The 144179-nt window shown below is 39.7% G+C and overlaps 3 protein-coding genes across 17 annotated transcripts; 2 read left to right on the top strand and 1 right to left on the bottom strand.

Annotated features, from left to right (window-relative positions):
- Positions 1-35276: 35276 nt before the first annotated feature.
- On the bottom strand, positions 35277-57262 carry PRSS55 (serine protease 55). Of its 5 annotated transcripts, none has more exons than XM_053216678.1 (6): positions 57105-57262; positions 52812-53004; positions 51257-51507; positions 49720-49862; positions 40587-40643; positions 35277-35342 (listed from the first exon to the last, which is right to left on the bottom strand). In XM_053216678.1, exons 1-6 carry the CDS (start codon positions 57181-57183, stop codon positions 35337-35339), a joined length of 729 nt encoding a protein of 242 aa, XP_053072653.1. In that variant the 5' UTR covers positions 57184-57262; the 3' UTR covers positions 35277-35336. The 5 variants fall into 5 exon arrangements, with proteins under 5 accessions (XP_053072653.1, XP_053072651.1, XP_026925381.1 ...); XM_053216676.1 differs by lacking the exon at positions 35277-35342 and adding an exon at positions 40213-40434; XM_027069580.2 differs by lacking the exon at positions 35277-35342 and having other exon boundaries at positions 40288-40643; positions 57010-57133.
- Positions 55028-115823, top strand: PRSS51 (serine protease 51). 11 transcript variants are annotated; one of them, XR_008296009.1, is made up of 8 exons: positions 55044-55187; positions 75177-75378; positions 84362-84554; positions 85188-85447; positions 86435-86577; positions 114203-114249; positions 114773-114894; positions 115001-115131. XR_008296009.1 is itself a non-coding variant. In XM_053216668.1 (6 exons), the coding sequence occupies exons 2-6, from the start codon at positions 75198-75200 to the stop codon at positions 87051-87053; spliced, it is 1074 nt and encodes a 357-aa protein (XP_053072643.1). In that variant the 5' UTR covers positions 55040-55187; positions 75179-75197; the 3' UTR covers positions 87054-87550. The 11 variants fall into 11 exon arrangements, 7 of the variants coding, with proteins under 7 accessions (XP_053072643.1, XP_053072645.1, XP_053072648.1 ...); XR_008296008.1 differs by having other exon boundaries at positions 114203-114304; XR_008296011.1 differs by lacking the exon at positions 86435-86577 and having other exon boundaries at positions 55028-55187; positions 115001-115823.
- Positions 115824-117906: 2083 nt separating this feature from the next.
- LOC106975796 (serine protease 52-like) lies at positions 117907-131122 on the top strand. The gene is given in 5 exon segments (XM_053216679.1): positions 117907-118210; positions 124667-124862; positions 125663-125916; positions 127226-127368; positions 130790-131122. Coding segments are annotated over 5 exon segments (948 nt in total). The 5' UTR covers positions 117907-118128; the 3' UTR covers positions 131063-131122.
- The last annotated feature ends 13057 nt before the right edge of the window (positions 131123-144179 follow it).

The raw sequence follows: 144179 nt of genomic DNA, 5'->3' as shown, positions 1-144179 counted from the left end.
ATTTTGTTGGGACTTCCCTGGGTCAGGACAGAAGTTGTTGGGGTTTTTTCATTTTGTTTTTTGTTTTGGGTCAGATTCTGTGCCTTCTATTAGGCCACAGGCCTGAATTCCTCTAGTCTTTAGGAAAAAGCTCTTGGAGATGGGTGGGAAAAGGGAGGAGATGGACCCAATAAGATTTCTCTCTGAGGAGTCAGAGAATTACAGTGAACTTGTGGCAGGACTCCATGAACAGAAGGAGGTTCTGGAACTTGAAGTTAGATGAGACCTAATTTCTTAATCCTGGCTTGGACCCTAGAATATGGCTTGCAGCTCTGGAGGTCTTGGAAGTATCAGGGCCTGTGGACACAGGTGAGCCCAGGTATGCGTTCACTGGGACAAATGGCCTCAAAATTCTGACATTTTAAATCTCAACCAGGAATTCCCACAGCAACCTACAGGGGGTGCCAATCACCCAGCTTGGATTCTGTACATTGTTGTCTTTCCTTTCAATCCTGAGAAAACGTGGAGGCATGGGATTTTTGATAGATTTCAAAAGAATTTGATAAGAGTCCAGGAATTTTCCAAAAATGTAAGCTTTTCTGCTCCTAGTATCTGCCTTTATGTTGCATATATTACTTTATTGCATGTACCTGGTTGTGGGTGGTAGGTTGGCAGGGAGCAAGAAGATGCTAAACATCATGGAAATAGATTGAGGACCCATGGATGGAATCTAGTCAGTAAACACCTCAGCAGTGGCCAGGGCCTTTTCTGGATGCATAGACTTGTTTCTCTAAAACCCTCCTGAAGTCACTCAAAATAGAAAGGCATTAGAGTCTGCTAATAGCTGGCTGTGCTTGCCAATGGGGAAGCAGGCTGGCCAGGTAAATTTGCACCAGATTAGGTGTGCATTCTGTCTCTTTCAAGGAAAGTGAGAGTCTAGCTCACTCTCTTTCTTCCCTGTATCACAGAATTGCATCCTTCTCTATCCCGAACTCTAGATTACTTCCTTGCCCCTCAACCCTTGTCCAGCCCATCATCAAATCCCATCAATTTGGCTTCCAGACTATCTCCTGAGCCTATCAACCTCACTCCCTCACCTAGAGTGTTCTCCTCCCACTTCCCCCTATGCCACTGACACCCCTCCAAGCTATCTGCCTCTCCTCAGTCCACATCACAGCACCTGGCTAACCCACAGGCATCTACCGTACTCTACTCCTGACACCACCCCCTCCTGCTATAGTCACACTGGCCTCCCCCAAAATAAAAATTCCATCCCACCACCCTCTGCTTAACCCCATCAGTGGCTTCCTCTGGCTCATAAGAGGAGAGCAAAACTGACTATGCCTTCTTGGTCCTGCCTGCTCTGCCTCTGCCCAGCTGTCAAGCCTGGCCAGAACCATGCACATCCTTAAGTTCTTTCTCCATGGCCATCTGACCTCTTTCAGACTCCAGGACTCGCCATGTTCATCATGTTGCCTCTTGCTGAGCCTTTTGCGCACATTGCTCTTTCCTTCAGTGTTCTCTGACTCATTCCCTTCTATCTCAGTTTCAATGTCACTCACGCAGGAAGGCTTCCAGGATATCCTACAGGGCAGATTCTCATCTTTTCTCCTCCCTGTCATCGGTTCTCTCTCCAGCATCACATTGATCGCAGCTGCAACCATTTTAAGATGACTCTCTCCCCCACACCCATACAAGCTGCACAGAGTACTGGCTGCTGCTTTTTTCTCACTAATTCCCCAACACCTAGCCTGTGGAAGCTTGCTCAGCAGACATCTGTTAAATGGGTGAAAGACAAAATGGAGGATCTGAAGGACAAATAAAATGGGCAGGGTAGGCAGGGGTGAACATTTAGAGTGAAAGGGATTATAATTAGCACTTGTCTCTCTCTTAGATCCTTTTTAAAAAATAATTGTTGGTTTCTTTTCTGCATGATGCAGTGATACATATTAATGTTTTTTTCAATGTGTGCATCTCAGTTGGAGGATCTGGAGGCTGAGGGGATGCCACAGGAACAAAGACCATGAAACAAGGGCAGAAGGAGTTCTTAGAGCCCCGTTCCCTAAGGTGGGAGACCACATGCAATTCTGAACCAAAGACTGGCCAGCTCTGTAGGGCTTGCATTTTCCTAGGTGGTTCTCAGCAACCTCATGGGTATGGCCTAGGAGCATCAAGTTCAACTTGCTCCTGTGTGCCCTTGGACATGTTATGAGACCTATGTGTCTTATTTTCCTCATCTGTCAAATGGAGATCAATAGTAGGGTCATATGGAACTTCCAAAGAGATTTTATAGCACACATGGTATTTAAGAGTACATATAATCTGTGCTCAACAAATATCTTTATTACATTAATCACTATCCAAATGTTCATCAAAACAGGTTCCTGGACCCCTCTTTTGCAATGGACCAAAACCAATAGAGTCACAATGTTGAAGAGACCTAATTCTCCTTATCAGTGCAACATGTTCCTTTTCTTGGTAATTGTGTGAAATTTCATGATTAGGCATGAAAAATGACCTCATTTTTACACTTTTAGGCTACTTTTACCACAAAGTACAAACATTATCAAAATGGAGAGGCTTTACTTGATTTTTCCATTCATTTGGGCAGAAGTTCTTGAAGATTTTCAACTTGAGACTGTGCCTAAGGAATGTGTTTTCTGCCTGAAAAATAGCTCACATAGAAGAAAAAGAAAAGCACAAAATTTGCAGATGAAAGGCATGGGATCCAAAAGGCCCTTGTTTGCTAGCTTCCTGGATTCAGTTCTTGTAAAGTGGGAAAACAGCTTTGCTTTTTCAAGCCAATATTTGGTAGATTATAGTAGGAAGATGTTCCCTGGAGCCCCTCCAGCCATCACTGGCTTTGCCATTATTAACACTCTCATGATTTCACTCTTTCAAAGAAAGGGATTTCTCAAAAGTTCCAACTTTAGGGCACTAGTAAGTTAGAAATGAGGTCTCTGGTTTAAATTAAATAGTCCCTAGCCTTCGTACTAGGGAGCTTCTTCAGGAGTTTCTAATACATTTTCTTCTAACACAAGAAGATACTCTCTTTTGCACAACTCACATTAAGGCTTACTGAGGCAAGGCAGGAGAACGACCCTTTTTTCCCGGTAACCTCCAGCCATTTTCTCCAGTGCTCCACCACTTGGTTGCTCCATTACCCAATTACCCAGTGCAGTGGTTCTGTCATTTAACTGTCCCTCTGGGTAAGAACATTTGAAAGCAGGGATTTTGCAAAGGTTCTGCTCCTGGAAGTTATTTGTTGGTACCAAACAAACACATTGAATGAAAAGGGAATCTGGAATGCTTTATAGTGAGGATAGTTGGGGACTTGACCAGGACAAAGCAATATGCAACTGTTTGTTTGCTTCTTGAAAGGATGGGGTAGGGTCTTCTATCTAGTCACTGAGAGCCTCTGGGCCAGTGCAGGATGAAGAGACACTGTATTCATTCTTGGCAGTTCTCTTCAGCCCCTCTTGTTTGTGCCTTGGTCAGCATTACCAGGATTAGGAAGTGAAGGCCCTCTGTGCAGTTCCTGAGTCTTGAACAAGCAAGGCAAACACAATCACAGGAGACCTTAGCCTCAGTCCTGGGACACATTGCCCTTAGTTCATGCCTTAGATTTGGTGCTTCTATTACTGCATCCATTGACTTGTGATGCTGCCAGTAATTCTGCCTCTCCCACCAGACGTTGAGTTCCCCCAAGATGGTAATCATGGACATCCTGTCACTTGGTTTCCGAGCACAGAGAAAGGCACTCAACACTAGTTAGATCCAATAACACAATGAAGGTATGAATGAATGGATGGATGAATGCGTGTATTTTAATGACAAAGGTATTTTTGTCTCACAAAGTCATTGTCTTATGAGGAAAGAAAGCAAATAAGAAAGAGACCAGTAAGAAGTCTTGTGTGCAGAATTGCTTCCTGTGCCTTTTGACCTTGAGTTATGAAGCATGACCTTTACTGCTTGTTGAGCACAGACTGCTTTTAAAGGATATCCTTCCACTGCCCTCCTAGAAGGAAGGGGAGATTAGATTAGGTTCTCAAAGCCCACCACTTTCAGGGCCTTCTTAACCTTCTCTGAAATAAGAAGACAATAAGGGAAGGTGAAGGTGACAGCAATAGGGAATTTCCAAGCAGTCCTGGAGGGAGGTGGGGTACATTTGGGCTGATGGGGTAGGAAAAACTCTTAGTGGAAGTAGCTGATTCATTGAGAGCCAACTGCATGTCAAAGAAGACAGGATAACCGAGAAAATACCCTTCCCTCAAGCTTTCCCTACACCCCCATGCAAATATGTGCACCTGTGTGTACCTATGTGTACACATGAATGCAAGCACACACACACACACACACACAAACACACACACATACACACACACACAATAAATATAAACATATCATGTCCTCTGGGAAGTAAACCATGTGGTAGACACAGGTATTTAATGGAAAGTTGCTTCTTCAGAATAGGTTAATACACTAAGAGCCCAAGAAAACATAGCCTAGGGTAATGGGAATTTGGATATAACAAAGTCAACATCAACTATTCTCATGGAGGGGCAGGCTGAGAGGAGAAGGAAGAGCTGCATGGGCAAGCCACAGGTAATCCTGATTTACAAAATGAGGAGGCAGAGGATGGGTTCCTACACTTCCGCTTTCTCCAAAAGGGCTAACAAAATGGTATGAATTAGGAGTCCTGGAATCTGCATCTGTCTTGAGGTTCCCACCAAAAGTCCCAGGACCCCAAACCATTGTTGATGTTTAAGCCAGAGCAGATATCTGCCACCAGTGGTGTCAAACCAGAGCCTGGGCTGAAACAGACTGCACAGTGCCATGGATCTGAGGTGCACCCAAGCATTCACTGACTTCACAACATCTCAGTCTTGCATTTTAGGAGCTTGGGTTTCTCAGCCTCCACTTACGGCTTTATGTTAGGATTTTACTAGAGTGAATCTCTATGGGATAATGATGATCCTTTGCATATCTAAAATACCTTGTAGTTTATCAGGTGCTTGCTTTTGCTCTACCTCATTGCAAGTATTCTGACAGTTAAACAGGGTGGGGTCACTACTTTCATCTTGTAGGCAAGAAAATTGCAGTTTAGAGAAATCACAGAGGAAAGGAATGCCTGGCCATGCTTCAGCTGCTTCATGGCCCTGAGAATTCTTTTTCCTCACTGATCTGAGGTGTGTTTGCAATGTGTAAAGGCTCTGTATCAGGGGTTTCAAGGGATCCAGGGGTGAAGGAGTGTGTACCTGCTGTCATGAAGCTTTGAGCCTGATCACCCATCTTGCTGTTGTATCACCCAGCTTAGAGTGAGATTCCTATCTCTATGGCATAGGGACAGAAAGGCCCCCAAAGAGCTGGGCCCTCTCTCTTCTGGGACCTTGTTCCTCAGGGCTGCAGCCACATTCTCATTGTCACACTCTGGATCCAGTCTTTTTTCAAAATGAGCCTCCTTTACATGGTTAAGCCAGGGATACCTAGAGCTACACAATAAATCTGAACATTCTTCTGAAACATGTTTTTAAACAAGTAATTTAAAAATTTATTCTATGTCAAAACACAAAAGATATATTATGGAACAGAATGCAAAAATCACCTGAATTTTAAAGAAAACCTGAGGCTTCAGAAGCCCCTCATACTTGTGGAAGTCTTGTGGGTAACAGAGTCCACCTGTTATCTCCACTGTGTCACTGTGGGCACTCTGGGGAAAACAGGCTACTTCTTCTCTGCTTTCTCTCCCTTTTATCACATGACTTAAACTGGAATGTGCTGGGTTTTCAAGACTCCTTGAGTTCACACAAACCCTGGTCCCACCCATAGGGCATCCTGACAGGCCTATGCTTTTGTCACTGGTTAGGAGACTCTTGGAAGATACTGAGTACTCCATCAGGTGGAGAGAAGCAACCAGAAAGGGAGAGCAGAGCACTGACACTGACTTCAGGATGCCCCTGCTTGGCATTTCTAACATAGCCACTAACCAGCTGGAGGTCTGACTGTAGACTTCATTTCCCCATCTTTGAATGAGGGGCTTCTTTTGATTATCCACATGGTCACATCCACTGTTGAATTTGGCAGGGCTTGGTGAGCTCCTGTGTGACCTCAGAGTGCTGGAATGAAAGCTAGACATTGACTCAGGCCTCACCCTCGTTTTCCCTCTTTCCCAATGAGATGTTGTTACCCAGCCTTCAAGATCTTTCCAGCATTGCCTTCTCCATGTCCACAGCTCCTGATCCATTCAGGTTCTTCTCTTCTCCCTTCTGGACCATCACAACAGTCTCTCACTGGGCCCCCTTGCTCTACTGCTGTCTTCCTCCACTTTCCATGCACTAGTTTCAGGAGGTGATCATGTCACTCCTGCTCAAGACTTTCAATGGCTCCCCATGGCTGCTTCAGGGAATTTTTGAGACCCTAAATGATATAACCACCCCTGGACCCTCCTCCACGCTCCTGCCTGGCTTCATCTCTTACCTGCTCACGTCAATCATAGCACTGTTATAGTGATGCAATCATCTGTTTACTTCCCTGTGTCTTCCTCCAGACCAGCAATCAGCAAACATGTTCTCTTAAGAGCCAGATAGTAAATACTTTCAGATTTGTTGGCCATGTGCTCTCTGTTACAGCTATTCAACTCTGCCTTTATAGCACAAAGCAGCTATGGACAATTTGTAAACAAATGGACAAGGCTGTCTTCCAATAAAACTTTATTTATAGAAACAAGCAGTGAATTGGATTCAGCCCCCAGGTTGTAGTTTGTTGTACCCACTCAGGGACCATCAATGGTCTGTTTAATGACTGTCTCATGGGCCCCAAGGTCCCCAGCACACTGTCTGGCCCATGTTGATGTTTCATAAAATATGTTTGTTGTTGTTGTTATTATTATTATTCTATGAGAGAGAGAGAGAGAGAGAGAGAGAGAGAGAGAGAGAGAGAAACCCACACAGGCTCCATGCTCAGTGCCAGAGCCTGCTAGGGTTTGATCCCATGACCCTGGAATCATGACCTGAGCTGAAATCAAGAGTCAGACGCTTAACTGACTGAGCCACCCAGCTACCCCATAATTTGAATGAATGTATGACCAGGACAGCTGTGTGGAGGGAACAGTAGGGCATGACCTGTTTTTCCTGCAGATTCAAGTCTAACACTAGAGCATTGTGAGCAGGCTCAGGCTGCAGGGTTAGACTCTGCTGCCAGATGAGGGCTTCTGCTTCCAGCATTGGATCTCAGGAGGAGAAACCCCAGGCTTCATAGATTAGCACTGGGTAAGCTTAGAGTGAGATTCCTATCTCTATGGCATAGGGACAGGAAGGCCCCCAAATGACCCAGCCATAGAGTGAGGGAAGCCACTCGCCAGCTCCCAGTATTGAGCAAAACCTCATGGGGCCAGGCTGTCTCAAAAATGTGTTAGCTATGACTGCTCTGGGCCCAGAGCTTCATGGTAGCCATTGGGAGAGTGGGAGAATCCAATGACTCCCAGAAAACTCCAACTATATGTGAGGCAAGAAAGCTCTTATTCCCTTTCACCCTTTAAAGCTGTGTCTGTGGCTCTCTTGCTTCTGGGATACCTTGGGGCCTGTCCAAGCACTCATTTGGAGAAAGAAAGAACTTTCTTCCTTGACACCTGGTAGACCTTTTGTCTGAAGCCATCCTACCACCTGGTGGCAATATCTAGGAATTGCATCCCCATCCTGGCCAATCCCAGAGAATCTTTGTTGGCTGGGTTGTCCCACCTCCAAAGCCCTCTCCAACAACATAATAAGACTCCAATCATTCTGCAAACTCTGTGAAGCTCTATCTTGTAAAGATACCTAGCAGCATCAATGACACTCTTTTCCCATGTAGTAGCCTGGCTCTGTCCCTCACCTCCTCTAGGTCTGAGCTCTCAGTGAGGTCCTCCCTAATAACTGCTGTGAAGGAACCCCATCCTCCTCCCCACTCCTCTCTACCTTCTTTCCTTTCCTTCACTGTGCCATCACATCCTGTAATTTTTGATAACATCTGTTTGTTTATTGCATCTGTCCACCCTACTAGAATGTAGGCTTTCTGAGGGTGTACGTCTTATTCAAGTTTCTATCCCTATGGCTAGAACAGCACTGGCACACAAAGGCTCCCATTAAATGTTTGATGAATGAATACACAGTACCAAATACACACTAGTCCATGATTTTGCTTTCTTTGAACACTTGACTTCAGGTCTATGAACTGTATTCCATTATGTGCTATCTACATAGCATTAAGTATGTAATCTCATATTTTCTCCTGGATTGCAAATTCTGGAGGGTATTATGTTTGCATTTTCTAACTGAAACTGAAGCTCAATAAATAAATATTTATTATGAATATGATCATGTTATTATCATTCATAATAATCCTTCACATTTATAATCTGTTTTATAGTTTCTACCCTTGATCTTCTCGACAATTCTATAAAAGATTAAAAATAGGAATTATGAATCTTATTTTTATATAAGGAACTTAAGGCTCACTAAGGTTAAATGACTTGCCCAAGATCACACAGCTCCTGAGTGGATGTGCTGGGACTTCTGACTCCAGACTGAACATCTGTTCCCTGTTTTTCTTGATTAGCATCCAAATGGAGAGACTGTCCCTGAGATGAGGCTGTTGGGAAAATGTGACATCACAACGTGGACAGAGAGGATCTGTACCAAGGGCCTGTGATCTGTAGAAAAGCTGATTCTCTAGCATTCCTTGCCTCTGCTGTATTAATATGCTATTGTAACAAAGTACCTGAGACTGGGAAGCTTAAACAACAGAAATTTATGGAGGTTCGAAGTCTGAGATCAAGGTGTCCACAGAGTTGGTTTCTTCTGAGGCCTCTCTCCTTGGCTTGTAGACAGCCACCTTCTCCCTGTGTCCTCACCTGGTCTTTCCTCTGTGTGTGTTCATGTCTTAATTTCTTTTATAAAGACACCAGTTATATTAGACTGGGGCCCACCCTAGTGACTTCATTTGACCTTAATTTCCTCTTTAAAGGCCCTATATCCAAATACAGTCACATTCTGAGGCCTTTCAACACATGAACTTGAGGGCACGCAATTCAGCCCATAATATTCCACCCCTGGTACTCACCTCCATTGGACAAATATCACCTTCTTTCTCCACAGGTCTGTGCACTCCTTGGAGAGTCTTTGGATATCTTCCTGCCTGTTCAGAATTGTGGCTGGTTGTCTGATTACTGGCTTGTGGAAGGACAAGATCCCAGGCTGCCAGTGGCTGAAAGGGTGGAAAACCCCACAAACCCAAGAGACCCCTGCAGGAAAATCAGCTGTTGTAAACTACGACCACTTTGCCTGCCAACAAATTAACATCCTGAGTAACAGAGTACTTTCCTTCTAAGAGGAAAGCCTTAGGGCCAATATCTAGAACTTTCTGTGCACATGCACAGAGGAGGCAAGCACTCAGAATTTAATTTTAGAGACCTAAGGAGCTCTCCAAACTTTTTCCAATTAACTGGCACCTGAAATTTGTTCAGCTTATTTTGAAGCAAACCTCTTTGTGACCCTGGACCTCAGTTTCTTAACCTATAAAGTGAGGGGCTTGGACTAGACCTAACAGTAAGATTTAAAAGGAAGGTTTGGGTCCCAGCTCCAATACCAGCTAACTGTATGACCTTGGTCAAGTCACTTAACCTCTCTGCAACTTAGTATCCACATCATAAATAAAGAGTAGGATCAGGTAATCTGGAATTCAGCACTGTTTCTAAAATTCTCTGTTTTAAAATATTTTCAAGCAGTTATAAACTTACAAAAACATAGGAAGTACAGTTATATAACAAAACCTTTTCCTTCCTGATCACATTTGAGATAAGTGTGTTTCCACAAACAAGGACATGTGCCTCTATAAGTACAACACAACTATCAGCACCAGGGGATTGGCATCGACACATTGCTATCATTGTAATCTTCAGACCTCGTTGACGTTTCACCAATTGGTTCAATAAGATCTTTCAAAGCAAAAAGACCCATTCAGGATGATGTGCTGCTTTAGGTTGTCACTTCTATTTAGTCGTATTCAGTCGGGGACAATACCTCCATTTTTTCCTTGATTTTCATGACCTTGATACTTCTGAAGATTGCAGTCCAGTTATTTTGTAGAATGTTCTTCATTGCCAGCCCCCCTTCACAGGGACACTTCACTTGGACTCTGACTTCCCACATCACTCATCCTGCTGCATGGACAGCCTGTTGCCCCCTCCAGGCTCTGATTATCACCTTTCCTTGAAGATATCCTCATTGCTTGGCTTTGGCTCCACCATCCCTAGCCAGGCACCTTTCCTTGTGCATGTCCTCCTCACTGGTCTCCTGCAGCTCTGAGACTGTGGCTGTCCTGTCCCTGAATTGAGGACACAGTAGGTACTCCATCATACATCATGGCTTCATGACCAAATAGTTCTTTGTGAAAGGGAAGATAGTAGCTTAGGACTTTAGTCATGAGTGTGTCCTCTGAGTGTGGATGATGCCTGCTAATTGGGAGTCAATAAGAAGGAAGAGAAGGACAAGGAGGTCCCAGGATTTAAGGCAGGGTTGGTAGTGGGGTCAGGAACAGAAAAACAAGGAAGCCGAGGACACTAAGTCAGGTGTTGCACATTCCAGGGCTCAGGAAGAATGCGTATGAAGTTCACTTTTGGGGTTTAGAAAGAGAATCCCAGAAGAGCAGGATAGGTATGGGTCTCACTTTGGGAGGCTATCTCACATGGGGATTTGTTCCCAGGTGAGTGACAGAATAGTTCAGATTGTAAAACTATAAACAGGAGATGTGGGATGTGCAACTTAGTGAGGTCAAGACTCTGTGAAGCCAGAAGCATCGTCTTCAGGCACACACACACTGTCCACATGAGCTACTGGGAGCTGCCCCTGTAGGAGCTGCAAAGTCCCCAAGGAGCTGCACCCAGTGCTTGTGCTAAAGAGCTACAGGGAGGCTGATGTAGTTCAGCATGGGACTTTGTTCAGAGCTGTGTAAAGCTGACAAGAGCTGCCTGTAAGTGGTGAGTTCCCTGTCATTTGTGGCATTCAAGTTGAATAACTGCTTGCTGGGGTTGATATAAAGAATTTCAAGGGGACCCAAGTCCAGGCCAGGGATGGAGTGAGGGGAGGAGAGGAAACTCAGTAAGGACCCACTCCAGTCTGAGATCTTGTCATTCAGCTTGCCCTATGATGGGGGTTTGGTTCTACTGAGTGTTAACTGTGTGCCAGGCTTTGTGCATCACTTCATCTGCATCATTATACCCTCGTATTGGCCTTATGCAGTCCATGTGACAATTCTTCCCATTTTATAGGCAAGGAATGTGAGGCTTAGATGCTCATGTTCTTGGGGATAAGCCCTAAACCTTGGCCAGTGTGATTCTGGACCTGACCCAATAGCGCAGGTCCACTGCCCACTACTATTCCCAAGGCCAACTCAGGACAAAGGAGCCCAGGCCTGCCAGCTCCCCTGGGGTGGGTCACACTGAGGTCTGGCTCTGCTCTCCACATCTGTGCCAGCAGCTGCTCACACAGCATCTGAGCCCCTGGGTGATCTGGGGACAGTGCTTTGGAAAGTTGCTCCGCAGGGAGGGGCAGCCCATTCACACACGCAAGCAGAGAGAAATGAGCCAAGAACCAAAGATAGAAAATGCCTCTTATTGGGCCTGTTCTGATGTAAAAATGCAGAACTCAGAATTAAACAGGCACTTTGCATTGCAGAGCAATAGTGCCTAATTAAGCTATTCTGGGGCCTAGGGGCACTTAGGAATTTTGTGAGTTTTTATTGCTCAAGACAATGAATAATACATGAGTCTGTACAGTCTCAATTCAAATGATGACTCATCAGTCACACCGAAGGCTTCCTTCCAATCCTGTCCACATTCTGATGTGATCTTCCTATACTTCAAAAACCCTAGGCTTCGCAGCCTGGGCCCCTCTATTTCTTGGTGATTAAAGTTTGGCTCTTTTAGAAAAATTCCTTTCAAAGGTGAAACATGGACCCTTGCTGGTCTGCAAACTACTTTTCCTGGTCCATGAAGAGATAAGCACAGAAATGGGGAGTAAATGCTTAGAAGCCTTTATAATAATTTAACAGAGTGACTTTGTGTGGGTGGAATCTAATAATGAAAGTTTGGGCTTGCATTTTATATGTTTCTTTTTTAGTTCATTTTTCTAGTAATTCAATTTTATTATGTTTTATGACAATATTGGTTTGCAATAAGTTAGCAATTTAAAATTAAAAAAAAAAAGCCCTTGTTCTTCTCCCACAGATGGTCTAAGAAGTGTGGGTCCAGGCCATGGTCTTTCCTGCTCATTGCAAACTCTGCATAGCACATGGTCAACTTCATGACTCTTAGTCCCAGTTACTGCAAGGTGGCAGGCAGTGGTTCAAACACCTGGGGAGGAGGGCTGTGACTTGCATTCACTGTGAGGCTCTCGGTGCTGAGCACCAACTGTGTGGCCCCTTAGCTCAAGACCACAGCTGATCTTCCTGGAGCCACAGTGTCCTCCTGGGGCTTGCAGAGCAGTCACGGAATCAGGTCATCAAAGTTCAAAATCCTGACTTTGCCATGAAATGATTGGTTGACCTTGGCCAAGTCACTTCTCTCTTTGGGTTTCAGGTTTCTCATTTGTAAAATGAAAAAAAAAATTCATTTCAAAAGCCCTTCCCATTCTTTCATTCTATGACTCCAACATCCCTTGGGAACCGCCACGATGTCCATTTTAAAACAAGAAAATCAAGGCCATACTTCTTAAAAAAATTTTTTAAATATTTATTTAATTTTGAGAGAGAGAGAGAGACAGAGTGTGAGCCGGTAAGTTGCAGAGAGAGAGGGAGGCACAGAATCCAAAACAGGCTCCAGCCTCTGCACTGTCAACACAGAGCCCTATGCAAGGCTCAAACCCATGAACCGTGAGATCATGACCTGAGCTGAAGTTGGATGCTCAACCAACTGAGCCACCCAATCAACCCTCAAGGCCATATTTCTAAATAAGTTCTCACAGCATATTGAAAGCAGTTTCTCAACCTAGACCCAGAAGAATCACTGACATCCAACACTCAAATTTTCTTACACATCTATTAAGGTTTAATGTAATATAACAGCTGCACATATCTGAAGTGTATATTGTGGTGAATTATAACATATGCATTCACCTGTGAAGCTATCATCTCAACCAAAATACAGTTGATTCCTGAACAATACAGGGGTTAGATGTACCAAGCAGTTGAAAATCTGTGTATAACTTTGACTCTTCCAAAACTTAACTACTAGTAGTCTAATGTTGGAAGATTTATCGATAACATAAACAGTTGATTAACACACGTTATATGTATTATATATTGTATTCTCACCATAAAAATAGGCTAAAGAAAGGAAAATGTTATTAAAAAATTGTAAGGAAGACAAAATACATTTACAATTCTATACTGTACAAAATCCTCATATAAGTGGACCCGCATAGTTCAAACCCATGTTATTCAAGGGTTAAGTGTACTGATCATTTCCATCTCTTCCAAAAGTTGTCTTATGCCCCTCCAAAATCCTCTTTCCCCTTAACCTCTAGGCCCCAGGCAACCAATGATCTGTTTTCTGTCACTTCAGATGGTCGCATTTTCTAGAATTTTACATAAATAGAATCACATGGTACGTACATTTTTTTGCCTGTCTTTTGTCACTCAGCATAATGATTTTGAGATTTATCCATCTTGCTGTGTGCATCAATCTTTTTTATTGCATTATATAGATATACCACAACATTTTATCTGCTCAATAGTTGATGATAAATTTGGTTGATAAAATTTGGGTTGTTTCTAGCATTTGCTATTACGAATATTACTAAACATTCATATGGAAAGTCTGTGTGAACATGTGCTTTTATTTCTCTTGGATAAATATATAGGATTTGAATGGCTGGATCGTAACGTAGGTATATGTTAAACAATTTAAGAAATTACCAACTGTTTTTTTAGTGGGTTGTACCATTTTACAATTCCATCATATTTGTTGAGAATTCCAGTTGCTCTACACCCTTGTCAACACTCAGTACTGCTGGTCTTAAATTGTAACTGTCTGGAAGATGCATAGTAGTATCTCAGTGTGGTTTTAATTTGTACTTCCCTTATGACTAATCAAGTTGAACATCTTTTCATGTGCCTATTGTTTGTAAATCTTCTTTTGTCAACTGTCTGTTAAATCTTTTCCCATTTTTAAACTGGCTAATTTGGTTGCAAGAATTCATTATATATTTTGGATAAAAGTCTTTTGTTTGACGTACATGTTGCAAGTATTTTCTCCCAGTCCCAACACTTGATCGTCATTTTTTGATCGTGTACAATTTCAAGGAGCTTTACAACTCTCTATAAGGTTATCCATGTGACTGAGGCCTAGTCATGGACCCAGGTGAAGACCATAAGCTTTAAGTATCCAGGCCTGGAAAAGGATGATGAGGCTGGTGCCAGTGGCAGAAATAGGTCCAGTGAAGGTGGAATACTTTTTGTGAGTAGGACAGTGTGCATAATTTCAGGTCTATTGAACTTTAGGAGATGATGATAAAGATAAGTGGAAAACTTCAGCAGGATATGGACAAATGAGATTCATACTGTCCCTACCAACTATCCAGAGAAACTATAGCCAAGGGAAGAGGTTTGGTGAAATCATCAAGGGAGATCTGGTGGACTCTGTTACATGAAATGCAGATCAAGTCTGTAGAGGACATGAAAAGAACAAGAGACCAAGGGCTGAAGAATGAGGGAGTGATTACCCCCAGCCAGAGAGAGGAAGAAGGGGAAACATGGAGGCCTGATGAGAGCTCAAATTGTTGTATTTGACTTTTGTGATATTGGCCAGGGAGATGTGTGCACAGCAGATTTGAACGAAATGAAAGATTTAAAGTGATATACATAAGAAAGGGCTTCTAGATACCAGAGGAGGAGAAGAAGAGGGTAGGAAAGGAAGTTTGTCAACAGAAGAGAGGCAGAAATGAGGAGGAAGACCAAACAGTCCAAGGACTTGAAGAGGAGGAGAGATTAATTTGAGCAGTTTTTGTGAAATATGTATTTGTGGAAGAGACAGCCGATACCAGACAATCCGTTGCAAGTTTTAATGTGTGCATATAGTGTTCTCTCTTCTTCATCTCCCTTTCAAGACAATTTCTAGTAAAGACCTCTGATGCACCTCAAAATTTTGGAGTCAGATTTGTATTTATTCTGAATGCAACAGTATGCTGAGGTTGGCCTCAAGGCAGCCCCTTTTTTTCAGGTTACAAAAAGCTTCAATGGTGGATGGTGAGTAGCTCTTGAATCAGGGCAGGGATCTTGTCTGTCTCTTTTTTTGGGAAATGTTGGCGCTTCATATGTTCTCATCGAATGTTGGTTGAACGTTATTGTAAAAAAGCCTATAGTCAGGTATTATATATATTGCCTGGGGAATAAGTGTGGGGGAACCAGTTATTTCTAAAGGAAGCATTAAGCAGTTAGTCTCTGCCCCCCAACTCCATCTTTTCTTCTCCATGTGACCACATGCCTTTCGTTATGTAGATCATTTTGTCCTCTTGCTTTCCACACATTTGCTTATTACCCCAAAAAACCTAGCAAACAATTCCCATTGTTAATGATGCTCAGACACATGACGGCAGACTGCAAACAAATATCTTAAAACACAAAGACTTCTTTCTGGAGTTCTATAGGAATTGGAATATGTTAGCACACAGTAAGTTCATTGGTCTGAAGAACACCATGTGTGAATTATGGTCAGGGGGAAGACAGGTTATTACCTTGGGAACTTGTCTTACTCTTCATTTTTCAGGTTTGTCTTCCTTAACCCTAGAATTGGTTAAATTTGCCATAGAATACTGGACTTCCCTTCAGTGAGATTTTCCACTCTGTTATTGCCTGTCCAATGTTGGCTTTCCCTACCAATACAAGCTGCAGGAAGGCATTCACCAATGCTTACCTTAATCATGGTGATGTGCTCATACCTAGGGACACTATAGATGCTTAATAAATGTGTGTTAACTGAATAGTTTATTGACTGATGCCTTCTATGTTCCTGGTGGAAGAGCCACAGTCTAGAAAGGAATGAGAAGTCTCCTCCATCTCCCATTGCTCTTCCAGGGATCTAGGAAATGGCTTCCCACCCAATAAAGAGCTGATGTTCTGCCTCAACATTATTTTCAAATGTAAAGTCATGAATTTTTACTCTGTAAGAAGCTTTTAGAGTTTTTCTAAAGATCCCTTTTACCAAGGAGGACACAAAGTTTAAACATATGCCTGAGAATGATACCTGAACCCAGGTATCAGATCCTCAGGCCAGAGTCCTCACCTTGAACAGTGTCCAGGAGCTGTGTGGCCCCGTAGTTAAATCTGCCTCCATTTAGATCAGACTGTCTGTGTGTGAATACTAGCTCTACCACCTCTTACCTGCATGACGTTGGGCAAGTCACTCTACCTTTTTCAGCTTGGTTTCTTCAATCTGTAAACAAGGCATAACAATAATACCTACTGAGGACTGATGGGTATTGAAAAACATATAAAAGTATTTAGAAGTGTTTTTGGCATATAGGAAACACTATGCAAATATTATCTGTTATTAACAAAAAGGGTTGCGTGGTATTTCTTAGTCTGTTCAGAGCCACTCAATCCAGTGATTGGAGGGGATGAAATCTGAGACATTCCCGATTTCAGTGGCAAGTGAGAGGTTGAATTAGGACTTAGGGAACTGAGGCTCATGGGGATGTTTTCAGGGCTTAAGTATGGCTGTCCCTCAATAATCCTGATTCTTAGCACTTCACTCTGAGTGAATACCTTCTTTTCTCTGAGCCTCAGTTTCCTCATTTGAAGGGAGGAAATGGTCATCTCTGCCCTGCTACCTACAAGGGCAACAGAGATGGGTGAGAAGGTGATTTTAAACAGGAAAAATGAAAGTTTTCACAATCATTTTTCCAAACAAGTTGTCAGGAGGAAAATACCAACGGAGTTTTGAGTCTAAAATACTCTTCCTGGAAGAAATTGCTGTGAATCTGCTTCTTAGGAAACCAGATGATATCGAGTGGCAAGTTAACAGTTCATTTCATTGGCTACATCTGTGCCCAGGGTGGGCACTGCCAGCGGAGGTGGCAGAGTGCCCAGGCCAGTGACACCGACACTGGGCAGCCGGGAAGAGTCAGTGACATCTGTGTGCAGGCAGGAGCAGATGCATTTGTCAGGGTTTTGCTCTTTCTTTTCTAAATTCAGAATGTTTGGGGAGAGAACAAGAGAGAGGAATACTGATTTCCCCGCCAGGAAAGGATGATGGATGGCAGGAGATGGTGGAAAACATGGCCACTTCCTTCCCTCCACTCCCTATCCATCCCATCTCCAACTCTTCTGTGAAGGCTCTCTGCTTTCGTCTCTCTCCCTTGACCTCTGCTACCTCCCCAGGTTACTTCACTCCACTTCTCACTCTGTCTTTCCTCGCTCCCTAACCACAAATGCTGTCTGGGCTCAAAATTATACCACGTTGTTTCAAAAGGAGTTATTTCCCTTGCGTGTAATGGAATCTCTGCGACCAGAAAGGTGCCAACCCTAGTCCGAGTCATTTGTGATGCCTGGCAGCAGAGTGCATTTTCCCTGGGGGCCAAATGGTCACAATTGTGCTGTGAGCAGCAATAGAGACTGGACAAGGGCAGAGACATATGGCTGGGAGGAAGGATATGTGAAGGCTGGAGGCTGTTACTGGGGACAGTCCAAAAGATAAGTGTAAAGACAGAAAAAGCTGGGGTGCAGGGGGAGGGGTTCCTTAGAACAAGGGCTGGCCTGGATATCAAGAGCCAGGACTCTGAATTCCAGCACCGACAGCACCTACCTGACTTTGAAGAGCCACACCATCAATCTGTTGACCACTTAAGAGAATGAAAGTCTACAGTAGGGTTTCTCAACCTTTGCACTATGGATATTGGGGACCCTATAAGTCTTTGTTGTGGGGCTTGTCTTGTGTGTTGCAGCATCCCTAGATAGATGCCAGTAGTATCCCAACTCCAGTTCCCAGTCGTGACAACTAAAATGGTCTCCAGATATTGCCAAGTGCCTCCTGAAGGCAGGGGCAGCAGTGGGTGGTGGTGGGGGTGAGGTATGTGCAAAGTCCCCATTAGGTTAAGAATCATAGAAAAAAAATTGTTTGGAAAGTACCCCAATTGAACAATGGGCCTTTAACATTTTATCAACAACTATTCAAATCCTGAATCAATGAAGAATACCTCTGAGATTTATGTTGACCTTAATTCTGCAGGTAACAAACAAAATGGAGAGAGATTTGGTACTGAGCAGTACAGCTGGCTCATCATAAAGGAAGATGGGACAGCTGAGTACCCACTGCACACCATGACATATGCTTCAATCCATATGGATTGCGCTGCTTAGGTTTTGTGGTTTTGTTTCATTTTGTTTTCATTATAATGACAGATATTCTGGAGCTAATTGAGAAACTCCACTCATGAATCATTGAATATTGAACTCATGAAGATTGAAAATTAATTCAGGTAAACTGAGGCATAGAAAAGGAAAACGCTTAAGTAACCCCAGTTAGAACTAGCCTTGGGTTTCTGACACAGATATCAGCTTATGTGCTGAAGGAGGGAGGAATACATAGAAGAGGTTCTCAGAGCCCTGTGTCACACAAGCCAAACAAATTCAGATACCTGGTTTCCTATAGTCAAGAAAATGGTACAGGGAGAAAGAAAGAATCTGGGTTTTAGAGGGCATATCCACCATAAACTGCCTATCTCCAGACTTTCTTTACAACAAAGAATAAATGTTGTGTGTTTACCCACTGCTTTTTCAATTACTGTATATCTTGGACAATTCTGTAAGTTAATCCAGTCACAGAAGCTCAGCTCAGTCTTTAATGCTGGTCCTCAAGATCTTGTTCAAATGTTACCTCCTCACCAGAAAGATTTCCTTGATCCTTGAAACCTAAGGCAGACTGACTATCCTCTTACTTCTCAGAGCCTTTGGTCAGTTTGTCTCTCACAGCAAATCTTCCCCATTGCACTATTATCCATATCCATAATTCAATTGTACCACTGTCTTTACATCTTACTCGGCAGCAAAAATCCAACTCTGGACCAATTCAACTGTCTCCTCTCCTTTCCTTATTCCTTTTTCTTTGTCACTCCTTCCTCCCACTTTTCCCATCTTTCTCTTCTTTTTTCTTTTATTTAGTCATTTAATTAACAAATACCTAGTGAGTACCTGTTCTATTAAGTGCCAGGAGGGGCTCTGAGTGTTCAGTGCAAACATGGTTTATGCCCTCATGGGCCTTCACTAAAGTTTACAGTCTAGTGAAGGTGATGATCAATAAGTAAGTGCAATACTACGATAACCATAAGAGGATATTTAACCGAAGAGTAACAAGGGGACCAAGTTAGATAGGACAGTTAGAGACATTTCCTTTAATAGGTGACATATCACAACTGAAGAGTGAGAAGTATCCAGTGATGCAAGGCAGGCAGGGAGGTGGAAGGAGGACATTCTAAGGGCCAAATGTCTTCAAAAACCAAGATGTAGGAAAAAGCTGACTGTGTTCAAGGGGTGGAAAGAAAACAATGTGGTTGGAGTAGTGTGGGTGAGTTGGAATAGAGGTGTAAGCTGATTCAGACCAGGCAGAGCAGGGATAGACAGTGATGGAAAGAAGTTTGGACTATATGCTAAGCATATTTGGAAATCATCAGAAAGTTTTGAATTTGGGACTGACATAGTCTGATTTACATTAAAAAATATCACTCTGAGACTTTCAGAATTGTAGCATGAAAAGTATGACAAACCTTCTCCTTGAACAAAACAACAATACAACTATTAAAAATTATTCTTTAAAATCCAGCTACTTAAAATTTTCACAAAATGGTCCTAAAGGCATACCATAAATGGAGAAAGTTACTCAAGGAAATATACTAAATCTTGCTAAGAACCCTGAGAGTCTGTGACCTTTGAACCATGACCTACTTAATATTTCCTTCACTCCTTCAGTGTGACAGGAATTCTACTTCCAGAATATGCAGCCAAGAAGTTCGGGCTCCCTCTCTATTTAGCTCCCAGTCTAGGGCTATGGTTTCACACTGGGAAGGCAGGCCACTGGCATCTCCAATTCTTGATCCCTACATTGCAGGAACTATTCTGGCTAGATGTGCTGAGAGGACTGGTGTCTCTTCTCCCACCCAATCCTCACTCAGTGTGGAATCTCTACTCCAGATGCAGTAGGCTGAGAACACTGGAACCCACCCCAGATCATTTGTAGGGCAAATTTTCCATTCTGGGAGGGGGAAGCCAAAGAACCAGAGACTACTATCCCCATCCAGAATCCTGCTTATAGAGCAGGGGTGTCACTCTTGGAGAAGCAAGCCACTGTCACCACTCCTTACTACCTTACAGTGTGGCACAGAGGTTCTGTCCAGAGAGGGGCAGGTGTTAAGAACAGTTCTGTCTGATAGGACTGACTTATTTGGAACAGAATTTAGGGAAGTTCTTGCCTAAGAACATCATTTAAAACAATGGATATCTTGGCTGTAAACAATTAAGGAGGCTATAATTATATGGTACTCATAGCAACAAGTGAACCAGGGTACAGACCAGAAGTTTGACAGAACCAGAAAAAGAAACAGCAAGGAAGAGCCTTCTTGGAGTCAGAGCAGTTCAAACACTAGCAACATTCCACCTCTGCAAAAGGGATCTACTTTTGTTGAATGAGACTGTGGAACATTTTATGTCCTAGAGTGTTGTCAAAAAACAATAGAGTAACCAGTTAGCAGTTCATGGAGGCTAATAGCTGAGTGTGATACTAACAGAGGCCCCAGGCAGACTATGCTCATGGTTAAGTCCACACCTTTTGAGCAGGGACATCAGAGGCTTTACACTATGGGAGAAACAGACTTCACTGAAGTAGTCCAACCAAGTCAATAAGAAACAAACAGACAAGCAAACAACAGTAAGCCCTGGGATCAGTACCTAAAGTTGCTATAACATATTGTCTAAAATGGCCAATTTTCAACAAAAAAATTGTCAGACATACAAAGAAATAAGCAAGTATTATACATACACAAAAACAAAACAAGCAATAGAAACTACCTGTGAGAGGGCCCAGATGTCAAGCTTATCTGACAAAGATTTCAAAGTAGATATTATACATATGTCCAAAAAGCCAAAAGAAATCATGTCTAAATAATTAAGGAAGGCATTAAGACAATATAACAGCAAATACAACATATCAATAACAAAATAGAAATGTTTTAAAAGAATCAAATGGAAATTTTAGAGTTGAAAAGAAAAACAACCAAAATGGGAAATTCACTAGCAGGGCTCAACAGTAGATTTGAGCTGGCAGAAGAAATAATAGATAACTTCAAAATAGGTTGATAGAGAGTATAAAATCCGAAAAAACAGAAAGAAATAATGAAGGAAAATAAACAGGGTCTCAGAGAAATGTGAAATTCCATTAAGGGCACCAGTATCAGAAAGAAAGGACAGAGAAAAAGAAAAAGAAAAAGTATTCAAAAAATTAATAGTTTAAAATTACCAGCCACACCCAGATGCATCACAGTCAAAACACTGAAAGTCAAAGGCAGAGAGAAAGCCTTGAAAGCAGCAAGAGAAAAATAACTCTTTACACACAAGGAAAACTCACCAAATTTAATAACTTATTGTCAAAAACAACACAGGTCAGAAGACAGTGGGATAATATGTTAAAAGTGGCAGAAAAAATTGCTAACCAAGAGTCTTATATCTAGCAACTATCTTTCAAAAATGAAGACAAAATACTTGAAGTGAAAATGACAGAATTAAAAGGAAAAAAATTAGAACAATTTAACAATATAAGTTGAAGAATTAAATATCTCATTAAATAGTAGCTAGAACAAATAGAAGATTGATGAAGATATAGAAGACTTTAGCAACACTATAAACCAATTAGATCTCACAACCATTTATTGAATACTCCACCCAATAAAAGCAGAATACACAGTTTTCCCTACAGTTTCTACAAGAAACACTCTCTAAGACAGACATATGAGATGAAAGTAAGGCGTACTTACAGGGAAATTTATAGCTGTAAATACTATGTATATTAATAATGAAGTAAGATCTCAAATCGGTTGTCTAACTTTTTCCCTTAAGAAACTGTGAAAAGTGGAACAAACTAAAACCAGAGAAAGAAAAGAAAAAGAAATAATAAGTAGCAAATGAAAATGAATGAAACAGAGAATGGAAAAAAATAGGGAAAGCCATTCTTTGAAAAGGTCAACAAAAATGACAGGACTTTAGCAAGATTGACCAAGAAAAAAGGGAGAAGACTCAAATTTTAAAATCAAAAAGGAAAGATAAGACATCACTATTATCCTTATAGGAATAGAAAGAAATATAAAAGAATCCTATAAACAACAATATTCCAAAAAATTAGATAACTTAGATGAAATTGAGAAATTACTAGAAAGACACAAACTACCAAAACTTACACAAGAAGACACACATAATCTGAAAAGACCTATCACAAGTAAAAGATTGAAAGAGAAATCTTAAAAATTCCCACAAAGAAAAGAGCAGGCCCAGATGGCTTCACTGGTAAATTTCATCAAACATTTTTTAAAATCCAGATTAATTATTCACAAATTCTTCCAAAATTTAGAAGCTTTCTAATCCATTCTATTAGGCCAGTGTTACCCTGATGCCAAAACTAGAAAAGATAGCAAAAACAGAAAAAAGTATGGAAAGAGCACAAATACATGAAGGTTAAATAACATGCTACTAAAAAATGAATAGGTCAACCAAGAAATCAAAAAGGAAATTAAAATTTACATGGAGGCTAATGAAAATGAAAACAGAAAGATCCAAAATCTTTGGAATGCAGCAAAAGCAGTTCTAAGAGGAAAGTTTATAGCAATACAGGTCTATCTCAAGAAGCAAGAAAATTTTCAAATAAACAACCTAACCTTACACCTAAGAGAGCTAGAAAAGAATAAAAAACAAAACCCAAAACAAGCATAAGGAAGGAAATAATAAAGATTGGAGAAGAAATAAATGAAATAGAAACTAAAAAAAACAATAAAACAGATCATTGAAACCAAGAGATGATTCTTTAAAGATGAGCAAAATTGATAAACTTTTAGCTGGACTCATCAAAAGAGAGAGAGGAGATTCAAATAAACAAAATCCTAAATGGGAAAAAAGAAAAATAACAGCCAACACCACAGTAATACAAAGGATTATAAAAGAATATCATGAGAAAGTATATCCCAACAAATTGGACAACCTAGAAGAAATGGATAAATTCCTAGAAACATATAACCTCCCAAAACTGAGTCAGGAAGATATAGAAAAATTGAATAGACCAATTATCAGCAATGGAATTGAATATGTAATAAAAAAAATTCCCAACAGACAAAACTCCAAGACCAGAGGGCTTCACAAGCAAATTCTACCAAACATTTAAAGAAGAGTTAATATCTATTCTTTTCTAACTATTCCAAAAACTAGAAGAAGGAAAACCTCTGTATGCATTCTGTGAGGCCAGCATCACCCTAATTTCAAAACCAGATAAAGACACTATAAAACAAGAGAACTATAGGCCAATAACTCTGGTGAACATGTATGCAAAAATCTTCAACAAAATATTAGCAAACTGAATCCAACAATACAATTAAAAATTATTCACCACAATCAAATGAAATTTATTACTGGGATACAAGGGCAGTTCAATATTTGCAAATCAATGTGATACATGACATCAATAAGAGAAAGGATAAAAACCATATAATAATTTCAATAGATGAATAAAAAGCATTTGACAAAGTACATCAATTCATGATAAAAATCCTCAACAGAGTGGGTTTGGAGGGAGCATTCTTCAATGTAACAAAGACCATATATGAAAAACCCACAGCTAACATCATACTCAATGTGGAAAAACAGAGCTTTTCCCCTAAGGTCAGGAGCAACACAAGGATGTCCACTCTCACAACTTTTATTCAATAAAGAAGTCCTAGCCAGAAGGAAAAGGAAAAGGGAATAAAAGGCATACACACTGGTAAAGAAGAAGTAAAACTTTCATTATTTGCAGATGACATGATACTGTATACAGAAAACCATGAACACTACACCAAAAAATCTAATGGAACTGACAAATGAACTCAGTAAAGTTGCAGTATATAAAATCAATGTACAGAAATTCGTGGCACTTAAATATCCATATAATGAAGCAGCAGAAACAGAAATTAAGAAAACAATCCAATTTACAAATTCAGCAAAATAATAAGATACCTAGAAATAAGCTTAACAAAGGGGGTGAAAGACCTGTACTCTGAAAACTATAAAACATTGATGAAAGAAATTACAGATGACCCAAAGAAAAGGAAAGACATTCCATGCTCATGGATTGGAAGAACAAATATTGTTAAAACATCCATGCTATCCAAAGCAATCCACAGATATAATGCAATCTGTATCTAAATATGAACAGCATTTTTCACAGAACTAGAACAAACAATACAAAAATTTACATGGAACTTCAAAAGAACTTGAATAGCTAAAGCAATCTTGAAAAAGAAAAACAAAACTGGAGGTATCACAATTCCAGATTTCAAGTTATACTACAAAGCTGTAATAATCAAAACAGTATGATACTGCCACAAAAATAGACACATCAATGAAACAGGACAGAAAGCTCACAAATAAAACCATGATTATGCAGTCAATTAATCTTCAACAAAGGAGGCAAGAATATGCAATGGGAAAAACACAGTCTCTTCAACAGATGGTGTTAGGAAAACTGAACAACTCTATGCAAAACAATGAAACTGGACCACATTCTTACACCATACAAAAACAAACTAAAAATGGATTAAGGACTTAAATGTGATACCTGAAACATGAAAATTCTAGAAGAGAGTACAGGCAGTAATACCTCAGACATAGGCTATAACAACATTTTTCCAGATACGTCTCCCAAGGCAAAGGAAATAAAAGCAAAAACAAACTATTGGGACTATAGCAAAATAAAAAGGTTCTGCACAGTAAATGAACTTATCAACAAAACTAAAAGACAACCTACTGAATGGGAGAAGATATTTGCAAATGACATACCTGATAAAGGGTTAGTATCCAAAAAATATATAAAAAGCTTATACAACTTAACACCAAAAAAAAAAAAAAACCCTAAATGATTTGATTAAAAATGGGCAGAAGACATGAACAGACATTTCTCCAAAGACATCCAGTGGTCAGCAGACATATGAAAAGATGCTCAACATCACTCATCACCAGAGAAATTCAAATCAGGACCACAATGAGATATCACCTCATACCTGTCAGAATGGCTAAAATCAAAAACATAAGGAACAATTGTTAATGAGGATGTGGAGAAAAAGGAACACTTGTACACTGTTGGTAAGAGTGCAAATTGGTGCAGCCACTATGGAAAACAGTATTGGTTTCCTCAAAAAAGGAAAAATAGAACCACCTTATGATCCAGTAATCACACTACTGAGTAGAACACAAAACACTAATTCAAAAGGATATATTCACCCCTATGTTTATTGCAGCATTATTTACAATAGCCAAATTATGGACGCAGCCCAAGTGTCCATCAATAGATGAATGGTTAAGGAAGATGTGGTATAGGTACACAATGGAATATTATTTAGCCATAAAAAGACCGAAATCTTGGTACACCTGGTGGCTCAGTCAGTTTAGCATCAGTCTTCGACTCCAGTCATGACCTCACAGGTTGTGAGTTCTAGCCCTGCATTGGGCTCACTGCTGTAAGCCCAGAGCCTGCTTCAGATCCTCTTGGGATCCTCTGTCCCCTCTCTCTCTGCCCACCCCCCCCCCCGTCAAATATAAGTAAAACATTTTGAAATCTTGCCATTTGCAATAACATGAATGGATCTGATAGTATAATGCTAGGCAAAATAAACAAGTCACAGAAAAACAAATACCATTATGATTTCATTCATATGAGGAATTTAAGAAACAAAGGAAAAATAAGAAATAAACCCTAAATAGACTCTTCACTATAAAGAACAAACAGATGGTTACCAGAGGGGAGGTGGATGGGGGAGATGGGTGAAACAGGTGATGGGGATTAAGAGTACACTCATCTTGATGAACACAGAGTAATATATAGAATTCTGGAATTACTGTATTGTATGCTTGCAACTAATATAATACTGTATGTTAACTTACTGAATTAAAATTAATTAAAACTTAAACATTTTAAAAAAGAGATATTGCAAGTAAAGTAAATTACAGGCCATAATTCTTTATACATATAAACACAAAAAGTCCTCAACAACATGCTAGAAAAACACATCAAAGAATACACAAAAAGATTATACACCATGACAAGTGGGATTTATCCCAGGAACGCATGTTTGCTTTGATATCTATCAATCAATGTAATGCACTATATTAATAAAATAAAGGACAAAACCAAATCATTTAATAGACACAGGAAAAGCATTTGACAAAATTCAACACCCTTTCATAATGAAAACACTCAACACATTAGAAATAGAAGGGAACTTCCTTAATCTGATGAAAGACCTCTACAAAACCCCGTAGCTAACATCATATGTAATGGTAAAAGACTGGGTGCTTTTTCCCTAAGATCAGGAACAGAACATGGATGCTCATTCTTACCATTATATGCCTTTACCATTATATTCTCACTGGGGAAATTCAGAGATTATTCCTTTAATCTAGGAAATAAAAGTCACCCAGATTGGAAAGGAAAAGGAATAGCTATACTATTGGTAGATGACATGATCTTGTATATAGAAAATCCTAAAAAGTCCATTTAAACACTATTAGAACTAACAAACAAGCTTAGCAAGCTTACAAGATATATGATCAGTATACAAAAATCAATTGTATTTCTATATCCTAGAATGAACAATCTGAAAATAAAATTAAGAAAATAATTCTGGGGACACCTGGGTGGCTCAGTTGGTTAAGTGTCTGACTCTAGGTTTCAGCTCAGGTCATGATCTCACGGTTTGTGGGTTCAAGTCCCATGTCGAGCTTTGTGCTGACAGCGGGTTTGTGGGTTCAACCCCCATGTCAGGCTCTGTGCTGACAGTGCAGCAGCCTGCTTGGGATTCTTTCTCTCTCTCCCTCTCTCCCTGCTCCACTACCACTCGTTTTCTCTGTCTCTCTCAAAATAAATAAATAAACTTAAAAACAATTAAAAAAAAAAGAAAATAATTCTGTTTAAAATAACACTAAAACATCAAATACTCAAGAATAAGTTTAACAAAGAAATGCAAGAGTTGGTGAAAACTATAAAACATTGTTGAAATAAATGAAAGAAAATCTGAATAAATTGAGAGGCATACTATGTTCATAAAGCAGAGGACTTGATACTCTTAAGATGCCATTACTCTACCGCAGATTTCATATAAATCCCCCCCCTCCAAAATCCCAGATGCCTTTTCTGCAGAAATGAACAAACGGATCCTTAAAGTCATATGGGAATGTAAGGTACTCAGACAGCCAAAACAATCTTGTAAAGGAAGAACAAAGTTGAGAGACTTATACTTCCTGATTTCAAAACATACTACAAAGGTATAGTAAGCAGGACAATATTGTACTGGCCTAAGGATAGATATATAGATCAATGAAATGAAACTGACAGCTCGAAATAAACGTTTACATTTGAGTTCAATTGATTTTTGACAAGGGTGCCAAGACAATTCAATAGGAAAATAATAGGGTTTCAACAAATGATGCTGGGATAACAGAAAGGAATAGAGTTAGACTCTTTCCTTATATCATACACAAAAATAAACTCAAACCAGGCTATAAATCTATATGTAAGAGCTAAACATATTAAACTCCTAAAAAGAAAATAAGAGTAAATCTCTGTGAACGGGGTTTAGGCAATGATTTCTTAGATACAACACAATGGTTTTTTAGACACAAAAGTGACTAAAGGAAAAAAATAGATAAGAAAATATTTTAAAATATCTTCAAATCATGCACCTTATAAGAGACTTGTAGAATATATAAAGAACTCTTACATCTCAATAATAGAAAAAATTCATAGCTCAACTTAAAAATGAGGAAAGCATCTGAAAAGGCATTTCTCCAGAGAAGATATCTAAATGGGCAATAAGCACATGGGAAAATGCTCAATGTTATTTAGTCTCCAAGGAAATGAAAATCAAAACCATAGTGAGATACCACTTACATACACTAGGATGTAAGATCAAGAAGATGAGCAATAATAGTATTGATGAAAACGTGGGAGAACAGGAACTCTAATACATTGCCTGTAACAATGTAAAATGGTGCAGTCACTTTGGAAAACAGTTTGGAAGTTCCTCAAAAAATTAAACATAGATTTGCTATATGACTCGGCTATTCCCCTCTTGGTATATACACAAAAGAAATGAAAATATATCCAAACATGAATTTGTCTATGAATGTTCTAGTAGTATTATTTGCAATAGCCAAAATGTGGAAACATCCTAAATATTCATCAATTTATGAGTAGACAAACAAAATGTAGCATATCATGACAATGGAATATGATTCCACAATAAAAAGGAATAAAGTTCTGATACACGCGATAACATCATTAAACCTTGAAAACATTATGCTAAGTGAAAGAAGCCAGTCACAAAAGAACACACATTTTATGATTCCATTTACAATAAATGCCAGAATAGAAAAGCCTATAGAGACAGAAAGATCCCATTTAGTAATTGCTGAGGGCTGAAAAGGGAAGGCAGCTGGGAATGGGGTGTGACTGCTAGTGGGCATGTGGATTCTTTAAGGTTACAAAAATATTCTAAAATTGGATTGTGGTGATGGTTGCACAACTGTGTGGATATACTAAAAATCACTGATGTATACACTTTAAATAGATGAACTGTGTGGTATGTAAATTATATCTTGATAAAGACATTTAAAAAAATTCCTCCGGTATGTAGTAAATGAAAGGCAGGAGAGTAGAAACACAGAACACACACACACACACACACACACACACACACACACACACACACGGTATGTAGTAAATGAAAGGCAAGAGAGTAGAAACACAGAACACACACACACACGCGCGCGCGCGCCAGAGTGATCCAGGAAAGAAATAATGGTTTAGCTTAGGTTGGTGGTGGAGGTGGAAAGAAATGGAAAATTTGTTTTGGAAGAAATATCTAAAATATATGAAAATGGATTTCACATGGGGAATGAGACATTCAAGAATGTTTCCCAGATTTTTGAGAAATTGAGTGAATAATGGTGTGCCATTTACCTACCTTGAGGAGACTGGAGGAAGTAACACATTTGGTGGGAGAGTAAAGTGTTCTATTTTAGTGTGGGATTTGAGATATTACTTAGGCACTTAAATTCATGCACCTGGCCTTCTGAGCCCTGCTGAAAAAACTCAGACTCATTGGAATGAACCACCCCTACACACAGTTTCCTACTTCTACTAAGTGGTCAACGGTACCTGAATTTCTTCTCTCATTTGCCAATTTTCTATTCTAATCTCTGCAGTAGCTATTTCAAAACTTCCCCTTCTCCTAAAACTTCCTATCCCACTCTCTTACCCTTTACTCTTAAAGCTGTATCTTGGCTCTTACTTCACCAAAGATTAGAAGCCACTAGGTGAGAATTCCCTCAGCTTCTGGACACACTGGCTACCAACTCCTCTCCCCAGTTGCTCCTGAACACTACCTTTGCGCCCAGCAGTGTGCTGGGGCTTGTTCCTACTGACCTGTGAAAGTCATTTGTAAAAAAATGTGCAAGAATTTTGAGACCTAGTTGCTTTAAAATCAGAAATGTGGTAGTATTACATAACAGAAATCAGCATAAACAACAAATCAGTGCTTTTTCTTTTTTCAGAGGGACCATTTGTTAAAATGCCACCTGTACTCTTGTTCCATCCATTATCCCCATTCCGATACCTATGGATACATTCATGTGAGAATTTAAACATATTCTCCAAAGGGGAAAATACTCTTTCATCTAAAATTTCCCTCTGTTATTTCTCTGTTTCTCTCCTGCCCTTACCAATCAAGGTTCTTGTGTTGCCCACCAACACGGTCTCCAGTTGTTCACCTTCTAGCCACTCCTCAATCCACCACAATGTAGCTCTGTCCCCACCATGCCATGAAAACTGACTTTCCCAAGGTCATGAATGACCTCCTTATTAAGTCCAATGGGCATTTTTCTAGTCCGTATATTCTCTGGTCTCTCATCCACATTGGGAGGAAATGACAACTCCCTCCATCTAGCTGCTGGGACAGCACATTTTCCTGGCTCTCCTGTCACTTTCCTGGCCCTGGAGGCCACTTCTCAGGCCCCTTTACCAAGTTTTCTTCTACTGCTCATTCTTCAAATGTTAATTTTTCTCTAGGACTCTGGTCTTGCCCTTATTTATTTTCATTTATATTTTCCCTTGACAATATCTTTCACTCTATTCAATAGAGTCTGCAATCCAATCTTCTCTTCACTGTGGAGATACCCTGGGAAAGATGGATGCTCATGTCAAGTCCCCTTGTAAACAGAGTAATTCCAGACCTCTTGGAAAATACACTAGTGATATTTTCTAGTGGGATATTTTCTACTGAATGCATTTGGTAGGATGCACCTGGTCTATCTAGTATTACTTATAGTAAATAAACCTAGAATCTATAGGCATGATGCTCTGGAAAATATCATGTAAATCATGTACCTAAATGAATAGAAAATGGAGAAATTTCTTAATGAAATAGTTCTTTGTTGTGTAAGTAATGTTCCTACAGATATTATTTAGAGAACTTATATGTTAAATCCAGGCCAGAGCTTATCTCATGGCAGCCAGAAAAGATCTGGAAAGCATCTTCAGATTGTCATGCTTTGCCTGTGCCCTTCAATTACTTGTATCTTTGAAATTATCAGTAAAACTTGTAACTTGTTACTGCGTAAAAGATCTGAGTCATGAAACTGATTTGACAATCTTCCCTTTGTCATGGTTTCAATTGACTTTTTATGTGAGTGACTGTAAAATTTATTTTCTCCTATTCTGTGTTCTCACCTGAACTCCAAACCATATATCCAAATGCCTATTAAACATCTCTACTGGAGGTCCCACTGACAGCTTAAATTCAACATATCAAAATATGAACTTGACATTTTATCTCTTCTCCTCCCTTTCCCCTTCCTGCCTTCCCACTCACCTTCAGTCAGTGGAATGGGAACTTCAATTCCCCCAGATGCTCAAACAATAGCCTAACACAGAGCCAGCAAAGGGCCTGGGGCTGAAGATGCCTTTGCTTAGATTTAAAGTGCTGAAGGCTCCTACATCTTGCCTAGCTGGTTTGTCATGGTTTCCAGACTCAAATGGCACCTGGGATTTTCCTATCTTATCAGCACCTGCAGTTCAGTGTCATGGGAAAACCCTTTGAGTTTAAAGTGTGCAGACTGGAAGAATTAATATTGTCAAAATGTCTGTTCAACTCAAAGTGATCTATAGGTTCAATGCAATCTGTATCAAGATTCCAATGGAGTTTTTCACAGAAATAGGAAAAACAACAATAACATTCATATGGAACCAGAAAAAACAAAACAACAACCAGAAAATAGAGCAATCTTGAACAAGAACACAGCTACAGGCATCACATTCCTGACTTGTAACTATATTACAAGGTTATAATAATCAAAAGAGTATGGCACTTCCATAAAAACAGACACAGAGCCCAAAGGAACTGAACAGAGAGCCAGAAACAAAACCATGCATAGACGGTGAACAAATTTTAGACAAAGGTGACAAAAATATATAATGGGGGAAAGGATAGTCTTTTCAATAAATGGTGTTGGGATTACTGGATATCTATATAAAAAGAATAAAATTAGACCCTTAGAGCATACATAAAAATCAACTCAAAATGGATTAAAGATTTAATCATAAGACTGATATTGTAAAACTTCTAGAAGGACACCTAAGGGAAAAGCAAAATTAAGCAAGTGGGACTACATCAAACTAAATGTTTCTGCAAAGCAAAGGAAACAATCAACAAAATGAAAAGGCAACCTAAGAATGGAAGAGAATATTTCCAAACCGTATATGCAATAAGAGGTTAATGTCCAAAATATATAAGGAACTCATACAACTCAATAGCAAGAAACCAAGTAACCCAGTTTAAAAATGGGCAGAACTGAGTAGACATCTTTCTAAGGAAGACATACAATTGGCCAACAGATATATGATAAGATGCTTAACTAGTCTTCTAGTCATCAGGGAAATACAAATCAAATACAATGAAATATCACCTCAGACCTGTTGGAGGGCTATTCTCAAAATGTCTAAAGAGAACAAGTGTTGGCAAGAATGTTGAGAAAAGGAAACCCTGTGCACTGTTGGTAGGAATGTAAACTGGTACAATAACTTTGGAAAATAGTATGGAGGCTCCTCAAAAAATTAAAAATGATCCAGCATCCACTTCTGGGTATATATATACAAAGGAAATAAAATAACTATTTCAAAGAGATATCTTCATTCCCACATTCATTGCAACACCTTTCACAATAGCCAAGATATGGAAACAACCTAAGTGTCAATTGACAGATAAATGAATTAAAAAATGTGGTATACAGTGGAATATCATTCATCATTTAAAAGGAAAGATATCTATTTGCAACAATATGGATGAACTTGGAGGACATTATGCTAAGTGAAATAAGCCAGACAGGCAAATATCACATGATCTCACTTACATATGAAATCTAAAAACAAAATTTTTTAAGTCAAACTCTTAGAGAGTAGAATGGTGGTTACCAGAAGCTGGGGTACAGGAGAAAGGAGAGGTATTGATTAAAGAATACAAATTTTCAGTCTCAAGATGAATAAGTTCTGGAGACCTAAATTAAAGCATGGTAACTATGGTTAATAACTATATATTTTACCCTTGAAATTTGCTTAGAGTGAATCTCAAGTATTCTCACCACACACACCAAGAGGTAACTATGGGAAGCGATGGCTATGTTCATTAGATTTTGGTGATAATTTCACAATGTGCACAAATATCAAAATATCACATTGTCCACCTTAAATATATACAATTTTATCAAAAACAAATAAAAATATTTTTAAAATAATGCGCAAGAGTAAGGCTGGTCCCCTTTGTATCAGTCAGAACTCTTCTAGTTGTAAGACACAGAAATCAAACTTTAACAAAAAGAATTTCACGGGTTCATAATAAAAAGAAGTCTGTGCTCTCTTTTAGCATCTTTCAGTGCCAGGATGAAGTGTGCAGCACACACACACACACACACACACACACACACGCATTGATAAAGGTATGTCATAGGAGCACAGAAACCAACAGAGTTCCCAGTGATTACAGCTGGATAATTTGAGCAACAAAATAAAAAAAAAAAGTTTTGGATTAAACCCAAAGTAAAGAGTGAGTCCATATTGGTATATGTATGGGTAAATAAAATAGTATACAGGGTACAAAAGGCAAGTTTCCTGTGTAGATGAATTCCAAAAAAATACACTCTACATTATAGGAGGTGGAGTATAACTCCATATTCCTTAAGAGTGGGCTATGTATTGCAACTGCTTTCAAAGAGTACAGTATGGGGCGCCTGGGTGGTGCAGTCGGTTAAGCGTCCGACTTCAAGCAGGTCACGATCTCGCGGTCCGTGAGTTCGAGCCCCGCGTCAGGCTCTGGGCTGATGGCTCAGAGCCTGGAGCCTGTTTCCGATTCTGTGTCTCCCTCTCTCTCTGCCCCTCCCCCGTTCATGCTCTGTCTCTCTCTGTCCCAAAAATAAATAAACGTTTGAAAAAAAAATTAAAAAAAAAAGAGTACAGTATGGAAAGGAGGGGATAAAGAGCAACTTTATAGTAAAAAGACCTGACAAACATTGCCTCAGCCAGGTAATCAAAGCCAAGATCAAGAGTCAAAAAATCGTGTTGATAGTATGCCCTCTTGTTATGATATGATAAAAATTCACTTAACCTCTGTGATCTTCCTCCCGAAAATCCATAGCTCCAGTATAATCATGAGAAAAAGATAATACAAATTCCAATAGAATGACATTCAACAATGTACTTGACCAGCATGGCCAAGGTGCACAATATTACTAAGAGAGCTCATACTTTTAAAACAAAATATTCACATAGCACTGCATCAGAGGTTCCCTTATTAAGTAGTTGGGTCCAAATAACTTAATAGTAGTAGCCTGCTCATTGTCCCACAGATGTCTCTGCTTCCACTTGTTTCCCTACAAGTTTGTAGTAGTGCCCTGGGGCACCTCAGTACAGTTTAGGAATTACAGTCTAAGGTTTCAAAATTCTGATGGGACATACATGACAATCATGTAGCACAACTAATCACAAGTCAGTTGACTGGATAATGTTTAAACTTATAGTCTCTGTATCAGGAGGAAGCATTGCATTGGTTGGTTAAATGTTAAATGGCAACATTGCTTCCACCTCATTTTCTTAGCAGCTCCCTTTACTATACTGAAGATAGTCCTCACTGTATTCCTTAGGGTTCTCTAGAGAAACAGAAACAAAAGGAAATGCATACATATATAAAGAAAGAGAGAGAAAGATTAGTTATAAGGAAATGGATCCTCTGACTTGGAGACTGGCAAGTCCAAATCTGCAGTGGGGTTGGCATGTTCAAGATCCAGGAGAGCTGATGCTACAGGTGAAGTCCAAAGGCAGTCTGCTGGTGAATCTCCTTTTGATCAGGGAGGTCAGTCTTTTTTTCTTTTCTTTTCTTTTTTTTTTCTATTCAGACTCACCCACATCATGGAGGGAAATCCACTTACTCAAAGTTCACTAATTTGAATGTTAGTTTTATCCAAAATATCCTCAAAATTGGCACATAAAATTAATCAACAGAAGTCCACCCTTTATCACTCACATATATCTCCTTAAGTCAAACCTAGTCTCCAAATAAAGGCAATAAGTTCATACTTCCATCTAACGTGGTACAACTATTCTACATACAATAGAAAATACACTAAGTCTTTCTCCAGAAGAGGATGTAATGTCTTTGTGATGTTTAGTTTTCTCTTGATATCATGTAATTAAGTGCTCTTTCATATAAAGTTCCGTATAAAGTTAACTATACTTAAATACTATGATATAAAGTAAATACATCTTGTGTTACATAATAAGAAGAGAAGAAGGAAGAAAACAAAGATATTTGTTTGATATATACATACACATTCATAACAAAATAAAGGAAAAATATTCATACAATTACAGTTTTTATTTCTGTGACAGGTCACATGGTTATATCTGGTATTTATAACTACCTTCTTCCACTATCCATTCTGTAGTTCCTTTGCCATCAGCAAGATCTTCAGCTGGCCATGGTTCTTTACCTGGTGGTAAATCTTCATTCCTGAAAGGTTAGGGCCATCAGCAATCTTGTCTAGATTGCATTGTTTTGGTTTTCCATTAACCTTAATTTCATGGATTGCTGGGGTTCCAGACATACTCATCCTGACCTCCATTATGGAGTAGTAGTCCAATTTCCCCTTGGTAATCTGGATTAATTACCCTAGCCAGCACAGTAACACCCATATTTGTCTGTTGATTCAGAGGCATCCATTTTGAGGAGCCCAAAATGGCCAGATGTCAGTCTTAACTTCCAGTTCAATGAAATCATTGTTATGTCTCATGGTGGAAATATTCCTCCAGTTATAACTACAACCTCTAGGTATAAGTTGTGGGGATAGGAAGCAAAAATTTTATTAGCAGGTGAGTTATGCCCCTTTTATTTCTAGCCCCATCCATGATGGAAGTAGTCCAATGTAATCAGCCTGAGAGAAGTAGCTGGCTGATCACCCTGGTGCCATATTGGGAATATTATTGGTCTCTGTCATTGGCATGTTGAGCACTCAGCAGTGACCATAGCCAGGTTGACCTTGGTGACTGGGAGTCCATGTTGCTAACCCCATGCATAATCTCTATCCCTGCCAACACAGCCACTTTGTTCATGAAGTCATTGGTAGATGATAAGGGTGGCTGAGGAAAGAAGCTGACTGGTATTCCCAGAAAAGGTCATCCTATCCACTGGATTATTAAAATCCTCCTCTGCCAAGGTCTCCTTTTGGTGAGCATTGACATAGAACATAAGTATCCTCACTTTTTCACTTATTCAGAAAGGTCTATCCACATGTCTCTTTTCCAGACTTCTTTGTCACCAATTTTCTCAATCATGTTCCTTCCAAGTCCCTGACTCTCCAGCCAAACCATTGCCCACAGCCATGAATCAGTATATAATTGCACATGTGGCCATTTATCCTTCTAAGAAAAATGAAGAACCAGGTGCACTGCTCAAAGTTCTGGGAGAATTTCTCTTCATCATTCTCCTTCAAAAAGGAGATATATCCCAAAAAGGAGCTATAATGCTACAGCTGTCTACTTTCAGATAGTGCCTGCATACCATGCAGAACCACCTGTAAGGCAAATCTGAGTTTCCCCTTCTTTGGTCAACTGATCATGGAGAACTCCTCATGAGGCCATAGGTACAGACTGGGAGAGAAAAGGTAGTGTGGCTGGGTTGGAGTGAACCATGGGCATTGGGGCACTTCTCGATGTAACTTGTGTCTTCAAGAGCTACTTGAGTCCAATCTCATATATACTAATGTCCACTGGATTATGGAGTGCTACCGTATGTACATGCCCAATTTTATGGCTTGGTGTGACAGATTATACACAGTTCATGACAGGCAACTCAGGTCATATGTTAACTTGGTGATCCATGGTTAAATGTTCAGTATCTACAAGTCTCGGTATCAGGCCAAAACCTGCTTCTCAAAAGGAAAGTAGTTATCTACAAAGGATGACAGTACTTTGCTCCAAAACCCTAAATACCTGTGCTATAATTTACCTTTAAGGGCCTGCCACAGTCTTTCAACAGTGTCCCTATCTGCCACTGATATTTCAAGCACCATTTGACTTGCTGGATCATATGGCCCAAGTGTAAGAGCAGTTTTATGGCAGGCTAGATCTGTTGCAGAGCCTTATCCTGTTTTGGGCTTCATTCAGCAGCTTTTTAGGTCAGTTGGTAAATAGGCCAGATTCCTCATTCCACCCAAATGAGTAATATGTTGCCTCCAAAACCCAATGAGGCCCACTAGGTTAAACCTCTTTCTTGGTTGTAATTTATGCTTTACCTTATAAAGGATATCTCACCATGTCCCACCCACTGAATCTCTAGAAATTTCACCAAGGTAGGAGGCCCTTTAAATGGGTTAGATTTTTTTTCTCACCCTCTAGCACGTAAAAGTCTTACCAGTAAGTCTAGATCCAGGTCCAATTATCACAATGTCATCAATGTAATGGACTAGTGTGATATCTTGTGGAAGAGAAAAGGATCTTATGATCCAATATCCCTATGAATTAAATTATGACATAGGCCTAAAGAGTTTATATGCCCTTGAGGCAGGGCAGTGAAGGTGTAATTCTGGCCTTGCCAGTCAAGAGCAAATGGCTTCTGGTGGACCTTATGGATAAGGATGGAGAAAAAGGCATTTTTCAGATCAATAGCTGCATAGCAGATACTAAGCAATGTGTTAATTTGATCAAGCAATTAAAGCACATCTGGTAGGGTCACTGCAATGGAGTCACCACCTTGTTAAGCTTACAATAATCCTCTGTCATTCTCAAAGATCTATCAGTGTTCTGTTCAGGCCAGATAGAAAAGATGAATGAGGATATGGTGGGAATCACCACCCCTGCATCCTTTAAGTCTTTGATGGGGCACTAATATCTTCAGTCCCTCCAGGAATGCAGTATTGCTTTTGGTTTACTATTTTCCTAGGTAGAGGCAGTGCTAGTGGCTTCTTCGTCTTTTCCATCATAATATCTCTTACTCCACAGATCAGGGAACAATGTGAGATTCTGCCAGCTTCTCAGTATGTCTATTCCAAATATGGATTCCAGAACTGGGGAAACAACCACAGGGTGAATTCTGGGACATATTGGGCCTCCTGTGAAATGAACCTGAGCTAAAACACCATTGATCATATGACCTCCATAAGCCCTTATTCTGACTGGAGGGCTACAGTGATGTTTGGGCCTCCTGGAGTCAGTGTCAGTTCAGAGCCAGTGTCTAGTAGTCCCCCAAAGGGCTGATTATTTTCTCTTCCCCAGTGTACAGTTATCCTGGTAAAAAAGCTGTCTATCCCTTTGGGAAAGGCTGAGAAAATTAACAGTACAAATATTTGGTAATATACTAGGATCCTTCATCAAGGATACCCAGCTTCCCTTTAATTTAAGAAGTTCTGGGTCTGTAACTTGTTAAAGTCTGAGAATTGATTAAGGAGACACAACATCTGTTTTTATGATTCAAGTTAGAACTTTGTTCATTTGACCTAGAACTTCTCTGCTTATACAGAACAAGTAAGAATTTAGTAGGCTTCCTATCTATTTCACTTCTAGGTACACCATGATCAACTAGCTAACACTGCGGGTCTGTGCATGTCGGCCTATTCTGATCACTGTGTTGACTCTGCTGTCTATTATGGTACCCATGCTCTCCTTTGCCTTGGGTAGTTGAGTGCCACCATTAGGTATCTGCCACCCCAGGTCCCAATTAATCTCATTATGGTTAGGCTTCCCAGTTGAGTGACTAAAGTTCCCCCTGTACTTTAAGGACACTCATTTTTACCCCTTTCTTTTTAAATTTATTTATTTTGAGAGAGAGAGAGAGAGAGAGAGAGAGAGAGAGAGAGAGAGAGAGCAGGGAATGCACAGAGAGAGAGGGAGAATCCCAAGCAGGCTTTTCCCCATCAGCACAGAGCCTGAGGCAGGGCTCAAACTCACAAACAGTGAGATCATGACCTGAGCTGAAATCAAGAGTCAGACACAGCCAACTGAGCCACCTGGGCACCCCATTTTTATCCCTTTCTTGAGCAACCTTAATTATTTCTTAGGACCCTCTTTTTAAAAATCATATTTTTATTTTCTACCTTGGAACTGCTCTCTCGCATGACAGAAGGGTCTACTATCTTTCCCCCTTGCTTCCAGCTTGCTACCAATTTTCACTTCCAGTTTATTCTTGAGTCAAATTAATGATGCTCATCTCACACTAGTCCTTCATTTACTCTCCTTTCCATGCTTGGAAAAACTTCACTTCTCCCTCAAGCTGTTTCAGTCTCTCTGAGGACACCTCTAGATCCTGCCAGCCTGTGAAGATGCCCCCTCTGCCCAGGTCCTTTCTAGCACTCAATTGGGAGGGGCAGGTGTGGGACTTTTAACTATTTGCCAAGAAGCTTCTTGAGGATGGGGTCCTGCCTTATGCTAAATCTTCCAACATCTGACACTGTGAGCTGTCAATCTAAGACTGAATTACTGAGTGTTGTTATGTGCCTCTTTCCTCTGGCTTTGGTCTCCATTGGATTCCCTGGGCCACACTAAAGATACAGTGGCAATTTAGGAAATTCAAAGCTTTAAATAGAAGGCTGGACCTTTTCCATGATCTACAGCATGGCTGATACTTCTTTAGAAATAGATTATGAGACAAAACACCTCCTAGTTCTATTTTCCCCCACTCTAACCCTGTTCTTCCAGTGGTCCCGAAGCAGCAATTTCTGGCCATATAATTTCTTCACAAGCTCCTGGGAGCCTGGGATTTGGTTGCCTTGGAGGCCAGCCAGCCATAATGTCCACCATCAAAGGACATGTTCAGTACACAGTCCCCTTTTCCTGTTAATATCACCCTTATTTCTGTGTGGAGTGCCACCTGTGCCCACTATCAGTGAACATAGTTCTGAATGGCTGGCCCTTTGCTGGCTCCTGGAATGGACTTGTGACTTGAGCCTCTCATCTTGGAGAGTGCCACTGTTGGCCACAGTAACTGGAACAGTGATGGACCATAGGCTTATAAGTCACAAGAATTAGACCATAGACTTTTGCTGGAAGTATGATAAACAGTCTCTCTCTTTCTACTGGGGATGTTAAGTTAGTAGGATGCAAACTGGACATACTGGTTGTCATTATGGCCACCACTTGGAAGCTCTTTCTGATGGCTATAAATAAATAAATAGTCCCTGTCAACATCTGTTGAGCCCCTAGTTTCAGCCATGCCTGAAGCCAAACACCACTCTAGGTATTTTTCTCTTATGTACATCTGTAAATAACTGTTTTTGCCCTTAGATGGTTTGAGATAGATAACTCACCTGCAATGGAAAGAATTCTGACTAATGGGGGGACCCAAAGCCCACTCCCCAAACCAGTGATCCAGCCTGTCTTTCTGGTCCTACTTTCTAATATCACTCTCAATTCCTGGCCCTTAGATCTAATCTCATAGCCAGTCCCTCTGCTGGTAGCACACTTTCACACACTTTCTTTGTAAGGAATAGCATCTGCTTTATTATCAGTAGAAAATGACCTAGAATAGCATATAGGACAGAAGGGAAATCAGGAGCCAGAATCTGGGGCTGCCTGTCTCTGGAAATTCTGCAGCATGGGACCTCAGTCGTTTCCTATTGGGAGGAGATTGAATTTCCTCAGCATTAAAGGGCCTTCCCTCTATCTCGGTCACATTCTTGATCCAGAGGTTGTAATTTTCTAATAAGGTGTATATTCCTGGAGTGTTCTTCTGTCCACAGCTCCTGCCCCAGCTGATGATGCCTACCTGGTACCAGTTCTTGTCAGATTTTGTGGTGCACACCAGAGGCCCCCCACTGTCACCCTGTGGACAGAGAACACAGTTTAATAGTGAGTACAATTCTTGACTGTTCATTTGATACAGAGCATAGCTTGTGAATTGAGAGAATGCACTGGTCTCCCCTGCTCCTGGATGCCAAAGGAAATCTTGCCATTGTTGACCAATGCCCACCCCTTTCCTGGGTCCAAGGGAGCAGCATGCAGCTGTCAAGCTGGCTCTGGGAGTTGCAGGTGTAAATTATAGGCAGTGGAGAGGATAAAACTGAAGAGGGAGGAGGACAGAGAATTGATGAGAAAAATAATTGCATCCACAATGCAGTGAGAGGAGATGGAAGACAGAGAGAATGCTACACAGACGAAGAAGAGTGAGGCCTTATCAAATCAGAAGCTCCACGAAGGGCTATAAAAGAAAGGAATGAAAATAGGATACAAGAAATATCATTAGAGTTGTGGAAATGAATTGAGTCTCCTTTGATGTACTTCCAGAGCCATGAAGGAGAATGATGTTCCTTTTTAATTCTCTGGTGTGGGTGTCTTCAGGGCACAAGTGAACTAAGCTTTTCTGAATGTGTGACCCCTCTGGTGTGGAATCCCATGGGTCCATGACTCACATGATTATATATATAGAAAATATATACCAGGTCCCTAACATGTACCACACATATATATGGCTTCCTTTTATCCATTTTGATACATGGAAAATGAGGCTTAAGTGGGAATGAAGGCTTGATCAGGGGTACAGAGTAGCCCAACCAGAGTTGGAACGAGAACTTCCTGATCCCAAAGCACACTTTCTTTCCACCTTGCTACTTGCCTTTCATGGAAGTTGCTGAGTGGCTACAATCATTCAGGAGGCTTTTCTTCAGTGGAGACATAGCTTCCTTTACCAATGTCATAAACAGGTGACTAGAATGAATGGAATCTTATAACAAGTTCTAACAGGTGGAGGTGGAAGATTAATGTTTCCCAGACATAATAAGTGAGGCACAGAGCTATCCCCTTGACTTTTGTTTCTCATCAACCCCGCTACTCACATGAGGTAGGTATTTTGATGCCCATTTTATAATTCAAAAATTGGTCAGAATTTATCAAAAAGTGATCAATTTTTAACAAATCTTCACTGTGGAAAACTAATTGTCAGGCCTTCGGAATACAAGACCTTATGCTCTATGGAAGAGAGAAAAATGTAAACCAATGGGATAAACTGTGTTTGATTGGACAGAAGTATGAACACAATATAAAAGCAGTACAAAGTGGGGAAGAAATTGATTCTGTTTATGGAAAGGTCTGTCAGGAATAGACTTCAAAGCACTTAGTTTGAAGGATGAATAGGAATTTGACAAGAAGACTGTGTGTGGCAATGACTGGAGGGAAGTCAGACAGGAAGTAGAGGGACTAGTTAAGAGGACATGAAAATGATGAAGATCTGAACCATGGATGACTTTGGGGGTATAAATGATGAGGACTAGTTCCAAGGTCATAGGGTGTGGATAACAGAGATAAAGTGCAGAGGAAGATAATGAATAAATGTGTTCAAATGGAGTTTGGGTTGACTGAAGAACACATCCCCAAGCAGAGGGATATACAGAGAATTAACAAAGAGGTCAAGGTTCAAGGATACCCAGTAAATGTGGGTCAAAACCAAAACTGTCCTTTCCAGTACAAAACACTACCTCTAACACTTGTTTGGTTTTTGTGGGTGTGTGTTTTTCTTTGTGCTAGTTTTGTTTCAGTCATTGGGCAAGAACCAGATCAACAGGACTTCCACTCAAATAACTCCTTCCATAAATTTTGTTTTTATAACTTTCTTCATTTATGGAGGGATGAATTTATAAAAAATGTGACTAATATGTTGCCTGGGTTATTTGTTATTTTCTTACACAACATGGAGAGAACAGTCCTTGGGCAAGCAACTCTTTTAAGCCTCAGTTTCCACATTGTTCAAATGGAGATAATACCAACCACTTCCCGTGATTGTTAGCAGATGAAAATTTAAGAATCTATAGATTACTTGGCACAGGGTAAATGCTATGTAGTAAGTGCCTTGAAGTGTATTAATATTGTTATTTTACCCTTATGTATTACAAACATTGCTTGTAGATTTAGGAAATAGAGATTCTCTTCACAGACTCCTGGGACCAAGAGGGACATCTATAAATACATGTCCTTTTATGCATAAACTTAATTTCTTTCTTTCTATTGGAAAGAAAAAGCAAAGATTGCTGCTGCATCACTGTCATCTTATTAACAATAGTTAAGTGACTAAGGGGGACTTTCTTCCAAGGACTAAGTCCGATAGCTAGGGACCTGTCTGGTAAGAAACATACTGACCACAGGAGCCTCTCAAGTTCACCACAGTGAGATAATTACACCATGTGATCACTCCTGTCTGTTTTGGGGTAGAACCAGATGATCTGACTTCCAGCATGGCCACATTACCACCTGGACTTCAGGCAAATCACTTAAATTCTAAATCCCTGTTTTCTCATCTGTTAAACAGAGATAGTGAGCACTGCCCAGCCCATGGTACAGGGTAATGGAAAAAATGAAATTATTGAATATGTGTAAAAGAGCTAGGAAGTTATTACACTGCTTTGGATCCATTCAGATAGTGAAGGGAATGATTGATGATTGAAATAAGCATGTTTTGTCATCTGTGAAACAGAGTCTTGATTAAATATTTCTATGTATTCCTTTCCAGCTCTGAAAAGTCTGTAATTCTAAAAGTCAAAGATTCTGTGGAGTGAAATAAGACTTCTGTGAAAGTGTCATGGGTGATGAGCTCAAGATAACACAGGACAGTGAAACTACTCTGTATGATACTATAATGATGGATATGTGTCATCATACTTTTCTCCTAACTTAGAGGATGGACAGCACCATAAATGAACCTTAAAATACGAACTTTGGGTGATAATGACGTGTCAGTGTAGGTCCATCAGTTGTAACAAATGTACCCTGGTACTGGTGGGGATGTGGGTAGTACAAGAGGTTAAGCATATTGTGGGGACAGGGGGTAAATGGGAAATCCCTATACCTCCCTCTCAATTTGGCCGTGAACCTAAAACTGCTCTAAAAAAATAAAGTAGTTAAAAACAAAAAAGCAGTTCAGGTCTAAATCCAAGTCAGTTTGGCAATCCCATGACCAGACTTCCCAACAGCCCAGCTGATTGCCAGCTCTTTATCTCCTCTCCACCTGCAGACTCTTAGCCTCCTTGAGGACCTCTCTCAGACGTCCCCTCCACTAGTGCTACCTTACTGATACATAGTCCCTGGCTTCCTTGGAAAGTTCATCTATTTGACAAACATTTGTTGAGCATTTTTCACGTGCCAAGCACTGCACTAGGCACTGAGAATTTACACATGAATAAGACAACGTTTCTGCTGGAGCCAAGACATATAAGAAAACAGTGCATTTCTTTCTTTTATTTTTTAAGTTTAACTATTTTAGAGAGAGTGTGAATGGGGCAGTGGGACAGAGACTGAGAATCTTAAGCAGACTCCACACTCAACGTGAAGCCTGATGTGGGGCTTGATCCCACAACCCAGGGATCATGACCTGAGCCGAAATCAAGAGTGATATGCTCAACCAACTGACCCACCAAGGCACCCCTAAAAATCATTTTTTAACTGAACTCTTCATTTTTCATAGTATAACCTTTGTAAGGGTATTACAAATAGGAAAAGTGTTGGGAAGAATAAAGAAAAAATTCAGTTGTTTTTAATTATAACATTTAATTAAATTTTTTTAGATGTTTATTTATTTTGAGAGAGAGAGACAGAGCCTGAGTGAGGGAGGAGCAGAGAGAGAGGGAGACACAAAATCCTAAGCAGGCTCCAGGCTCCGAACTGTTAGCACAGAGGCCGATCCTGGGCTCAAACTCATGAACCATGAGATCATGACCTGAGCCAAAGTCAGAAGCTTAACCTACTGAGCCACCCAGGCACCCCTGTAACATCTGATTTTAATTTGTATTTTAAGTATAGCATGATCTATTGCTATTATTTTGAACAGATTTAAATATTTTCATTATAAAATTATCATTTCCCTGAGTTATGTGATGGCATGGTTTTTTAGAAATTTGCTAAATTTAAAAGTATGATTTTCCTTTTAAAGGCAATTATTTTTAAACCATAGGGGACGGTCTGCCTGGTTTATCTATTTAAGTGATGATAATATTGCAGGCTTTCAGAAAAATTTCCTTGACGCATCACTGTCAGCTTATTGTTAGCAATAGAAAGCTATCTGAACAGAGAACAAGGCTTCTCACTTCACAATTTTAAAAACAAGGCCTAAAATGATAACAGCACACTCATTTATAACACTCTTAGGTAATAGATACTTAATTTTAGAAGCTTTCACTAAAGTATATGTTCATAGGAGAGGTATTAAAGCAAAAATCCTAGACTCTAGATGGTAGATCCAGCCATTGAAGCAAAGGGTACCAAAAATGTCCTCAAAAATGACACCTGATTATTTTAAATTTTGTCATAGTTGGCTTTGGCCATTTGAATGTGGGATAGTGTTGAATCAAAGAGATTGAAATAGGAGGTGGGAGTGCCCATGGGTCCTGATTCTTATATTCTTGGGTGAGCAGTGGGAGGGACTCCTGGGGTAAAAGCAAGTCTTTCATGCCTGGCACACACCTCCCTTGGTGATCTTGCTCTGTCCACTTCCCCAGACTTACCTTTTATGACTTTTGGCTTCTGAAATATTGGAAATTCCCTGAGCATATGAGTTGTTTCAAGCCTTTGTGATTTTTCCCACATTCTCTCCAAATGCTCTACCTTTCCAATCTTATCTATTAAATGTTATTTCCCCTTTTCTATTGATATTGGAGTCCTTTTCCTCCTGCTTCACTATGAAATGGTTGCTGTCTGAGTCTGTGGCCTGGCTATGTTTCAAAATCTTTCTGTAACTGCTATTACTGGGAAGCTTTGTCTTCTCTTCATTATTTAATTTTGATATAGTTGTAGAATTATGTGCAGTTGTAAGAAATAATACAAAGAGATCCCATGTTTCCTCCAAGAATAACATCTTTACATGTTTCCTCCAATAATAACATCTTCCAAAAGTATAGTACATTAGCACAACCAGGATTTTGACATTGACACAGGGATCCCTCATGTTGCCCTTTTTGTGCTACATCCACTTCCCTCCAACCTGCAACACTTTCTTAATCCGTGGCAACCACGAACCTGTTCTCAATTTCTATAATTTTGTCATTTCTACAATGTTATGTAAATGGAATCATTCAGTGTGGGACCTCTAGGGATTGGCTTGTTTCACACAGTATAAGTCTCGAGAGATCCATCCACATTGTTACATGTACCGATAGTTTCTTTTTGTCATAACTGACTGGTATTACATGGTATTGGTGTATCACAGTTTAACCGTCCACATCTTTAAAGACATTTGTTTTCCATTTTTGGCTATTATGAATGTTATAAACACTCCTGTACAGATTTTTATGCAAATATATGACTTCATTTCTCTGAACTAAGTGCCTAAGAATGGCATTTGCTGTGTTGTGTGGCAGGAGTGCATCCGGTTTTTTTTTAAAAGAAATTGCCAAACTGTTTTCCAGAGTGGTTGGACTATTTTAAATTCCCACCATCACTGTATGAGTGATCCAGTTCCTCTGCATTTTTGTCAGCATTTGAGGGTGTCACTGTTTTTTATTTTGGCATTCTGAGAGGTATGTAGTGATATCTCATTGTAGTTTTAATTTGCATTTGCTTAGTGGCTAATGATATTAAACTTCTTTTCATGTTCTTATTTGCCACCTATATATCCTGTTTAGTGAAATGTCTGTTCGTGTCTTTTGCCCATTTTCTAATTGGATTTTTTTTTCCTACTGTTTGCGAGTTTGAGAGTTCTCTATATATTCTAGGTAATTCCTTTGTTGTGTATTATCTCCCAATCTGTAGTTTTGTTTCCATCCTCTTGTAAGAGCAATCCAGCCAGTCATAAGAGTTGACTAGCTTCAAGTTAACATACTCCTTACTTGCTGACCTAAGTCCCTTGATGTGTAGCAGAAATAATTTACTTTCTTTGAGATTTGCAGACCATGGATCTTGAGGAGTTAAAGGACTAGAACTTTCCCAGGCCACAGAGGCCAGCAATTCTGTTTGAAGTCTACTTGGCTTTCTGAGTAGCTAATAGGTTTTTTAGCATTTTTTGTTGTGTTGTTGTTGTTGTTGTTGTTGTTTTAGGCCCTACAAATGATTGTTTTTTGTTTTTTTTTTTAGGTCACACAAATGATTTTACTAACCTCCCTTTGTGCATCTGTAGACCTGGTCCTCTTTTGCAGAAAGAATGGAGTACTCTTGTACATCACAAAAAAAGAAACAGACCCCCTTGCACAACCTCCAAGCACTGAGATAACATCTATAGCTGGCATCATTGAGTCTGCACATAATCAAGAAACGTTGCCAGCCACTGCACTCCCTTTGCTGATTAACTACCCTCAAACCCTTTAAAAATCCCTGGGCCAGGTAGAAACCTTAGACTTGGCTTTTGGTCAAGAGTCCACCTTCCCCCTGGGTTGCTGCATAAAGCTCAAATTTCTTCCCAGTCAAAAACTCGTCTCTTGAGTTATGGCCTTTCAAGTGACAGGGCAGCTGAACTTGGATTTGGTAAAACTCTTAATAGGGTCTTTCACAGAGAAAAAATATTTAATTTTGATGAGGTCCAGTTTATCAGTTTTTCCTTTTATGAATTGTTTTTGAAGTCACTCTATGTCTTAAAGATTTCCTGTGTTATATTTCTAAAAATTTTTATACTTTTACTATAAAACTATAGTTTTAGTGCATAATACACTTTGAGTTACATTTTAATTGAACTTATTCTAGGAATTAATGGTTCTCAATTTTAAAAATATTTTTTACTCAGACTTTTGGCTTTATTTTTCTTTATTTCTTTATTTTCCTTATCCCAGGTTTATCAATAGATTAAATCCAACTCTCTGTTTTAGTGATGACAGATCCTGCCTTGAGTATTAGGTTATAACACTCTGGTTCTCATTTAAATATTCAGTTTTAACAGGGCTCTTTGAGATTGGGAGCAGGGGAAAGGAAATAGCAACTCTTTGCCATTGGATTGGAGTGGAAGCCCAGCAGACCAGTGATCACAGCCAGGGGAGGAGCTCGAGTGTCCAGTTATACCTGGGTGGCACACCTGGGTGTGGTGGAAGCTCAAGTTCCTCAGGTGGCCTCCACTGACATCAAGAGAGGAAGAGGGTGGTTTGTTACTACTAGATGATAGTTAAAACTAAGCTCCACTTAGCTTCCTCTGTAACCACCGTGGAAGGCAGGGGAAGGGAGGAAGTCGAGGTTGTCCACTTGACCTTGGTTGATGGGGTAGAGGGGCTATCCATTTTTTTCCTGGTTTTTTTTTTTATTGTTGTTGGGATACAATGTTTAATATTTATTGTCAAAAATGTTTCTGCCTTGCTAGGTTGCTTGTCTCCTGGTCCAAAGAGAGGGAAGTCTTTCTTGTTTTGTGAGTTTCATCTGTGATCATTGGTATTCTGGGTTGCAGGTTTGTCTAGCATCCAGTGTGGGATATATAAGAGGCAAAAAGAAAACCCAAGGAACACACTGTTGTGTCATTCCTTAAGCATTGGGATATCTAGTCAGTCCATCTCTACCTTTCAGTCTTTATTTTTGTTTTACAATATAATGTCCAGTACTTTTAGCTGTACTAAGTGGGAGAGATTGGGGTAAATGTGTCTACTCCATCTTGTCTGGAACCACAAATTCCAATTCTTTTTTTGTTTTGTTTGTTTTAAAATGTTTTAAATCGTCCAGAATGTGAAGAAAACACAAGGTTAATGTGACATGGATTTTGTCTCTCCTTTTGGTCCTCACAGTATTCACCACATGGGAGACTCCTAAACTCAGCATCATTGGGGCACCTGAGTGGTTCAGTCAGTTAAGCATCTGACTCCTGATTTCAGCTCCAGTCATGATCTCATTCGTGAGTTTGAGCCCTGTATCGGGCTCTGTGCTGACAGTGTGGAGCCTACTTGGGATTTTGTCTCCCTCTCTGTCTGCCCCTCCCCCATTTGCTCTCTCTATCTCTCTCAAAGTAAATAAATAATCATTTAAAAAATAAAAAATACACTCGGCATCATTGCTGCTGGAGGCCATTCTTTTTACCTCAGAGCCCCTTCTCCATTCTCTTCTCCCTTGATTTCTTCAACCCTATCCCAGCAACTCCCTCCTAAGGCCCTATCTCAGAGCCTACCAGGGTTAAACAATAATAGATAATTCTGTAGATAAATACTCTCCCCTTCCATGAGACAGTTTTCATTATTCCATAGAATACTTAACATCTGCATTCATAGTTTTACACCAGTGACCAGATCCATTGCCTAGCAAATTAGTAGGAGTAAGTGGGCTCATCAAGGTGATAATGAAGAAAGCATCTCCCAAGACAAAGAGAGCATCCTTAAGCTTTAAAGACAAAACCCATCATTCATCCTTAGAGCTATAAAAAACTAATTTCTGAGTTTTTTCTCTATTTTTTCTAGCATCAATAAAAAATATTTTTCTTTTTACATTCTTGTGTTCATTTTATTAAAGCTAAGTCATCAGCTTTTAGTTCAGTGACACCCACATGTATCATCCTAAATATTATATGTTTACTCAACTTCCTTCCCAGGAGATTATGGGTTCCTTTAGGTGAGAAACTATATCTCATTTATGGATAGATTCCCCAGGGCTTAATGTGCATAACAGTAGTTGCTAAATTAATGAAAATACAATAGTTCCTTATATGAATCTCAAATTCTGTTTTTTAAGAAGTCCAAGAAATGGAAAAATCTTGGAGTCCTATTTATGTAGTATATCTGTAGAAGAGCAGAAATATTTATGCAGTGTTGCTGCGTACTGAATCATGGGCATGCACTAATATTCCAAAGACCTGGCAAAAAGTACTCCACAGTCCATGCCCGCATTGCCCTGGCTGAGCCCTGATTCCTACACATTGTCCAGACTCTTATTGTCTATTCTCAGTGAGGAAAGGATACCCCTGCATTGGCAGTCCTGAGATGACAGGACCCTATAGGATGAGGGTGGGGTTACCTCCTAATTACCTGGCAAGCATCAAAGCTCTCATTCTCATATCCAGCACACAACATATTCTTGGTAAGTCTCGGAAATGCCTTTGAACATTTCTTCCAATCCATGATGATCATTGGCACTTTCATCAGATCAGTTTTCATAGAGTTTTTGTCATCTAGCCCACAGAGAAGGCACATTAGAAAAGTCATTAGACAGCACTCCAGTGCTGATAATGCAACTAGATCACCCTGTGCCTCCCCGTGTCCCACCAGCCACTTGTCCACCTTCCACCACATCCTCCATTCTCCACTTCCTTCCAGTAATCCCATGCAGTTCACTCACTCTGCCACCCCAGGCTTTTCTAAACAATTCTCCATCTACTTGAATTATTCCTCTTATTCAACATCATATTCCTGCTTCTAAGCAGGCTTCCTGCTTGACTCCAACCAGCCTTACAGACTTGACTTCTTGGAACTGGCTATTGATCATTTCTTAGCATAATCCTGCCTCTTCAGCATGTGTACCTATTGCTACTTTTTCAATATGTGAGTATGGCACTTCCCCAACACAGGGCTGCTGAAAGTGGGTTTGCACTCCCAGTGAAAACGCTTTCAAGTCCTCCAGATGAGGGGTAGGTTGGCTAAGATCCTTTGTAGGGGATTTGCCAAGGCCCTCTTTGGACTGCCAGCTTTCAGGAATTTGTCTGGACTTCTATCTCATTAACCCAGACCACACAGATTTCCAAATTATTCTCCTTATTGACTAGTTTTAATCTTAAAGGTACTCATCTGCAACCTCTTCACTTCTAACTCTCCAGTAGTGCCCAGAGCCCAGAAACAGTGCTACTCTAATTGTTCTATAGTTACCAAACTCCTGAAATACTTACCATCTTCCAGACCCCAGCTGGTTGCAAAGCTCCTTATGGACCTAGAGTCTTGTTCAGGCCTGAGACTATGCTGTTCCCATACCTTCCCTTACCTATTTTCTTTGGGGATAATCCAATGAGGCTTTCATAATCCCTTTCTACCCTGGTACAGTTTCTCCTATTTTGGCCAGGTAACAATGTAACAAGTAACAACAGATTCATTTCTAAGAATGGTTGGGCAACACTCCAGGACCATCAAAATTCTGGGCCAGGGCAGGCATCTTAAATGCCCGTAGGAACCAGGTAAGAAACATCAGTGTGTGAATCAAGGGAGATGTGAGTGAATAAAAAGTGTAGGGGCCCCTGGCAAACTGGAGAGTTTAAATTCAGTTAAACAAACAAACAAGGCTGCTCTGTGCTGGCTGAATATGACCACACCCAAGGTTTGGCTTGGACCTAACATCTCAGCTTGGGGCTTTGAGGAGATGCTTCCTTGGCACTAGGAAGAGCTGATATTTGGCATCTATGAACCTCAGGTATGCAGGGATTTGCTCCAATCCAAGTCCTTTTCTCCTCCCTCCTTCCTTGGCCCTCTCTCCTTTCATGCTCCTGCCCATATCTTTTGATTTACTGTCCCATCCTCAGATGCCAACGATATGGCTTTTCCCCCAGAAACTCTCAAGAAATGCTGAGCAGTCACGTACCAGTGTTGGTCTGACCCCATCCTGCCACCCAGCATTTGTGCCACATGGAGGGGCTGAGCTTCCTGGGCAGGCAGATGGGCTCTTTCAAACCGCTGAAAGTGATGGGCAAAGCCAACAGCAGCAAGGCGATGTCATTGTCCATGTTGACTCTTTGAAAGTCCTTGTGAAGAATTATGCTGGTAACCCTCTTTATTTCCAAGGATGGGCTTCTTAAGTCATTTGTTCCCAACACAACACTCAAGTCCATTGGACTGGTGGCACAGAACCAGACAGGGGGAGGTGGGAGGAGAAGAGAAGTCACAAGGTACAAAGAATTTGCTATGCCCAAACAACCTAATCCCATATGGCTCTAGGGGCCACTAGGACTTGTCTTCTTGGGGTTGTTGTTCAGAAGATGTGAGAATTTGAAAAAGGTAGAGGGAAGTGAAACAGCAAGGGTGGCAGACCACAGCCACATTGCTGCTCCAGCACAGTCCTAGAGATGTGAATGAGATACTCCTGCCTAATGCTACAGACAAAGTTCTTAGCTCTGGAGACTCCAAAGATACAGAAAAGACCACTTGGCATAGATCAAACATGCTTCAGATAGGTAAGGTGTTATTGCATTGATTTGCCTACCAGCAACTTAACAGACCCAGCACGGAATTTAATCTAGACCTACCATTGATTAAGCAGAAAGAATATTCAATAATAATTTAGGACTTCCCTCCAAGCAGAATGGCCAGAAACTTCCCAATAGCCAACCCTTAAGTATAGTATGGAAGCATATGCAACAAGTTTCCTTGGTTATGCCATGGTGAAACTTTCCCCTGTTTTTTATTAACTTTTAAAAGTCAATCTTCCTGTGTATCTTCAAACTTTCTTGGGGTAGTGTAGCAGATATAGCAGAAAGCATAAGCTCTGGAACCAGAATTCAAATCCTATTTCTGTTTATGTGTATCTTCGGTGAGTCACTTAGCCTTATTGGATTTGTTTCCCTCTCTGTAAAATAGTATTGTTCATTCTACCTGCCTCAGAGGGCTGTTGTAAGATTGAATGAGTTAAAAAGGGGTTATTCATCTACCTTCTTCAGGGTTGGTGTCTGAATGAATAAGTTAATTCAGGTAGTTTCTTAGCAAGTAACTGAATCATGATTACACTAGATTTACAGCCAGTCTCCTGGAGTGCAGAGAAAACTCCACAAGGCGCAAGTAAATAGGGTGTCAGCCCAGGATCTCAGACTTCCAGAATTAGGAGGATTTCTTCCTAGAAGGACCTAAGTGTCCTAGAAGAGGTGAATGGACCAAGCCTTTTGATTCCACCAAACCACAAATTTTCCTGAAAAGGACAGTGTGTGACCTCAGGGAAACCATAGTTATTAGTCCTAGGTGACCATGAGGAGGGCACAGCAGATGCCAGCCTCAGGTTCACTGTCTTATCTTCCATGGGTGGTAGTCACTCCTGTCTGATTCAGGACTGACCAGGTCTAGGATTTCCTTCAGAAATTGAGTCTTGTTGAGTGTGAGTGTTCCCTGGGGGTGAAGATTGTCAGAAGCAATGGGCTCTTGATACTCACGATAGCTCTTCATAAAATAAGCAGTGAGCAGCAGTGACAATCCACCACTCGTTGATGATTGCGCCACCACAGAAATGTTCGTTTCTTGCCTGAATACTCACCTGCCATGGGAACTCACCCACCTCAGCCTCCATCCCCCCTATGATTCTGGAATACTGAGTTCCTTCCTCAAAAATGGGTCTTTTACCACATTCTGGTAGAATGAAAGAGACAAAAAGGGAAAAGATGCAACATTTGGTCAGTTTCCATAGAGGCTTATAAGTAGCTATCACTATACCCATTCTAGAGATGAGGAAACTGAGGCTGGCCCTGTGAAGCATCTCTAGAAAGACGAGTAAGCCAACAGATGGTTTATTTTGTTAAACAGAGTCTGGAACTTGGGTCAGAAGTGTTGGCTTTGTCCCCTCTCACAGCATTGTGATCTCAGGCAAGTCAACTCACTGAGCTTATTTCTGCTCTGGTCCAAGAGAAATCAGAGTAAAATACTTGGCCCAGAGCCATCCCTGGAGTGGTAGGCAGAATAATGCCCTCCACGCCACTGTTGATGTCCATGTCTTAATGGACCACACCCTGGAACTTGTGATTATGTTACCTTCCAGGGCAAAGGGGATTTGGGAGATGGAATTAAAGTTGCTAATCTGCTGACCTTAAAATAGGGTGGTTATTTATGGATAATGGTAGGGGGCCCAATGCAGTTACAAGGGTCTTTAACATGGTGGAAGGAAGCAAGAGAGAGATGTGACTGTGGAAGAAAAGCATGCAGAGATGCAACGTTGTTGGCTTTGAAGATGGAGGGTCCACAAGCCAAGGAATATGATGACCTCTAGAAGCTGAAGCAAGCAAAAGTCTCCCCTAAAGCCTCAGATTAGTAACAAAGTCCTGGTGACAGCTTGATTTTCACCTGGTGAGAACTGTGCTGGAGTTCTATCCTACAGAACCGTAAGATGAAACATGCATGTTGTTTAAACCACTAGGTTTGTGGTGATTTGTTTTAGCAGCCACAGGAAACATACATGCAGGAAACTAGGAAGGTGGCCCAGAAAGGGCTGGGACCTACTGCAAGCCCTGAGCTGTGGTAGGTTAGAACATTTGTGTTCCAGGCAAAGCAGCTCCATGCCCCAGCAAGCTGAGAGCAAAGGCTGTGACTGCTTGTGCAGAGAAGAGAATTCACCTCTGGAGAGAATATGTGTCCAGCTCCTTGCCCCAGGAGGAGGGGATACTCCATTTATATTTGTTGACTTAAAGTTCCACCTTGTGTTCTGGAACAAGGAATGAGTTTGACTCTAAGGAGCCTAAGATCTCCTCTTGTCTCTTTCTCGATGCCACTTTTCCAAATTTTCACTCAATGAACATTTTGAGGATTTTGGAATATAGGTTGGAGTGACCTGTAGTGGTCTGTTTTGTTTTGTTTTGTTTTGCTTTGCTTTGCTTTGCTTTTAAAAAAAAGCTAGAGTGAAAATTTAGCAATATGTATCAAGAACCTTCAGCTGTCAGGAATCTATTAAGGCTCTTTGCAGAACTTTGTTTTTTAATTTTTTTTTACATTTATTTATTTTTGAGAGACAGAGAGAGACAGAGTGTGAGTAGGGGAGGGGCAGAGAGAAGGAGACAAGAATCCAAAGCAGTCTCCAGGCTCTGAGCAAGCTGTCAGCACAGAGCCCAGTGCAGGACTCAAACCCACAAACTGAGATTATGACCCAAGCCGAAGTCAGACACTCAACCGACTGAGCCACCCAGGCACCCCTCTTTGTGGAACTTTTGAATCTGTACTTCCTCTTTTATTTGCTAAACACACATAGAGTGCTTACCATATGTCACACACAGTTACACTCTACAAAGACCAGTTTATTTAATTTTCATAACAATGCTATGAGGTAGATACTATTATTACCATCCTCATTTTATGGTTCAAACAGCTGAGGGACAGAGTTTTTAAGTAATTTGCCCAATGTGACACAGCTAATCATGGCCATACCAAATTTTGAACCTAGAGAGTCTGGCTTCAGGTTTGGTTCTTTTAGCACTACTCAGTGCCATTCTTTGGAGTATTCTTCTCTCCTATGGTTGCATGGCTCACTTTGTTCAGGCCTTTGTTCAAGAATCACTTCTTTGGAAAGGTCTTCCCAGCCCCTCCTGTCCTGGCCCTTCTTTATCTCCTACCCTGCATTATGTTTCTTCATTGCTTTATCATTGTGTTAAGTCAGACATTATTCATCCCTCTTTGCCTGACTATGACATCAGAACATAAGAAGCATCTGGGGAACAAGACATGGAGGCCTTGCTGCTAGTGGAACCACAGCCGGCAGGCAGGAGACACTCAGCAATGGTGAATTATCCTCTAACACAGTGGCTGCACTGCTAGGAACTTAACCTAAGGTAAGAGTCTGGAATGCAGTATAAAGATATTCACTACAATGATCTCTATAATGGCAAGAGATTGAAGACATCCTCAAGGTCATGACTAAGTAGGGAATATCCATTCAGCCATGAAAATTATGCTTATGAAGAGCTTTAAATGATGTGAGTCATGAGACAATGTTACAGGGGAAAGTCAGGATAAAAAAAATCATACACAAACTTATGGTTTCAATCATGTGAACAAGCTGGCCTTATGCATGTAGGAAGAAATGTGTCACAGTACTAAGAATGACTATGAACTTCAGGTTTGATTGAATGATGGATGACTGCTATGGGTACCAATTGTGTGACATCTCTGAGAAGCAGAATATGGCATTTGCTAAGAGGTAGACCCTGGGCTCCCACAGCCCAAGATCCAAATGGTGACTCTGTTGTTTACTGATTGAATGATTTGGAGGAAACTTAAAAACCTTGCTTATACTCCCTTTCTTCATTCCTAAAGTGGACCTACCCTATAAAACAGATACACAGGGGTCCCTGGTGACTCAGTCGGTTAAGCATCTGACTCAGTTTCAGCTCAGGCAATGACTTCACAGTTTGTGAGTTTGAGCCCCATGTGGGGCTTTGTGCTTACAGTGTGGAGTCTTGGGATTCTTTCTCTCTCTCCCTCTTTCTGCCCCTCCCTTGCTTGTACTGTCTCTGTCTCTCTCAAAATAAATAAACTAAAAAAAAAAAAAACCCAGATGCACAGATTAAATGAGATAATGGGTGTTAAAGTGCCCAACACAGTGCTTGGCATAGAGTAAATCCTCAAGCCACATTAGCTGTCAGAATTTCTCCTATCTTCTTGTACCAAAGTCTCCACAAGGCTGGCAGCTGGGCTCCATTCTCCATCTTTGTCCTGAGAACAACCAATATCACCAGTGTAGAATCGTGTGGACTTGTAGATTAATACCAGAGCACAAAACCCCTAAGCTGTGATGGAGGCAGTGCTGAAATGGGTGAGAATCAGCTGCAACTGAACACACTGGCAGAGGGGTGCATTCTGCTGATTCTCTCCCAACACCATGCACCATCCCCCAATCATATTTCAGTCAACCCCAGGCTAGAACGAGGGAGGCCAGGTGAATAGGCTGTGTTCATTTCATGGGGTAGTGTGCAGAGAGGGAAATGTAAGCCTTGGAGTCAGATGGGCGCAAATCCCAGCTCTTTCACTTCCCCACTGTGTGACTTGGGACAAATCTTCAACCTTTGTAAGGCTCAGAGTTCCTAGCACATGCATGGGGATGAGAGTGGAGACCCCACTGTGGGTGTGTAAATTAAACATGGAGAATTACGTGACCCATAAAGGCAGCTAAGTAACCCTTCCTTCCAACCTCAGCCACCCTTGGAGAGAAAACCCAAGGGTTGGAGCTGCCTACTGATAACAGAAGACCCTGGCCTCCTGCCCGCCTGCGCACCTGCACACATGTGAGTGTGCCTAGCTATGCTTCTGCTCTGCATCTGCAGTTCATGGGAGCTCTGTCATACTCCCAACCCCCACATTCTTCTTCCTCTGATTTAGAGGTCTGATGTTCAGCTCATTCTGGGCATTTGCTTCTAGGTACTCTGTTACTCATTCAGGGATAAATTCTAGGATTTCAAAACTGAAACTTAAGGTCAGACAGGTTGAACTTTGGGCTGAAGAAGAGAAGAGAAGAAAGGGAAGTATTTTCAGGAAGGGTTTGTGGGAAAACCTGAAGGAACTGCTGTTGTGCTCTTTTGGGCCAACCTCTTAGTGGCCAATTAGCTAATCAATGAACTCGCTAACCAGATCTCTACCTCAGCCCTTAATGCTCACCATTGACTGGATGAAAGTGATGTGAGCAGGGCCATTGTCATGCCCAGCCCCACCTGGGAGAGCTACTCTGACCACTGGGAGAGGGGTCCACATACCGAGATGTACGCCCTTGGCTTGGGACATGAGCAGCAGAATTGATAACAGAAGCATGGCCCTTGACTTTGATGTTGGCATAGGAGGTGATGGAGGCCAGGGCTGAGGGAAATGATGCTGACAGATCCTCCCTTCTTATAGCCAGTTCCTGGCTGGTGATGTCACAATGGGCTGTGAGTTTGAGAACTCAGGTCATGCAGCCTTCTCCTCCTGCCATTTTGTTTTCAAGGTGGTTGCACAGAAGGACCTCATCCTTGAAGCCTTCTTGTCTGAGATTCCCTTCCTGCTGATCTGGGCAGGACCTGTCCCTCACTGAGTCCTTGGTAGGCACCTTGCTTTTGTCTCTGTCACTCCCACCCTTTTTGAAGTCTCAAATGCCTATTCCACAAAGCTGGTCATGTAAAGAGTTCTCTGTGAATCTGTGTATAAGACATCAGCAAGGGGTTGCCAGGCTGGATCTATAGATTGGGCAGAAGTTCCAGGAGGCCAAGAGGCCTCTCCCAGCACTAATGCTCTACCCAGTACATTTGCCCTTAAGGTTTTCTGCTCAGGCCTCTGATCTGAAGCTGCAGGTGTGACCCTTCCATGCTGGGTTCAGAGGCTCTGGTGTCCCCTCATGCCCAGCCCAGCCGGTGACAATCCTTGCTCCCACCACTTTCTGGGTTGATTATGCATGGCCTCCAAATCTCCAGATATGCCCCTGTCCATTTCTAAAGATGGAAAGGTCAGATCTGAGGTGTAAATTCCTGGTCCATGGCTTCTCCTATGTCAACACCTCAGTCATGGGATTTAGACCTTACTATTTTTTTCCCTGAACTTTCAGCACACTTATTTGGGACTTTACCTAACCATCCTCAGTACTGCCTTCCTGGCCACTGGCCAGGCCCAGTGTTAGGAAGTGAATCTCACTAATTTCAGTTCCCAAAGTGACCACAGGTCATTTTCCAGACCACGGTGTCTACTCTGTCTAGCCTGCTCCCTTGGTGTTCTTACTTGCAAAAAAGGAATGATAGGGTCCACCAGTAAAGTTATAAAGCCCAAAATAAGATCACGTGACTTGAGTGGTGGCCCCTCTTTACTATATCGAGAATGTGACTCCAGCTACTTCCTGAGGGGAGAAATTCCAGGACAAGTCACTCACTCCTCCTCTTGTTCTACCCTTGCAGGTAGCTGCTCCTCAGCATCTAGGTGTCCTTTCTGAGGGTGGGGCCAGGGCCTGTTTTGTGGCCATGGGATGGTGCATTCCCCATCTGTTCTTTATGATAGATAATCTGCCTCTTCAAACAGAGGAGGCCTGATGAAGGGCTAACCTTTTTTTTTTTTCTTTTACTTGCATATGGGTAAAGGTACCAAAGCATACCGGGTCACTGGGCCCTACTCACTGGGAAGCTCCTGCTTTCCCTCTGTTCTTTCTTTAGACTCAGCTTTCTTCCTCCCCTGGCCCTGCTACTCACACCGCTACTGAATGCTGGTGGTTTTCCCTTTTGCTCAGGTTCTGGGGATGTGGATGTAGAGGGGAGGAACCTGGACCCTTACTGCTAATCTCTACTTGTGGGTAGGCAAGGATGATGGGCACATCCCCTAAACTGCTGCTCATTTTCTACAAAAATATCTGGACAAAAGCATAGCTCACCTCTAGGAAGATCCATTTCCTTTTGGGTCTATATCTTTCCTATTAATATGACTTGGGCCCTGTTTCTTATGAAATACTCATTCACTGCCCAGCATTTTTTCTCTTTTGTCAAGCCTTTTCACTATAACAGGAGATTACAAAATGCCTGAACTGATGGAGGGGAACAGGTGGGGACAGAGCCACTGTACACAGCCACATCTCCAGTGGCTACCATTCCTATAGACTACAATTGAAATACCTCCCCCTGAATTAGGCAAACATGGGGGCCCAGATGTGGAGAGAAACCTCAGTGCTCTATAAGGAATCTATAGAAGTCCAAAGAGAAAAGATGGCACATGGTGACATAGGTTACTTATGGGACTACTGCCTGGTTGATGCTTCAGAGGTCCCCAGGGTGGCATTATCATAGTAACTTTATTTACCCCAGTCCTGGCCAATAGATCTCTGACTTTGATGTGCAGCCTGGGGAGCTCATTCAGTGCAGATTAGGGTTGTAAGATTCATCAAATAAAAATACAGGATGCCCACTTAATTTTGTTTGTTTGATTGTTTTTTTTGTTTGTTTGTTTATTTTTGAGAGAGACAGAGAGAGACAGAGCATGATCAGGGGAGGGGTAGAGAGAGAGGAAGACACAGAATCTGAAGCACTCTCCAAGCTCTGAGCTGTCAGCTCAGAGCCCGATGCAGGGCTCGAACTCACAAACCGCGGCTCATGACCTGAGCTGAAGTCAGATGCTTAACCATCTGAGCCACCCAGGTGCCCTAATTTTGAATTTCAGGTAAAGAATGTATTTCTAGTATATGTACCCCATGCAATGTTTGGGGCATACATGCACTAAAAAAAAATCGTTTGTCTGAAATCCTAATGTATCTGGAGTTCTGTATTTTATCTGGTAACTCCAATGTTGATTTCCATGCTTCTTCCTTCAGATGCTAATCCAGTGGATTGGGAAGTGGTGGGGAGCCAGATCTAAGCATTTTAACAGTTGCTTCCAGATGATTCCAGTGTGAATCATCCTGAACCACATTGAGAAATGTCAGTTAAGACTAGGATAGAGAGCTTCCTGGAGTCCCTGGGAAGCTGAGGCTGGAGTTTGACTCCACCTGGGAGTTCTGGAAATGAGACAGTGGTTGACCAACAACTTAGGCTCTGGAGTGTGTACAGTTTGTGCAGTATGGATTGCACAGGGGACCCACCCATGGGCTTTCCTGGAGGAGGCAAGGGGACCCCCAAGGAAAGAGGCCGGGATATGCTACCAGGCCTAGGGGCTGCAGGAGAAAGGAGGCTAGCAGGGAGCCATGGAAGAGCCCATGAAAACACCATCCTAAGAGTCAGCAAGGAATGCCTCCTAGGCCCAGAGGTCAGGAAGCTGATGTTTGGGCTAGCTCACCTTTATTTGCACACTCTCCCCAACTTTGATCCCTGCCAGGAGTGAAAGAGCAGCTCAAGATGGGGGAAGATGAGCAGAACCAGAGGTGAGTAAGGCCCATGTCCCTAACTGGACCCAGACTGGGAGAAGGACACTTAACAGTCAGATTCAGCCTCTGGAGTGTGACAAGGGTTTATATATTCTAATGCCTAAATTGAAACTGGGTTTGGGACTCAAGTGCCTGGAGGACTATCATCTCTGAACAACCAGAATGTGTACCTAGAGCTTTTTTTTTTTTTTTTTTTTTTTATCAGGGAAGAACAAATCATCCCTGCTGAATGGAGTTTTAAAAATGGTGGGGGACACAAATAAAGCTGTGGTTTGATCACAATTCATGCATTGCACTTGTTCAAACATAACAGTTGCATTACCCATTGTGTTCTTCAGTTGCCTTTACAGTTGGCGGGAAAGGTCTGACTGAAGCTTCATGATTTCTCCATTTACACCAGTTTGCTGAACAGTGACTGTGGGGAACATACTCATCCATACAAGCATGGGCAAGTCACCTCAGTCAAGGAGGCTGATGTCTGGTATGACTGCCATGCTTCACCCACTGCCACCCACAGCCCCCAGCTCTTATGACAGATATGGCCAGTTGATCATAACTCCTCTCTGCTGAGCCAAGATTTGGTCACAATGGGGCCATTTAGGCAGCTGTTACCAGGTGATCAGACAAAACCCATTGTCATTGTTGGACTATGACCTTTATGGTTGCAAGAGCCTCACCAATATCCAGTAATGACATTGTTAGAGACTTTGGAGGATGTTATCTGGTCTCCTATCTGATATCCATGTAGGGACTTGCATCCCCTAAAAATTGTGCCTCCATTTATATTGTGCTATATAATTCAGGAAGTGGTCTGCATGTTATACTAGAAAGTGATTTCAGTAAAAGGCGAAAGATTTATGCGATCTGAAGAGAAACCAGAGTATCCAGATGGCCAACAGGCACATGAAAAGATGCTCAACGTCACTCCTCATCAGGGAAATACAACTCAAAACCACACTCAGATACCACTTCATGCCAGCCAGAGTGGCTAAAATGAACAAATCATGAGATTATAGATGCTGGAGAGGCTGTGGAGAAATGGGAACCCTCTTGCACTGTTGGTGGGAATGCAAACTGGTGCAGCCCCTCTGGAAAAGAGTGTGGAAGTTCCTCAAAAAATTAAAAATATATCTACCCTATGACCCAGCAATAACAATGCTAGGAATTTACACAAGGGACACAGGAGTGCTGATGCATAGGGGCACTTGTACCTCAATGTTTATAGCAGCACTGTCAACAATAGCCAAATTATGGAAAGAGCCTAAGAGTCCATCAACTGATGAATGGATAAATAAATTGTGGTTTATATACACAATGGAATACTACTTGGCAATGAGAAAGAGTGAAATATGGTCTTTTGTAGCAAAGTGGATGGAACTGGAGAGTGTTATGCTAAGTGAAATAAATCATACAGAGAAAGACAGATACCATATATTTTCCCTCTTATGTGGATCCTGAGAAACTTAACAGAAGACCATGGGGGAGGGGAAGGAAGAAAAAAAGGTTAGAGAGAGAGCCAAAACATAAGAGACTCTTAAAAACTGAGAACAAACTGAGGGTTGATGGGGGGTGGGAGGGAGAGGAACGTGGGTGATGGGCATTGAGGAGGGCACCTGTTGGGATGAGCACTGAGTGTTGTATGGAAACCAGTTTGACAATAAATTTCATATTAAAAAAAGAAAGTGATTTCAGAAGTCAGACATAATTAGCTTCAAATCCTGCCTCCTCCACTTCTATAAAGGGTCTTGGGCAAGTTCTTTCTCCTCTCAGAGTTTTCATTATTTCTACACAGGGTATAAGAGGACCTATCTATTAGGTTTGACAGGATCGGGCTACAGTCACAATGTGTCTTAGTCACTTCTGGCTGCTATAACAAATACAGTTGACCCTAGAACAATACGGGGTTAGGGACACAGACCCTCCTTGCAGCCAAAAATCCCCATATAACTTTGACTCTTTAAAAACTTAACTACTAATAATGTACTGTCCACTGAAAGCCTTACCAATAACATAAACAGTTGATTAACATACATATTTTGTATGTTATGTATATTATATACTGTATTCTTATAATAAAGTAAGCTAGAGAAAAAATCTTACTAAGAAAGTCATAAGGAAGAGAATATATGTTGACAGTGCCGTACTGTATTTATTAATATTGTAAGTTTACATCATCTGTTTACAAGATGAATTATTTGTCAGTGCCTACATCAACACTGTCTTATATGATATAAAACATTGTAAATATTATAAATATTACTAACACTAGACATCAAAAATGAAAATATAAGGTGAAAAATAAATTCATATTTCTTTACAGGTATAATGATCCATGCATTGAAGCAGCAATATGATTGCTTTGTAGCCTAGTATAATTGATATGATTGTATCAAGGTAGCCTTGCTTATACACTAATGAGTGAATTGTTTTAAATTTTTTATGGCAAGTAGTATTATAGTCATATTCATAATGCAGTATTAGTAACATTGTTACAGTTTTTTAAAAACCACTTACCTGTGATGATATGCAGTTTCTCCAGTTATGAGAGAGGAATACTGTACAGAAATGTAATTTTTTGAAGCAAAGTTTTAAAACAGTAACAAAGCTAACACATGATTAATCTATATTAAATATCACTCACCTTATGCCTATGTAGGAGAGGCTTTACGCTTCCATACAAGTCTTGCACACAATGTTCTAGACAATGAATACTTAGGCAATGATGATGAACAAAACAAAATGTCTTGTACAGATTTTGCCTTACAGTTATTAGATTTTCACACACACACACACACACACACACACACACACACACACCACTGAAGGTTTATTAACTATATGGCATGATGATTATTTACTATTCATTAAGTGGAAGTGGATCATCATAGAGGTCTTCATCCTCATTGTTTTTCATATTGAATAGGCTGAGGAGGAAAAGGAGGAGGGTTTGGTCTTGCTGTCCCCGGGGGCGATAGAGGCAGGAGAGGTGGAGGAGGTGGAAGGGAGACAGGAGACACAGGCACACTTGGTATAACTTTATGGAAATACAACATAATTTCTGTCTGACTTTTTTGCTATTTTCCCCCTCTGAAAATGTTTCTATATTGTACCAATACTTTTTTCCAACACTTGCTTTAGTTTCAGTGGCTGTGTCATGGAGGGGTCCATGTTGAAAAAGAGTCAAAAGCAGTCTTCAATAATAAGAATGCTTCTGCCAGATTGTCTAGCTCTGCTTCTTCTACATCTTCTTCCTCATCATCTGGCACTGGTTCAGAAGCACCCATCTCCATCAAGTTGTCTTCTGTTGATTCCTCTAGTGTGGTGTCAATTAGCTCTTGAATTTCTCCAAGATCCGTATCTTAAAACCCTTCACTCCTCACTATTTTTTTTCCATATCCACAATCTCTTCCATGATTTCCTTGATTGGTTGTGCTGTAAATCCTGTAAAGTCATGCACAACATGTGGACAGTTTTCTCCAGCAGGAATTTATTGTTTTAGGCTTGATGGATTTCATGGCTTTTCCTATAACAATGATAGCACCTTCAATGGTGTAATTCCGTCAGACCTTCATGATGTTCTATCAGGATTCTCTTTCTTTGATAATCATTTACACAGAGTACCATGTGTAATGAGCCTTAAAGATCCTTATGAACTCCTGATCTAGGAGCTAAAATACAGATGTGTTTGATGATAAGATCACTTCTAGTCCTTTGGTGTTGAGCTCACGGGCCTCTGTATGGTTAGGAGCATTTCCAGTCTCAGAAGAACTTTAAAAGGCAGTCCCTTAGTGGCAAGGTATTTCTGTCTTCAAGAACAAAGCATCGATGGAACCAATCCAGAAAAAAGGTTTTTGTTGTCTAGTCCTTCTTGTTATACAACCAAAACCTGGAAGCTGGTGTTCATCTTTTCCCTGCAAGACTCAGGGTTAGCAACTTATATAGATAATAGCAGTCCTGATTATAAACCCAACGTTGACATAAAACAGTAGAGCTAGCCTATCCTCCCTGCCTTAAATATTGGTGCTTGCTCTTCCTCCATAGTAATAAATGTCCTTTGTGATTCCCCCAACTCCCCAAATGGGGCAATTTCATCCGCATGAAAAAATCTGTTCAGGTGGGTGTCCTTTTTTTTTTATGTTTTATTTTTTAAAATTTACATCCAAATTAGTTAGCATATAGTGCAACAATGATATCAGGAGTAGATTACTTAATGCCCCTTACCAATTTTGCCCATTCCTCCTCCCAAAACCCCTCCTGTAACCCTCAGTTCTCCATATTTATGAGTCTCTTCTGTTTTGTTCCCCTCCCTGTTTTTATATTTTTGTTTCCCTTCCCTTACGTTCATCTGTTTTGTCTCTTAAAGTCCTCATATGAGTGAAGTCATATGATATTTGTCTTTCTCTGACTAATTTCACTTAGCATAATACCCTCCAGTTCCATCCACGTAGTTGCAAATGGCAAGATTTCATTCTTTTTGATTGCCAAGTAATACTCCATTGTATATATCACATCTTCTTTATTCATTCATCCATCGATGGACATTTGGGCTCTTTCCATACTTTGGCTATTGTTGATAGTGCTGCTATAAACAGGGGAGTACATGTGCCCCTTCAGAACAGCACACCGGTATCCCATGGATAAATGCCTAGGAGTGCAATTGCTGGGTCTTAGGGTAGTTATATTTTTAGTTTTTTGAGGAAACGCCATACTGTTTCCCAGACTGGCTGCACCAGCTTGCATTCCCACCAACAATGCAAAAGAGATCCTCTTTCTCTGCATCCTCACCAACATCTGTTGTTGCCTGAGTTGTTTATGTTAGCCATTCTGACAGGTGTCAGGTGGTATCTCATTTTGGTTTTGATTCATATTTCCCTGATGATGAGTGATGTTGAGCATTTTTTCATGTGTCGGTTGGCTACCTGGATGTCTTCTTTGGAGAAGTGTCTATTCATGTCTTTTGCCCATTTCTTCCCTTGATTATTTGTTTTTTGGGTGTTGAATTTTATAGGTTCTTTGTAGATTTTGGATACAGACCTGTTATCTGATATGTCGTTTGCAAATATCTTCTCCCATTCTGTCAGTTGCCTTTTAGTTTTGCTGATTGTTTCCTTCGCTGTGCAGAAGCTTTTTATTTTGATGAGATCCCAGTAGTTCATTTTTGCTTTTGTTTCCCTTGCCTCTAGACATGTTGAGTAAGAAGTTGCTGAGGGCAAGATCAAAGAGGTTTTTGCCTGCTTTCTCCTCGAGGATTTTGATGGCTTCCTGTCTTACATTGAGGTCTTTCATCCATTTTGAGTTTATTTTTGTGTATGGTGTAAGAAAAAGGTCCAGGTTCATTCTTTTGCATGTCGCTGTCCAGTTTCCCCAGCACCACTTGCTGAAGAGACTGTCTTTATTCCATTGGATATTCTTTCCTGCTTTGTCAAAGATTAGTTGTCCATACGTTTGTGGGTCCATTTCTGGGTTTTCTATTCTGTTCCATTGATCTGAGTGTCTGTTCTTGTGCCAGTACCATACTGTCTTGATGATTACAGCTTTGTAGTATAGCTTGATGTCTGGGATTGTGATGCCTCCTGCTTTGGTTTTCTTTTTCAAGATTGCTTTGGCTATTTGGGGCTTTTCTGGTTCCATACAATTTTTAAGATTATTTGTTCTAGCTCTGTGAAGAACACTGGTGTTATTTTGATAGAGATGGCATTGAATACGTAGATTGCTTTGGGTAGTATCAACATTTTAACAATATTTGTTCTTCCTATCCAGGAGCATGGAATCTTTTTCCATTTTTTTTGTGTCTTCTTCAGTTTCTTTCATAAGCTTTCTATAGTTTTCAGTGTATAGATTTTTAACCTCTTTGGTTAGATTTATTCCTAGGTATTTTATGGTTTTTTTGTGCAACTGTAACTGGGATTGATTCCTTGATTTCTCTTTCTGTCGCTTCATTGTTGGTGTATAGGAATGCAACCGATTTCTGTGCATTAATTTTATATCCTGCAACTTTGCTGAATTCATGAATCAATTCTAGGAGTTTTTTGCTGGTATCTTTTGGGTTTTCCATATAGAGTATCATGTCATCTGCAAAGAGTGAAAGTTTGACCTCCTCCTGGCCAATTTGGATGCTTTTTATTTCTTAGTGTTGTCTGACTGCAGAGTCTAAGACTTCCAATGTTATGTTGAATAACAGTGGTGAGAGTGCTCGTCCCTGTCCTGCTCCTGATCTTAGGGGGAAAGCTCCCAGTTTTTCCCCATTGAGGATGATATTAATATTGGGTCGTTCACATATGGCTTTTCTTATCTTGAGGTATGCTCCTTCTACCTCTACTTTCTTGAGGGTTTTTATCAAGAAACGATGCTGTATTTTGTCAAATGCTTTCTCTGCATCTATTGAGAGGGTCATATGGTTCTTTTCCTTTCTTTTATTGATGTGATGAATCATGTTAATTGTTTTGCGGATATTGAACCAGCCCTGCATCCCAGGTATAAATCCTGCTTGGTCGTGGTGAATAATTTTTTTAATGTATTGTTGGATCTGGTTGGTTAATATCTTGTTGAGGATTTTTGCATCCATGTTCATTAAGGAAATTGGTCTATAGTTCTCCTTTGTAGTGTGATCTCTGCCTGGTTTTGGAATCACAGAAAGAGTTTGGAAGTTTTCCTTCCATTTCTATTTTTTGGAACACCTTCAAGAGAATAGGTGTTACCTCTTCCTTAAATGTTAGGTAGAATTCCCCTGGAAAGCCATCTGGCCCTGGACTCTCGTTTTTTGGCAGATTTTTGATTACGAATTCGATTTTCTTACTGGTTATGGGTCTGTTCAAATTTTCTATTTCTTCCTGTTTCAGTTTTAGTAGTGTATATGTATCTAGGAATTTGTTCATTTCTTCCATATTGCCCATTTTATTGGCATATAATTGCTCATAATATTCTCTTATTATTGTTTTTATTTCTGCTGTGTTGGTTGTGATCTTTTCTCTTTCATTCTTGATTTTATTTATGTTGGTCCTTTGCTTTTTCTTTTTGATCAAACTGGCTAGTGGTTTATCAATTTTGTTAATTCTTTCAAAGAACCAGCTTCTGGTTTCATTGATCTGTTCTACTGTTTTTTGGTTTTGATAGCGTTAATTTCTGCTCTAATCTTTATTATTTCCTGCCTTCTACTGGTTTGGGGTTTTATTTGCTGTTCTTTCACCACTTCCCTAAGGTGTGAGGTTAGGTTGTGTATCCGAGAATTTTCTTCCTTCTTTAGGAAGGCCTGGATTGATATATATTTTCCTCTTATGACCCTCTAATGGAGGTCCTCCATGCTTCCTGGATTCTAATGTTTGTGTCTTTCCCCAGGTTAGGAAAGCTTCCCACTATGATTTGCTCACATAAGCCTTCTACGCCTATTTCTGTGTCTTCCTCTTCTGGGACCCCTATGATTCTGATGTTGTCCCTTTTTAATGAGTCACTGATTTCTCTAATTCTTAAATAGTGCTCTTTTGCCTTAATCTCCCTCTTTTTTCTGTTTCATTATTCTCTATAAGTTTGTTCTCTATATCGTTGAATCTCTGTTCTGCCTCAGCCTTCCTTGCCACCGCGGCATCCATCCATGATTGCAGCTCAGTTATAGCATTTTTTAATTTCATTCTGGCTATTTTTCACTTCTTTTATCTCTGCAGAAAGGGATTCTAACCTATTTTCAACTCCAGCTAGTATTCTTCTTCTCACAATTCTAAATTTTGGTTCAGATATCATGCTTGTATCTGTGTTGGTTAAATCCCTGGCTGTCATTTCTTCGTGCTCTTTCTTTTGGGGTGAATTCCTTCATTTTGTCATTTTGAGCAGAGAAAGGGTATTAATGAGGTAGAAAAATTAAAATAAAAAATTTAAAATTAAAAAATATTAAAATTAAAAAATTAAACACACACATAAATCGAATAAATGATGCTAGATCCTAGGTGTTTTGGTGTGGGTGTTGAAAGTGGCTTGATAGATTAGAGAAAAAAAAGGGAGGGGATGAAAAAAAAGGAAATTGTTTGGACTTTGAAAAAGTAAATACACTGAAGTATGCTAAAATGAGATGATGGGAGTAAAGTAGAATTTGAAAAAATTTTCACAAAAGTAAAGAATATAGTATCAAAAAATTAAAGAAAAATATTTTTATCAGAAATTGAAAATAAAAATGAACTTTTTTTGTTTCTATATTCAAAAAAAGGAAAAGAAACAAAAAAGAGGAAAAAAAAAAATAAAAAGGCGATTTTTTGAAAATTTGAAAAGGTGAATACACTGAAGTAGACTAAAATAAAATGATGGACGTAAAATAGAATTTGAAAAAAATTACACAGAAGTAGAGAATATAGTAGAAAAAAAATTAAAGAAAAATATTTTACTAGAAATTGAAAATAAAAATGAATTTTTTCTTTTTTTATATTCAAGAAAAGAGACAAAAAAGAGAAAAAAAAGAAAAAAGAAATCATTTGAAAATTTGAAAAAGTGAATACACTGTAGTAGACTAAAATAAAATGATGGAAGTAAAATAGAATTTGAAAAAATTTACACAAAAGTAAAAAATATAGTAAAAAAATTAAAGAAAACTATTTTTAATAAAAATTGAAAATAAAAATGAATTTTTTCTTTTTGTGTATTCAAGAAAAAGAAAAGAAGTGAAAAAGAGAAAAAAAAAGAAAATCGAATAGATGGACGTGCTAATAGATTGAAACAGGCCTGAAATTACTTCGCTTTCCCCTGGAAGTCAGACTATGAAGTGCTTTATAGTCCATAAACTAAGTAGGAGGTGAGACTTGTGTTCTTGAAGAGTGAGGTTGGCCCAGTTGGGCGGGGCTCAGTGCAATGGCTCTGTTCTTTACTAGATGGCTATGCTAGCCTACTGGGGTGGATTGTTGTGAGGCTTGCAGGTGCGTATGCGCATGCATGGGAGTGGTGAAAATGACGTCACCCATGTACCCAGTCTGTTCTGGATCAGCAATCGTGCACCCATCCTCTGTCTTCAGCTCTCATCCATTCCCCCCTTTTTCACTCTCCATGACCAAGCCCCAGGCAATACCTCTCTCCCGAGTTTTGTCTCAGATGTGGCTGCCTTCCCTGGCCCCTTACTTCTGAAAGACTGTGGCTTTGACCTGTTCCACCCCTCTGTGGGAGGGTCTCACCGAGCAATGGCTGAAAGGAGCAATGGCCGAACATTGGCTGTACCCACAAACGCTTGCTGGAGCCTTCTGCTGCTGGTGCCCGAGACTGTGTCAGGTGCCAGCCTGCCCCAGAAAAAGTTCAAGAGATTGTGTAGCAGCAGCATTTCAGGGATTATGGAAAATCACAGCACACAGCTGGCACCAGGCTTCACCCTTAACGACCCTTTTCCAGCACCAGCAATTGTAGCCATTTTCTGGGGTCTTCTGGGACCAGGTGGCTTCAACAGTCTCTACCAAATGTCCATCCAGCAGTGGAACCGCCTTTCTCCGTGTGGCCCGAGAACCTCCCAGACCCCACTCTGTTCCTGGGGATACACCCTTCCCACCAGAGCACTGCCAGGTATCTAGCTGTGGAGTTGCAGCCTTTGCACTTCCCTTGTTTACAGTCTTAATGGAATTCCAACCCTCTCCTTTCTCCTTTCTCCCTTTTTAGTTTAGTCCCTGCGGCTATTTCCAATTTATTACTTTCTCTCCAGCTGCTTTTGGGGAGGGGTGCTTTTCCTGTGTTCTCCCCCTGGTCTCCATCCTCTCTCCACCCGCAAAAGCACCTCCCTTCCCGCAGCTTCTCACTCCCCAAGTTCACTTGTCAGCGCTGCATACCTGGTGAATTCTGTGGTTCAGGTTGTGCAGATTGTTGTGTTAATCCTCCAATCAGTGTTGTAGGTGTGCAGGATGGTTTAGTGTCGGTCTGGCTGTATTACATGGATGCGAGACACACAAAAAACTTCCATGCTGTTCCGCCATCTTGGCTCCTTCTGGTGGGTGTCCTTTTCTTAATGCCATCTAGGAACTCATCTGCTGCTTCTTGGTCAGCAGAAGCTGCTCTCCTGTTATCTTGACATTTTTTAATCTAAACCTCTTTTTAAAATTATCAAACTATCCTTTGTTGGCATTAAATTCACCAGCTTTAGATCCTTCACCTTCCTTTTGCTTTGTTGTTATATAATGACATTGCTTTTCCTGAAATCATATTAGAGGCTAGAGGCATGCCTTTCTTATAGTAATCCTGCACCCATATGAAAGCTGCATTTTTAATATGAGATAAAAAGGCACTTTGCAAAAAGTTCAAGATTTTTGCACCTGCTGGCATAGCTGCAGTGATGTCTTCACGGATTTCCTTTTCTTTTTGTTACAAACGTCCTTATGCTGGATTCATTTATCTTGGAAATGGCAGGCAACCACAGCTGCACACGTCAGCGTATGATACATTTGAAAGAAACTTTTTCTTGTAATGTCATGACTTTTTTTCTGCTTCTTGGGATCACTATCAGTATCACTAGTAACACTTCATATGGGTGCATAGTGTTACTCAAGGTTTACAGTATTGCACTAAACATAATGAAAAATACACAAGAACCATGAGAGATCACTTTTTACTGCAATATACAATTTGCTGGAAAGACAACAGCATACATGGAAATAATTGGCATCACAGTGTTTTAAGTGGATACTCCCAACACTGGAGCTCACTGCAATAGCAATGGGAGATGGTTATGAAATTATTACAGTAGTACAGTATACAGTATGGTTAAATTTTGTGCAGTTATGATTTAATACTGCATTTTTATGTTTACTTATTATTTCTTATTTGACTGTGAATTGTTCCATGTATGGTCTATAATTTTTGTGTGCCTATGCTTTGACAAATTTTAACCTTTTGTAAGAAATATGTGTGTATTTATAGCAGTAAATGATAAAATAATCTAGTATATACATGTATTTTGTGCATTTGTGGCACACCAAATTTTTAAATTTTTTTGGTATTTCTAGGCTATGCAATTTGTCTGTTTTTCCAAATTTTTGCAAATCTCCAAAAATTTTTCCACAGAATTTATTGGAAAAAATATGTGTAAGTGGACTTGTGCAGTTAAAAATCCATGTTATTCAAGGCCCACATGTGCCCTAGACTGAGTGACTTAATCAACAGATATTTATATCTCATAGTTCTGGAAGTTGGAAATCCAAACTCAGGGTGCCAGTATGGTTGGTTCTTAGGGCTCTCTTCATGGTTTTCAAACAGCTGCCTTTTCAGTGGGTCCTCACATGGCAAGTGAGAGATCTCTCCCTGTCTCTTATAAGGACACTAATCCAATTCATGAGGACTCCACCCTCATGACCTAATTATCTAATTATCACCTCCAAATCCTGTCACATTGGAGTTAGGTCTCAACAAATGAATTTGGAGGGGGATACACACATGCAGTCCACAACTGCATTGTAATGCATCCCAAAGATGCTTACTGTGATGATGCAGTAGTGTTCTGGAGCCCAGTTTACAAGTTAATCACCAACTTTGCATTTTTGGTCAGGGGAAGATCATGATCATTGTCCTAGGTATACAGTCTCTGAGGTCATCTTTACATCTAACCCTCTTGGATTCTGAGTGAGGTACCTGGCGTTGTGGAAGGATAAGGCACTGGCTTGTTCTGATGGCTTCCTGCATGTCAAGGTTTTGCATTTCCCATCACATTTAATCTGGAGAACAACTCTGTAAACTAGACCAAGTTATCTCCTTTCCTCATTTCACAGCGAAGAAAGCAACCTAGGACAAGTTAAGGAACCAGACCAGATCACAAGTTACTGGATCTAGGGGTTAATTTTATGTGTTAACTTGATTGGATCATGGAGTGCCCAGATATTTAGTTAAACATTATTTCTGAGTGTGTCTGTGAGGGTGTTTTCAGATGAGATTAGCATTTGAATTTGTCCATAGAATAAAGAAGATGGCCCTTCCCAATGTGGGCAGACATTTTCCAATCACTTGAAGGCCTGAATAAAACAAAAAGGTGGAAGAGGGGAAATTTTTCTCTCTGCTTGATTATGTGAGCTGTGACATCAACCTTCGGCCCTCCGACTTACACAATTAACCCTCTGGATCTCAGGCTTTTAGAGTTGGAGTAGAACTTACATCACCATTTTTCTTGTTTCTCAGGCATTTGGACTTGGACTAGAACTACACCATTGGCCTTCTGGCTCTCTGGCTTCATACTACATCAATGGCTTTCTTGGGTCTCCAGTTTGCAGATGGCAGATAATGGGACTTCTTAGCCTACATAATTGCATGAGCCAATTCCTTATAATAATAAATCATTACATGTTTGATATATAATAGCCTATTGGTTCTGTTTACCTGAAGAATGCTGACTAATTACTCTAAATATGCCAGGATCCAAACCCAGTTCTTCCCAGCTCCAAGTCCATTACTACTCCACATTGTGCTTTTAGACATATAACCATAGTTAATTTTCACATTATTTTGGCTCATCCTCTGGAAAAACTCATGAGGAGAGAGGAAAAAAACTTTGACTTGCTCAAGATAATACAACTCATCAGGAAAAAGCACACCATTCCCATGTCAAACTACCTTGAGTGGGAGGCCAGCCTTTGTTCTCAGGGCATTCATTCATTCATTCATTCCAACTATTTATTGTCTAATATGTACCAAGCAATTCTCTAAGAACTAGGGATGTAGGAGTAAATACAAAATGAAAAGCCCTTGCCCTCACTAAGGTTATAGTCTAGTGGAAGAGACAGAAATTAAATAAATCCTGAAGATATAGACTCTATCAGATGATCATAAGTGCTATAGGAAAATAAAGCAGGGAAAGGGTATAGGGAGTGCAGATTGGGGAAGGTAGCAGGTGTTTTTAACAGAGTGTTTGGGGAGGTCTAACTGACAAGGTGACAGAAGAGACCTTAAGGAAGGAGGGAGCAAGACTTGTACATAATTGGAAAGCCTTCTAGGTAGCTAGGGAGACTTGTAGGTAATTGGGGATTCTTGTAGGTAACTGAGGAATATTGTTGTAATCTTGTAATATAATAAGAAATATATGTTGTGGTCTTCATCTGGGTCCCTGGCCAGAACCCTTAAAATCTTTGTAATTTATTAAGTCTAAGAACAATAGAAGCATCTTTGTTTTAATATGTGATTCTCGTTGTGGCCCCTAAAGTAGCTCTCAGGTGATAAAGAAGAAAGGAGTGTCTCTTTTTTTATCCATAACAAGCCTTTTTCAACCACACCTGAGTTTATGTTAATATGGTGACTTGAAAAACCCCTTAGGATAGAGAACTGATCTCCTGATTAGAAGATCTCCTGATTAGAAGGTTAGAACTTACAGCCCCAGAGCTGGAGATTGAATTAATCACCAGTGGCCAGTGATTTAGTCAATCATGCCTACATAATGAGGCCAACATAAAAACCTTAACTGAAGGAGCTCAGAGAACATCTGGGTTGGTGAACATATGATGGTGCTGGAACAGGGGCATACCTAGAGAGGGCCTGAAAACTCCATGTCCCTTCCCATACCTTGTTCTATGTATCTTTTCCATTCGGTTATTCCTGAGTTGTATTCTTTATAATAAATTAGTAATAGTGAGCAAAGCACTTTACTGAGTTCTGTGAGCTATTCTAGCAAATTATTGAAACTGAGGGGGGGTCATAGGAACTCCTGGTTTATATATAGAGGGTCAGTCAGAAGTGTAAGTGACAACCTAGATTTGTGATTGGCATCTGAAGTGGATGCAGTGTTGTGGGACTGGCCCTTAACCTGTGGGGTCTGCACTAACTCCAGGTAGTTAGTTGTCAGAATTGAGTTCAACTGTAGAACACCCATTCAATATCCACTAAAAACTGGAGAATTGCTTGATGTGGAAAAAACCCACACATCTGATATCAGAACTGTTGTGAGAATAAAGGAAAATAGGAGTTCTTATTTTACTTGTAGACAACAGCTACTTTAGGCAGTTGGCACTTCCTTATTCAACCTCTCATATAGTCATTCTTTAAATTCTTTACAAAGACTGTTGTACCTGGGAAGAGATAGTGTGGTAGCTATAGAGTAAGAGTAGAGGGAGAGCATTTTGAGACTATAGTTTATTTAGAAGGTTTTAAGGTGGAAATGACTTGAACACATTTAAATGGGGATGAGAAAGATGTGGAAGAGAAAAGGAGCATGAGGACGAGGAAGGGAGTATATAGTCGATAATATCAGATTCCTAAGGATGTGAGAGGATGGCGAGGTTCAGAGGACACGTGGAGGGGTTATCTTTAATCAGGAGGCATTGCTCCTCTTTGGAACATTCTAGTCCTATTTTGCACAGTAAACACCCTCTTCTTATTTTCCTATAGTACTTCAGACAATTGCCAGCCTCCTTTTCCAGCTCTGCTTCCTCTGTATGATGGTAAATGTGGGCGGTTCTTCCAGGCTCAGACCTAGGCCCTCTTTGCTTTTCTCTCCACACCTTCTGAGTGGACAATCTCATTCATTCCGGTGATTTCAATAGATGGATGACTTTCCAACTGACACTTCTACCCCTAATTTTCAAATCTGTACTTGTCTCTGCCTGTTCATCCTGTATAGCTCATCAATCACATTACTGTTATATTCAACCTCTTTAGTATCTCTCAATTGCATCTGTTTCTTGGTAACTCCACTGTTACAGGCTGAACTGTGTCCCTCTTAAAATTTGTATGTTGACGTCCCAGCCCCCAGTACCTCAGAATGTAACCATATTTGGAGGTAAGGTTTTTAAAGACATGATTAAGTTAAAATTAGGTCTAATCCAATATGACTTGTGTTCTTATAAACAGAGGAAGATGGTTACCAGTGTGGACATAGGCGGGGGATGGTTGAAAGAAGTGATGGGGATTAAGGAGTGTACTTGTGATGAGCACTGGATCATGTCTAAAAGTGTTGAATTGCGATATAGTACACCTGAAACTAATATAACACTGTATGTTAACTACACTGGAATTAAAATAAGATTTTTTCAAAAAGAGGGAGAGATACCAGGAGTACATGTCCACAGAGAGAAGACCATGTGAAGAGGCAGCAAGAGGGTGGCCATCTGCACACCAAGGGGAGATGCCTGGAACAGACTCTTCCATTATCGCCCTCAGAAGGAAACCAATCCTGCTGACAAACTTGACCTGGGACTTCGCCTCCAGAACTGAGAAATTTCTGCTGTTTAAGCCACCCAGTATGTGATACTTTGTTATGGTAACTTTGGCATGCTAATACACCCACCCTCTTCACTATTTTAGGCCACCACCATCTTTCATCTGCATTTCTGGAGCCACTGCTTAAATTTTATTCTCTTTTCTAGTTTCATCCTCTCTAAAATAATCTGTGTTATACTCAGAGTAATCTTTTCATGCATATGTGACTATATGACATACTTTCACTCCACCACTCTCCCCATTAATGTCACAAGACAGTTAAATATTCTAAAAAGTCAGAGAGGGCTTTGAGATAAAACATATGAAAACTTACCTAAGGAAGTTTTGATGCCAAAGCAAATGGTAGACTATGTGGCTCCTCGAGAGGCTCAGAGTCAAAAGCGGGAAGGGAGTGTGCGGATAAAAGTTTGCCTAACACGGTATCTCTTTATTCCCCACTGCACAGGGAATACAGGGAAGGATTGGTCACACAGATTCATTAAGCCAGGCTTTCCTACATCCCCTGTTTCCTCTCTAACCCCAGGCTTACTATGATGTCACCCAGGATCAGCTTGGCCATGTATTTGTGATGGCCCCATCTGAAACAGTTGCAGCTGGCACTTTATCAGCTTTGGCTAGAGGCATAGGTTGAGCAATTCTGGACTGGAATGAAAAAAAGATGCTCCAGCTTCTAATTCCACTGCTCATGGCACTCAAGGGGCATGCCCAAGAAGAGTCAGGTCTGTGCCAGGCTAACAGAGCAGAGGATGGAGAGAGGCCTGCAACCTCTTACCTATTTCCTGTAGAGTTGATGTAGAATTCTGAGGGAAGGTTGAGTTAGAGCAAATGGCTCAGGAAATGAGGAGATCACAACTGATTAACCAAAGTAGATATTTTGGGCTGAGTGAATAATGCCATTTAAAATGATCCCCCAGGATCTGGAAATACAGGAGACTTGGAGTAACATTAGCAATTGCCTCTGCTTCTCCAGACTCCACTCCCCTCTTTGTAAATGTATTAAGCACCTTTCTGAGCCCAGCATAGTGCTGGGACCACAGTGGAATAAAGACCTTATTAATTTAGACAACCTGTATTAGATTATGTAATCTCATAAAGTGGGAAAAGTTATAGGACTATTATTATAAGAACAAGTGAATGAATGCAGCATTTTCAAGTATGTTCTGTAGACCCCTTGTCCTATTAGAAGCTTATGGTTAGACAAGATTTAGAAATGTTCTCTTCATTACTTTTTCTGTAGAGTCACAGTGGATACTCACATAGTAAAAGTTATGAGAAATCTCACTGTAGAGAAAATAGAATAATTTTATTTAATCTGGTATTTCTGAAATGTATCTGGTCACAAGACCACCCTTTACACCCCTATTTGTAACATTTTCCTTATTTGTAACATTTTTAATTTATTCTTTTGAGAATTACCGGTTCCTATAGTTTTCTCATTTTTCCTACTTGAATGGGTGTTGTAAACTGTTTTGTAAGAACTTTAAAAAAAATTTCAATGACATTAGCCCTTTGTCTCTTATGTGTGCTGCAAAACATTTTCTCCTAATTCTTCAACACTCTTCAAACTCTATTTTGGACAAAATGTAAAAGTTTTAAATTTATGTAAAAGTTCATCAATATTTTTACTTATGGTTCTTGGCTTTTATTTGATGTGCTAGAAAGATCTTCTCATCCCAGATTATAAACACAACCAGACCTGTAGAATAATGTGAGCTCTGAAGTTAGATTGTCTGCAACTAATTACATTTCCTCCACATACTTGCTATGTCATCTCAGAATGTATTACTAAATATCTTTGTATTCATTTCTTCATCTGTAAAATGGTAATATTAAAGTTACTGTGAGGATTATATATGCATAAAGTTCTGAGAACAGTGCCAGGTACCTTGTAAATACTGAAAATTTGTTAGCTGCCATTATTCCAGCATTTATATGATTTTGTCTTAAATTAACGTTTTCCTCATCCCAAGTTGATAAAGATATTTTCTTATGTTATTTTCTAGAAACTTATTATTCATATTTTACATTTAGATATGCAACCCATTTAGTTTCAAATTTTATGTGCAAACAAGGTAAAGTTCAAGATTTTTTTTTAGAAGAAAGTAACCTACAAAGGAACCCTCATTCATTTATCTTCAGATTTCTCAGCAGAAAATCTACAGGCCAGGAGAGAGTGGAACGACATGTTCAAAGTGTTGAAAGATAAAACTTGCCAGCCAGGAATACTTTATCCATCAAGGTATCCCTCAGATATGAAAGAGAAATAAAGCCTTTGTCAGACAAACAAAAGCTGAGAAAGTACACCACCACTAGATCTGCCTTGTAAGAAAGGCTGAAAAGAGTCCTCCAGGCTGAAATGAAAAAAAAAAAAATGCTAATCAGTGACATAAAAGCAAATGAAAGTATACAATACTCTAGCAAAGGTGAAAAACAAACAGTCAGAATTAGGAAACTGGCACTCTATATTAGAATGCAGTGTTAATTATATTATAAAGGCTAAAGGAAAAGAGCATTAAAAATAACTATAGCTACTATAATTTCTCGATGAATTTCACAGAATAAGAAAAGGTAAATTGTGACATTAAAAATATAAAATTAAAAGGGTAAGAGGGTAGAACTTTTATAGCCAAATGAAGATTAGGTGCTATCAACATTTTTTATATGAAGTGTTTTATGTAAGCCACATAGTAACCACAAACTAAAAACCTAGAGTAGAGCCACAAAACATAAAAAAAGGGGAGACTGACCAAATCCCCAGGGAAAACCACCACTTTACAAAGATAGACAGAAACAGGGGAAAAGATACAATGAAGATACAAAACGACCAAAAGGCAAATGATATGATGGCAGTAGTACATCTTTATATGCCAATAGTCACTCTAAATATGAAATGAATTAAATTAATTAATGGAAAGGCACAGAATGTCTGGATGGATTAAAAAAAAAGACTCAACTATATGCTGCCTACAGGAAACTCATTTTATCTTTAAAGACACACCTAGACTCAAAGTAAAGGGATGGAAAAAGAGATTTCATGCAAGTGGAAAACAAAAGAAAAGTGAAGGTAGCCATACTTGCATTAGACAAAATATACCTTAGGCCAAAGAGATAAAAAGAGATAAAGAAGGGTATTATATAATGATTAAAAAGTATAAGTCAGCCAGAGAAAGACAGATACCATATGTTTTCACTCATATGTGAATCTTGAGAAACTTAACAGAAGACCATGGGGGAGGGGAAGGGGGGAAAAAGTTACAGAGAGGGAGGGAGGCAAACCATAAGAGACTCTTAAATACTGAGAACAAACTGAGGGTTGATGGGAGTGGGGGAGAGGGGAAAGTGTGTGATGGCCATTAAGGAGGGCACTTGTTGGGATGAGCACTGGGTGCTGTATGGAAACCAATTTGACAATAAATTATATTTAATTAAGAAAAAAGAAGAATAAAGAAATAAAAATAAATAAAAATAAAAAGTCAATACATCAAGAAGATATAACAATAGTAAATATATATGCGCCCACCATTGCAGCACTGGAATATATTAAACAAATGATAATGGATATAAAGAGAGAACTAGACATGTAATTAACAATAGGAGAATTTAACATCCCACTGTCAACAATGGATAGGACACCCAGACAAAATCAAAAGAAAACATTGGAATTGAATCATAGTCCAGAACAAATTAACTTAATAGACATATATAGAATGTTTTATCAAACATCAACAGAACACATATTTTTCCGGAATGCACAGGGGACCTTCTGTAGCATAGATTATATGATAAAACACAAAAAAAATCTTAGAAGTTTTAAGAACATTGAAATAATATCAATTACCTTTTCTGACCACAATGGAATGAAGTTAGAAATGAAGAAGAGGAAAGATGGAAAATCTACAAATATGTGGAAAATAACAGTGCATTTCTGAACAACCAATGGGTTAAAGAAGAAATTGAAAGAGAAAATTTAAAATCTCAAAACAAATAAAAATGGAAATGCAATGTATCAGGGCACCTGGGTGGCTCAGTCATGATCTTTGGCTCAGGTCATGATCTTGTGGCTCCTGAGTTTGAGCCCCATGTTAGACTCTGTGCTGACAGCTCAGGTCTTGGAGACTGCTTCAGATTCTGTGTCTCCCTCTCGAAGGAGGGAGAGAGAGAGAGAGAGAGAGAGAGAGAGAGAGAGAGAGAGAGAGAGAATCTTAAGCAGACTCCATGTTCAGTGCACAGCCTGATGTAGGGCTCAATCCCATGACCCTGGGATCATGACCTGGGTTAAAATCAAGAGTCAGACATTTAACCAACTGAGCCACCCAAGCACCCTTAGTAAGCTAATATTAAAAGCCAATTAAGAATACCATAAAACGTAACCTAAATAATATTTGGAATTAACAGAACACACATCTTAAAACAGTTGACTGTTAAAACTTCCATACAAAATAAAAAATAAAATTAAAAAAAACTTTAATATGAGAGTAATAGGTTTCTATTTTTAAAATATTTTCTGGATTTCAATAAGAACTTATAAAGCATACTGACATGTTTTGATGAAAATACTTTAGTTTGAATTTTACATTGAATCACATTTAGATGCTTCAACAACTTTGTAAGGAATTTTTAGATAATTTTAATCAATTCCCAGTGGTTATTAACACACAATAGAATCTAGAATCTTAATAATATAAAGTTTTAAGATAAAATTATAAATTTAAGTATGAATTTTACACACATATTTAGGTCATGTATTTGGTGGCCTCTACAACTAACATGAAAAACAAGAAGTGACTTTCAGAGGTACTTATTGGGGAATAAGCACCCAACAAGGTCCTCAAGTATAGGACATGGCTTTGCTTAAGTTACATCAGCTGAACTCACGTATCAAGATCCCAAACTGTCCTAAATCAGATAAACTATTTTTTAAGACTTGAAACACTGACAAAGTTTAGACACAGGGACATAATACTTTTTATTTAATTTATGAGGGCCATTTTACCTCAGTTAAATTTCATCTGAAAAAAATTATTTAAAACTCTAGTTGTATTATTTCATTATATTCCCAAACTGATTTCACAAGGCCAGCGTACTCTAATACCAAAGCCAGATAAGGATGATATAAGAGAAAAAAACAACTTCTGACCAATATCCCTGATGAATTTAGGTATGCAAATTTTCAACAAAATATTAGCAAACCAAAATCAATACCACATTAAAAGGATACACCATGATCAAGTGGTATTTATCCCTGGGATGAAAGGAAGGTTCACAAATCAATACATGTGATGCACCACATTAATTGAATGAAAGATGAAAATCTCAATAGATGCAGAAATAGCATTTGACAAAACATATGATCATTTCATTATACAAATGCTCAACATATTGGGTATGGAAGGAACATTCCTCAACATGATAAAGGCCATATATGACAAACCCACTGCTAATATTATACTCAATGGAGTATGGAGAAAAATTGAAAGCTTTTCCTCTTAAGACCAGGAACAAGACAAAGGTACCCATTCTCACTTACTCAACAAGGCACTGGAAGTTCTAGCCAGAAAAATCAGGCAATAAAATAAAATAAAATAAAATAAAAGGCTTGCAAACTAAAAAGGAAAAAGTAAAATTGTCTTGTTTGCAGATGATGTAGTCTTATATATAGAAAATACATATATTCCACCAAAAAACCAATCACTGAATTCAGTAAACTTTCAGGATACAAGATCAACACACAGAAATCAGTTGCATTTCCATAGACAAACAACAATATATCTGAGAATGAAATAAAATAATCCCATTCACAGTGGCGTCAAAAAATAAGAATAAATTTAACCAAAAAGGTGAAATATCTCTACACTGAAAACTATGGCTTTGATGAAAAAAATTGAAGACACAAACAAATGGAAAAATAGCCCATTTTTATGGATCAGAATTAATATTGTTAAAATGTCCATACTACTCAAAATCATCTATGGAAGCAATGTAATCTCTATCAAAATTCCAACAACATTTTTCTCAGAAATAGGAAAAATCTTAAAATGTGTACGGAATCACCAAAGACCCTGAACAGCTAAAGCAATTCTGAGAAAGAATAAAGTTGGAGACATCACACAAAGCTATAGTGAATAAAATCAGACACAAAGACCAGTGGGAAAAAATTGACAGCCCAAAAATAAACTCTCACATACATAGTCAACTAATATTTGACACGGAGCCAAGAATACTCAGTGGGGAAAAACAGTCTCTTAAATAAATGGTTCTGGGAAAACTAGATGATTACATGAATGAATACCTTATACCACACACTAAAATTCCCTTGAAATGGATTAAAGACTTAAACATCAATAAAACTCCTACCAGAAAACAAAGGGGAAAAGTTCTGTGACATTGGTCTTCACAAAAATTTTTTGGTTGTAACCCCCAAAACACAAGCAATAAAAGGAAACATTAATAAGAGGAACTACACAGCAAACTAAAATGCTTCAGCAAAAGCAAAAGTCAACAAACTAAAAGACAGCCTACTGAATGGGAGAAAATGTTTCCAAATCAAATATCCAGTAAGGGCTTAATATCCAAAATATATAAAGAATATAAATATATAATTTAATAGCCAAATTTTTTCGATTAAAAAATGGAGAAAGGGACTGAACATTTTCCCAAAGAAGACATACAAATGGTCAACTAGACACATGAAACATGAATAGATACACTGACATTACTAATCATCAGGAGAATGCAAATCAAAACCACAATTAGATATCACCTCACACCTGCTAGAATAGCTTTTATCAAAAAGACAAGAGATAACAAGTATTCGCAAGGATGTAGAAAAAAGGGAACCCTTGTGCACTGTTGGGAGGAATGTAAATTAATGCAGCCACTATGGAAAACAGAATGGAGTTTTCTTTAAAAATTGCAAATAGAGGTGCTGTATGATCCAGCAATCCCACTTCTGGGTATATACCCAAAGGGAATGAAAACAGGATCTCAAAGAGATGTCTGTATTTTGATGTTCATTTCAGCATTATTCACAATATCTAAATTATGGAAACAACTTAAGTGTCTTCAATGGATGAATGGATAATTATTCAGCCATGAGAAATAAGGAAATACTGCCATTTGCAACAATATGAATGGACCCTGAGGCATTATGCTGAGTGAAATAATTCAGATGGAGGAGGACAAATACTTTATGATCTCACTTATATATGGAATCTGGAAAAAACAAGCTCATAGAAACAGAGTAGAATTGTAGTTACCAGTGGCCTAGGGTGAGAGAAATGGGGAAAGGTTGGTCAAAGGATACATATTTCCAGTTAGAAGATGAATAAATTCTGGGGACGTAATGTATAACATGGTAATTATAGTTAATAATACTGTATTATATACTTGGAAGTTGCTGACAGGGGAGTTCTTAAATGTTCTCACTACAAAAAAGAAATGGTAATAATGGGACGTGGTGGAGATGTTAATGCTATGGTGGTAATCATTTTGCAATATATAAATATATCAAATCAGCACACTGTTCATCTTAAACTTACACACTGCTATATGTCAGTTATATTTTAATTAACCTGTAAAACAAAAATTATCCTCAGTAGAAAGTACTAGAAAGATACTGCAGAAGGAAGGCGATTTTTCCTGGTTCTGTCTGGCATACTTCTGTTTGCTTTTCCTTGCTCCTACAATATGACTGTTGGAGGGAGAGGACATCCAATAGTGCTTGGCTCCTGCCATGGGCCCTTCTATAAGCTTGAGCCCTGTCCCCTGTTTAGTGATCTGCTGTTATATCAATGGCCCCCAAAATGGCTTTTGTCTACTAGACCATAGATTGTTTATTTCTTCATGTCAAGCTGATACCCATTAGCTCAAAGCCTGCTGGTCCCAAACTTAATTTTTTACACATCCATTTATTTTCAACATAACTAAGCAGTTTAGATGTTTAGAGCCTGCCTGTCTTGCATACCCTATGAAACTGCATCCAATATCTGCTAGTCATAGATATGATAAAGCCTGTGATTATAAACACCCCACACCACTGCTGCCCTTCATTGCTCTCTGACAGAGACTCCCATTTGTGCCGCTGAGCAATATTACCTAGATGTTAAGCTCCTTCTCTGATCTCTTTCACCTGGGAGTTCCCTTGTCCTCCTCCCCTTCTGGATGGTAGCTCTCATACCTTAGCTTCTGGATGGTCTCAGGCTGTTAATGGGCTTCTACTGCATGCAGACCTGTTCAAATAAAGCATGTGTGTGCTACTGCCACCTTGTGGTCATATCTTTTTCTTTGATCAGTTCCCCCAATCCTTCCAATCTCCTACACCCCCTCACAGCAGCAATTCCAACATAGACATTGACACTCCTGGCTGATGAACAGTCTCCTGACACCTAAGTTCCCACCTGCTCTTGCCTACTTGTTACTAGAAGGGACGTTCCAGCCTCACTCCAGCTGTACTTCAGAGGGGTGTTTCCTGCTTTAATAGCAATAGGGACTTAAAAACTTCTATTTTCCCTTGGGCTGCAAACACATTCTCTAGTGATTTCTGAACCCCAACCTTGGGGAGGAGCTCCCCTGCCAAGTTGAGTCCTTTCACTCTCCCCTAACTTTGTGGTATTCTTGGAGTCCTCTTGGCCCTTTGTAGTTATTCCTCTGTTATAGCTTAAAATTCTTGATATTAACTCTTCCTTTTCCAATTCTGCATGGTTGCAATCTCCTGAATGGATCCTGCATATCTTTAGCCATTTCATATCATCACCTCAACCCCTTAACATCTCTAATGAATCTCCACCCTGACTTCTCCAGGTCTCACGGCTCTTTTTGAATGTGAGGGACAGACATTGGAGGTGTGTTTTGTTAGTGTTTTCTGAGACCTGTCCCCTCTGTGGCTGCTCACTTATTTCACTCAACTTTAGCACTAGTCTAAGCTGGGAATATGCTGGGAATATCAGATAGAAAGGATTTCTCAGTGCTCATTATGTACAAATGGCTCTTCCATTTCTCTTTCAGACAAAGTTCAATGTGGCCACCGACCTGCCTTTTCAAATTCATCATTGTTACGATTTCATGAATTGTTTGAAGTCCAGGAGGGTGAGTTCCCATGGCAAGTGAGTATCCAGATCTCACGGAAACACCTCTGTGGAGGCTCAATCATACATCAGTGGTGGGTTTTGACAGCCGCACATTGCTTCCCAAGAACCCTGTAAGTTTCTGAAGCGTTGTCTTAATTTACATCAAATCTTCTCTACCTTTTGTCTGGGTCGGGTAGCTTAACGGGTTAGTGCACAAGGCTTATGAACCCAGTTTGTTCCCATTGGCTTTGTACCAGAAAGTATCTTCTCTACACCCACTTTCTCCTTCTAAGTGAGCCATATCCAAAGGTTGACTTCTAGTTGTAGCTATGCACCCAGTAATGGAAAATAAGTACAAGTCTTCCCTTCTGCCTGCCACATGTGTAGACAATACACTGTATTTGTTCATTGTACACACACTCATGAACACCTACCATTGTGCTATTCCAAGTGCTGGTGATATAGTGGTAAACAAGACAGTCAAACTCTTTGTTGTCAAGGAATTCACATTCTATTATCTTGGATGGATTCATTCCATTTCCTTGAGTCAGGAAATTTCCCTGGGCTGATTATTCACTAGCTCAGAGTCTGGGCTGCTGACTTCTGCCACTCTTGTCTCTAGCCACTCTCTAGGCCACTGCACATCCACTGCTTTGGATTTTTCAGTATTTAGTTGTAAATTGTACTGTTGATAAATTTGTCTACAAGTGTGAAATACAGTGTAAGTATTATTTTAGTTTGGAGTTATTATATTCATTTTTTAGGTTAGAAATGGCATTGGGAAATGTTACTGTGGTCATGGGAACCAGAATATTCAGCGACGTCCGCTTGGAGAGAAAGCAAGTGCAGAAGATAATTATTCACAAAGATTATAAACCATCCCACCTTGACAGTGATCTCTCCCTGCTCCTGCTTGCCACACCAGTAAAATTCACTAACTTCAAAATGCCCATCTGCCTGCAGAAGAAGGAAAGGATCTGGGACAGATGTTGGATGGCAGAGTGGGTGACAGCTTATGAATATGGTATGCGCCTTCCCTTAAAAATCCATAGAAAGCTTACATTTAGGCTTCCCTGGGCTAGAAAGCATGTTGCTCTGGAAGATTTTGGCCTCACTACTCCAACTTTGGGATCTTGAGCTATCTAGCTCCTTCACCTTACTCACCTTTACCTTTTCTCATCTGTATAATGACAGCAATGTCACCCTCAAATCCATTATGTGGATTAAATTAGATGCAATTGTACTTGTAAGGTCCCTAATGAAAGCCTGGAATATAGAAGAATCTCAAAACATGAGAGTGATCATTTTTTGGAGCCCAGAGGCCTTTAGAAAGCCAGTTTGGATTCTTCCTCCATGGACTATTTTACAATGTGAACTTCCCAATATGTTTATCATTTGATGAAGTCCATGTTGACCATCATCCTGAGATAACTGAGCCAGTGATTCCCCAACCAATCTTTGTCATCAATGACTCCACTCCTTTCCCAGGTCACAAGGCTGGCCAAACAGGGAGAAACTCTGGGAGGGTGGGAGTAGGATGGGGGGAAGACCAGAAGTTCCTCTAGAATTAGTTGTTTACCTTCCACAAGTTGGCTCTTACAGGTGTGTCATTTTCCTGGTTCCTCCACTGGCCTGGCAGAGACATTGGACAACACTAAGAAACTGGGCTATTCTGAATCTCTGCACAAGGACCAAGCATGGCTGTGGGGAGATGGGGGGGGCATGGAGAAAACTCATCCTATGTTTTTATGGCAGGAGCTGGTGCTAGGGGGGTTAGTAGGCTGTTCCAGAGGAAATGAGTTTCCCAAAAGGAATAAATATAAGCATAAATGAAGAATTCACTTATTGGATTGAGTGGAGCATTCCATTAGGTCACTTTTAAGGCCTTCCTACACTGTGATTTGCTAAGTGTTTGCATCATTCCATGACTTCAACCCTGATCATTCATAGGCTTGTCACCTTCAGTGGTTGATTTGGCACTCATTCTCACACTAGCTTCCTCATTTCCCAGACCAACATGACAACTTAAACATGTACCTGCAGAAGATGAGAGTGCTGCAGATTAGCTGGAGAGAATGCAGCAAGAGGGTAGATCAGCTCTCCAGGAACATGGTTTGTGCTTGGAAGGAACCAGGCACCAAAGGCAATTGCCAGGTACTTGGCCCCTACCTCAGCCCCATCCTCCATATGCCCCTCCACTTTCTAGGTTCTCAGGAGAAAGCCCAGGAGTGAAGCCCCTAACCCATGCCACTAGGACCCTCTTATCCTGCCCTCTTGCTAGAGCTACTGTTGATTCCTTGCAGACTGTACCTTCTTCATTCTCTCATTCTCAGGGAGACAGTGGGGCACCTATGGTCTGTACTATCCATGGAACCCAGAGGCTCTTCCAAGTGGGTGTCTTCAGTTGGGGCATAAGATCTGGCTTCAGGGGGAGGCCTGGTATGTTTGTGTCTGTGGCTCAATTTATTCCATGGATCCAGGAAGAGACAGAAAAGGAGAGAAAAGCCTACACCATCTCAGGAGCCTGGAGAAGCTCCCTGCCTCATGTTCCACAGTATCCCTTACTGTTGGGTTTGGGTTCTCAAATGTTGCTTGTGACCATATTTACTGGTGATAAATCAAATCACTAAGCTTTAGACCCACCCTCACTTCTCCTCCTCCTTTCTTCCCTCCCATCTTTACACAAGCATCAATGGAGCATAGACTGTGAGTTAGCTTCTATGCTAGACCCTGGAAGTTAGACATGGATTCAGTTCTCCCAAATATCACAAATCTAATGAATAAAGACCAAATACAACACTAAAAAGAGGTCTTTAATCACCCCAACATTTTGTGTTGTTAAGTAACTTCTTTTACTTCTCTTATGGAACACAATATAACCTAGCTAATGACCAGCTTTAATTCTGTCAGCTCAGTGCTTTACATAGACCCCCCCCCAACACAGAGAGCTCCCCATCTGAGGTACAAATGCTTTCATATACTGGGCCATTTATGAAGGAAGGTCTATGGTAGAGTTATGATCAGGGGTTTCTTCTCCTGTTTAGAGTTGAAAGTGGGATGATTACCACTTGGGACTTAAAGACCACACCTTTCTTTCCCTCCCCTTAATATATCCAAATAAAAAGTTAGTATAATGAAGTGGCTTGGAGGAATCAGCAAAATCCTCCCTTTCCATAGACATGGATAACTGAATAAGGGCCACTCTTGAGTAGCTAAAGTCATTACTCATAAAATGAGAAAGGATAAAAATTCAAGGCAAGAAAGTCAGAGGAAACAGAATAGCTTGTGTGGCCAGATTATAATACAAAGTATAAGAATTTGTTTTTAGAAAATTGTGAGACAATGTTTAAAGATCAGGGCTATAAAGTGAAATCAGGGACGAGTAATAGGGTCTTTTCTAGGTCCTTCCTTGGTTAAGTCTACCTGGCATAGACATGATCAGAATTATCAGATGCAAAGAAGACAATCAACCACATGCAGTCCCACTGGAGTCCATAAAGAGAAACACATTAGTTCATTCAGATACCTTGTGAATACTGAACGTGTATCAGGCTCTGGAAAGATATAAGGATGTAAATGATGTAAAGTTCATGTGTTCAAATGTGTATGAGTCACAATCATATGGCCACATCCAAATTTATGAATATTTTAGAGGGTCTCATAGTGATTAGTTTCATGGGATATTATTGTTTTACTAAGAGTTCTCCAGAAAAATAGAAAAAAAATTGTGTGTAGGGCAGGGGAGGGAGAAAGCTAGAGTTTTATTTAAGAAATTGGGTGGGGGGAGAGCGCCTGGGTGGCTCAGTTGGTTAAGCATGTGGCTTCGGCTCAGGTCATGATCGCAGGCATGTGAGTTCGAGCCCTGGGTACCACTTGTGAATTCAAGCCCCGCTTCAGGCTCTGTCAGCACAGAGCCTGGAGCCTGCTTCAGATTCTGTGTCTCCCTCTCTCTCTGCCCCTTCCCCCTCACACTCTGTCTCTCTCTCTCTAAAAAATAAATAAACATTTAAAAAAAAGAAAGATATTGGGGGACACCTGTTTGGCTCAGTTGGTTGGGCATACATCCCTTGATTTATAGCTCAGGTCAGTATCCCAGTGTAGTGGGATTGAGCCCACATCAGGCTCTGTGCTACATGTGGAGCCTACTTAAGATTCTCTCTCTATCTCACTCTGTCTCTCTCTCTCTCTCTGACTCTCTCCTCTCTTCCTCCGCCCCTGCCCCTCTCCCCTGCTCTCTCTCTCTCTGTCTCTCAAATAAGTGAATAGAATAGAATAGAATAGAATAGAATAGAATAGAATAAATTGGCACATGCAATTATGGGGGCTGGTAAGTCTGAACTCTGTATGGGAGACCAGAAGACTGGAGGCCCAGGGAAAGATTGATGCTGCAGTCAGGAGTCTGAGGAAAGTCTGGAGGAATAATTCCTTTCTCCTCAGGGGACCTAAGTATTTTCTCTGAACTGATTAGATGAGTCTCATCCACATTATGTAAGGTAATCTGTTTTACTCAAAGTCTACTGATTTCAATGTTAATCATATCTTAAAAAAACCCAAAAACCTCCACATCAACATCTAGACTTGTGCTTTACCAAACAACTAGGTACTATAAGGTACCCAAGTTGACAGACGAAATCATTACATTGATAAAGTGTCATCTCTTAGAGCTGCTGAGAAAAACATAATATAGGCTAGTTCTCTTTGGAGTTCAACAAAATGTAACTCACACCAAATATTAAATGATAAAAAAGAAGGAATCTGAAATGTCCTTATAATACTAAAACGCCACACTTATTGATGCCCTTTATCCTACAGATGGAGGGACTTGTGAGATCGTCTCTGTCATGCCATTGAGAGATACTTCCCTGTTCTGTTTCTAGTCTTCTCAGGCTATTATGCTTTCCCTGGAAGGTCTTTGGGGTTTGCATCTATGAGGTTACTCTTAATTTTGCTGCTTATATATTAGGACAGTGTTTCAGATACCCACTAGAATTAACCTGGATGTCTGGTAAAAATGCAGATTCCTGGACTTTATCTCAGGTTTACAAAATTAGGAGCTCTAGGGGTAAGGTTCAAGACATATTCATTAAGAAGTTCTCTGAGTCATTCTTTTAAAATTTATTTTATTTTATTTTTATTATTTTTTATTTTAGAGAGTATGCGTGGGAAGGGGAGAGGGGAAGAGAGACAGAAAGAGAGAGACAGAGAGAGGGAGGGAGAGAGAGAGAGACAGAATCTTAAGCAAGCAGGCTCCATGCTCAGTGCAGAGCCCAACACAGGGCTCAATCCCATGATCCTGGGACTATGACCTGAGCAGAAATCAAGAGTCAGATGCTCAACTTATTGAGCCACCCAGGCACCTCAATTCTGCAAAAACATTTATTTTATTTTTAATTTTTTAAAATTTACATCCAAATTAGTTAGCATATAGAGCAACAATGATTTCAGGAGTAGATTCCTTAGTGCCCCTTACCCATTTAGCTCATCCCCCTCCTACAACCCCTCCTGTAACCCTCAGTTTGTTCTCCATATTTATGAGTCTCTTCTGTTTTGCCCCCTCCCTATTTTTATACTATTTTTGTTTCCCTTCCCTTATGTTCATCTGTTTTGTCTCTTAAAGTCCTCATATGAATGAAGTCAGATGATATTTGTCTTCTCTGACTAATTTCACTTAGCATAATACCCTCCAGTTCCATCCGAATAGCTGCAAATGGCAAGATTTCATTCTTTTTGATTGCCAAGGAATACTCCATTGTATATATATATCACATCTTCTTTATTCATTCATCCATTGATGGACATTTGGGCTCTTTCCATACTTTGGCTACTGTTGATAGTGCTGCTATAAACAGGGGGGTGCATGTGCCCCTTCAAAACAGCACACTTGTATCCCGTGGATAAATGCCTAGGAGTGCAATTGCTGGTGGTAGGGTAGTTCTATTTTTAGTTTTTTGAGGAAACCCCATACTGTTTTCCAGACTGGCTGCAGCAGCTTACATTGCCACCAACAGTGCAAAAGAGATCCTCTTTCTCCGCATCCTCCCCAACATCTGTTGCTGCTTGAGTTCTTAATGTTAGCCATTCTGACAGGTGTAAGGCGGTATCTCATGGTGGTTTTGATTTGTATTTCCCTGATTATGAGTGATGTTGAGCATTTTTTCATCTGTTGGTTGGCCATCTGGATGTCTTCCTTGGAGAAGTGTCTATTCATGTCTTTTGTCCATTTCTTCACTGGATTATTTGTTTTTTGGGTGTTGAGTTTGATAAGTTCTTTATAGATTTTGGATACAGACCCATTATCTGATATGTCATTTGCAAATATCTTCTCCCATTCTGTCAGTTGCCTTTTAGTTTTGCTGATTGTTTCCTTTGCTGTGCAGAAGCTTTTTATTTTGGTGAGGTCCCAGTAGTTCATTTTTGCTTTTGTTTCCCTTGCTTCCAGAGACGTGTTGAGTAAGAAGTTGCTGAGGGCAAGATCAAAGAGGTTTTTGCCTGCTTTCTCCTCGAGGATTTTGATGGCTTCCTGTCTTACATTGAGGTCTTTCATCCGTTTTGAGTTTATTTTTGTGTATGGTGGAAGAAAATGGTCCAGGTTCATTCTTCTGCATGTTGCTGTCCAGTTTCCCCAGCACCACTTGCTGAAGAGACTGTCTTTATTCCATTGGATATTCTTTCCTGCTTTGTCAAAGATTAGTTGTCCATACGTTTGTGGGTCCATTTCTGGGTTTTCTATTCTGTTCCATTGATCTGAGTGTCTGTTCTTGTGCCAGTACCATACTGTCTTGATGCTTACAGCTTTGTAGTATAGCTTGATGTCTGGGATTGTGATGCCTCCTGCTTTGGTTTTCTTTTTCAAGATTGCTTTGGTTATTTTGGGTGTTTTCTGGTTCCATACCAATTTTAAGATTATTTGTTCTAGCTCTGTGAAGAATGCTTGTGTTATTTTGATAGGGATGGCATTGAACACATAGATTCCTTTGGGTAGTATTAACATTTAAACAATATTTGTTCTTCCTATTCAGGAGCATGGAATCTTTTTCCATTTTTTTGTGTCTTCTTCAGTTTCTTTCATAAGCTTTCTATACTTTTCAGTGTGTAGATTTTTCACCTCTTTGGTTAGACTTATTCCTAGGTATTTTATGGTTTTTTGTGCAACTGTAACTGGGATCAATTCCTTGATTTCTCTTTCTGTCACTTCATTGTTGGTATATAGGAATGCAACTGATTTCTGTGCATTGATTTTTATATCCTGCAACTTTGCTGAATTCATGAATCAATTCTAGCAGTTTTTTGGTGGCATCTTTTGGGTTTTCCATGTAGAGTATCATGTCATCTGCAAAGAGTGAAAGTTTGACCTCCTCCTGGCCAATTTGGATGCTTTTTATTTCTTAGTGTTTTCTGACTGCACAGTCTAAGACTTCCAATATTATGTTGAATAACAGTGGCGAGAGTGGACATCCCTGTCTTGTTCCTGATCTTAGGGGGAAAGCTCTCAGTTTTTCCCCATTGAGGATGATATTAATATTGGGTCGTTCACATATGGCTTTTCTTATCTTGAGGTATGCTCCTTCTACCCCTACTTTCTTGAGGGTTTTTATCAAGAAACGATGCTGTATTTTGTCAAATGCTTTCTCTGCATCTTTGGAGAGGATCATATGGTTCTTTTCCTTTCTTTTATTGATGTGATGAATCATGTTAATTGTTTTGCGGATATTGAACCAGCCCTGCATCCCAGGTATAAATCCTGCTTGGTCGTGGTGAATAATTTTTTTAATGTATTGTTGGATCTGGTTGGCTAATATCTTGTTGAGGATTTTTGCATCCATGTTCATTAAGGAAATTGGTCTATAGTTCTCCTTTGTAGTGGAATCTCTGGTTTTGGAGCCAAGGTAATGCTGGCTTCATAGAAAGAGTTTGGAAGTTTTCCTTCCATTTCTATTTTTTGGAACACCTTCAAGAGAATAGGTGTTACCTCTTCCTTAAATGTTAGGTAGAATTCCCCTGGAAAGCCATCTGGCCCTGGACTCTCGTTTTTTGGCAGATTTTTGATTATGAATTCAATTTCCATACTGGTTATGGGTCTGTTCAAATTTTCAATTTCTTCCTGTTTCAGTTTTGGTAGTGTATATGTATCTAGGAATTTTTCTATTTCTTCCATATTGCCCATTTTATTGGCATATAATTGCTCATAACATTCTCTTATTATTGTTTTTATTTCTGCTGTGTTGGTTGCGCTCTTTCCTCTTTCATTCTTGATTTTATTTATTTTGGTCCTTTGCTTTTTCTTTTTGATCAAACTGGCTAGTGATTTATCAATTTTGTTAATTCTTTTAAAGAACCAGCTTCTGGTTTCATTGATCTGGTCTACATTTTTTTTGTTTGTTTGTTTCAATAGCATTAATTTCTGCTCTAATCTTTATTGTTTCCTGTCTTCTCCTGGTTTGGGTTTTATTTGCTGTTCTTTTTCTACCTCTTTAAGGCATAAGGTTAGGTTGTGTATCTGAGATCTTTCTTCCTTCTTTAAGAAGGCCTAGATTGCTATATACTTTCCTCTTATGGCCGCCTTTGCTGTGTCCCAGAGGTTTTGGCTGTGTTAGCATTTTCATTGGTTTCCATATACTTTTTAATTTCCTCTTTAACTGCTTGGTTACCCCATTCATTCTTTAATAGGATGTTCTTCAGTCTCCAAGTATTTTTTACCTCTCCAAATTTTTTCTTGTAGTTGATTTCGAGTTTCATAGTGTTGTGGTCTGAAAATATGCATGGTATAATCTTGATCTTCTTGTACTTACTTAGGGCTGTTTTGTGTCCCAGTATATGGTCTATTCTGGAGAACAATCCATGTGCACTGAAGAAGAATGTATATTCTGCTGCTTTAGGATGAAATATTCTGAATATATCTGTAAGTCCATCTGGTCCAGTGTGTCATTCCAAGCCATTGTTTCCTTGTTGATTTTTTGATTAGATGATCTGTCCATTGCTGTGAGTGGGGTGTTGAAGTCTCCTACTATTATGGTATTAATATTGATGAGTTTCTTTATGTTTGTTATTAGTTGATTTATTATATATTTGGGTGCTTTCACATTTGGTGCATAAATGTTTACAATTGTTATGTCTTCTTGGTGGCTATACCCCTTGATTATCATATAATGCCTTTCTGCATCTCTTGATACAGTCATTATTTTAAAGTCTAGATTGTCTGATATAAGGATGGCTACTCCGGCTTTCTTTTGTTGACCATTAGCATGGTAGATGGTTTTCCATCCCCTTATTTTTGATCTGAAAGTGTCTTTAGGTCTAAAGTGGGTGTCTTGTAAACAGCATATAGATGGGTCTTGTTTCTTGTCCATTGTGGTACCCTATGTCTTTTGAGTGGAGCATTGAGTCCACTGATGTTTAGAGTGAGTACTGAAAGGTACGAACTTATTGCCATTATGATGCTTGTAGAGTTGGAGTTTTTGGTGGTGTTCTCTGGTCCTTTCTAATACTTGTTGCTTATATATATATATATATATATATATATATATATATATATATATAATTTTCAATCTTTTCTCCCCTCAGAGAGTCCCCCTTAAAATTTCTTGCAGGGCTGGTTTAGTGGTCACAAACTCCTTTAATTTTTGTTTGTCTGGGAAACTTTTGATCTCTCCTTCTATTTTGAATGACATCCTTGCTGGATGAAGAATTCTTGGCTGCATATTTTTCTGATTCAGCACACCGAATATATCCTGCCACTCCTTTCTGGCCTGCCAAGTTTCTGTGGACAGGTCTGCTGCAAACCTGATCTGTCTTCCCTTGTAGGTTAGGGACTTTTTTTCCCTTGTTGCTTTCATGATTCTTTCATTGCCCGAGTATTTTGTGAATTTGACTATGATATGCCTTGTTGATGGTTGGGTTTTGTTCAATCTAATGGTGGTCCTCTGTGCTTCCTGTATTTTGATGTTTGTGTCTTTCCCCAGGTTAGGAACGTTTCCCGCTATGATTTGCTCACATAACCCTTCTACGCCTATTTCTGTCTCTTCCTCTTCTGGGACCCCTATGATTCTGATGTTGTTCCTTTTTAATGAGGAACTGATTTCTCTAATTCTTAAATTGTGCTCTTTTGCCTTAATCTCCCTCTTTTTTTCTGCTTTGTTATTCTCTATAAGTTTGTCCTCTCTATGGCTGATTCTCTGTTCTGCCTCAGCCATCCTTGCCACCGCAGCATCCATCCGTGTTTGCAGCTCAGTTATAGCATTTTTAATTTCATTCTGGCTATTTTTTACTTCTTTTATCTCTGCAGAAAGGGATTCTAATCTATTTTCGTCTCCAGCTAGTAGTCTTATTCTTGTGATTCTAAATTCTGGTTCAGACATCTTGCTTGTATCTATGTTGGTTAAATCTCTGGCTGTCGTTTCTTCATGCTCTATCTTTTGGGGTGAATTACTTCGTTTTGTCATTTTGAACAGAGAAAAGGAATTAATGAGGTAGAAAAATTAAAATTATAAAATTTAAATTAAAAAATATTAAAATTAAAATATTAAACATGCACACACACACAAATTGAATAAATGATGCTAGCTCCTAGGTGTGTTTTGGTGTGGGTGTTGAAAGTGGCTTGACAAAATCTATAAAGAGCTCACCAAACTCCACACCCAAAAAACAAATAACCCAGTGAAGAAATGGTCAGAAAACATGAATAGACACTTCTCTAAAGAAGACATCCGGATGGCCAACAGGCACATGAAAAGATGTTCAACGTCGCTCCCCATCAGGGAAATTCAAATCAAAACCACACTCAGATATCACCTCACGCCAGTCAGAGTGGCCAAAATGAACAAATCAGGAGACTATAGATACTGGAGAGGATGTGGAGAAACAGGAAGCCTCTTGCACTGTTGGTGGGAATGCAAATTGGTGCAGCCGCTCTGGAAAGCAGTGTGGACGTTCCTCAGAAAATTAAAAATAGACCTACCCTATGACCCAGCAATAGCACTGCTAGGAATTTATCCAAGGGATACAGGAGTACTGATGCATAGGGGCACTTATACCCCAATGTTTATAGCAGCACTCTCAACAATAGCCAAATTATGGAAAGAGCCTAAATGTCCATCAACTGATGAATGGATAAAGAAATTGTGGTTTATATACACAATGGAATACTACGTGGCAATGAGAAAAAATGAAATATGGCCTTTTGTAGCAACGTGGATGGAACTGGAGAGTGTGATGCTAAGTGAAATAAGCCATACAGAGAAAGACAGATACCATATGGTTTCACTCTTATGTGGATCCTGAGAAACTTAACAGGAACCCATGGGGGAGGGGAAGGAAAAAAAAAAAAAAGAGGTTAGAGTGGGAGAGAGCCAAAGCATAAGAAACTGTTAAAAACTGAGAACAAACTGAGGGTTGATGGGGGGTGGGAGGGAGGAGACGGTGGGTGATGGATATTGAGGAGGGCACCTTTTGGGATGAGCACTGGGTGTTGTATGGAAATCAATTTGACAATAAATTTCATATATTAAAAAAAAAAGTGGCTTGACAGATTAGAGAAAAAAAGGGAGGGGATGAAAAAAAAGGAAATCGTTTGAGACTTTGAAAACAATGTACACTGAAGTATACTAAAATGAGATGATGTGAATAAAATAGAATTTGAAAAAATTTACACAAAAGTAAAGAATATAGTATCAAAAAATTAAAGAAAAATATTTTCAATAGAAATTGAAAATAAAAATGAATTTTTGTTTTTCTATATTCAAGAAAAAGAAAAGAAACTAAAACGAGAAAAAAAGAAAAAGAAAAAAGAAAAAAGGAAATCGTTTGAAAATTTGAAAAAGTGAATATACTGTAGTAGACTAAAATAAAATGATGGATGTAAAATAGAATTTGAAAAAATTTACACAAAAGTAAAAAATACAGTAAAAAAATAAAGAAAAATATTTTTAATAAAAATTGAAAATAAAAATGAATTTTTTCTGTGTATTCAAGAAAAAAAAAAGAAGTGAAAAAGAGAAAAATAAAAGAAAATCGAATAGATGGACCTGCTAACAGATTGAAATAGGACTGAAATTCCTTTGTTTTCCCCTTGAAGTCAGACTATAAAGTGCTTTATAGTCTGTAAACTAAGTAGGCGGTGAGACTTGTCTTCATGAAGAGCGAGGTTGGCCCAGTTGGGCAGGGCTCAGTGCAACAGGCTCTGTTCTTTACTAGATGGCACTGCTAACCTACTGGGGTGTATTTTTGTGAGGCTCACAAGTGCGTATGCACATGCGCAGGAGTGGTGAAAATGACGTCATCCAGGTACCCATTCTGTTCTGGATAGCAATCGCGTACCTGTCCTCTGTCTTTAGCTCTCGTCCACTCCCCCCTTTTTCACTCTCCATGACCAAGCCCCAGGCAATACTTCTCTCCCGAGTTTTGTCTCATATGCGGCTGCTTTCCCTGGCCCCTTACTTCCAAAGGACTGTGGCTTTGACCTGTTCTACCCCTCTGTGGGAGGGTCTCACCGAGCAATGGCCTAATGAACAATGGCCAAGTGTTGGCTGCACCCAGGAACGCTTTCAGGACCCTGCTGCTGCAAGTGCCCTGAGACTGTGGCCAGGTGCCAGCCTGCCCCAGAAGTTCACGAGACAGTGTAGAAGCAGCGTTTCAGGGATTATGGGAAATCACAGCACACATCTGACACCAGGCTTCACCCTTAATGACTTTGTTCCAGCACCAGTCTGGATGTTCTCTGGGGTCTGCTGGGACCAGGTAGCTTCAACAGTCTCTACCAAATGTCCTTCCAGCAGTGGAACCGCTTTTCCCTGTGTGGCCTGAGAACCTCCCAGGCCCCAGTCTGTTCCTGGGGATTCACCCTTCCCACCAGAGTACCGCCAGGTTTTGAGCTGCGTAGTTGCAGCCTTTGTGCTCCCCTTGTTTATAATCTTAATGGAATTTCAACCCTCTCTTTCTCCTTTCTCCCTTTTTAGTTTAGTCCCTGCGACTGTTTTGAATTTTCTACTTTCTCTCCAGGTGCTTTGGGGTAGGGGTGCTTTTTCTGTATTCTTCCCCTGGTCTCCCTCCTTTCCAGCCACAAAAGTGGCTCCTTGCCTGCCCCGGCTTCTCTCTCCCCAAGTTCACCTCTCTGCGCCACATACCTGCTGAATTCTGTGGTTCAGGTTGTGCAGATTGTTGTGTAATCCTCCAATCAGTGTTCTAGGTATGCAGGTTGGTTTAATGTTTGTCTGGCTCTATTTAATGTACAGAAGACACACAAAAAACTTCCAAGCTATTCTGCCATCTTGGCTCCTCCTATTATTGTTGAGTTTTAAGTGTTCTTTGTATATTTTGGCTATCTGTCTTTTATCGGATGTTTGTTTTGCAAAGATGTCTACTTCCCCTCCCCCAGGCTGTGAGTTGTTTCATTCTCTTAACAGTGTCTTTTGCATTAGATTTTAATCTTACTCAAGTCCATTTTAATCAATGTTTTTTCTCACAGATCATGCTTTTTGTGTACCTTAAATGTAATCACTGAACCCAAGGTCACCTAGGATTTCTCATATTTTATCTTCTAAGAATGTTAAAATTTTGATTTTACATTGATGCTTATGATCCATTTTGAGATAATTTTTGTGAGAGGCATAAAGTCTGTGTCTAGATTCAGTGTTTTGGTATTTTTGATATTTTTGTATTTTTTGAATGTCCAGTGTTTCCAGCAACATTTGTTGAAAAGACTCTCTTTTCTCCATTAAATTGTTTGCTCCTTTTTCAATACCAGTTGACTGTATTTGCACAGATCTATTTTTGTTCTATTGGTCTATTTGTCTACTCTTCTGTCAATACTACACTGTGCTGATTACTGTAGCTTTGCAGTATTAAGTCCAGTAGTCTCCATTTTTCAACTTTGTGTATTGCCTTTCCAATTAAACTTTAGAAACAGATTGTCAATATTTACAAAAGAACTTCCTTGGATTTTGATTTGAATTGTGTTGAATCTATAGATTAAGTTGGGAAGAACTGAAATTTTGACACTATTGAATCTTGCTATCCACATATAGGGGATATCTCTCCATTTTATATATTTTATGTTTCTTTGATTTCTTTTGTTTCTTTAGTCAGAGTTGTGTAGTTTCAAAGGTTGAATTTGAATGTTAAACTAACTTTGCATTCCTAGGCTAAACTCCAATTGACTGTGTTTATTTTCCTTTTTATATATTGTTGGATTCAATTAACTAAAATCTTGCTTAAGATTTTTACATCTATGCTGGTGAGGGATATTGATCTGAAGTTTTCTTGTAATTGTCTAATTTTGATACCAGGGTAGTGCTGACCCTCATATAGAACGAGTTGGGAAATAATCCCCCCTTTTCAACTTTCTAGTAGAGTTTGTATTGAATTGGTATTATTTCTTCCGTAAATGTTTTGTAGAATTTGCCAGTGGGGTCAACTGGACTTGGCAGTTTCTTTGTTGTAAGATTTTTAAGCACACATTTCATTTCTTTAATAGATATAGAGCTATTCAGATTATCTATTTATTCTTGAGTGAGTTTTGGCAGTTTGGTAATTTGTATTTTTCAAAGAATTTGTCTATTTCCATCTAAGTTGTCAAATTTCTTGGCATAAAGTGTTTTCATAATGTTATCTTTTAAATATCTGTATGACCTTTATTTTCCTTTTAACAGGTGTCCTTTTAACATAAGATGTTGGTGATTTGTGCCATCTGTCTCTCTCTCTTTTTTCCTGATCAGTCTGACTATCGGTATATCAATTTTATTGATCTCAGAGAATCAGGCTTTGGTTTACTGATTTTCTCTACTATTTTTCTATTTCATTTTTGATATTATATTTATTGTTTCCTAGTTTTTACTTATATGGATTTTCACTTGCTTTTTTCTAATTTTATAAATTAGAAGCTGAGTTCACTGGTTTGAGACTTTTGTTACTCTCTAATATAGAGATTTAGTACTATAGGTTTCCCCTAAATAATGTTTTAGCATGTTTCCCCAAATTTTAATATGTTGTAGTTTCATTTTCAGTCAGTTCAAAATGCATTCTATTTTTCCTTTTGGTTTCTTCTTTGACTTGTGATTTATGTAGATGTGTGTTATGTCGTTTCTATTGGGCTATTTTCCAGATATTATTGTGTTATTGATTTCTAATTTAATTCCACTGTGGTCATAGCACATACATTTTGTATAACTTCAATTATTTAAAATTCATTGATACTATTTTTATGATCCAGGATATAGTCTATGTTGACAAATTCTCTGGGGTGATTGGGGGGAAAATGTATTTTGTCACTGGCCAACTGACCAAGTTGGTTGATCATATAGTTAATGCCTTTCATATGGAAATTTTTCTTCTGTCTACTTATTTTACCAATTATTGAGACAGGAGTATTGCAATCTGTGACTAAAATTTTCTATTTCTTCTTGCAATTCTATCAGTTTTTGTTTTGGGTCTCTTAAAGTTGTTAGCTGCACAGGGTTTATGACTGTTATTCCCTCTTAATTGGTCACTTTTTAATTATGAAATAACTTTTACTCTGGCTAAATTCTTTGCTCTAAAATCTACTTTCTCTAATAGTAATATAGCCACTCTATCTGTATTTTGACTAGTTTTAGAATGGTATAACTTTTCCCATTCTTTTACTTTTAATCAATTTCTGTCTTTATATTTGAAGTGACTTAATTGTAAACAGGATATAGTTGGGTGTCATTGTTTTACCCAAATTTGGCCACATTTACATTTTAATTGATGTATTTAAACCATTTATATTTAATGTGAATAATGATATGATTGGTTTAAGTCTAGCACCTTGCTATGTGTTTTCTATTTGCACAATTTGTTTTTCCTTTCTTTGTCCTTTTTAAAATGCTTCTTTTGAGTTAAGTATTTATTATGATTCCATTGTATTATCTTTCTTTGATCACTAGCTAGAACTTTTTTTTTAATTTTATTTTAGTGACTGATTTAATGTTTATAGTAGCAGTTGGCAAACTATGGCCTGTGGGTCTGTTTCTGTAAATCAACTATTACTGGAAGGCATCCACACCCATTCATTTACATTGCATATGGCTCCTTTCAAGCTAAAACAGTGAAAGTGGGGCATTTGTGATAAATACTATATGGCCCACAAGTCTAAACTATTTACTATCTGTTCTTTAAAGAAAAATTTGCTACCCTGGCTTACAGTATCCATCTTTAACTTATGGCAGACTACTGTTATATAATATAACAATTCATATTTAGTATAAAAATCCTTATAATAGTACACTTCTTTCCTTCACCTTTAACCCCTATTCTATTGTTGTCATACAATTTGCTTATTTAGTTATAAACCAGAGAGGGAGGGAGAGAAAGAGAGAGACAGAATGGTTTCTAATTCTGTTTAAATAGTTATCTTTTAAAGAGACAAAAATACAAAATCATGAGCTATCATTTAGCAGTACTCACAGTAGCTGATATTTGAGAACAATCAGTTTATTGCTTTAATGGAGTCAAAATATAGGGATGAACATACTTTCTTCTTAACTTCTTTGCTTCAGTCTTTCCTCATCTATGCCCACCCTCATCAGTGATAGGATGGGGGTGAAGGTACTTTCTGGAAAAACTTTACTTTCCTTATCTATGGTATTTGATGGGATTAGGGTAGGGATATTTTCTGGAAAGAACTTCAGACTGTGCTCAGGGTTTACTCCTGGGTAATTTTAAATCTTCTTTTGTAATGGGAGATAAGTAGACAGTTCTAAATCTCATGTAAGAATGGTTGTGCTACCTCTCAACAATAGCCAAATTATGGAAAGAGCCTAAATGTCCATCAACTGATGAATGGATAAAGAAATTGTGGTTTATATACACAGTGGAGTACTACATGGCAATGAGAAAGAATGAAATATGGCCCTTTGTAGCAATGTGGATGGAACTGGAGAGTGTGATGCTAAGTGAAATAAGCCATACAGAGAAAGACAGATGTCATATGTTTTCACTCTTACGTGGATCCTGAGAAACTTAACAGAAACCCATGGGGGAGGGGAAGGAAAAAAAAAAAGAGGTTAGAGTGGGAGAGAGCCAAAGCATAAGAGACTGTTAAAAACTGAGAACAAACTGAGGGTTGATGGGGGGTGGGAGGGAGGGGAGGGTGGGTGATGGGTATTGAGGAGGGCACCTTTTGGGATGAGCACTGGGTGTTGTATGGAAACGAATTTGACAATAAATTTCATATATTGGAAAAAAAAGAATGGTTGTGCTACATGTATATGAATAAATCATTTTGTAGTATGAAGTCTTCTGTATATTAGTAAGAGACGCACTGGTATCATGTATTAAAGGCCAGGAAGGAGAGAGACTTTCCTGAAGTATGTGTTGCTTTCAGGATAGGTGGAATATGAAAATGGACATTATTTGGGGGATGATATTTAAGAAGATGACCCAAAAGGAAATATTAGGGTTTTGTAGAAGCTGTAGCTTCTCTGAGAGAGGCTTATTCATACTTTATTATGTCATTAAATAGGGGAGCTCTTAAGTTGAAGTAATGGAGCTTTATTTAAATTGGATAACAGACATTTGCCCAAATGTTTTATTTTGTACACATTTCTCAAAGGCTTATGATATCTTAAACCTTTTCTTAACTCCAACTTTTTGACAGTAACTCTGAATATTCCTGGTGTAGCCCACAAATCCCATATCTCCACTGCTGTCTCCATTTCGTTTACCAGGCTTGACCACACTGATATTTTCATTCTTTTAATGGGCTATGTTCTTTTTCTCCTCCAGAGCCTTTCCACAAGCTTGTCCTTTGCCTGAAGCATTCTTTACACCAGTCTTCCTTATGCTAACTCCTACTTATTAGCCAGGTCTCATTTCAAACATCACTTCTTCAGAGGGAACCTCCCTGCCCACTCAGTATAAAATAATTTCCTTCCTACCCTTAGTTCTTTTATACACTCTCATGCTTATTGTGTCAGACTGAATTATTGGCCCTGTCCTTCATCCCTTCCTGTGTCAATACCTTTTTCACTTACCAGGGGGAAAGTGAATACTCTGGGGGAAAGAAGAATACTCAGATCTTTCAAAGCCTGTTGGATAAGTCATCGGAGATGATACTGTTACTAGGGACCCAAAATGTCATTATGGCCTCCCTGTTATAGTCCTGGCCAAGTCTGAGTCAAAGTGGGTATAACAGATTTATGGACCCCAACCAATAGATTCATTTTCCTGGTTTCAGGGTGCAAACAAAGGTGGTTATACTTAATAGCCAGCAGAATCCTTCTATTCATTCTCTGGAACCTTTATTTATAGTTTTAAAAAAAACCTGATAATGCCCCTATTGATCAAGATAGTTGCCATAGTTTGGGCTCCCTAGGACATAGACTATGAGACTATGCAAGAGATTTATTAGGGAGTGCATTCAAGACAAACACCAGCAGAAGGAAGGAAGCAGGAACAGATAATGGAAAACTTGGGCTGTGATACAATTTCAGTGAAGGCTTCAGCAACCCCATGAAGTCCTCTGAAGCTGGGATCACCTTCCACAGTTTTCCAGGTGAGGAAGCTGGAATTTTATATGCCCTGCATTGATCAGTCATTCAGTGTGGGGTTCCTTTGGAAAATAATCATGACCTTGGGTGAAGAGGCTCTGTTCAGCCACAGAAATTCCCAAAGAGACTTGACAGTCGAGGAAATAAGTCAAAAAGATTCCTGAAGGGGGAATTTGAGCATCACATCACAATGTCCACTACGGTAGTTAACCAGAAGTAGTACTGCATCCTAGGTGGAATTGCCAATATCAGTGCCTTTCAGTTCACAGATATGGTCTCTGCAGAAATCCAGATGAATCATGGCAGACAATGATGTACTGTCATACATTTTATCAATTGGCAGCCCCAATTGAGCTGTTATGCCTCATGTGGCATCGTTATTACATTGCACATGGTATGCAGTTATTGATCTGGAAAATGCCTTCTTTGCCATTTCCTCTAAGAAGGAAGATTAAAATTGGTTTGCATTGACTCCAGGTCCAGAAGTATAGTAGCTCACATCCACTGTCTTGGCCCAAGACCATGTTAATTGTCTTGCTCCCTGTCACAAATAAAGTATCACATTAACCTACTATATTGATGTCATCTTGCTTATCAGACCTGGGAAATAGGAAGTGGAAAGCACTTTGAATGCCCAGATGAGACATATCACTCCAGAGGATGAAAGATAAAGATTCAGTGGCCTGATACATTGGTAAAGCTTTTAGGGGTCCAATGATCTGGACATCCTCGGGGAATCCACTCTAAGAGAAGGGACAACCTATTGCACTGTACACCTCCTATCACTGCTCCTATCACCAGCAGTTGGTGGGTCCTCCTTAGACTTTGTAGATAGCATATAATATAGTTGAAAATAATGATTCAACCCATTTATCAGTGCCTCAGAAGGTTTTCAGTTGATTGTGGGGCTCAAAGCAAGGGAAGATATTGCATTGAGTTCAAGATGCAGTACAAACTGACCTGTCACTTTGGTCATATGGCCAATAGATGCAATGGCCCTGGATCCAATTTTGAATGGCCCTGAAGCCTCATTTTCTTCCTGTTTTGGGGAGCTCAACAGAGACCTGGGTTAGTAGGTCTGAGTTAGCTCAATGAGGAAGAAGCTAACTCTTTACTGGGCTACTAAACTCCTAAAACTCCTCTTTTCAAACAAGGTCACTTTTCAACCCATGAAGCTTCCAATGTTACATAATCCTAGAGATGTTCCTTGCTTTCCCCCATTCTATAAAAATGTAGATAATTATGGTCATGGAACTCCTCTCTCCTGGAACACTAATCATACTATTTACTGTGTCCAACCTAAAGTAATGAGGGTTCAAGGGATTGTATGTATTCTAATACTTCTCCACTATAAGTTCCCCACCCCAGTCTAGTATCTGTGTGTGCTCATGTTACTACGGTAGATATGGACATTGTAGGGAGTCTCTGTCAAGCCAGAACAGGAGAATTGTAGACTGTTATGGATCTGAAGCAATTTGCCTCTTGCAGCAGAGAATTTGTAAAACAATTCCTGCTGTGCTATGGAGTCCTAGTAGAGAGTGAGCACCTAGCCTTGGACACCAAGTAACTGTGAGACAAGAACTGCCTATCGTAACCTACCAATTCACATGGTATGGCAGACCAGAAACACTCCATCTTCTGATGAAACTTCAGGATTGAGCTCAAACAAGTCTAAGTAACATGAACAGGTTACTTGTGTCTTTATGTCACCTACCTCTGTTGCAACAAAACTGCTCTCTCAACTTATATATTGACTTAATAAGAAGCCCTATGCCAGATGATGACAGAGGAAAAACCCTCAGTCCTCATTCCACAAAGGGCCCTGAAGATGGACTTAGGCTGCAATACAGACCTGCTCAGGGCTGGCCTTGACGTGACAAGGAGGGGAAATAACCCTGTGGGCAGAGCTTTGAATAGTACACTTGGTCATCTCCTTTGTATGGAGAAATAGATAGTGTTAAGTAAGGCCTTATAGGCAGTGGTGAACAGCTTAGCTTGCTGGTCAAGGGCTTGGAAAAGGCAAGATTGAAATACCTAAGGTAAAAAGGTCTAGGTCTAAAAAGGTCTAGGTCTAAAAAGGAGGTGGATGGACCTGAGGAGAAACCTTTGTGCTTCACATAAATGCGCACTAGAGAGTATTCACTGCAGTGGAGATTCTAATCAATACAGGGAATCAATGCCTATGATGGTATCCTGAGTAACCCACAGTATGGAGTATCGTGGCCTAGAACACACACATGCGTGTGTGTGTGCACACACACGCGTGCACACACACACACACACACACACCTGAAGCTAAAGTTTCATGAAATGATACATATCCCTCCTATATGCTAGTTACCACCCACTAAGTTGATACCATGACTCAATAATAGGATGTGAAATGTGAATCACCATTTGAAAAACACTGATGGAAATCAATCCTAACCTTCCTTTTATATTTAAGGAAACTGAGCTCCAAAGAAGGCAAGGCTTGTGGTGCCTGGGTGGCTCAGTCAGTTAAGCATCCAATTGTGGCTCAGGTCATGATCTCACAGCTTGTGAGCTCAAGTCCTGCATCAGGCTCTGTGCTGACAGCTCAGAGCCTGGAGCCTGGTTTGGGTTCTGAGTCTCATTCTCTCTATTTCTGCCCCTCCCCCCCTTGTGCTCTGTCTTTGTCTCAAAAACAAAGGCAAATTTGTTAAACATCATTAGCAAATGCAGGACTAAAATTCATGTTTCCTGACTCTCAGATCAATTTCATTTTTTGGCATCTTTCTCACATTTGTTAAAGGAAATAAAAAGGAAACATTTTTGAGGTGATAAGGGCTACAAGAAAATTTGAAAAACTTTCTTTTTAGCAAACATCTAAAAATGAAGGCTAAAATTCAACAAACATCCTTCAAAGTGCATAGCCGATCCCATAAGAAAGTAAGGAAGAGTTTAGGAAGTCAAACACAAAACAGAAGGAGTCCAGAGTTGTTATCCAGAATTAAAGGCCAACAAGAGGTCTAGAGAATTACATTATATGAACAGGTTGCATAAATCTAGACTCTTGAATTTTAATGGTCATGTGGGGGACAAAGACTTGAGCTTTTGGAAGGTAGGTTATATGAACTGAGAACCATTTGCAAAGAAAGGACACTTACAGGGACACTTAAAGAATGGACACTTATAAGCTCAGGGAAAGTGTAGGCTAGGAAAACAAAAAACTCCTCTGGCAAAAGATTGTTCTTTGTTTTAGCTTCAGTAACAGATGGGGAAGGGTTATCAGAGAAATGGTAAACATGACCCTATCCTCATAAGTGTGTTACAGCTCCAAGTTAACTTTGTACATAGCTCAGAAAATACCAAAGTGAAAAATTAAAGTGGTCCCAGTTGTGTGTATCCCAGGAAATCTCTCAGAAAGAAGAATGACTCTCCTCTAGAGACTTGTATGTTCAGCATAGGTAGGGCTGCCAGATAAGATGCATGTCACAAAGTTAAATTTGAATTTCAGATAAACAATGAAAAAATGTTTCAGTATGCAGCATGACATATCTCAGAAATACACACAAAAGTATTAGTTGTTTATCTGAAAATCAAACTTAACTAGGTATCTTGTTTTTTCCCCCTAAACTGGCAGCTCTAATCAGAGTTCCTTACAGATGCCCACAGATTAAGTTTAGCCAGTCATGAGTTCAAAATGCAAAGTTGCTGAACTCATATAGGAAACAAGCCACCATGAGAAAGAGCAGGAAAAACAGAAGATTATATACCTAAAGCCTTCAGATATTTAAGTTATTAGATAATGAATATAAATAATTACATTACAAAAAGGAAGGAATTGAAAACTTGAGACTACAAACAAAATACTACAAAAAATGGCCAGGCAAAATCAAAAAGGAATCAAATAGAATTTATGGAAATAAGTAGAATCAGTTGGGGCACCTTATTGGTTAAGCATCTGACTTTGGCTCAGGTCATGATCTCATGGTTTGAGAGGTCAAGCCCTACATTGGGCTCTGCACTGATGGTGCGGAACCTGCTTGGGATTCTCTCTCTCCTCCTTCCCCACTTCCCCACTTGTGCTGTCTCGCTCGTTCTCTTAAAATAAACAGACTTTAAAAAAAGTAAAAAGAAAAAAGAAATAGAATCAGTAAACCAGTAGATGAATCTAAAGAAATTATGTGGAATGCTAAAAAAAACAAAACAACACATGAGAAATGTGAGAAAAAAGTTACAAAACAAGGAAGATAAATTGAAAGGCTCTAACATATGGCTACTGAAGTTTTCAGAAGGAGAGAATAGAAAAGATGGAGAAAGGTAAATAGTCAATGAATCAAATGACCAAGAATTTCCTGTAATTGATGAAAGAAATTAATCCACCAATTCAGGAAAGCTCAAACCTGCAGCAGAATTTATAGACAAACACATTTTAGTGAAATGGCAAAATAACAGAGACAGAGAAAATCTTAAAATCAGCACAGACAAGAGAAAATGTACTTATAAAAATACAGCAAACCGGTAGACTTCTCAGCAGCAACAATGGAAGCCTAAAGATAATGGAATCACCAAAGTGCTGAGAGAGAAAATAACCACCATATTAAATTGTTGACACCAAAAAGTATTTAAATTGTTGACAACCAAAATCATTAATGCAAAACAGATTTTAAAAATGGTTTATCATTAATAGATCTTCACTAACATTTTTTAATATTTAAAAACATATAATTTAAAACTTAGAAGGCATTTATGTAGGTATATCTACAGCATCACAGTGTGTAATAAAAAATTAGAGAAAAAAATAAATGTTCATCATCATAGGCACAAATAACTGAGTTTTAGTATAGCCATACAACAGAATACCATTTAGGTGATAACATACAGGAACTAGAGTTAAACTGATCAACATAGTTCACAATCACAGGCAAAAGCAAAGTGCAGAAGAATATGCTAACTATGATAACCCTTTCTATACATTTTTGAAATATGCAAGAGATTACAACTGCTTAGTATATATTCAGATATAGAAAAATTATAAATTCAAGGGAAATATAAATACACGGTTCAGGCCATTTACTATGACTGGAGGAGATGGAGAGACCCACGGAGACCTACAAGTGGGTTCATAGTGTTTTTGTCCTTGAAGTGTGAAGTATACATGATGTTTATTATATTATTATTTGTCCCATTTTTGTCTTAAATACCTTACCATAATTTATAAAAGTAAATGAAAAGGAGAAAAGAAGGACATTTGAAGTGTTTATAATCTCTTCTCATTTTGAAAGCAAAATGCATATGGAATGGTTAAACTAGTACTTATGAGAGATGGTTAAAGAGAAAATGAGGGTAAGAGAATAAAACAGTGCGGGGTAAAGGTAGCAGATAGAAACTCACTACGAAAGCAGGTTTAGTTATGGGGTTGTTTCTCCAATTATCCCATGATTTTATAAGCAGAAGTCATGGGTCTCTTGCTACTTTTCAGGCCACATCTTTGTGGCTCTGACCTGAGACCAAGAGGCTGGTGCTGCAGCCAGTAATTGGGAAGAAGCAGAAAACAGCTTCCTCTTTCACCTGCCCAGCTGTCTTGTAGCTCTGAGGCTAAAGACAAGGAGGGAATGAAGAGTTAGGCCACTGTAAAAACTAGACTCTACTGGAGTCCAGTTTCAGCTGCCACTGCAACTGCCTTCCTTCTGCATCTCAAGTATTAGCAAGTGTACCTCATTGGACCTTGAATCACATCGAAACTGTCAGTGCAAGGGAGCTGGGAATAGCAATTCATAGGCTTCCAGATCTCATGACACAGAAAAATGGAGATTTAGGCTTTAGGGAACTGAATTTCAAATGCTGCTAGACACTATATCTAGCAAACCCACACCACTTTGGTTTCTCGGCATACACATGCAACCTTCTACTATGTTAAAAATTCTAGCAAATAAGAATAAAAACAATAGCAGTCTTTTGCTAAGCATAATACAAATATGCTTCATATAAACAAAAGCAATCTGATCCTTTTCCCCAAAGTGGGAAGCAAAAGTCTCATAAATCACATCATCCATCTCTGGGTGATAATCATTTCTCCTTTAGAAATTCCCACTTATGTCTTTGTGTCACTTTGGATCTGCCAAGAAGCAGATGCTAATGCAGAATTATATGTGAAAGGGATTTATTGGGGAAAGTACCTAGGAAGAATAAAAAGCGAGGAAGTGACAGTAGGCAGGATGTCTTCAAACCCCCTTGCAGGTCTGAGAAAGTCTTGAGCAAATTGATGGGAGATCTTGAACAAAGATTGCCACATTGAGTAGTAGTAATGGACCTGATCTAGTATCCTCTGCATGTCACTCTCAGGGATTGCCTGGGTGCAGCCCAAAAGAAGGGTGTTTTCACCCTGACTGCCATGATGGATTCAAAGGAGTAGCAGCTGAGAGCTGTTATCAACTACACTCCCTGCACCACTTTCTCTCAAAGCAGATCTGAATGGTGCACCTCCTTGGCCATCCCAATCTTGTTTCTAAAGACTAAATAATAAATTTAATGATCACCAACACCTGGAAAAGGAGTCAAAAAAGGGAAATAGGCATATACAAATATGAAAATCTAGGCAGCTACTACAGTTCTTGAGTATACAACCTGGGCCATAGCCAGTATGTGTGAATTCCTTCATCCAACTTGAATGAAGCTCAGCTGATAGTGGTTCTTTGCGTGGTGGTGTAACCCAAATTTTCATTTCGGAGCTCTTGGTGGTTTTGCCGGTATTGAGTTGCTATAGTTTTCCATTTCTCCTTTTGGATAATGAAATTCTAAGAGCATCTCTGAAGGATTTCACAGACTCCTCCTTGTCTAAACTCTACTTGCAATAAAGTTCTTCTCTTGATAGTCGGGGTCGATCATTTCAGTCTACACATTAACTCTTTCTTTGTTTGTCTCTTGGTTCAATGATATGGAAAGCCCCACACAGCCAGGTAGCAGTCTCAATTCACAGGTCAATAGATCCACTGTGTCCCCTGGAAGCAGAAGCACTCCTCCTTTGAGAACTAAGGTTTCTAAGCCTTCAAAGCTCAACGTTGTGTGAAACAAAGTACATTTTTTGAATGGATCATTAGGTGGCTAGTGATTGGAGTCAGGCCCATTTTTATCTTTGATTTACACACCCATGTTTTCTAGCCATAGGAGAATTGGTGCAATCTGTTGAAACTAGTTTTTAATATATACTATACCTTATAAAAGAGCGCTCCAACCTCATACGTTGTTAGATCTCAGCAGGCTCACTTATGGAAACTTCAGTAAGCCATTCCGCTGTTCTGGCAGGCATGCTGCTTCTGGGTGGTGGGATTCATGTTAAGATCAGTGAATCTCACAGGCATCGCTTCTGTTGCATTATAACCAGTTGGTCAGAAGTTATGCCAAATGGAAAACCATATGCTGAATAACTAAGCATTTAATAAGTCCTGTGCGATGGGGTGGCAGAAATATGTGGTCAAGGTGGGTACATCCAAATACAAAAATAAATTTCTATTACTATGATAAAAAATCGCTGTCTATTCCACAGAAGAAGGGGCCAAGTGTAGTCAATCTTCCCCAGATGGTTCATGTGTCACAGCATCTTCAGCCTGCAGATGATGGTCACAACAAGGTATTATGAAGATGCTGATGCTTCTCATGGGAATTATTTTTCAATGCCTAATTAAACACAGAATCCTCAGGACTCATATAAGGGATAGAGTTAGAGGATGGCTAATCAGGTCACACTTAATAAATCCATTCTGATATTCCTATCCAAGGCTTTCATTTTTTTTTCTTTTATATTCTGCAAAGGATTTTCCACTTCATACAGGCCATTATTTGTCCAAGGTTTTAGTTTTCCAACCAAACAGCCAGAACCATTCCAGCTGCTTCAGCTAACTCATTTGAATATAGAATTTCTCTCAAGTTCATCTAGACTGGTAAATTTGATCCAATCACATTTTACTTTATCCCTCTCCTAACCTCTTTAGAATCCATTCTCACATATAATCCTCAGGTTTCTACAGATATACATTAGCAGAATGTTGCAGTTTTTTTTTTAATATTTTGAGAGAGACAGAATGTGAGCAGGGGATTGGCAGAGAGAGAGGGAGACAGAAACAGGCTCCAGGTTCTGAACTGTTAGCACAGAACCCGACGTGGGGCTTGAACTCGCGAACCATGAGACCATGTCCTGAACTGAAGTCAGAGGCTTAACCGACTGAGCCACTCAGGAGCTCATAGTTCTTTTAGTGCATACTATGTTCTGGGTCAGATTTGAACTTATCCCCTATAAAGTCTACTGGGATGATTCTACTTTTGGTTCTGACCAAAAGTGGTAGGAGTGGGTTGTAGAGAATCAGCATTACATGGACAAATAATTATTTCAGCTAAGTCATTACCAGCTTCAAAAGGCCTTCCCAGAAGGGCGTGGAGGTGCTGCCTCTGACAGAAAGGCATGCTCAGTGGGATTTGGGGTTTTAAAGTACACTGATTTATCTTTATGCATCCAAATATCCCATGGCAAATTTTGTGGTCATCTTCTTTACCAATTAATCACTTTTCACATGAGCATCTAAAAAAGTTGTGAATTCAAGTTGTATTGTAATTCTGCCACCTACAGGACTTACTCTGGATCATATTTTTGATACAATAGATAAGAGATTCTTTTAGGGCAATTTTTTTTTTTCTGTAAGCCATCCATTGGATTCCATTACACTAACCCTTGCACTTCTCTCTTCCACCAGAGCATTCTATCACAAAATTCACTTGGTCTCTTTGAATAGGTAACTGATTCCAGGAATGACAAGTAATGACTTGAGAAACTGTTCTGACATTGCATACCATGGACTCCCTGAATCCCATTTTCTGCTAGTGACGAGGTCATTATTGCATTCAAATCAAACCAGGCCTTGACAAGGCATCTTGGATTTCCATCTTTGTAGCTGAACTTCCCGGAACCACTTCCAGTACCAAATGCTGCATCTGTCAAGATTCTATGAGGAAAACAGAAAACACTATCTCAAGCAGAAAGGGATTTAGGACATAGACATAGATGTTTATAGAACAATTAAAAGGGCTTGAGTGCAAACATCAGGAAAAACAGTTGCTTGCTTTCCAGAGCTTAGCAAACTTCAAAAATCATGGGTAATTACTGTTCCCCTAAATCAATGATCTTACTATTCTCTTCAGCATTAGAGTGACAATTTTCAGGAGGATACCCAAAGCTGATGGCAAAAACCTCACAACTATCATCTGCTAAAATCTGCATGCCTGTACACAGCTGCTATGAGAAAATTATGGTTTCTCCCTGTTTTCTGCCTCCTGAAATTTGGCTAAGGATCCAACTTTGAAAGCTGCTGGAGTTCTCAGACATGTAACCCCAAGGTTTCAGCCTCTATAATTTTTGGGAGAGTTTAGAAAGGCAGAGATGACGCTAAATATCAATATGCAATATCTGGCATATCCTCTACTGAATGTGGAAAGCAAGAAGAGAAATTCCCTTAGACAATTGCTATGAGTGTTAAATGAGATAATATAACACTGGCAAAGTCCTGAGCACAGTATATTATACATGAAAAAGCTTAATGAGTAGCTTGATATCTTCATGAGCCCTAAAATAAGAATGCCTTTATAGCTTTCAATTCTGCTTTCTGGGATAAAGCACTAGATGACTCTGTATAGTTATTTTCCATTTGTACCCCATTTCCCTACTGCAGATCTAATGACTGTCCTTCCCTGAGTCCTGGTAGGCTGAGTCACTTGGGATAGTAAAGGTCACTTGGCTTGCCCTCAGCAATGGGAAATACTGGCAGGAAGTGAGAGGGTTAGGGGTATTTCCTCCCTCTCCCTTCCCATTGAGACATTGTGCTGCCAGTGGTGGAGACCCTCCTTGACTCAGTTCCTGCTCTGTGCCCCTCCTCCACACCTGCTGTTCTCACTGGATTCCAGTAAGTATACCTTCTCTCCTTGCCCCTGTGACTCACTGCTGTTACCTGTCTCTTGAACGCCTTCTACATGTGGGTCCTTTAAGATGCCCATAACTCTTTCTTAGTTCCTTCACTAAGTACCTTCATTTGAACCTTCTGAGTGGAGTTCTGTTTCCTTCTGGGACTCTTCCTAACTGATATGCTCAGGGTTATCTCCCTTAATAGCTGGCCTGTGGTTTTAGAGCCAACAGAGGGCTGGAAGGAAATTCAGAAAGTTATTACAATGCTCAGTGGAAAGTCTGGCAGTGGAATGATGCAGAACACAAAGATTTCACCCACCCTTTTTGACAGATGTAAGGACTTCACCTCCAAAATACCAATGAGCTATCAGCAAACAGGCAGTTTTCCTCGTGGAAAAACAAGTCTGAGGACCCACCGTGTGCCCTTGTCCAAAATGGGAGTCAGCGTAACAGGGTCGATTCTCTTTAACCTTGTGCCCAGATGCTCCAAGAAGCCTGTAACAAGAAAGAATCAGGGCACAGCTGAAATCCAAAAGGGAAAGGAAACAGGCTAAGATCCATGGGGAACAATGTCTATTTCTTAATCTGTCTCCTGCCCCAAATAGCTCTGCTCTCCTCCCCCATTTGTGTTTATGTGTCTGTTTCTTTCCCTGGCAGCAGATGCCACCAGGCCTTAAAGTAGGTCACAGAGGACGGTGATGAGCCGACACAGGCCCTCAGGCCATGTCCTCCCCTGACCTCACTCCCAGGTTCCTGGGTCTGGAGACCCACATAAGCCTGTGCTCTCCAAGGCATCCTGACAGAGTCCATGCTCCCTAGAACCACAGCGAGTCAGTGTTCCTCCTTCCAGTTGTGAGTGGGCAGGGGGCCTGTTCAGAACTGGCAGCAGAGGGGACAGCACTGAGTTGGGCTGTAGCCCTCCCCGCTTCATCCTGCCCCTGCCCTTTCATCCCCTCCAACCGCAGCCCTGCTTTACCACCCTCAGGGATGCCCATTCTTCCCAGGGCAGCCAGAGAGCCCCATGTCCCTGCTGTTTACCCTGAGAAGCACTGGGGTCCCTTTCACATAGACCCACAGGTTCCAAACTAGGGCTCCTAGCATGTACCAGGGGCAGCAGTGGTGGGATGGGTAGAGTGCACAAATTAGAGTCAGGAAACCAGATTTCAAACCCCAGTCACCTGAGGCACAGGCCAGTGAGAGCGTGCCCAGAATAACCCAGCTGGGAAGCCACAGGTTACAGGCCTGCAAAGACCCACTGCACACCCCAAGCCACATGTGCCTGCCTCCCTCACAGCCTGGCCTCCCATCCCTCCTTGGGACCCTCTCTGCCCGGCATCCGGTCCTCATGGTGTCTTTCTCTCTACAGGTTCTTTCAGAGCATGGCTATGGCTGATCACTACTGACATCCAGGAGATACAAACTACTGGGAGGATTACCACCAGCAGTACTTGAGCATGAACCCCAATGGGTACTGTGGCCTTGGGGGCACTGGAGTCCTGTCTGCTCTGTGTTATGGGCTCAGAATTTATATGCTGGAACCCTGGCCTGCAGTGTGGCTGTTATTTGGTGATGGGTCCCACTAAGTAAGGCTAGTAATTACAAGTAATAGTAAAGAACTGATTAAGGTTAAATGAGGTAATGAGAGTGGAGCCTTGATGTGGTACGATTAGTGTTTTTTAAAATGTTTGCTTTTGAGAGAGAGTATGTGAGAGGAGGAGAGCAGAGGATATGAAGCGGGCTCTGCACTGACAGCAGTGAGCCTGATGCAGGGCTCGAGCTCATGAACCATGAGATCATGACAGCCAAAGTCAATGCTCAACCAACTGAGCACCCCAGGTGCCCCAGTATTAGTGTTTTTATGAGAAGAGACACTGGAATATGTGCTCCTGCTCTCTCCCTTTTCTCTCTCTGAATCTCTCCCTCTCTCCATAAACAGTCACTGAGGAACGCCAGCTGAGGACACTGTGAGAAGTTGGCCATGTGCAAGCCAGGAAGAGGGCCCTCACCAGGAACAGAATAATCTGGCACCTTGATCTCAGACTTCCAGCCTCTAAAACTGTGAGAAAATAGATTTCTGTTGCATAAGCCACCCAGTCTGTGGCATTTTGTTATGGCGGCCTGAACAGAATAATACAGTATTAACAAAAATCATTTCCCCCCACAGGGCTGGCCCTTGAGATCACAGCAGAAACGCTTTCAACAAACTGGGCAAGTCTTTTGTGGTTCACATCAGTGGCTTTCGAAGTGTACAAAGTATAAAGTCGTTTTTAAAAGTCTGATTTAAAAGTATAATTTATATTTATTTAGTAATTTCACTTTTTTAAGGTGTATGGTATTAAGAATCCTGACAAATACAGGGGCACCTAGGTGGCTCAGTAGGCTGAGTGTGCGACTCCTGATTTCAGCTCAGGTCAAGATCTCGTGGTTCATGAGTTCGAGCCCAACATCGGGCTCTGCACTGACAGCACAGAACCTGCTTGAGATTCTCTCCCTATCCTCCCTTCCCAGACTCTCTCTCTCTCTTTCTCTCACAAAATAAAGAAATAAAACTTAAAAAAAAATTAAGAATCCTGGGCGCCTGGGTGGCTCAGTCAGTTAAGCATCAGACTTCGGCTCAGGTCATGATCTGACATGCTGACAGCTCAGAGCCTGGAGCCTGCTTCAGATTCACTGTCTCCCTCTCTCTCTGTCCCTACCTTACTTGCACCCTGTCTCTCTCTCAAAATAAATAAACACTAAAAAAAATTTTAAGTTAAGAATCCTGACAAATACAAATGTCTGTGTAATCACTACCATGATGCAGACATAGAAACTTCCTACCCGCCCCCCAAATGTTCCCCATGCTCCTGGGAACCCATCCTCTTCCCCAAACCTCAGCTCCTGGCAATAACTGATGTATTCTTTGTGCCTGTTGTTTGTCTTTTTAGAATGCCATCTAAATGGCATCATACCGAATGCAGTTGCTTTTCCACTTAGCATAATGTATTTGAGATTCGTGTTGCTGCATGTATCTATATTTGTTCCTCCATGGTTGAAGAGTAGTGCTTTTGTCTGGATGTACCACTGTTTATCCATTCACCCAATGATGGACATGTAGGTTGTTACCAGTTTTTAGCAATTATGAATAAAGTCACTATAAACATTGTGAGATTTTAGTGTGGATGCATGTCTTCATACAAAGGTGTTTTGATAAAAGTGTGAATTCATTCATTGATGTGCTGGGAGATTTGGGGATTCTTTAGGGTCCAAATGAAGATAATGCATATGCTGTGTTTCCCATTCTGGACTCTGGGACCAGCCATGGAAGCATTGTGGTTAAGCTAGGCAGGATTGTGAGTGACACTGGAAATTCTTTATCTCTGCTCTCTTCCACCTCATATGAACACATGCTTTCCAGTGCCCCCAAAGTATGCATTTACAGCCTTAGTGAAACTCAACTTCACGCTGTTTTCCAAAGCACAGCAATGAGGAAGCTTCCCCATTTCAGCCCCCTTCCTGGCATAGAAAAATATGAGCTAAGTGGGTGAATTCTGATGCTTTGCTTATAGCTATGAGAAGTATCGGAAATGCTTGTTGTGTGAAAAGTCTATACCCAATAACATGAACTAACTTCTTAATATTTCATCTACCTTTTGCTTATTCTGACAGGATATTTCCAAGAGTTTTAAAGATAAATTTTAAAGCCTCAAAACAGCTAGGAAAAGAACAGTCCCCATAGTCACTTCCCCTGAAATGGAAATCCATTATGTATAGAATTTTGGAAAATGTTTATCTCTATCGCTGCCTTGAAGGTCTTTAGGAATAATGCTGTCCCCCACATACCTGTCACATCCATGGTGATCACTCATGAGAATTATTCAGTGGCTGTTGATTCAGATTTGAGCTTTGTTCAATAAATTAACCTTTGTCTCCTGCTTAAACTTGTACATTATTCCAACTCAATATTTTAGTTTGGACCTTTTGAAATTGCCAATATTTTGGAGCTAGAAAAACAGCAATTATATATGTTTTGACTTAAAAGTTCCTATAGGTCCCACACACCTTCATATGTTTGCAAATGTTTTCTGCCCATGTAGAATGCCATCATTACTTTCCTAGGACTGCCAGAAAAAAGTACCACAAACTGGGTGGTTTAGAACAACAGAAATTGTTTTGGAGCTCTAGAGGCCAGAAGTCCAAAATCAAGGTATCAGGAGGCCATACTCCCTTGGAGGCAGTAGTTCCTTGAATTGTGGCAGTCTAAATCCAATCTTCATGTGGCATTCTCCCTCCCTCCCTCCCTGCCTCCCTCCCTCTCTCTCTCTCTCTCTCTCTCTCTCTCTCTCTCTCTCTGTGTGTGTATCCAAATTTTTCCTTTTTATAAGGACACCAGTCATATTGCATTAGGGGCCAACCCTGCTCCAGGAAGACATCATCTTAATTAAGTGTATCTGCAATGACCCTATTTCCAAAAAAAGGCACAATCTGAGGTACTAAGGTTTAGGACTTCAAAAGAAGAATTTTTGAAGGACACCATTCTATCCATAACAAATGCCTCTCTGCCCTCCTCTAAAACCGTTTCTCTTTGTAGATTGACTTGGCCCAGACAGAGCCTATTTCGTCTAGAGAATCTTCCCTAATAACCTCTTTCTCCCACCCACCACATACACATGCTCCTCCCAGACTGGGTTGGGTGCCCCTCCGTAGCTCACGGTGATACACTTACTCCATTGTGTTGTTGTCTTTGGTCACAGGTCTCTCCCAGTTGGGCATGTGCTTCTACGAGACAGAACAAATAATGTTCATTTTTGCATCATCCTCTAAGCCTGTCATGTGGAACGTGTCCCATAAAGTGCTAGCTAACCTACTGAACAAATGAATAGACTGCATCAACAAAAACCACCCTGCAGCTGATCTATGCATGGGTCTGTACTTTATGCATGTCTTGCTTATAGACACTGCTGGTTAATGTTCCTCCCTTTGCTGGAAGCCAGTAGAGATGCAATTAGTAGAGATGACATTAGTAGAGATGAAATTAGTAGAGAATTAAAACCATGGGCTTGGTTCCACACTGACCTCCACATCCCAGAGAAGTGGCTCACAGAAATCATCAGGTCCTGGATGCATGATGCCACTTGGTTGCCTTGTCTGGACCATGACTGTTCTACCCGGTGCTCAATTGTGACCTCAATGGTCAGGTTGGGCTGTCAGATAGCAGGCACAGAGAGCAAAGCCCAGACTCAATCCCTCTGAACTGAATCAGCACAGTATCACTTGAAGGCTTTCCATTGGCTTGAGTAAAGACCAGTGCTGATGACAGGATGGAAAGATGGAAGAGCAGTACTTCTGCTCCTGGTCAACCTGCTGCTTCCCCGGGCACACAGCTCCCCAGCATGTAGGTTTCTCATGGTGTTCTTGTGTCTGTGCCTCACCAGGACCCTTGCACTTTGGTGGGGGTGGGGGCAGGAGAATCACCTGGGCAACTTGTTCAAAAGGTCAAGTTCTAGGATGCTGGTTCCACAATTCTGGGTGGGATCCAGGGAACTGCACTTTTAATAAGCCCCTTAGGTGCAGGGGCACCTGGACCAGACTTTCAGATCATTGCTCCCAGAATACCTTCAACTTTAAAGTTACATGTGGAGGAGCCTGGTGAGTGTGTGTGTGTGTGTGTGCACGTGTGTGCATATTTTATGTCTACATTAGGTCCCAGAGTTTTCCATAGTGAATGGTTGATGTAAGAAAACCCTTTGAGAGGGGTAACCAGCCATCAAGCTGGAGATACTAGCTAGCCAAATCCTGCAGCTTTAAGACGACAAGTCAGGTTGCTTTCTCTTTGAAAGCATTCTAAAGCATCATGTGGAGCCTAACTTGCCTAATGCAAAACAGTACCATGATATAACTATAGTAAAGGCAATGTATTAATAGCTACTATGGATTCATCTCTCTGGGTCCTGAGAATTTCTGGAGACTTGTGTTCTGTTCAGTCAGTTGTTGGCTGACAAATATTAAACCTCTACCATGTGCCAGGAGTTGTTTTAGGAGTTTTTTAATGTTTATTTATTTTTGACAGAGAGAGAGAGAGAGAGAGAGAGAGAGAGAAGGAGAGAGAGAGAGAGAGAGAGAGAGAGAGAGAGAGAGAATGAGTGGGGAAGGGGAAGAGAGAGGGAGACACAGAATCTGAAACAGGCTCCAGGCTCCGGCTGTCAGCACAGAGCCTGACACGGGGCTTGAACTCACAGACAGTGAGATCATGACCTGAGCCGAAGTTGGACACCTAACTGCCTGAGCCACCCAGGTGCCCCCAGGAGCTCAGTTTATAACAGAGAATGACATACTTGTTTCCTTCCTTCCTGCAGTTTTACTATGTAGTGTGGAGAAGGACATATTAAACATATAAAATGAGTAAATAAGTAAGTTAATTTTAGTTCCTGCTAAATGGTATGAAGCATGAAAATAGGCTTATATGATGGAAGGCCTCTGGTGGTTGTTGAGATTGTTCTAGTGGTCACAGAAAGCCTTCCTGAGATGATAAGATTTGGGTCAAGACCCATCTGATGAGAAGGAGACATATTTCCAAGCAGATGTAACAGCAAGTACAAAGGCCCTGTGCAGTGAATGAGCTCAGTATGTTTTGAAGGCACACAGACCCGTGTAGCCGGGGCAAAGTGAATGGGAAGGGGGCACTGAAGAGAGATGGGTTCAGAGGGGTTGGTGGGGCCCAGATCATGCTAAGCCTCATAAAGGCAGAGTAAGGACTTTGGATTTTATTCTGGTTACAATGGGAAGTCATCAGAGAGTCTATACAGGAAAGTGAGAAATGAGAGGTACTTAAGGAAGAGACACTGTCTGCTGCAGAGGATAGAGTGTGCAGGGGCAGGCCTTGGGTTAGTGAGCATGAGGGGATGATGGCCTGGATTGGTTTATAGTGGCAGGCATGAAGGGAAATGATTGGTTTCTGGATATCTTTTGGTAGTCCTGAATGGACTGGCTGATGCATTGGATGTCAGAAGACAGAGAAAAGAAGAGGTCAAGGATAGCTGCTAGATGATATTCTCATCTAAGCAAATGGATGCATATAGGTACTTTTTACTGAACTGTGGATGGCTTATGGGAAAGCAGATTTGGACAGGGGTCAGTTAAGTCAGTATTTCAGTTTGGGCCACATCAAGTTTAAGATGTCTTTTAGATATTCTTTTTTTTTTTTTAATTTTGTTAACGTTTATTTATTTTTGAGGCAGAGAGACAGAGCATGAACAGGGGAGGGGCCGAGAGACAGGGAGACACAGAATCTGAAGCAGGCTCCAGGCTCTGAGCTGTCAGCACAGAGCCCGACGCGGGGCGCAAACTCACGGACCGCGAGATCATGACCTGAGCCGAAGTCGGCCGCTTAACCGACTGAGCCACCCAGGCGCCCCGTCTCTTAGATATTCTTATGAGACATTGAGTAGGACAGTTGGTTAAAAGAGTTGAGGGCTCAGTGGAGAGGTCTGAGGGGTCAAATGTGAGATATTCTGGATAAAGATGATATTTGAAGTTATGGCTGGGAGAAGATACTCTAGCTAAAGTGCAAGAAAAGATAAGTGGTTTGAAGATTAAGCCTTGGGTTTTGGAAGGACAGGAGGATTCAGCAAACGAGTTTAAGAATGGCCACTGATGTAGGAAGACCAACAGCATGGGCATTCTCACACTAAAACTTTGGTGGGAGGTGACCCCAGATTTCATTAAGCATCTTGGGCAAAATTCAGACCTCTTTCTCCTTGACCCAGAGTGGAATGACGCCAAATGCCATCTCTCTAAATCAACGTTACATGAAATGTTACATTAACACAGCAGCAGGCTATGTTAATACTTACCTTTGTATTAAAGATGAGAACATTGAAGCTTAGAGATGTTAAATCAGTAGCTGTAAGTCACACAGCCAGCAAACAATGAAGCCAACTCAGAACTTCTGACTCCAAAACCCTACCTCCATCGCTCTGCACCAGGTGCCCTGCCAGCTTGGACAGAGCCAGGAACTTGTCATGCTAAGAACACAGTGCTTTGTGCTGACGAGTTCTGTCTCTCCAGTAATTCTCTTTCTCTCATAGTCAACAACATATCAATGGAATCTTTAGGGGGTAAGACTATTTTTTGAGATACCCTGATAGTACAGGCAGAGAGAAAACACTGGAGTAAAAAGCTAAAATGAAACTTTCTTATCTTAGTCTGTTTGGTCACATCTCTGGGTCTGGATCAACCAGTCATGTGGGAAAAATCTAGGATCTAAAGTGATTTCATTCAGGTGGGACTTGCAAGGATATATTTCTGAACACCCCCACCAGGAATTTTGCTCTGTGGTGTTGACAGACCCCAAAATTCATTTAGTTCTTTATCAACAAAAAATATCAATTACTTGGGATCCCAGGGACTTTCCTAAAATTCACAACCACAGGTCTCCTATTTTCCAAGTCAGTCTGAATTCTAGGTAATTTTCAACAAAGTTGAGCCATTAGCATATGAAAATATGGGAAAATTTCTGCATTTGCCTGAGACTTATCATGTAATTACACTGATATTTCAGTTTGCATGACCAATGTCAGCCTGACATCAATATCAATAAAGCATTTAAAATGTAACTGAAACAATATATTAAGGAAAAATTAAGAATAAGATGGCTAAAATGTATGGTTTAGAAGAATTTAAGTAAAGATGACATTTTTACCTAATGTAATTCAAGTAAAAGTATTTCCCTGTCACCATTTTGAACTGTAAAAGTACAGTGTTTTAGAACTGGAAAGAATCCTAGAGATAATTTTATTGAATCCTCTCATTTTATTTTTTTGAGTTTTTATTTAAATTCCAGTTACTTAACATACAATGTAATATTAGTTTCAGGTGTACAAAAAATATAGTAATTCAACATTTCCATACAACACTCAGTGCTCATCACAACAAGTACAGTCTACAGGTAGCCTGTTTCACTATAGAGAAATTCCACAAAGTTCATTTTTATATTAAAGAATTTACAAATATCCAACACAAAGAATATGCAATTGGGCTCCCAGGGGCTTTCCTGAATTTCACATCCACAGGTCTCAGATGGTCCTTGTCAGCCTCAAATCTGCATAATTACCAACAAAGTAGAATATAACAATATGGAGGAATTTTTCTACTTCTGTAAGATTTTTTAAACCACCCTGTTGTTTCCACCCACTGATGCTGCATCTGAACAAGTCTGATGCCTCATCTTTAAGAAAACCCTGCAAGAGTCTGAAGGCCCATCTGAGTCTTCTTTCTTTTTATGTTCCTTCTAAGGTTTCTCAATATGTTGGCCACACACCTCTGTATATACTCCATTTGTTAATGTCATTCTTGCACCTTGTGGCCCCAGACTAACAACCATCCAAATGCTATCATCTATGAGATAGAGAGCTTAGCAGTTGTATCATGTTGTCAGCATCTTATGGTTGATATGTTCTTATGAAAACTTCCAAGCCAAGTCTCCCTTCACAATCTAGAGATTTGGATCTATTATTTTTCTATTTGGGTTTGTAATACTTTCTTTATATCTATTCTTCATTGAGTTTGATATTGATGGTTCATGTCCAGTATTCAGATCTAGCCAGATAATTTTCAATCTCAATTCTGTAATCTTTAATATTGGTTCTTTCTCAGTTTCACGCCATGCATTTTTGTGCACTTTCTCCCCCAAGTTTAAGATGATTTTTTGCCCATTTAAATTTTAAAGGTATCTATTAATGCTAGCCTGGTTTGGTATCCTACTGCCAATCCGACGCTCTCAGACCTTCAGCAAAAACTATTGATAGGTCATAGACCTCTTTTCCATTGAGCTTAGCTGCACCTTTAGACTTGTTTTACATAGAGTACTGCAGATTGGTAGTTATTGTCCACCAATCAGACTTAGCTCTCCAGGTAAAACCTTCTCTCCATGTACTCCAGAAAGCTTCCCTTGCAGGTGCATACAGAATTGAAGATCAATGCTTTAGAAATAGTGTCTCAACCTGCTTGATGTTCACCTTAGCAATCATCAAACTACATACCATTATTTTAGCCAAATAATATTCTCGAATAATTGAGCATAGGTTTTGTTGAAATATAGACATACCATGAAAGCTGTGAGCAAGAAGAATAGATAATTAGGCTTTAGATCTAGATGAAAGTTTCACAAATGTTTTATTTCTGTTGTTAGTGTTCTGTGTGGAAGGGAGGGTGTCAGAAAAGAAAGTTATACTGAGGGTAGTTTATGTAATCTTGAAAGGCAAGAAAGATTTCTAAAAGGACATTATAACTGAGTTAAAATGTGAGGGACACACAGGAATTAAATAGGCAAAGAGGAGCAAGACAGATGAGAGAGTAGCCTGTCTTTCTGGCAGAGGCATTGAGAAAAGCTCTGAGATAGAAAGGAGCAGAGCTCTTCTGGGGAGCTGAAGGGCCAGGAAAGTTGGAGGAGAGAAACCCAAAGGCAGAGATAAGCAGTGGCAGTGGTGGTGATTGGCAACAGTGGTGATGTGCACTGGTTGTGGTAAAATGTAGTGGTAATGAGCAGTATGAAGAGGGGGACAGGGGGGACATGTGGTGGTGGGGTTGTATGGTGTGCTGTGTGATGGCCAGGTTGTGTGGTGGTGGGGTTGTGTGGTGTGGTGACCTGTGATGTGGGGACATGTGATGGGGATATGTAGTGGTGGGGTTGTATGGTGGCGGGGTTGTATGGTTATGGTGATGTTTGGTGATGGTAACATATGGATGGTAGTGATGTGTGGTGTGGATATGGTTTTAAATTCATAATATGAATAACCTTTCATATTATACTTGTCTGGGGAAATGTTTGAATGTCACTGTCTTTTCTCCCCATGCATAAGCATGGTTAATACTTTGAAGGCAGTTTGCCTAATAGTAATGAAAACAGACTTTGGAGCCAGAGTGCCTCGTTTCAAATCTTAGCTCAGTTATATATTAGCTGTTGGGTCTTGGCCAGATGTGCTAACCCTTACACTTGCCTTTATTGTCTCACCTTTAAAATGGGACAAGAATAATTTCAGTTATCTCATGGAGTTCGTGTTAAATTGTTTCAGGCAAAATAGAATGGTGCCTGGCAAATAGTAAGTGCTCAACAGTTTAGATTTTATATTTACTTTTCTCATTACTCAAATGACATTTGAAAAACACCAAATGATATCAAAACAATCCTATCACATAGGAAATGCCAAAATTTTTATTCCTTTCTAGGTTCAGTTGGAATCCTTAGAATTAAAAGTACGTGAAAAATGGTGCCACTAATCACAGTAAGAAATGCAGGAGAGCAATCAGTTAGGAAGGGAAGGGCTAATCAGTTTCCCTTTGCCTGTAGAATTTCTGGTGTCCATGTCATTGAGGTATAGAAGCCATGAAAATATGAGTCTAGAGCTGAGGAGAAGGATTTTATGTTCTATGCCAAGATACCACACCAATGCCCTATCAGAGGATGCTGAGGCCTAAGTTTGAATAAATGAATGTTTCTGTCTGGGCTTCCTTACTGAGATGCAATAGCAAGATTCAGGTCCAAGGTCTGTGATTGTGTCTCCCTCCTCACAAGCCCTCAGAGGGAGACCCTTCCAAAAATCAACGCTAAAATGAAGGAAGAAGCCATTGCTTCCCATAAGCACATTATTATAATTGCAATGCCTTTGGTAGGCATAAGAGACATAATTTTTGTTTGATGAATCTCCCATCTGATGTTAACTTGGCTAAGCCATTGCTAACTGTGTCTTGGGGAGGCAAGAAGGGGCCACTGTACTCATATTTCTTCCAAACCAACCAATCTTGACTGTTGGGCCCTAGATCTCTTGTCCCTCTTCCTTCTTTCTGCTTTTAGGGACATGTGGCCAAAGAACAAGTACCAAACCTGAGAAGTCAGAAATTTTGGAAATCACAGGTGGGGTATCTGCAGACATAATAGATTTTCCATGGCAGGTGAGGATTCTTTACCAAGGGAGACATCTTTGTGGAGGATCAATCCTCAACGAGTGGTGGATTTTAACCGCAGCCCATTGCTTCATAAACAGAAATAAGTAAGTATTGCCAAGATTTTTTTTAACCAATGTGGTAGAATACTTGTCCTTACATGCTCATTATTCTCCTGGAACCTCCATCCAGGTTTGTCAGTTACAGAACAAAATACCAGGAGGCTAAATATATGCCTGTGTGGTTGAATATCACACTTTTCAGGTGGGATAGACACTGATTTCCTCCTAGGATATTCTACACCTTATTGTGTGAGACTCAAATGGCAGAACAGATGTTCCTTGGACTTCCCAGCATCTTGTCAAGTGCACGTTGTCCTGATCCAAAACTCTGGAAAGTACTTTCCTAAGCATTTTATGCCACTTGGGGAGAAAGTAGGCTAACAATAACCACAGAGTCAGAGAATCCTAGAAAGGATTGGTCCCCAAGGGCAGGGCACCAGGCCTGTTTGCATGACAGAAGCTCCTTAGACGCTGCCTTACCTTAAGTCTATACATCAATATGTTTGAGAAATTTCCCAGATGTTTGTTAATAGCTAGTTTACCCCTTGCAAATAAAGATCAAGTCCCTCAATTACTTGTGCATAGTATGACTTCCAGATATTTGTTAATAAAATCTACAAGTGAAGTTGCCCAAGAAGCCATCAAGTCAAAAGCTGGTTGGCAACAGTGCAAGAATGGAGCTCAAGTCAGTCTTCTTTTGCCTGGTCAGGGCCCAAGTACATGGCCCCAGCTGCCTCCACCCCTCCAGCTCTCAGGATCACAGCCTTGCATTGGGGGAATTATTTTCTTTTAAGGCTCACCTTTTTTTGCCCTTCCATAACTTACCTTTTTTTCTCCTTCTTTTGTTTTGAGATAAAATCTGGTTTGGAGATTATACATGGTGAAAGAAACATTGATACCAAGAACTTGACAAAGATGAAAGTGGACAAGTCAATTATTCACCCTTATTTTGACAGCTGGTTCTTGGATAATGACATTGCTTTGCTCTTACTCAAATCTCCATTTAAATTGGGTGTCAAGGAAGTACCCATCTGCCTGTCAGAGGTTAATGACATACAGAAATGGAGAAACTGCTGGGTGACTGGATGGGGCATTACCAGTGAGTTACTATAGCCCAACCCAATGGGAGGTGGCACTCTGGTTGATGTAGGCAATGAGAAAGAAAACTCTGGAGGCTCTTATAGCTCTGGGAAGTCTGTCTGGTGGATTTGGAAACTTCAGTTTCTCATTTAAGAACCCATGATGAACCTTCTCCTCAGTCAACATGTGAATCATCTTTCCTTGGCCTTCCTGGGCTCCTATACCAAGTTTTATATCCATATTATAGAACACAAACCCTAAACAGGGCCTCAGTAATAACCCAGGGAGAAGTGTTCAGAATCCAAGGATGACTTGGGAGAATTTTGAGGAACATATTAATGGGCAAAGGGGTGGCAAAATTGACTAGGCTGCAAGAAGTCCACACTAATGTCAGCAGAGCAACTCTGTTCCGGTTGATGGTGTCAGTTCTGCTCCTCTGTGAAAAGTGCTTGCTGGCCCAAATATTTGAAAACCACAGATCCAGGCCAAGAAGAAGGGGATAAACTGAATATAAATTTGTTCTTATAGAGTTAATCTGTAACCTACTCCGACCACTTTGCCCTGCCAAACCATAAAATGGTGCCTTTTTGTCATTATTCTTGGTAAATGTGTCCAAAATCAAAAGAACAGAAGAAAAATCTTAGCGCCATTTCTTCTAAGTAGGCACACAGATGGCAGTACACTGATTCCCACATGGTCCCAAAGCTTGGAGCTGTTTTAGAATTCCTCATTGGGAATTACCCTTGGAAGCTTTCCATGAAATTCAAAACAGGCCACCTTCTTAGAGTTCATGCTTTATTCAGCACATATTCATTGAACCTCTTCTATGACCCAGGCAGTGTTCTAGGCTCTGGGAATTCAGCAATATACAAAAAGGGAAATGTCCTCATCTTCAGGGTGTGAACATTCTAGGTGTTAGGTTCATCTCTTCCATGTTAAAGGCCCTGACATGATTCAAATCCATCTTTACGATCCATAGACCCCTGGACAGAATTTGTCATAATGGGTCCTCTTTACGTGCCTATGGATTTAAATGAAATACCTTTTTAGGACTGTACCTGGAGTTGGCACTTTCTGCAGAAGAGTGCACTCAGGCTGAGATCCAATAAAGACCCAGCTGTGAGGAGCTCTAGATTCAGAGAAGATAGGCTTGAGAGTCTCCTGAATGCCTCTCAATTCTCTCCTCACTAATTCCATATCTGGGTCACACAGTAGCTCCTTTGCTATTGAGCTGAAAATACATGATGCTGGGTGGCTGTTTGACCTCAACCCAAAGGGACCACTTTGAGCTCAGGGTCCTTTCCCCATCTGCTTCTTCTTTGTGTCAGTTCCTATGCAAGATATGACTTCACGGCTGCAAAAAGTCAACATCAAGCTGGTCAAATGGGAAACATGCTCCCATAAGGTGCCTATACTCACCAGGAACATGCTGTGTGCTGGGAGCCCTCAAGGTGGGAAGGACGCCTGCCAGGTAATAGAGCTTGTCCCTTGCTTGGAGAAGGGTCGCTACAGAGGGCTGGCCAATATTTTCAGGATAATTGGCTCCCCTCTTCCTCTTCTGGATGAGTTTCCTAAAGCTACCATAACAAATTACCACAAACAGGGTGGATTCAAACAATAGAAATATACTGTCTCACAGTTTTGGAAGCTGGAGTTCCAAAATCAAGGCATTGGTAGAGTCATGTTCCCCCTGGAGGCTCTAGGGAAGGATATTTCTTTGCCTTTTCTTGCTTCTGGTAGTTTCCAGCAATCAGGGGCATTCCTTAGTTTGCAGGTGCATCATTCCACTTACCACCCCCATCTTCACATGGACTTCTCCCTTGTATGTGTATCTCTTGTTTTCTTATAAGGATTTCAGTTGTTGGATTAGGACCCACCATAATCCAGTAGAACTTCATCTTAATTTAACTAATTACATTTGCAAAAGCCCTATTTCCAAATAAGCTCACATTCTGAGGTTCCATATGGACATAAATTTGGGAGGGATGCTATTCAGCCCTGTACAGATGCTCTGTAACCAAAGGGAGACTCTGTGGGATAGTGATTAGGGTGGAGGGTCCCCTAGTTCCCCCCTCTCAGCTCCTCTACTTATTGCTTGTGACTTCCCTCTCTGTGCCTGTGCTTTTTCAGATTTATTCATCTGCAAAATGGAATATTAAGAGTTTCTACCTTTTAGGACTAGTGTGAAACTTAAGTGAGTCAATGCACAAAAGCACTTAAAATGATGCAGAGCAGAGGATGGTCATACTAAATGTTATAAATATAATTTTCTTCATCACCATCTCTTTAAATTTTTTTTAATCTTTATTTTTGAGAGAGAGAGAGAGAGACACAGTGTGAGTGGGGGAGGAGCATAGTAAGAGGGAGACACAAAATCCAAAGCAGGGTCCAGGCTCCAAGCTGTCAGCACAGAGCCCGATGAGGGGCTCAAATCCATGAACCGTGAGATCATGACCTGAGCCGAAGTCATGACCTGAGCCAAAGTTGGACACTTAACCTACTGAACTACCCAGGCACCCCTCTCCATCACCATCTCTTATGTATGTTCAGTGCTTAGTAGCACATTAACCGTTTCCACAAATACACGAAAGGGTTGCAAACTAGCCCTAGGAGGCAGGCCTATTTCAGATGGGGAAACTGAGGACCAGGGAAGCTGACAGCCTCGCAGAGGACACAGGAACAAGTTAAATGTCAGACTCAGAATTCTAATGAAGGCACACTATCTTCTGAGATTGAAGCCATCTTTTGGGTTCCAGTGGAAACAGGACACCAAATCTAGCAGCTCAGCCTGGTCATGCACAGATTTGGCTGGTTCAATGGCCACAGAAATGCAGGGAGCTACCATTGAGTACAGGGTTGCCATATATCATGGTGCACAGGGCTTCACAGCTGTCATTTCCTTCCATACATACAGCTGTATTGTAGGAAAGATAGCTATTATCACCAGCATAAAAGCTGAGCCTTAAAATGCTGAAGAAAATTTTCACATTCCCTCAGCTAAATCTTCTCCCTGGAGTTTCAACCAAGATCTGTTTGGCTCCAGAAATTTACGATCTTAACTGTATTGCTGTTCTGCCTGACATCTTTCACATAGATCCCCTCATATCCACAGAAGGGATTATAATTCTTTATTTTAGCGATAGGTCATGGGACTTAGCAATGACTTCAAGGAATTTGGTAAAGAATAGTTTGGTTCAAAGTAAGTTGACGGGCACAGCAATTTGTTCATGATAACAATCTGGTTTAAAAAATCAAATAAACCCATATCATTTTTTGTTTTGTTTTGGATTTGGACTTTTGGCATATTGTTGAATGGTGCTTCTTTTCAACATTTGGGGTGTCACTTAACATTTTCAAAAATAAATCTTTGTAAGCTGTGAAACAATATGTACCACCCAAACCTACTTCTGTAAAACAATAATGATGTATTCATATTTGCATATTCAAGGATGTGGAAAATTATATTTGACTAAGGGGTTGCCTCTGTATGGCTGGAATGAGAAATGTTTATTTAACTCATTTGGAATTGTACAAATTGGAAGTACAGTGAAGAGGAAGTTTACATCTTAAACTTGTTCTCCTGTTCACTCTCCAGAGAAACCATTTTTACAGTGTTGCCTTCTTTCCTGAAATATTATTTTTTATATGTTTCAATGTTAATTTATTTTTTAGAGAAAGAGAGAGAGAGAGAGGGAGAGTGCAAGTGGGAAGGGACAGAGAGAGAGGGAGACACAGAATCCAAGGTAGGAGCTAGACTCTGAGCTGTCAGCACAGAGCCTGACACAGGGCTTGAACTCATGAACCATGAAACATGATCTGAGCCAAAGTTGGATGTTTAACTGACTCAGCCACCCAGGCACCTCCTGAAATATTCTTTTTATACACAATCATACGTGTGTGTTTATATATAAATTTATTTATTTGTATAATTATGACTATTCTTCATGTTCTTTTTCCATACCTGAGATTTCTAACTTTTTAGATGAAGATACATAATTTTCAGTAGAATTTAGTAAGTCACAGAGATGGAAAGTATAGCATAGGGAATATGGTGAATAGTGCTGCAATAACGTTAAATGGTGACAGAGGGTAACTACACTTATCACGGCATTGTGTAACACATATAATCATCGAATCACTATGGTGTGCACCTGAAACTAATATGACATTGTATGTCAACTATATTTAAACAATAAAAGATTAAATTTAAAAAATGGGCCCAAAGATTTGAAGGCATTGAAAGATTATGTATTCTTCAAGTTTCATGTCAATGTCTGTTCCCCTTACTTGTGCTTATTTGGCAATCTTTTTCGTGACATTTTAAAATTTGTAAATTGTTTAAAATGTAATGCTTTGAACCACATTTTATATCATATGTGTTTTATATATATCAGTTTGCTTGCCTGCTGTCTTCAACCAATGATCTATTATGAGGCATAATAGACTTTTATGTTTGTTTTTTACTTTTTGCTCTTATGAACAATACAGAAAGACCAAAATGGGTTGGCTGAAAATAGATGTAAAGTAAAAAGGTATGGGGGAAATTGGAAGAATTCTGAAAAACAACAAAAGTGCTTAGAAGCAAAATGGATTAGAAAACCAGTTCTTGGTACATCAAAATGAACCCATATGACTAGATGATAATGATGATGATGGATACTGATTTTTGTAAATCAAATTGTCATTCATTACCATTGCTTTTGACCAAATTGTTTGCAACTTTGACAGTCATGCAGCTGGGAAGCATAGTCATGTGGCTGGATAGCATAAACTGTTCTCTTGTCAAAAGACCATAAGTGCTTTTTGCCTTATGCCAGTTGCCCACACCTCAATAGGCTATAGAAGTTATTCGCTACTGTCCCTTCCACTCCCAAACAACTTTTCTCTCATAGGGTGACAGTGGGAGTCCTCTGGTTTGCCAGAAAAACAACCACCAAAGCATATGATACCAACTAGGCATTGTCAGCTGGGGAGTGGGCTGTGGCCGGAAGAAACTCCCTGGAGTGTACACGAAGGTGTCTAATTATCTGTCATGGATTGACACAGAGACCGCGATGTCAGGAAAGCCCTATGTGCATGAGCCAGACTCCGGGTACAGTTCGCTTCTCTCACCTTGGGCCATCTTGTTACTGTATTTTGTGATACTTCTATTACCCTGTGATTAAACACTGTATTGCCTCAAAACCAAGTGTCCTCAGGGCACTTGGGTGGCTCAGTTTCTTAAACGTCTGACTCTTGATTTTTGGCTCAGGTCATGATCTCACATTTTGTGAGTTTGATCCCTGCATTGGGCTCTGTGCTGATAGCATCGAACCTGCTTGGGATTCTCTGTCTTCCCTCTCTGCCTCTACCCCACTCATGCTCTCTCTCTCTCTCTCTCTCTTTCCAAATAAATACATAACCTTAAAATAAAAAAAAATTAAAAAAACAAGTGTCCTCAGTTTGTGGAGTAAGGTCAAGGGTGGGGTCCAGAGGGTTCTCATACTATTAGTTGTTCCTGAAATAGTCATATACCTATAGGAGTGCTTACAGTGTACCTGGGATCTACTATATGGCCTATTATTCCCCTGGAACTTGGAGGCAGTTTACCAATTTCAGCTTGAGGCCTCTTCAGAAGTTTGGATGCAGCACCTTTGCATGGAAAGGGGCATGCCAAGGGTCTCTGAAACATAACTTCTATTCTTCTCTCTCTTACAAACAGGTATCCTTCCACAGATTCTTTCCTTTTCCAAAAGGAGTAGACAGCTCCCCATTTTTTTTTCTCTAGAAATAAGGAACATTCTAACTCTTTTCTCTCCCTTCATTTGTAGCTAATCCCTGAGATCTACAGATTTGGTCTTCAGAAAGATCCTGTCACCTCCATAGCTACCACCTGGTCCAGAGCCTCAGTAAATACTGCTTTGAGCTCTCAGAGATCATGTGCAACAATGCTACGATTGAGGATCAGGAAATCATTGAAGTAGAAATGTCCTAAAGAGAGGTGGTAAAGATACACATAGCTAAATGAGTTGTAGTAGTCAAGACACTTTTGAATGCAAACATTAGAAACTCAACCTGAAGCAAAAAAAAAGGGGGGGGGAATGATAAATATACTGGGGTAGCACAGAACCAAAGGAATTACTATTCTAGTAAACAGTTGTCTGAAAGTTTGACTTAGTCCAAGATGACATTTTGTACCATCTGGAAGAGTGGGCGGACCATCCTTCTTGCAATCAGTCATGAGCATAATTTTTCCAACCAAGCAAGACATAATAAGTAGCATTCTTTTCTAAGGCAACTCAGCACATTTTTGAAGAGAAAGGGAAAAATATACTCAAAAAGATGGGTGTTTTTATATGAGTTTGCCTTAAGTAGAATTCCTTGAGCTATGAATAACAACAAAATAAAACAAAAAGGAGAAATATTTTCTGCATATGCATTCTGAAAGGGAAGAAAAGAAAGTATGAAAAAAGTTTCTCTCTGCTGACTTTCATTGGCTGCATGAGAACAGGACAGGTTGGCCACCATCTGAATCTAGAGAGAGGGGGGTGAAGAAGCATTTCAGTGGATGAGGGCAGAGAGAATCGATATACAGCTGTTTTGCCAAAACTGCAGTGTTACCCCAAACTTTTGGCTGTTGGTAAGCAGGGAAATACGACTACAAGTAGATGGGTTACTGCTCCTGAGAAAGGTAGCTTTACAAATAATTTCCTCTTTTTTGTGAAAGAAGTAACAGCAATTTGGCCTTCAAGTTCAGAAGGTAGAGGCTAGGAGAGACTGAGAGGTCACAGTGTTGTGCCCTCAGCTCAGGGCAGCGGCTGACAGAGAAGTTGAAACAGCCTGGCCTCTCAGCCAGGATCCTATGAAAGGGAGTGTGTGCGGGAAGGGGACTGCTTAGCCTCCATTGCAAAGCAGGTTGTCAAACTTTCCAATTTTTGCCAATTCCGTAAGGAAGAAATAAGAGTTCAAACTAGTAATTTTTTTCTTCAAACTGAGGTATAATTTACATAGAGAGACATGCCCTGACCTTAACGTTATAGTTTGATGAGTTTTTAATAATGCTTATAGCCATGTAATCCACACCCCTATAAAGGTATAGAGCATTTCCACCACCGTAGAAAGACCACTCCAAGCCCTTCCCCTACCAATCCCAACTTACTCCCACCCTCTTTCCCTTCCACCAGGATCAAACACCATTCTGGTTTCTTTCAGTTCTTTCAGTGTGTATTAGTTTTTCCTGTCATAGAACTTTTTAAAAAATGGAACACCATGTTATATACTTTTTTGTGCCTGTTTTCCTTACCTTAACATATTTTTGAGGTTCATTTATGTTGTTGCATGTATCTGTAGCTCTCGCCTTATTACTGTAGAGTAGTATTCCGTACCGCAATTTATTTATGCATTCCATTTTGATGGACACATGAGTTGCTTATAATTAGGGGCTATTATAAAGAAAATACTACTACAAAGGGTCTTGTAACAAATATTTCTGTGTATATGTTTTCATTTCTGTTGGGTAAACAAGATGTAAAATTTCTGGGTCATAGAATAGGTGTATACTTAACTTTATGATAAATTACCAGGTAAATATCACAGTTATTTTATACTGTCCACCCTGCAATCCAAGTAACAGATGAGAATTCTAGTGGCTCCACATCTTTGCCAACATTTGGTATTATCAGTCTTTTTAATTTCTCTATTCTGTGGGTGTGAAGTGGTATCTCATTTCCCCCTAATGGGGTTGAAAATGTTTTCATATGCTTACTAACCATTTGTATAACTCTTTTTGCGAAATGCCTATTAAAGTATTTTTCCCATTTTTAATTTGGATTGTTTGTCTTTTTATTATTGAGTTATTGGAGTTGCTTTTATACTGACTATGTGCCCTTTTTAGAGATACATAATTTTATTTATTATTTATTTAGATTTATTTATTTAGCTTTAATGTTTAGGTCTGTGATCCATCTTGAAATAATTTCCATGTGTGATGTGATATGGATCAAGATTAATTTCTTCCATATATATAGCCAATTAAGTTGAAAAGCTCTTCCTTCCCCCCAATTGAACAGCTTTAGTGTCTTGGTCTAAATCAGCTGACCATAAATATAAGTGTGGGTCCATTTATGAACTTTTTCTGTTTTGTGTTTTGCTCTCCTGAGTAGTAGAAGGATTAAATGTCTAATTTGGATTTTATTTGATATCTGATCTTGATAGCTTTATTACCACTTGAAAATGGGATACAGGTAGTCTGTAGCATGTTCTAAGTTAATTATCACCTATAGTACCTTAGAATGAAGTAACTATTGAAAGCAAGCTTTTGGCAGATCAAATGGTTGTTGCAATTGACCATTATAATAGAATGAGAAACACAAGGACTATGGGGTAGGCTGTGAGGTGGGAGGGGCGGAGAGGGAGGCTAACTGCTTAGAATAAAGCTTAAAAAAATTAGTAAACTCAGGGTTTTAGGTTTTTGGCTTAAGCCATGGTCAAACAACCAGAGAGTATCTATGTCTGCTATTCAAAAAGTATCTTCCCTCTTGTAACTGCAGAGACAATGTAGTCAAAATTTAGACCCCCAATCTAATGGTACATAATACATAATGTACCATTGGTTGCATACATACAGTATAAATTGAATTTATAGCCTCTATAGGTCTCTCATATAAAAGGTAGGACTGGGGAAAGAGGGGAAACCTGAAAATTTGAAATAGGGAATATTTGGGTGTTTCTACATTCATCTATTTTTATTTTATTTAAAATTTTTTTTAATGTTTATTTATTTTTGAGAGGAAGAGACAGCATGAGTGAGAGAGGGGCAGAGAGAGAGGGAGACACAGAATCCAAAGCAGGCTCTAGGCTCTGAGATGTCAGCACAGAGCCTGACGTGGGGCTCGAACTCATTAAGGTGAGATCATAACCTGAGCCGAAGTTGGATGCTTAACTGACTGAGCCACCCAGGTGCCCCTACATGCATCTATTTTTAAATGGAGGTATTAGCATCATTATTCACATATGGAAGTCAACAGAAAGACTGTCACTGAAAAGATAGTTTGTTACAGTTTGGAAGAAGAGGGGGGATCACATAGGATCACATGGGGAAACAACAAGACTGGTGAAGATGCAGAAGGAACAAAGGGAGAATGTGGGCAAGAGACTTTATTGTCGCTTTTGCCAGAAGGACTGAGAGAAGCAGGCTAAGTGAGCTAAGCAGGTTTGGGATTGGCTAATTTGGATGATTTCAACAAGCTGTGGGGTGTAGGGATTGCCTTTAATTTCCTGATGCCTGGCTCTGACGTGATTGGGACAGAAAGATTATGGTTCAGTGTGTGAGTGTTCAATTAAAAGGCATGATTAATACAGTATCTGAGTACTTTGACCTCGCGTACCCCACTGAGTCTCACTTGCCAGCAGAAAAACCCTTTCCAGATTGAAAGAACTATAAGGACCTCACATGAGGCAGTTTCCTTACAAGGAATGCTAATTTGCCTCAAGGCTCAACCCACCAACACTCACAAACTCCAGGTTTCTTTTTTTTTTAATGTTTATTTTTTGAGAGAGAGAGAGAGAGAGTGCGCACAAGTGGGGGAGTTTAGAGAGAGGGGAACAGAGGATCCAAAGCAGGCTCTGCGCTGACAGCAGCAAGCCCAATGTGGGAATCAAACTCAAGAACCAAGATCATGACCTGAGCCAAAGTCGGACACTCAACTAACTGAGCTACTCAGGTGCCTCTGAACTCCAGGTTTCTAAATACAGTTTAGTTTCATAGTATCCCATAAGAAATAGTACAAACATTGGATCTGGGGGGACATTAAACAACAAAAGGGTGGCGGAATTTTGCTAATGTATCAGAATAAACCTGCAAAATACTGTTGAAATAAAATCTAAGGGTGCTAGAACAGGAAGGAACGGATGAAGCACGAGATTGGACCAAATTTTTCAATATTGTTAACTCACCACAAATTCTGGATTCAATAAACTAGTCTTAACAGCTGGAAGTGGCTATAATAGTTAGCTTGGTTGGTTCACTAAAACCTGTATTTAAAAGGGCCTGCATTAAATAAAGCAGTCATGTCAGTCATTGTTTTTATTTCTTTTATTATAGATTTGAAATTTTTTTCAGTTCCATTTTTTTCCTTTTCATTACTTCGGGTATACTGATTGTTCATATGCAAGATGTAAATTTTCCATTCCTTGAGAGGGTTCATCCTGTCTTCTCAATGAATTCATCTGCATCTACATGCTTACCTTGTATTTGCCCTCACTTTCATTCATAAGATACTAGTTTTTTGTTTTGCTGATTTTAGTTTGGTTTTAATTTCATCAATTCTATTCTATTCTCTCACTTTGTATATCTCTAATGGTTTCCTTTTCTTTTTCTTTTTTGAACTCATGTATTATAGAGTCAACTTTAATTTCTTTGAGTAAAGATGATAAAATAAAGGTAAATTTTCTATTTCCTAGAGCACATCCAACACAAATTTTTGTTTTATTTATTGTTTCATGTTTTACATGTTTCATATTTATATCTATATGCACCCATCCACCATTCAATCTAGCATCTAGCTAGCTATAATGCTATATTTTACTCATGTTATTTTGTTGTTGTTTCTGTGTTTTTGTTTTGTTGTTTATCTTTGAATTCAGGTTAGTTCTAGCCAGATCAGCCTTTCAGTCTTAAAACAAAAAAAAAAAAATATGGGATATCTTTTCCTACTTATTTTTCTTGGTAACTATTATGATCTTTCCTCCTTACCTACAGGGGTGGGTATTAATAATTTATGTTCTCTATTTAGTCATTCCTCTGCTTGTGAAGGGTGGAGAAAAGGAGCTGGAACCTTGAACAGTCATATCTGGGAATGCCATTGCTTTCTTTTGCAAGAGGACCTGAATCTGGGATTGAATTCTACCAAGTTGTGGTAGATATTCATGTTCATGATTTTCAGGAGGCTCCCCCTCTTTGTAATAATACCTCCAGAGATCAAAGTCTTCTTTTCATTTCTGAGCCGGCACATATTTTTCCACACATATAGTTCCAACATCATCCACAAAATTTATATGTTCCTACATAATGCCCCTGACAGTTAAATAGCTTTTTCCAGCTTCTAGAAGCCTTCTGTACCCTTGGCTCATGGCCCCCTTCCTCCATCCTCAAAGTCAGAAACAATGGGCTGTCACCTCTCAAGCTGTCATCTCTCTGGTTCTCTCTTCTGCCTCGAACTTCCACTAATAAAGACCCTTAGGATGACAGTGGCCCCACTTAGTTAATCCAAATAATCTCATCTCAAGGTCAGCTGATTAGCAACCTTAATTCCATCTACAAACTTAATTCCGCTTTGCTGTGTAACCTAATGTATACACAGTTTCTGAGAATTAGAATGTGGCCATCTGGAGGGTGAGAGGCATTGCAGAAACTTACACACATGTAAACATTTACATGTTGACAACATATACAATAAAGTGTATAGCAGGACAATTCAGATTAGCACAAATCTAAACAAAAACAAAAGTCCAATAATTGAGTACTAGATGAATAAATTGATGCATGTTCACACAATTACATGATAATCAGCTATATGCAACTATATAGATGAATTTTTGGAATTTAAAATGGATTATAATAATATATATCAAAAATACATACAGCATAATACTCATTTTATTATAAGCACATCTAAATAGGCATATATTCCTTCTCTCTATAGATAGATAGATAGATATAGATATATAGATATATGTAGTGTGTATGTGTGTGTAGTAATTATATCACTACACACACACACACACACACACACACACACACAGTACATACACTAGATACATCTTTTGTCCAGAATATAAGACAGATGGATAGATATACATATATAGTAATTATCTATATCTATCCATATATATATATATATATTTATGTATGTGTGTGTGGTAACTAAATCATATTAAAAAGATATCAAGATATAGATAATTACTATATATTAATATATACTATATATTAAAAAGATATATACTATGTATTAAAAAGATATCAAGATATAGATAATTACTATATATATATATATATATACACACATATATATTTACACATGTGTGTTTGTGGTAACTAAATCATATTAAAAAGAGATCAAGGGTAAGGGAATCATGAATATAGGAACCAGGATGATGTTTATCAGGGGGTGGGTGTTGAAGATGGTGATGGTAATGATGATGCAGTTAGATATTACATTCTAGTTTTGGCTTAGGTAATAGATTTGTCATAATTCGTTCAGGCTGCTTTAATAGAAATACCATAGATTGGGTGGCTTTAACAACCAACATTTATTGCTCACAGTTCTGGAGGCTGGGAAGAGCAAGATAAATCTGCTGGCAGATTTGGTGTCCAGTGAGACCCTGCTTACTGGTTCATAGGTAGCCAGCCATCTTCTTGATGTGTCCTCACATGATGGAAGGGGTGGAAAAGCTCTCTGTGGTCTCTTATGAAGACGCTAAACCCATTCGTGAGGGCTCCATCTTAATGACCTAATCACTTCCCAAAGGCCTCGCCTCCAAAACCATCACATTGGGGATTAGGTTTCAATATATGAATTTTTGAGGGATGCAAACATTCAATATATAGCAAGGTTCATATTGCTTATTGAATTATTTAAAATTAAAAAGCACCTATTTTTTTTAAAAGTATACATGAACCAGCAAAACATGCTTATGAACAAAGGATTTTGATTATTTCTGTGCATTTGAATTTCAATTAAAGATGATCTCTATTTTCAAGAAGTGTATAGTTTAATCAGGGAAATACTGATGTAAATAAGTATTTTTAACTCACCTTGATGAATGTTCCAAAAATGTATTGTTTAAGGTGCTTTGAGTGCACAGAGGACAACTAATTCCCTAATATGATCCACTAGAGATTCACAGAAGACACAAAAGATACATAGTTTCCCAGATGGACAAGGGATGTATCTAAGGCAGAAAGAACAATTGCAAAGACATGAAAACAAAGGAGAAGGGTTATGTCTTCTCATATCTGAAAATTATTAGGGATTTTACTAGTTATCTAGGGCCACCATAACAAAATACCACAGACAGGGTCGCTTAACCAACAGAAATTTATTTTCTCACAATTCTGGTGGCTGGAAGTCCAAGATCAAGGTGTTGGCAGGTTTAGTTTCTTGTAAGTCCCCTCTCCCTGGCTTCTCCATGACCATCTTCTAGCTGTGTCCTTCCTGGTCTTCCCTCTGTACACGTGCACTTCTAGTGTCCCTCTGTGTGTCCAACACATACTCGTTCTGCTGAGTTTGGTGTTAACTTTGGGGCAAGCTTGCATGCCTAAAAGGAGAAACCTCATGTATGACTTGAGGGCAGAGTCTAGGCCCTCAGTTCTACATGAAAGCTCTTCCAGCTTTCCTTCCTGGGAAAATTAGTTTCTCCTCTAGTTTTGCATCAATCACTTTTTCTTGAACTCCATGGAATACTCACCTACTCTCACCTACTCCAGCCCCTGTACCTGCCTTCTGTTTTTACTCAAGTATGAAGTTGCCTCATCTGCCAGAGGAAAGAAGGACCCTTCTATCTCTGCCTTTCTAGGAAGTTCTTGTGCATATGCCTCCAGTGAAATTAAAAACATCAGCATATTCTGGATTGGTCCTCTGAACCACCTCAAAGCTATCTTAGAAAGCATAACATATTCCAAGCTGACATACCCTTTCCACCTGAATGCTGGCCTTGACTTCTGCCTTTTCCAATTGGAGCAAAGCCATATGCTGAGGGAAATTCCAATACACAGGCTAAGATCCCCTTAAACTATATTTTTAAAATGTCCCTTGCTACGGTTGCATGATTGGATGATCACAAAAAGAATTTAAAAATAGAACCTCCTGTATAATCTCAGGGTCATGAGCCTGATTAATGACAGAGGTGGAAGAAAGTACAACCCTGGCCTCTTCACTTGCTCTTCAGTCTCTGTGTGCCTAACCAGTCTATGGGCACAGCTGAAACCAAGTTGGTGCCAGTGCAAGGACTGCTGACCCCATGTGAATCATCACCCTTGTCCACAAGGTAGAGAAGGACAACTACTTGAGACAAGGGACAATGTAATTATTGGTGTAATAGAAGCAACACGATATACCAGAATGATGGACACAATAGTGCTGGTGTATGATTGCAATTTAGATAGCCAGGATTACTGCCTCATATGACACATTGCAAGCTCAAAGCAGAGAAAGAGGTATCCATCTTAGTTTTTTTGTTTTGTTTTGTTTTTGTTATTGATATTTTTAAAACGTTCCACAATTTGGAACTGTATGTCTATTTTGATCCAATGGTGCTTTAATAACATGTTTTAAAATTCACAGATTTTCTTTTTAGAAGACTTGGGTTTTATCATTTCATTTTGTTACCAATCTCTAGCTTTGTGATTGGAGAATGTTGTATTTATTATTTCTATTTTCTTTTTTTGTTTATTGAGATTTTCATTGTGGCCCCAATATGTTGAATTTTATTAATGTTCAATGTGCACTTGAAGAGAAGGTGGATTTTCTATTCTTGCGTTTCAACGTTTTAATATATATTTATGTGGTGTAGCTTATTGATTATGTTGTTTGTTCTTCTAAATCTTTACTCATTTTTTTCGCCCATTTGATTTTTATAGGTCTGAGAGAGGTATTTTAAAATAGTCTAAACTATTAATAACTGTTATATCTTCATTGCATACTGTAACAGTAAACTTTATGAAGCCTTTTTCTTTGTTCTTTTAATTACTTTCGTCTTAATTTAACCATGTTGAATATCAACACCATTATACTTAGCTCTTATGAATTTGCCTCATATGTCTTTGCCCATTCTTTTATCATGCTTTTCATATTTCTTTCTTTTAAGTGTGTCTCTTGAATACAGTGTACTCTTGGATTTCAGTTTTTGGTTGATCTGTACTTCTTTCTTTTAAGAGCTTAATTATGTCAATATACACTTACTGATGTATGATCTTTTTATTTGGTCTCAGTTTTGATGTATTGTTTTATATTTTATTTATATATAATACAAATTTACTTTTCAATTCTAATGGTTACCTTCATGCAAAAATCTTCTTGTCTTTACTAACTCCAAATTATCTCTATTAGTTTTTGCGTTTAAGAAGGTTCAGTTAATGCCCTCTTAGAATTCAAAATTATCGGGTGACTAGGTGGCTCAGTCAATTAAGCATCTGAATCTTGATTTTGGCTCAGGTCATGATGTTACGGTTTGTGAGATCAAGCCCTGCATCAAGCTCCATGCTAACAGCCAGGATTCTCCGTCTCCCTCTCTCTTTGCCCCTCCCCCACAAACACATGCATATTGGCTCCCTAGATAAATAAATAAATTCAAAATTATTAGGGAAACTTCATCTGACCTTTCTTTTCTCTTGTAGCATTAGTGGTCGAGTGGCCACCACCAGTCTGTTCTTTGTATCTCTGAATTTAGTACTTTGTTTTACTTTTGGGTTTTACACATAAGTGATATAAATGAGACCATTTATTTGTGTTTCTCTGTCTGACTTATTTCACTTAGCATTATGTCAATGTTTTATCCATGCTATTGCAAATGGCAGAATTTCCTACTTTTTTTTTTATGACTGAATGGTATTCCATAATGTGTGAGTGTGTGCATATGTGTGTGTGTGAGTGTGTGTATGTGTGTCACATTTCCTTTATCCATTCATCCATCAGTGGACACTTGGGTTTTTTTCCAAATTTTGGCTATTATAAATAATGGTTCAATGAACATGGTGCAGACATATTTTCAAGACTGTGATTTTGTTTTCTTTGGATAAACACCCAGAAGTGGAATTGCCAGATCATACAATAGTTCTATTTTTAAGTTTTTGAAGAACTTCCATATTGTTTTCCTTAATGTTTTCACCAATTTACACTTCCATCAACAAGGGAACAAGCTTCTATTTTTCTCATTTCCCTACATATTTGCCAATATTTGTTATTTTATTTTTTACCAATTCTTTTTATAATATCCTTTGTACATTCCTGTTGTTGCTGCTGCTGCTGTTGTTGTTGTTGTTGTTGTTGTTGTTGTTTGGTGACTCTTTGTTAGTTCCTCCTTTAAGCAAAATTGAAGTGGTCTACAAACTTCCTCCTACTCCTTCTTTCCTCTCCCCCCAGTATCTAATTGGAAGTACTATTACTTTACCCAATTAATAATAAGGCAATCAGGAGGTTTATTTTATTTTTTTCTAGACAGTTGCTATTTTCTCTGAATTTTTTATTGTTGTGTTCTAGCTATACTGTCAAAATATAATTACATACTATATTATCTTCCATTTTCCATTATATAGTCTTGGTTCTACTACAAGTATATTAGGTGTCCAGGATCCACTCTTATCTGATGCTTCTTACATTGGTTGGTTTAAGTTTGTTCTACAGTAGGTTCCTCAGAAAAGGCTCAAGACAAAATTTCCTGAGCTCTTATATGTTCATAAAGTTTGGATGTGGCCTTTATAACTCAGGTAAGTTTAGATGGATAAAAATATTTGGCACTTATTTTATTCCTTTAAATTGTTTTTACAAAATATTTGTTTTGAGAGAGCATAAGCAGGGGTGGGGCAGAGAGGGAGAGGGAGAGAGAGAATCCCATGCAGGCTCTATGCTGTCAGGGCGGAGCCCAATTTGGAGCTAGATCTCACAAACCATGAGATTATGACCTGAGCCAAAATCAAGCATCAGATGCTCAGCTGACTGAGCCACCCAAGCACCCCTTATTTCTTTAAATCTTAAATATAGTATTCCATTTCCTTCTAGCAAAAAGGACTGCTGTCAAAAGTCTGATGTCAAACTAATTTTCTTTTCCTTTTCCTTTTTGCCTAGATGTTTGAATGATTTTTTTTTCCTTTTCTTTAAACCAAGTAGGTCTATTAAAACAGTGGCTTCTCAACAAACTGATGGTTACCCGTGGGGGAAGGGGTTGGGGTGTGTGTGAGATAGGTGATGGGAATTAAGGCTTGTACTTGTCATGAGCACTGGGTAATGTATGCAATTGTTGAATCACTATATTATACACTTGAAACTAATATAACACTATATGTTAACTATACTGGAATTAAAATTAAAATTTAATTTAAAAAAAACAAGTGATTCTCAGTGTGGTCTATAAACCCATAGGGTTCCTGAGATTTTTCAGTGGATTCAAGAGGTAAAAACTATTTTATAATTATACATTTGCCATTTTTCACTGTACTGATATCTGCATTAATAGTCTAAAAAAACAGTATGTTTTATCATGAACCAATGCATTGGTAACAAATTATGATATTATTGAATTCCTCACTGCCAATCATTCACAGTAAAATAAAAAAAGATATTACTTCTACTTAAGAATGTCCCTGATTTAGAAAAATCATTAATTTCATTAACCTAATATTCTTTTTTTATAAAGATGGACTGTATTATTTAATTATTTTTTATTTATTGCTTTTTAAATTTTATTTTTAATTTTTTAAAATTTACATCCAGATTAGTTAGCATATAGCGCAACAATGATGTTGGGAGTACATTCCTTAGTGACCCTTACCCATTTAGCCCATCCCCCTCCCACAACCCCTCCAGTAACCCTCTGTTTGTTCTCCATATTTAAGAGACTCTTATGTTTTGTCCCCCTTCCTGTTTTTATATTATTTTTGTTTCCCCTCCCTTATGTTCATCTGTTTTGTCTCTTAAAGTCCTCATATGAGTGAAGTCATATGATTTTTGTCTTTCTCTGACTGACTAATTTCACTTAGTATAATACCCTCTAGTTCTATGCACGTAGTTGCAAATGGCAAGATTTCATTCTTTTTGATTGCCGAGTAATACTCCATTGTGTGTGTGTGTATATATATATATATATATATATATATATATATATACACACACATATATATATATACATATATACATATACATATACATATATATGTATATATCACATCTTCTATATACGTTCATCCATCAGTGGACATCTTGGCTCTTTCCATACGTTGGCTATTGTTGATCGTGCTGCTATAAACTTGGGGGTGCATATGTCCCTTCGAAACAGCACACCTGTATCCTGTGGATAAATGCCTAGGAGTGCAATTGCTGGTGGTAGGGTAGTTCTATTTTTAGTTTTTTGAGGAACCTCCATACTGTTTTCCAGACTGGCTGCACCAGCTTGCATTCCCACCAACAATGCAAAAGAGATCCTCTTTCTCCGCATCCTCCCCAACATCTGTTGCTGCCTGAGTTGTTAATGTTAGCCATTCTGACAGGTGTAAGGTGGTCTCTCATGGTGGTTTTGATTTGTATTTCCCTG

This window comes from Acinonyx jubatus, chromosome B1, assembly GCF_027475565.1.
Source record: "Acinonyx jubatus isolate Ajub_Pintada_27869175 chromosome B1, VMU_Ajub_asm_v1.0, whole genome shotgun sequence".
In the NCBI taxonomy this organism is placed as follows: Eukaryota; Metazoa; Chordata; class Mammalia; order Carnivora; family Felidae; genus Acinonyx; species Acinonyx jubatus.
Note: the sequence above shows the minus strand (reverse complement) of the source record. Positions and strands in the feature narration are given on the sequence as shown.

Excerpts from the sequence above, each read along its gene's own strand:
- PRSS55 (XM_015073173.3), bottom strand. The coding sequence starts at position 57,183 with ATGCCAACATCAAAGTCAAGGGCCATGCTTCTGTTATCAATTCTGCTG. Across the intron at positions 51,508-52,811 it reads TTATTTTATGAAGAGCTATC|TCCAATGGACTTGAGTGTTG; the intron begins GTGAGTATCAAG and ends CTGTGCCACCAG. Across the intron at positions 40,644-49,719 it reads AGAGCTTTGATGCTTGCCAG|GGTGACAGTGGGGGGCCTCT; the intron begins GTAATTAGGAGG and ends CTCTGTCCACAG.
- PRSS51 (XM_053216668.1), top strand. The coding sequence starts at position 75,198 with ATGTCCACAGAGAGAAGACCATGTGAAGAGGCAGCAAGAGGGTGGCCA. Across the intron at positions 84,555-85,187 it reads CATTGCTTCCCAAGAACCCT|GTTAGAAATGGCATTGGGAA; the intron begins GTAAGTTTCTGA and ends TTCATTTTTTAG. Across the intron at positions 85,448-86,434 it reads GGTGACAGCTTATGAATATG|ACCAACATGACAACTTAAAC; the intron begins GTATGCGCCTTC and ends CTCATTTCCCAG.